The 144,179-nt window shown below is 37.3% G+C and overlaps 3 protein-coding genes across 4 annotated transcripts; 1 reads left to right on the top strand and 2 right to left on the bottom strand.

Annotated features, from left to right (window-relative positions):
• Positions 1-25,383: 25,383 nt before the first annotated feature.
• Positions 25,384-48,543, bottom strand: SKA3 (spindle and kinetochore associated complex subunit 3). Of its 2 annotated transcripts, none has more exons than XM_020968786.2 (9): positions 48,320-48,543; positions 47,130-47,191; positions 46,863-47,028; positions 45,397-45,811; positions 36,178-36,284; positions 33,498-33,682; positions 32,873-33,076; positions 30,908-31,028; positions 25,384-30,823 (listed from the first exon to the last, which is right to left on the bottom strand). In XM_020968786.2, the coding sequence occupies exons 1-8, from the start codon at positions 48,420-48,422 to the stop codon at positions 30,942-30,944; spliced, it is 1,329 nt and encodes a 442-aa protein (XP_020824445.1). In that variant the 5' UTR covers positions 48,423-48,543; the 3' UTR covers positions 25,384-30,823; positions 30,908-30,941. The 2 variants fall into 2 exon arrangements, with proteins under 2 accessions (XP_020824445.1, XP_020824446.1); XM_020968787.2 differs by lacking the exon at positions 48,320-48,543 and adding an exon at positions 48,091-48,258.
• A 78-nt stretch (positions 48,544-48,621) lies between these two features.
• Positions 48,622-49,406, top strand: MRPL57 (mitochondrial ribosomal protein L57). Its single transcript, XM_020968788.2, has 2 exons — positions 48,622-48,730; positions 48,856-49,406. Exon 2 carries the CDS (start codon positions 48,861-48,863, stop codon positions 49,167-49,169), a length of 309 nt encoding a protein of 102 aa, XP_020824447.1. The 5' UTR covers positions 48,622-48,730; positions 48,856-48,860; the 3' UTR covers positions 49,170-49,406.
• A 5,002-nt stretch (positions 49,407-54,408) lies between these two features.
• On the bottom strand, positions 54,409-143,247 carry ZDHHC20 (zDHHC palmitoyltransferase 20). The gene is made up of 13 exons (XM_020968778.2): positions 142,769-143,247; positions 112,724-112,750; positions 101,127-101,230; positions 87,775-87,895; positions 78,959-79,028; positions 76,586-76,618; positions 76,121-76,241; positions 72,925-73,057; positions 71,489-71,615; positions 67,037-67,123; positions 60,425-60,516; positions 58,676-58,742; positions 54,409-57,831 (listed from the first exon to the last, which is right to left on the bottom strand). The coding sequence occupies exons 1-12, from the start codon at positions 143,115-143,117 to the stop codon at positions 58,705-58,707; spliced, it is 1,302 nt and encodes a 433-aa protein (XP_020824437.1). The 5' UTR covers positions 143,118-143,247; the 3' UTR covers positions 54,409-57,831; positions 58,676-58,704.
• Positions 143,248-144,179: the final 932 nt, after the last annotated feature.

Raw genomic sequence — 144,179 nt, 5'->3', positions numbered from 1 at the left:
GACTATAGTAATCTACTGTTCGATAAATCCAAAGACTCCAGCTTCTGGGATAAGAACTCACTATTTGACAAAAACTGCTGGGAAAACTGGAAAACAGTATGGCAGAAACTAGGCATAGATCAACATCTTACATTGTATACCAAGATAAGGTCAAAATGGATACATGGTTTAGACATAATGGGTGAAACTATCAGCAAATTAGGAGAGCAAGGAATAGTTTGCATGTCAGATTTATGGAGAAGGGAAGAATTCATGACCAAACAAAGAGATAGAGAACATTATGAAATGCAAAATGGACAATTCTGATTACATTAAATTAAAAAAATTTTGCAGAGACAAAGCCAATGCAACCATGATTACAAGGGAAGCAGAAAGCTGGGAAACGATTTTTACAGCCAGTGTCTCTCATAAAGGCTTCATTTCTAAAATATACAGATAACTGAGTCAAATCTATAAGAATATTAGTCATTCCCCAATTGATAAATGGTCAAATTGAACAGGCAGTTTTCAGATAAATAAATTAAAGCCATATATAGTCATATGAAAAAATCATTATTGATTAGAGAAATGCAAATCAAAATGACTCTGAGGTACCACATGACACCTATCAGATTGGCTAACATGACAAAACAGGAAAACGATAAATGTTGGAGCAGATGTGGGAAAATTGGAACATTAATGCATTGTTGGTGGAGTTATGAACTGATCCAACCATTCTGGAAAACACTTTGGAACCATGCCCATAGGGCTATAAAACTGTGCATGCCCTTTGATCCAGCAACACCACTACCAGGTCTGTATCCCACAGAGATCATAAAAAGGGAAAATGACCCACAGGTACAAAAATATTTATAGCAGCTCTTCTTATGGTGGCAAAGAATTGGAAATTGAGGGGATGCCCATCAACTGGGGAATGGCCAAACAAGTTGTGGTATATGAATGTAATGGAATGCTATTGTTCCATAAGAAATGGTGAACAAACAGATTTCAGGAAAAACTGGAAAGACTTGCAAGAACTAATGCTGAATGAAGTGAGCAGAACCAGGAGAACACTGTACACAATAACAACAACATTGTGTGATGATCAAATTTGTTAGATTTAGCTCTTCTGAGCAGTGCAATGAATGATCTAAGACAATTCCAAAAGACTCATTATGGAAAATGCTATCTACATCCAGAGAAAGAACTATGACATCTGAATGCAGATCAAAGCAAACTATTTTCTCTTTTTTTTTTCCTTTCTTATGGTTTTCCCCTTTTGTTCTGATTCTTCTTTCACAACATGACTAATGTGGAAACATATTTAATATGATCATACATGTAATTGCCTATATCAGATTGCATGTCGTCTTGGGGAGGGAGAAGTGTGTGGGGGGGTGGAATTTAGAACTCCAAATCTTATAAAAGAGAATGTTGAAAACTAAAAAGAGATAAATAAAAATTTAAAAAAATAAAGAAGGAAATTCAAGTTTCAATGAACTACACAAGACTTGGCAACTTCTAGTATAAATGAGAGATCTTGGAATTTTTGAAATTCCAAAAGGCCAAAAGATAGAGGCTTACAACTGACAATAATTTATCGTTCAAAGCTGAGTGTTAAATAACTGGGAATGGAAATTTAGTGGAATAATGGAGCTTTTAGCATTTCTGATGAAATGGGTAAAGCTGAATAGCAACTTTGAAATACAAACATGAATCCAAAGAAACACAGAATGGTAAATTTATTTGAGTAATTGGAAGGAGCTGACGATGTAGTGCTAGCATTCTAACAAGTTTCCCTTCAGAACCTTAGTTTCTTCAAACTGATAAATTTAAATAAGAAAAACAGAGGACCTAGGGGTAAATTGGTTCTTACCTGAGGGGAAAAAGGAAGGGAAGATAAAAGAAGGAGGAAGAAGGGAGTGAAAATTGTTATTCTCATAACTGGGATGTGTGAAAAGCTTATACAAACCTAGAAGAAGGGGGAAAGGGCCCTATTTATACAAAAATACTTACAGAGGCTTTTTTTGTGGTGGCAAAGAATTGGAAATTGAGAGCATTGTCCATGAATTGGGGAAATGGGGAATGACTGAACAAGTTGTGGTACACGATTGTGTTGGAATACTATTGTGCTATACAAAATGACATGGGCTATGGTTTCAGAAAAGACCTGGAAATTTGACCTCCATGAACTGATGTAAAATGAAATGAGCAGAACCAGGAGAACATTGTACACAGCAGCATTGCATAATGATCAGTTGTAAATGACTTGGCTATTCTTGGCAATACAACGATCCAAGACAATTCCAAAGGGCTTATGATGAAAAATTCTATCCACCTCCAGAGGAAGAACTGATAGAGTCCGAATGCAGATCAAAGCATACTTTTTTAACTTTATTTTTCTTGTGATCTTTTTTGGTCTGTTTTCTTTCACAGCATGACTAACGTGGAAATATCAAATTGCTTGCCTTCTCAAGAAGTGGGAAGGGTAGGGAATGGAGGAGAGAGAAAATTAGGAACTCAAAATTTTAAAAAATGTTTAAAATTGCTTTTACATGTAATTGAAAAATAATAAAATAAAAATAAATTTTAAAAAGGGCCATAAAATGCACAGAAGGGAACAGATGGAAGCACATTCAAGCAGGATAGTTTTAAAAGTAACGTGGAATTACCATATGCTCTTAGAAAAGCAAATGGTATGAAATGCAGATCCATAGTTTCATATACAATCTCCTTTTTTGCATTCTGTTGTGTATATGGAAATGTTCTTTTATGGTATTTAAGTTCAGAATAACAGTTAAATTTGTTTTTGAAAGTAATTAATAGGCAATTAGTTCATTTCAATTCAATAAACATTTATTAAGTATCTAATATATGCCAGGCACTGTGCTAGGTGCTGGAGAAACAAATAAGAAAAAGAAAGATAGTTCCTGCCTTCCAGGAGTTTATAATCTAATGGGGGAAAACAACACACACACAAAAAGCTGGGGCAGAGACACTAGGGTGCAGGAGTATCTTGTTCTATGGAGCTGAAACCTAGGAGAGCTTCAAAGGGAAAGCAGAGTGATCTGGAAAATCCAAATGCTGCCCTCTATAAAGGAAAACCTTGGGAGGAGTTTAGTACTTCACCTTTAAGCCCCCCCAGAGGGGGAGGAGGCTAAGGGAGGTGGGAAGAGGATTGGAAATGGTAGCATGGTGATGAGATTTGTCAGGTAGCAATCTCAGTTCACTCTTTCATCTAGTATTCACTTGTGACATTCTTATTGAACAGCACCATGCTTTTGCAAACTCATCCTTTAATACCTGCCCCTACTTCCATATTCTGTGCCTCTTTTATAAATCCAATTTAGCTATAAGTTCCCTCTGCATTCACATAGGTCTCTTTGTACAACTCTCCCCACCCTTTTTTTTAATCAGAATTATTTCTTTTTATATCTTCAGTATTTTATTGTTCACAGCAATGCAACTTATTATCACTTCTGGTTCCATGAGAAGATTCCATTTTAAAAGAAGAATTTAAAAACTCAACTAAATCTGTGTTGATATGTGTGAGGAATCTTTTGTTGTCTTTGCTTATTCCAAGGAGTAGTACATTTACTATCTCCCTACCTATTCTGCCAAAGAGTAAAATACACAGAGCTGTGTGACTCTGGGCAAGTCACCTCACCCTGTTTGCCTCAGTTTCCTCATCTGGAAAATGAGCTGGAGAAGGAAAAAACAAAATACTCTAGTGGCTTTGCCAAGAAAATCCCAAATGGGGTTAACAAAGCATTGAACACAGTTGAAATGACCGAATAACAAAAATACTCAGAAAGAGTGTTGTAATTGCATACCACTCAGCTCCCAATTTCTCTCTTCACTTTTGCAAATAGTTTTAATGAATGGGTTTGGTTCCCTGCTTCTATATTTGGCTCTGACCTAGAGCTCATCATCACATCTGTGTGCTTTTTGGCTGGTTCCTCTTTGACATTATGCCCTGGTTCCTTGTAATCAAACTCATGGCTTCTATATACCTCCATTTCCTCTTGCTCCCCTCCTCCCCTCACTCGAAGCTCCTGTGTGTACTTTCAAATCCAGGCCTCTCTCTTGGTGACCCACCTAGTGCATCAGAGCATCTGAGCTTGGGGCCCCACCTTACTCCTGTCCGTCCTTTTCCTCTATCCCCCACAAAATGGGAATAATGCCCCTGAATCCTAGGCCCTGATTGTTGACCAACCTCTGCTCCTTACTTACTACTAAATATCTCAAATTCTGGACTTCCGCTCATCTAGCAAGATACCTGTCTGTTGCCAGAACTTCTCAGCCCTAATTGCTTGCTTTCTTGGACTTTGGTAGCACATCTGCCAACAGTCTCCTGCAGACCACCCAAGGCTGAACTTCCCTGATGATGATACCTGTCTGGATCTTCACTAATTATCTGCTGATAAACTACCCAGATATTCTACCTATCTGTCTAGACTTCCTCCCGTTGCCCAAGGCTGAGACCTTCCTAGGTTTGTCTAGTTTCCAGTTCTGGCCAACCTCAGAATTCTTTGGCTGCCACATAAGCCACAATACTGTAGTAACTTCCATGCTAAGCATTCCAGATATCTGATAGAACCCATCTAAATTCCCAAGGCATCATCAAAGCAAAAGTATATGAAAAATAATCCAGGATTTGGGAATATGACAGCTCCTTCCTTATTTTATTTGTTCAAAGGCCTTTTTCTAGTTAATTCACTACAAAGAGGCTGGGTATCATCTCTTTCAAAAGATCAAACACATATTTACATTTGTACAGTACTTTATAATTTTTAAAGCACTTTATATATTTAAAATTTTTTCTTCAACATTATTATGGTGAGCATAAAGAAATTTTTAAAAAAAAATTTTTTTTCTCTGCATTTTGTTACATTTTAAGTTCTGAACTATCTCCCTTCTTCCCTCCCCTGCCGGCATAGAGAAGGCCACTATTGACACAGATTTACAAATATACGTAAAACCATACTATGTGTAGTTCTATTTATCAGTTCTTTCTCTGGAGGTATATAACATCTTCCTTCATAGGTCCTTTATAGTTGATTTCAGTATTTACAGTACTCAGAATAACATGGTTGTTCATAATTATTCTTCTAAGAATATTGCTTCACTATATACAATGTTCTCTTGGTTCTGCTCACTTCATTTATCATTATTTCATGCAAGTCTTTCCCTGTTTTACTAAAATGAACCAGCTCATCATTTCTTACAGTGTAGTAGTAGTCCATCACAATCATATACCACAACTTGTTCAGCCATTCCCCTCAATTTCCAGTTCTTTGCCACCACAAAGACAGCTGCTAAAATATTTTATAACATATAAATTCTTTTTCTTTTCCCCCACAATAACCTTAGGAAACAGACCTATTAGTGGTATTGCTGGGTCAAAGGGTGTATACAATTTTGTAACTCTTTAGGCATAATTTCAGATTGCTCTCCAAAATGGTTGGATCAGTTCACAGCTCTACTGACAGTGTATTCATGTCTTAATTTTTCCATATCTCCTCCAACATTTGTCATTTCCCCCTTCTATCATTTTAGCCAATCTGAAAGATATGAGATGTTTTTGTTTTTAATTTGCATTTCTCTAATCAATTATGATTTAAAGCATTTTTATGACTCCATATAGTTTTGATTTCATAAAAAAAACCCTACCTGTTCATATCCTTTGACCATTTATCAGTTGGGGGAATGACTCATACATATTCTTATAATTTTGACACAGTTCTCTATATATTTGAGATAGGAGACCTTTATCTGAGAAACTATCTATAAATTTCCCCTCCAATTTTCTACTTCTAATCTTGACTACATTGGTTTTATTTGTACAAAAACTTTTTAATGTAATCAAAATTATCCATTTTACATCTTTCAAAGTTCTCTGTCTCTTGTTTACTCATTAGTTCTTCTCTTATCCATCAGTCTGATAGAAGAACTATGCTCTTCTAGTTTTCTTATGATATGTCCCTTTATATTTAAATCATGTATACATTTTGACCTTATTTTGGTAAATGTTGTCTATGCCCAATTTCTGCCAGACTGCTTTCTAGTTTTCCAAACAATTTTTACCAAATAATGTATTCTTATCCCAAAAGCTTAAATCTTTACTTTTGTCTAACACAAAGTTACTATAATTATTTACTACTGTGTATTATATGTCCACTCTGTTCCACTGATCGACTTTTCTGTTTCTTAGCCAGTACCAGATAGTATTTTTTTCTTTTTTCTTTCAAATTTATTTATTTTTAGTTTTCAACATTCACTTCTACAAGATTTTGAGTTCCAAATTTTCACTCCAACTCACCCCTCCCCCCACCCCAAGATGACATGCATTCTGAATATCCCTGTCCCTAGTCTGCCCTCTCTTTTATCTCTCCCCCTTTTCTTTTATCCCCTTCCCCTTCTATTTTCCTGTAGGGCAATATAGATTTCTGTACCCCATTTCCTGTATTTCTTATTTCACAGTTGCATGTGAAAACATTTTTTTAAACATGTCTTTTTAAAACTTTGGGTTCCAAATTTTCTCCCTTCCTCCTCCACCCACCCTCATTGAAAAGGCAAGCAACTCAATATAGGTTATACATGTGCAGTTATGCAAAACACTTCCATAGTAGACATGTTGTGAAAAACTAACTCTATTTCCCTTAATCCTATCCTGCCCTCCCATTTATTCTATTCTTTCTTTTGACCCTGTCCCTCCTCAGAAGTATTTGCTTCTGATTACCCCTTTCCCAATCTGCCCTCCTCTCTATCATCCCCTGCTCTCTTGTCCCCTTCCCCCTATTTTCCTGTAGGGTAAGACAGATTTCCATACCCAATTGAATGTGTATGTTATTCCCTCCTTAAGCCAAATCCTATGAGAATAAGATTCACTCATTCCCTCTCACCTTCCCCTGTTTCCCCTCCACTGTAAGAGCCTTTTCTTTTCTGTTTTTTTTTGTGAGATAATTTACCCCATTCTACCTCTCCCTTTCTTCTTCTCCCAGTATAATCCTCTCTCACCCCTTAATTTTATTCTCCAGATATGACCCCTTAATCTTCAACTCATCCTGTGCCCTCTATCTATCTATCTATCTATCTATCTATCTATCTATCTATCTATCTATCTATCTACCTACGTATCTACATATATATACATACATATAATTTTTCCCTCCAACTACCCTAATACTGACAAAGGTCTCATGAGTTATAAATATCATCTTTCCATGCAGGAATGTAAACAGTTCAATCTTAATAAGTCTCTTATGATTTCTCTTTCCTGTTTACCTCTTCATGTTCCACTTGAGTCTTGTATTTGAAAGTCAAATTTTCTATTCAGCTCTGGTCTTTTCATCAAGAATGCTTGAAAGTCCTCTATTTCACTGAATGACCATTTTTTCCCCTGAAGGATTATACTCAGTTTTGCTGGGTAGGTGATTCTTTTGTAATCCTATCTCCTTTGCCCTCCGGAATATTATATTCCATGCCCTGTGTCCTTAATGTAGAAGCTGCTAAATCTTGTGTTTTCCTGATTGTGTTTCCACAATACTTGAATTGTTTTTTTTTGGCTGCTTGTAATATTTTCTCCTTGATCTGGGAACTCTGGAATTTGACTATAATATTCCTAGGAGTTTTCCTTTGGGGTCTCTTTCAGGAGGAGATCTGTGGATTCTTTCAATTTCTATTTTGCCCTCTGGTTCTAACATATCAGGGCAGTTTTCCTTGATAATTTCTTGAAAGATGATGTCTAGGCTCTTTTTTTATCATGGCTTTCAGATAGTCCAATAATTTTTAAATTTCTCTCCTGGATCTATTTTCCAGGTCAGTTGTTTTTCCAATGAGATATTTCACATTGTTTTCTAATTTTTCATTCTTTTGGATTTGTTTTACAGTGTCTTGATTTCTCATAAAGTCACTAGCTTCCAATTGCTCTATTCTAATTTTTAAGGAAGTATTTTCTTCAGTAAGCTTTTGGACTTCCTTTTCCATTTGGCCAATTTTGCTTTTTAGGGCATTCTTCTCATTGTCTTTTTGGACTTCTTTTGCCATTTGGGTTAGGCTATTTTTTAAGGTGTTATTTTCTTCAGTATTTTTTGGGTCTCCTGTAGCAAGCTGTTGACTTGTTTTTCATGATTTTCTTGCATCACTCTCATTTCTCTTCCCAGTTTTTCCTCTACTTCTCTTACTTGCTTCTCAAAATCCTTTTTGAGCTCTTCCAAGGCCTGGGACTGATTCATATTTTTCTTGGAGGCTTTGGATGTAGGGGCTTTGACTTTGTTGTCTTCTTCTGGTTGTATGTTTTGATCTTCTTTGTTACCAAAAAAAGATTCTGTGGTCTGACACTTCTTGCGAGGTTTGCTCATGATCCCGGCCAATTACCTGAGTTATAAACTCTTTGTTAAGGTAGAGGTCTGCTTCCAATGTGGAGAATGTACTGTCCCAAACTTCAGGGGTTTGTGCAGCTGTTTTCAGAGATACTTGTAGGGACCTGTAAATTTTCAGTTCTTCCAAGGTGGTATGATAAGGGGCGAGGTGTTTACTCCTTTCCTGGCCTGTACTCTGGTCTATAAGTGACCACAAGCTCTCTTTTCTGTCTTGGAACTGTGGGGATTTTCTCTTCACAGTCGCTACAAGGTCCACCATGCCAGCACTCCTTCTTGCCCCAGGACCTCCACCCAGAATTGTGACCCAAATCCAAGCACGGGCAAAGCAAGAGAATCCTGCACCAGCAGAGAGATCCCTACAGCCCCTCTCTGATCAGCCACTTGATTCCCCCTCAGTCTGTGGGCTGGAAGCTCAGGATGCAGCCACCACCCCGGGGCCCGTGCTCTGTGTGCTCTGCGCTCTAAGCTCAGGAACTGGCTCTGAGACCTAGCTCCTCTCCCACCACATAAACAAACTTTTCCCACTGACCTTCTAAGTTGTCTTTAGTGCTCCTGGGTTGAGAAGTCTGGAAGCCACCACAGCTGCCCGTGATTCAGTCCTCTTAGGCCTGCTCCAGGTTTGCTGTGGCTTGCATGTTCATCCCGAACTGCGCTCCTTTACCAGTCCGGCATGATATGCCTTTCCAAACAACCATCCAGGTTGTCTTGGGCTGGAAATTTGTTTTACTCTGTCTTTTGTGGGTTCTGCTGCTTTAGAATTAGTTTAGAGCCATTTTTAATAGGTATTTAGAGTGGTTTGGGGGAGAGCTCTAGCAAGTCACTGCTTTCACTCCACCATCTTGGTTCCACCCTCCAGTGCCAGATAGTTTTGATAATTAGTCCCTTATAATAGAGTTTAAGATCTGGTACTGCTATACCTCCTTCCTTTACTTTTTTTCATTAGTTCCTTTGATATTCTTGACCTTTTGTTCTTCCAGATGAATTTTGTTATTTTTTTTCTAGCTCAATTAAGTATTTTTTGGTAGTTTAATTGGGATGGTATTGAATAAGTAGATTATTTTAGGTAGAATTGCCATTTTTATTATATCAGCTCTGCCTACCCATGAGCAATTAATATTTCTCCAATTACTTAAATCTGACTTTATTTTTATAAAAAGTGTCTTATGGGGCAGCTACGTGACACAGCGGATAGAGCACCGGCCCTGAAGTCAGGAGGACCTGAGTTTAAATCCAGCCTTGGACCAAATACTTGACACTTACTAGCTGTGTGACCCTGGGCAAGTCACTTAATCCCAATTGCCTTTAAAAAAAAGTGTTTTATAATTATGTTCATGTAGTTCCTGGGTTTGTCTTGGCAGGTATACTCCCAGGTATTTTATATTATCTATAATTATTTTAAATAGGGTGTCTCTTACTTTCTCTTCTTACAGGGTCTTGTTGGTGATATATAGAAAAGTTGATGACTTATGTGGGTTTATTTTATATCCTACTACTTTGCTAAAACAACTGGTTGTTTCAACTAACTTTTTAGTTTAATCTCTAGGATTTTCTAAGTATATCATTATATCATCTGCAAAGAAAGATAGTTTTATCACTTCATTGACCATTCTGATTCCTTCAATTTCTTTTTTGTCTCATATTGCTATTGCTAGCATTTTTAATACAATAGTGAATAATATTGGTGATAATGGGCATCCTTGTTTTACTCCTGGTCTTATTGGGAAGACTTCTGACTTAGTCTCATTATATATAATTCTTGCTAATGGTTTTAGGTAGATGCTTCTTATCATTTTAAGGAAAAATCCATTTATACCTATGCTTTTGAATGTTTTTTCATAGGAATGAGTGTCGTATTTTGTTAAAAGCATTTTCTGCATCTATTGATATAAGGCATATAGAAATCTAGTACCACTATAAATTTATTAAAATAGGAATAGTTACATACATGCAAAGTTTTATAGTAAAAAGCTCTCATCAGGGCGGAGCCAAGATGGCGGAGTGAAAGCAGTGACTTGCTTGAGCTCTCCCCCAAACCCCTCCAAATACTCATAAAAAATGGCTCTAAACAAATTCTGAAGCAGCAGAACCCACAAAAAGACAGAGTGAAACAAATTTCCAGCCCAAGACAACCTGGATGATTGATCAGAAAGGTGTATCACGCTGGGCTGGGAGCACAGTGCAGCGCGGTGGGGGAGTGCAGGCTGCAGCGAATCTGGGGCAGGCCTCAAAGGACTGAATCGTGGGCAGCTGTGGAGGTTTCCAGACTCCTCAATCCATGAATGCCAAAGACAACTTAGAAGGTCAGTGGGAAAAGTCTGTTTCTGTCAGTGCTGAGAGGAAGGGGTTCAGCTCCATTCCCCAAGAGCGTGCCCTGGGGGGGGGCAGCTGCTTCCTGAGCTTCTGGCCCACAGACAGAGGGGGAATCCAGTGGCTGATCAGAGAGGACTGCAGGGATCTCTTTGCCAGTGCTGAGGCAGGAATCTCTTGCTTTGCCTGTGTTGGATCTGGGTCACAGTTCTGGGCAGCAGTGCTGGGGTGAGGAGGAGCACTGGTGTGGTAGAACTTGTAGTGGCTGTAGAGAGAAACCCCCTCCTCACAGTTACAGGACAGAAAGGACTACTTGTGGTCACAGGCCAGGAAAGGAGTAAACACCTCACCCCTTATCATACCACCTTGGAAGAACTGAAAATTTACAGGTCCCTACAAGTATCTCTGAAAACAGCTATACAAACCCCTGAAGCTTGGGACAGTACATTCTCCACATTGGAAGCAGACTCTTACCTTAACAAAGAGTTTAAAACTCAAGTAATTGGCTGGGATCATGAGCAAGCAGCGCAAAAAGAGTCAGACTATATTATCTTACTTTGGTGACAAAGAAGATCAAAACATACAACCAGAAGAAGACAACAAAATCAAAGCTCCTACATCCAAAGCCTCCAAGAAAAATATGAATCAGTCCCAGGCCTTGGAAGAGCTCAAAAGGGATTTTGAGAAGCAAGTAAGGGAAGTAGAGGAAAAACTGGGAAGAGAAATGAGAGTGATGCAAGAAAATCATGAAAAACAAGTCAACAGCTTGCTACAGGAGACCCCAAAAAATACTGAAGAAAATAACACCTTAAAAAATAGCCTAACCCAAATGGCAAAAAAGCCAATGAGGAGAAAAATGTCCTAAAAAGAAAAATTGGCCAAATGGAAAAGGAAGTCCAAAAGATTACTGAAGAAAATACTTCCTTAAAAATTAGAATAGAGCAATTGGAAGCTAGTGACTTTATGAGAAATCAAGACACTGTAAAACAAATCCAAAAGAATGAAAAATTAGAAAACAATGTGAAATATCATTGGAAAAACAACTTGGAAAATAGATCCAGGAGAGAGAATTTAAAAATTATTGGACTATCTGAAAGCCATGATCAAAAAAAGAGCCTAGACATCATCTTTCAAGAAATTATCAAGGAAAACTGCCCTGATATTTTAGAACCAGAGGGCAAAATAGAAATTGAAAGAATCCACAGATCTCCTCCTGAAAGAGATCCCCAAAGGAAAACTCCTAGGAATATTGTAGCCAAATTCCAGAGTTCCCAGGTCAAGGAGAAAATATTACAAGCTGCCAGAAGGAAACAATTCAAGTACTGTGGAAACACAATCAGGATAACACAAGATTTAGCAGCTTCTACATTAAAGGACCGCAGGGCATGGAATATAATATTCTGGAGGGCAAAGGAGATAGGATTACAACCAAGAATCACCTACCCAGCAAAACTGAGTATAATCCTTCAGGGGAAAAAATGGTCATTCAGTGAAATAGAGGACTTTCAAGCATTTGATGAAAAGACCAGAGCTGAATAGAAAATTTGACTTTCAAATACAGGACTCAAGTGGAACATGAAGAGGTAAACAGGAAAGAGAAATCATAAGAGACTTATTAAGATTGAACTGTTTACATTCCTGCATGGAAAGATATTTATAACTCATGAGACCTTTGTCAGTATTAGGGTAGGAAAAAAATTATATGTACGTATAGATAGATAGATAGATAGATAGATAGATAGATAGATAGATAGATAGATAGAGGGCACAGGGTGAGTTGAAGATTAAGGGGTCATATCTGGAGAATAAAATTAAGGGATGAGAGAGGATATACTCGGAGAAGAAGAAAGGGAGAGGTAGAATGGGGTAAATTATCTCAAAAAGAAAAGTCTCTACAGTGGAGGGGAAACAGGGGAAGGTGAGAGGGAATGAGGAATCTTATTCTCATAGGATTTGGCTTAAGGAGGAATAACATACACATTCAATTGGGTATGGAAATCTGTCTTACCCTACAGGAAATAGGGGGAGAAGGGGACAAGAGAGCAGGGGGATGATAAGGAGGGCAGATTGGGAAAGAGGGTAATCAGAAGTAAATAATTCTGAGGAGGGACAGGGTCAAAAGAAAGAATAGAATAAATGGGAGGGCAGGATAGGATTAAGGGAAACAGAGTTAGTTTTTCACAACATGTCTACTATGGAAGTGTTTTGCATAACTGCACATGTACAACCTATACTGAGTTGCTTGCCTTTTCAGTGGTGGGTGGGGAGGGAGGAAGGGAGAAAATTTGGAACCAAAGTTTTAAAAAACATTTTTAAAAAAAATGTTTTCACATGCACTGGGAAATAAGAAATACAGGAAATGGGTACAGAAGTCTATCCTGCCTACAGGAAAATAGAAGGGGAAGGGGATAAGAGAAGGGGGAGAGATAGAAGAGACAGACTAGGGGAAGGGGTATTCAGAATGCATGCCGTCTTGGGGTGGGGGGAGGGGTGAGATGGAGTGAAAATTTGGAACTCAAAATCTTGTGAAAGTGAATGTTGAAAACAAAAAATAAATAAATTTATATTAAAAAAATTTTTTTTAAAGCTCTCATCAGAATCACTCTATGATAGAGCTCGTGTAAGAGTAATTATCTAAATTTTACAGATGTAGAAACTGAGGCTTAAAGAATGAATAAACATTTATTAAGTGTTTATTATGTGCCAAACACTGTGCTAATTGCTGGGGATACAACAGAAAAAGACAGTCCCTGCTCTAATGGAGCTTCCAGTATAACTTGGGGAGGGATTAAATAATTTACCCAAAATCATAACTAGTAAAGAGGTAAAGCTGGGACTAGTTTCTCTGGTTGTTTTTTTCTATGGTTCCTTTTCAATCTCTCTCTCTCTCTCTCTCTCTCTCTCTCTCTCTCTCTCTCTCTCTCTCTCTCCAGAGGTACACCTCAAGATTTTGTAATGGACCCTTTTCTATTATTCCTTGGTGATCACATCAGCTCCTATGGGTTTAATGCTCATCCTTGTGCAGATGATTCCCCAAATCTAATTTCTAGCCATCACTTTTCTCCTGAACTTTAGTTCTACAAAACCAATTGTATTCTAGACTTTTCCATCTGTATATTTCATAAACATCTAAAAGTCAGCATATTCACTCTCCCTCGCCCCCTCCACTGCCTTATATTTTATTATCTACATTGAAGCCATCCTTCCAGTAGGTTCAAAACCTCAATCATCCTCAACTCTTTACTCTCATTTCCCATATATCATCAGTTCTCAAGTAAATTGTAACACTACATCAACTACATTTGTCCCTGTCCCTATACCCATACAGGCAGCAGTGTGGGTCAGTCTCTCATTGCTTTACCTGCACTATTTACAATATCCCAATTTGTCCCCTTTCTCCCAGTCTTTTCCCTCTCTAACCCATCTACTACACCGCTGACAAATTGTCATTCCTAAAGCACAAGTTTTCTCTTCTTCCTTTATACTATCTTGCTTCGTGACCTCATTAGTGCTCACGTATTCAGCTATGATATTTATGCAGATCATCTGAACTATTTACCCAATCCTAAACGTTTTTCACTTCCAGTCTCACATCTCCAGCAGTCTATTGGACATTTTAAACTGAATGCCCCATAGACATTTTAAATTCAACATGTCCAAAACCGAGCTCATTATCTTTCTCCACAAACTCTTCCCTCCTCATTACTTCCCTATTACTTTCAAGATCACCACCATCTTCCAAATCACCCAAGCTCAAAACCTGGGTATTATTAAATAGACACTTCACTCTTACCCTTCACATCCACTCTGTTACCAAGTCCTGTTGTTTCTACCTTTGCAACATCTCTTAAGTCTCCTTCTCTCCTCTGATACAGATGCCTTCCTGGTGGAGGCTCTCAACAACTCACACATGGACTATTACAGTAGTTTTCTGGTTGGTCTCCCTGTCTGAAGTCTCTTCACTCACCTGCCAAAGTAGTTTTCCAAAAGTGTAGGTCTGACCATGTCACTCCCCTACTCAAATTATCGTGACTCCCCATGACTCCCATGACCTCCAACATCAACTATAAAATCCTTGGAGACTTTTAAAGCCCTTTACAACCTGGCTCCTTCCTCCCTTTCAAATCTTCTAACTCTTGATTCCTCCCTGTAAAACTTCTTGCCAGTGTTCCTGAAACGTTACATTCCATCTCCCCGTTCAGTGCCTCTTTACTTGCTCTCTCCCATTCCTGGAAGGCTCTCTTTCTTCCTCTTTGCTTCCTGGCTAACCTTGTTTCAAGACTTAAGTTGGATCATATCTTCCGAAAGAAGCCTTTCCAGGTCCACTGAAATGCTATTGCCTACCCTTTGAGATTATCTTCAATTTGCCCTGAATATATATCATAAGTACATAATTGTTTGCATGTTGTCTCCCACGTTAGAATATGAGTCCCTTGAGGGCAGGGACTGTTTTTTGCTTTTCTTTGTACCCCCAGCACTTGGCACAGTGCCTGACATATGGTTAATGCTTAATAAATGTTTGTTAACTTGGCATGACCATATCATTCCTTAGCTTAAGAAGCCTCAGGGACTACCTTTTGCCCTTAGGATAAGGTATAAACTCAAAATATAAATATAAATGTATATTCAAAATATAAAACCTTTGACAGTCTGGCTCCACCCTATTATTTCAGGTAGATTTCATTTACTTTCTCTCAGGTACTCTACAATCCATCCAAACTGACTTAATTGAGGCTCCTCAAGCAAGACATTCTCCCTCAGATCAGTGGAATAGATTAGATATAAAATACACAGTAGTAAATGGCCATAATAATCTAGCATTTGATAAACCCAAAGATCCAAGCTTTTTGGACAAGAACTCACTATTTGACAAAAATTTCTGGGAAAACTGAAAAGCAGTTTGTCAGAAACTAGGTATAGAGTAGACCAACACCATATGCCAAGATGAAGTCAACATGGGCTCATGATTTAGACATAAAGGACAACATAATAAGCAAATTAGGGGGATATGGAAAATTCTGTTTGTCAGATCAGTGGATAAGGGAAGAGTTTATGACCAAACAAGAGATAGAGAACATTAAGGAATGTAAAATGGATAATTTTGATTACACTAAACTTAAAAGGTTTTGCACAAACCCAACACAACCAACATTAGAAGAAAAACATGAAACTGGAGAAATTTTTTTTTACAAGTTTCTCTGATATAGGCCTCATTTCTCAAATACATAAAGAACTGAGTCAAATTTATAAGAACACAGGTCATTCCCCAATTGATAATGGTCAAAGTATACAAACAGGCGATTTCTTCTTCTTCTTTTTAAACGTTAATTTGTGATTTTCTTTTTTCTGATAATTATGGATTTAATATATTTTATTTTTCTGCAATTACATGTTGAAACAATTTTTTGACATTAAAAAAAAATTCTATGCCTCCCTCCCCTCCTCACTTCCTGAGATGGCAAGCAATCTGATTTAGATTATACACATGAAATCATGTAAAACACTTCCATATTAGTCATTTTATACAAGAAGACTCGAATAAAAGAAAAAGAATGAAAGAAAAGGAAAAAATAGCATCCTTCAGTCTGTATTCAAGCAATATCAGTTCTTTGTTGGGAGGTGGATAGTATGCTTCATCATTTGTCCTTTGGGACTGGCTTGGATCATTGTATTGCTGAGAATAGCTAAGTTGTTCACAGTTGATCATTGTACAATATTGCTGTTACTGCGTACAATGTTCTTCTGGTTCTTTTCACTTAATTTTGCATCAGCTCATGTAAATCTTTCCAGTTTTTTCTGAAATCATTCTGGTTGTCATTTCCTACAGCACAATAATATTTCACCACAATCGTATGCCACAGCATGTTCATCCATTCCCCAATTGATAGGTATCCCCTCAATTTCTAATTCTTTGCCACCACAAAAAAAAAGCTACTATAAATATTTTTGTACATATAGGTCCCTTCCTTTTTATTCCTTTTTTTCTTTTTAAATCTCTTTGGAATACAGACCTAGAAGTGGTATTGCTGGGTCAAAAGGTATGCACAATTTCATAGCCCTTTGGGCCTAGTTCCAAATGGTTCTCCAGAATGGCTGGACCAATTCATAGCTCCACCAACAGTGTATTAGTGTTCTTCACATCTCCTCCAACATCCATCATTTTCCTTTTTCGTCACATTAGCCAAACTGGTAGGTGTGAGGTAGTACATCAGAGTTGTTTTAATGTACATTTTTCTAATCAATAGTGATTTAGGGCATTTTTTCATATGACTATAGATAGCTTTGATTTCTTGGTCTGAAAACTGACGTTTTCAAAAGAATCATTATTGATTAGAGAAATGCAAATTAAAACAATTCTGAGGTACCACCTTACACCTATCAGAAATGACAAATGCTAGAAGGGTTAAGGGAAAATGTTAAAAATTTTTTACATGTAATTGAGAAATATTTAACAAAAATATATTGGGACCAACAAAAAAAGACATTTCGCCTTTTACCTTCCTGCTTTTGCAGAGATTTGTCTCCCCTGCCCTCCACACCAGGAATGCATTACCTCCTTAACTCTCATCTTAAGTGCCATCACCTCCTAGAGGAAGCCTTTCCAGTGCTCTCCTAATTATTACTGACTCTCCCTTCCCCCTCCTCAAATACTTTGCATATGTTTTATATTCACTTACTCTGGTGCCCTTCCCCACCCCTCTGGTAAGGTCCAAGAGAGCTCAGGTTATTTTGTTTCAGTCATAGTATCCTCAGGACTGTGCCTGGTACTTAGTGCTTAATAAATGCTAGTGGAATCAACAAAATAATGAATGAGGAATTTAGAGAAACTTGAGATGACTTTTTTGAACTGAAAAAGAGCAAAACAACTAGAACTAAAAGAACAATATGCCGAATAACTTTTTTTTTTTGGTGTGAACCTGAGATGAAATCTCAGGAAAATGGTTGGTAAGTAAAGTCTTTCTGCCAATGCAGATCAGCTTTGCAACTTTTTTTTTTTGGTGAGGCAATTGGGGTTAAGTGACTTGCCCAGGGTCACACAGCAAATAAGTGTCAAGTGTCTGAGGCCAGATTTGAACTCAGGTCCTCCTGACTCCTAGGCTGGAGCTCTATCCACTTTGCAACTCATTTTTGAGAGCTTCCTGGGGTTAGAGATTAAGTGATGTGCCCAGAATTGCACAGATGGTATGTGTCAGAGCCAGGACTTGAACCCAGGTTTTCCTTCTCTCAGTCTTTTGTAACAATGGTAATGTTAAGGAAAATGACACTAAGGCATCAGAATTCAGATGAATGAAATACCTAATTTTAAATATAAAAGGCTGATGATGAAATAACCTCTTTCCCTTCAGAAAGGTGCAGATTGTGGCACGTTGCCAGGAATGGTCAATATAAATTTGTTTTGCTTACGTGCACCTTTTTGCTTAAAAGGAGGGTTGGCGTTGATAACTGGGAGATGAGAGCAATGTAAAAAAAAATCAATATTAAACTTTTTTTTTTAATCAGAGGAAAGGTAAATCTCAAATGACAGCAACAGGAGGGAAGGAAGCATAGAATAATGCAACAATTCTCAAAATGTGGTCTGTGGATGTTTGGACATCCCAGATACCCTTTCAGGGAGTCCCTAAGCTCAAATTCTCACTATTTTCATAATAAATATTAAGCTGTTATTTGCCTTTTAACATGTTCTCCTCCCTTCATCAACTACATATCTATGTGAGGCTGGATTTTCTCTATGTATTTCAACCAAAACAACATATCATAACAGATTGAATGTAGAAATAGATATAAGAATCAGGTTGTCTTAAGCTAGACATTAAAAAGATTTACAAAAAATAATGCCATTCTTCTCACTAAACTTTGTTTTGAAAAATTATTTTCATAAAATGTTATTAATATTGTGTGATGGGCTTATTGTTATTTTGAATGAATTTTAATGTTTTAAAATTTTATCAGCTTTACTTTATAATATAGTAAATATAATTTATTATAATATAATACAATACAGTAAATATCAATTTAACCCATATAAAAAAAAAGTTCTTTGTAACTCTCAATAATTTTTAAAGTGGAAAGGGGAATTCAGACCAAAAAGTTCCACAAAAAGGGAGTTCCCAAAAATGGAAGCACTGGTCTAATGGAAAGAAACTGACTGTGAACTTAATCAAATAACTTCATTTCTCTGGGCCTCAGTTTCCTCATCTATAAAGGGAAGGGATTAGATGACCATTAAAGGTCAGGTCAAAGGTCAGCGACCATGCATTTCACAAATGTGCTAGGTGCTGGAAATACAAAAACAAAAAGTCCTTGATCTCAAACAACTTACATTCTGCTGTGGGAGATAGTAGGTGCACAGTCAAGTAAACATAAGCTAATTCTAGGAGGAAGAAGATGGGTATGGGTATGGTCTGCGAAGGAAGCTAAGAATTCTGAGAAGCAGGTTTAAAATTGTAGTATGAGAAGGCAACCAGGTGGCACAGTGGATGGAGGGCAGGATCTTAAGTCAGGAAGACCTGAGTTCACATGTGACCTCAGATATTTGCTTCATGACTCTGGGCAAGTCACAACCTGTCAGCCTCAGTTTCCTCATCTGTAAAATAGTTATAGCACCTACCTTCTGGGGTTGTGAGAATAAACAGATAATATTTGTAGAGAACTTTGCTAACCTTAAACTACTATATAAATGCTAGCTATTTTTATAACATATTGCAGACCTATATATAAGCCACAGCTTATATGAAAGAATGCATAGAGGTGGGAGACAAACTGTTAAGTAAATGAAAAGGAGTAATGCCAAATAATTTCAAAGCTAGATTATGGGACAGCCTTAAAAAACTTTCTTTTCTTCCAGCTCTAGATCCTATGAGGATGGGAAATTTCTACATCCACCTGACTCAGCTGGTAATTCATTAGGTAGGAAAAAAACCCAGAGACAAATGGGGCTTCAACTAGTCTATAATGGCTAGCCTAAACTTTCTTTGGCTGAGAGAGCTAAAATTTGGTCCATAAGGCAACAGAAAGCCACCAGAAGATTTAAAAGAAGTATTCAGACAGATAGTTTAAGACTTCAGGTGAAGATGACAGACTAAAGAGAGAATAATGCTAGTTGCCTGGTCATTTTGCAATAAGATAAGCAAGAGATATCAAAATAAAGATAGATTGACACAAATCCACTTGAAATCAATGGAGCAACAGCTATTTATAAACATTAGGTAATTGCAGATTGGATTGAAGTAGGCCCTCACAAGCCTGCTAAAAGGTTAAAAACAATCCGAACTGTGATAAACCATTTCCATTTTTTTATTTACACAAAACTTCAACAGTTTAATTCAATATAACAGACATTTATTAAGTGCATTCTATGTACAAGTCATTGGGGATATAGAAATGAAAACAAGAGTCCTTCCATTAAGGAGTTTACACAAGTAACTACAAAGCATGCACAAAGAAATTTCAAGAAAGAATACTGAGGGGGAATTAGGTAAAGCCTCTTGAAGAAGTGGCATTTGAGCTGGACTTTGAAGGAACCTAAAGAGCTTAGATGGTAGTATATTCTAGACAAGGGGGACAACACTAAGCAAAATCATGGAGCTGGATGAAGGCATGTCATGTACAGGGAACAGTCATTAGGCCAATGTCAATGGAAAAGAATCCAGGAAGAGGAGTAATATGAAATGAGTAAAGCGCTTATTAAGTGCTTACTACATGCTAAAGGCTGGGGATACAAATAGAAAAATGAGGTAATCCCTGATCTCCAGAAGCTCACATTCTAATAGGGGAGACAATACATACGGAAAGTTTTAGCAGCAAGTCAAATGGAAATCTCATGGTCTTTAGAGTTTAGTAGCAAAGCAGACGGGAATGTCTCTTCCTTAATGTTATTTCCAGAGTTTTTTTTTAAAGGCAATTTCTGATATTGAACCATTTGATAATGCTAAGGACTGACGGTTTTCTTTTTTTGAGTTGTTGGTAGATGAAGTTGTAGCACTGGCAAAAGGAGGTGCCAGGATGAAGCTTCAGCTTGTTTTCTAGGGTGATGGCTGTGAAGCACTGACATCCCAAAAGCTTTTGGGTTCAGTTCCTTGGTTGTCTGCATCTGAGCATGGGGGAGATGGTGGCTAAAGTGGTGGTAGTGGCTTGAGTTGCCCATCTGGTCCTGATGAGGAAGGTGATCCTTTTATCCATAATGATCTCCCCCATCTATAATGGTTGCAGAGGATGGTCTGGAAGCAAACCCTTGTGTTCAGGGTCCTGGCCTGTCTCTATCAGGCTCCCAGTGGGATGGTCAAAGAGGTGGTGAAGGACGACAGGAAATAAGACAGGAAAGGTAAGTGGGCAACATTTGCAGAGGGTTTTAAAAGCCAAACTCAGGATTTTATATTTATATATTTACATGTGATACATACATACATATATTTCATATTTACTCTAGAGGTAAAAGAGACCCACTGAAGCTCTTCAAGCTGGTGAGTGACATGGTCCCATTTGTGTTTTAGGAATATCAATTTCGCAACTGTGAGGAGAATAGTTTGGAGAAGAGAGATTTAAGAAGGGAGTCCAAGTAGGTTATTGCTATAGCCCAGGCAAGAAATTATGAGGTCTATGCTAAAGGCCATGTGGACAGAGAGAAGAAAGATGTAAAAGATGCTGTGAAGACAGAATCAATGACTTGGAAAAGGACTGGATCTAGGAGAAGGGGAGAGGAGGTGATGAGAGGAGGAAAGAATTGAGGATGACTCCCTTTTGGATTTCTGAAGTTGAAAATCAGTCTAATGTTTTTAGCTCAGTTTTCCTAGTATCCATAATATATAGACCTATAATAATCTCTGCAGTTAAACCAAGGAAGGTAGCATTTAAAATCATTAGCTAAGTGGGATAATATTGTAGCTCTGAAATGTCAAAATTCTAAATATTTAGAATAGCAATGACATTAGGACTGTCATATCCAAATACTTTAGTATGAGTTAACTGAAAACAAGACATTTGCATAGCACTTTAAAATTTGTAAAATGCTTTGTGGACCCTTTCTCATCAAACCATGACAACACACTGAAGTAGGTACTAGTGTCAAAATCCCCATTTTAGATGAAGTAATTGAGGTAAAGAGAGGTTAAGTGACTTGCCCAAGGTCACATAGAAAAAATGTGGGAGGCAGAATTCAAATGTAGGTCTTTCTGACTCCAAATTCATTACACTACATTGACTCACTGACGTGATTTCGACTTTCAAAGGTGAAGAAAGCAACTAATTGTGAAACCAAGTATCTGGTTCTGTCTTATCTTGTATTTCTAGAGCTCAATATCATAGAAAATAGCCTCCGGCAGATTAGATCCATGATGATCCAAACACTTGGTCACTAACACAGGCAACGCTGTTATTTCCAAGTAGAAAAACTGAAAGCATCTGCTCAACTTGCTCTGAACTTTTGATGTTTTGTTGCCAGATTGTTTTAATCACAACTGTTGCTACCCCTTTTAACTCAACTATGTATTACATTTATCTTCCAATACTGTACCATGTCCCAGTATCATTTTCTTGTAAAAAAAAAAAAATTAAAAAAACCCCCTAACTTTTCTTCAGCTTGAGGAAAAGCTTCCTTTGCACGCCATCAAGACTGTCTTTGGCTGAATGTCTATTCCTTTTTTTTTTTGGTTAGGCAACTGGGGTTGACTTGCCCAGTCACACAGCTAGTGTCAAGTGTTTGGTGTGAGACTGGATTTGAACTCAGGTCCTCCTGACTTCAGGGCCAGTGCTCTATCCACTGCATCACCTAGCTGCCCCTGAATGTCTATTCCTTTACAACCATAAGAAATACCTTGATGAAACAAGAAAATGAAAGGTAGTAGATCAATTCTTTGATGATGATGATGGCCAAGAACCATTAGTCTCCAACTCACTCAGTGAGCCTGGTTTGGAGCTTTTCCCTTCTCCTATAACTGAAGCCCCAATCTAGGTAGGTAAGAAACTGGATTTTTTAATCTCTAAATAGGGATTTGGCGAGGGTTGGGCTCTTGGCTGAATAGCTGGATCAGCCAACATACAAATGACCAGAAAGCAAAAGTACAGCTTGGTCAACGTGAAAAGGTTCTCAGTAGTGTTTAACATTCCTACCTTGGTAAGCCATTGGATGAAATGGTTCAGCTTAACAACTTAGTTTAAAACCTAATCCTTTCATTACTTTGTGAGCTGGTTGGTTTGTTAGTTTCTGGTATCAGTAGTTTGTATGTCTTTCAGTCTGCAATTTGTACCATACTGTCTTGACCAATCTGGTCAAGACCATAGATTTGAGGGGTCTCCATGGAGGCTTTGGTACCCAGTTCTGACAAAACCTGCCAAGGAACTAGACAAAAGTAGATGTCTTAAAAGGATATTGTTTTGTCTTATTTCCCTGGGCAGGGGTGGGGTGAAGGGGGTGGGTAGGTAATGAAAGAATCTTTGGAAGTTTTTTGTTTAGCAGCTTGGTGTGAGCAAATTACCTGTCAAAGTGTGGCTCTAGTATTATATCTGAAAGGCTAATTTTTCTGCTTATTCTACAAGGCTCATATGTTTGTCAGAAGCTCCTGAAATTTCCTGGTCCTGTTTGCCAGGTCTACCTACTCCTGGTTTGCCATGGTTATAAGGTAAATATGGGACCTGGTTTTTAGTCTAAATTTCCTGGGCCTCCAGAGAGTGTTAGTAGCCTCTGCTTGGCTTCTACCTGTTATCTCCCTCCATGACCTTTCTCCCTTTAGGCACATAAGGTGTAGAAAAACTGGTTGGGAACTGAAAACTACAAATTTCGTCATCACCCCAGGCCCCTTGCAAACTTGACAGCATCTATTTTGTATTGTGTTCATATTGCTTGGTACCTTGGTGGGAAGTGAGACAACTCCAGAATAGTCCACGACTCCCTAAAGACATCTGCTTATTTTATGTATAACTGATACAGTTGTAGAAACTGCAAGGTTTTAAAATATCTAGGTAATTATACTTTACAATGAAAAAAAATACAATGCACAAAGCTGCTTGTGAATGAAGTCCAAGCAGAGTCAAAACTGAAAACAATCCCAGAAAGTTAACTATTTTGTTGTCTTTCTAGTTGTATGGATGATTGAATACCAGCAAGTTTTTTTTTCTTCCATATTTCATGTGTTGCTTTCTCTATCTGAATACTTAAATGAAAAGGGGTAGACACTAATGAAAGTAAGAGTGTGATCACTCAGGACATAAACAAGAACGTGGAAATTGCTGAGAAAGATTCTCATTCTTGAGATGTGTGTAAAGAGACTAAGTTTAAGACTCCATAGGACAAATATATGAATAGAATAAAACACAATCTCCTGAAGATGAATTTACCAATTATAATGGGAACAAAACTTAATTTGTACTGAATTTCATAGTGAAATTTATTTTGACACAAAAAATGGGCATTCCCATGTACAGGGTGTCCCAAAATCCTTAGATTTCACTGTACCACTTGCCTTTAAATATAAATTAAACTTCATAACTGTCTTAATGACATTATCTCCTACATGACAGAAATATTTTGTGCAGGCTTAGCCTCAGAGTGGAAGGGTATTTTCATTCAATGAATGGCATTCAAGATGATTACTAGAAGTAATTTAAATTAACCCTTCCCTAGAAGTGACAGTTCTTAATGTCCATTGAGGAATTTTTGTGGGGGAAAAAAAATCAGTACTGTATTTTTAGTAGAAGAGTTTCACTTGTACATTTGAGTCAGTCTGATTAACATCAGTCTGATATGATTGAATTCAATTGCTTGGCAAATTCAAACAAAGCCATTTGATTAATAAGAAAATAGAATGCTTAGTCCAATATAAAGAGAAGTGTTTTAATTCGCAAGACACAGAAACACTGAGAAAAAGAGAAAGTACAACTAATCATATTATTTAAACATGTAAAACATAATTTGGAAGTAGTTTAAGTTAAAGATAAAAAGAAAGCAGTAGTATATTAAAGGGAAAGTGAAATACAGGCATACAAAGAAAAACTGAATGACTTGCAAGACATTTGCAAGCTACTTAATAGTTAGAAAACTGAATGGATAGGACAACATTAGCAACTGAGACAAATAATTACAAGAAAGTTTGAATCAGCACAATGAACTTAAAATTCAATTAAAAGACAATAAGGACCGAAGAAAGATGTTCTTGACATTGAAAGAAAACCCTGAAAAGGACCCACATGTACAAAAACATTCATAGCAGCACTTTTTGTGGTGGCTAAGAATTGGAAATTGAGAGGATGCCCATCAATTGGGGAATGGCTGAGCAAGTTGTGGTATATGAATGTAATGGAATACTATTGTGCTGTAAGAAATGATGAACAGGCTGACTTCAGAAAAACCTGGAAAGACTTGTATGGTTTGATGCTGAGTGAAGTGAGCAGAACCAAGAGAACGCTGTACACAATCACAGTAAGACATCTCCAGAGGACTCGTGATGGAAAATGCTATCCACATCCAAAGAAAGAACTATTGAAGTTGAACTGCTTTTTTTTCCTCTTCCGTTGTTTCCTCTTTCTGATGGTTCCTCCTATTGGTTTTAATTTTTACTTACAACTTCACTAATGTGAAAATGTTTAATAGGAATGTAAATGTATATCCTATATCAGATTGTGCACCGTGTTGGGGAAGAAGGAGGAGAAAAATTTTAAACTCAAAAGCATATAGAAGTGATTGTTGATAAATCAAAATAAATTAAAAAAAGAAAACCCTAAGCACAGAAGACAAAAATTTTTTTTAATGTAATTAACTGTGTAGCAGGCATTAACTAATAACAAGCCCAAACTAGTCTTTAATTTCTGATTCACTAACAGCAGAGGAAGAACAAGAAAGATTTTTATAACTGACAGGTTGAGGGCAGGTCATGAATTTTAAGCCCAAAAATAAATACAAATCAGAAATATGCCTATATATTTTAATGGGCATTCAGTCATCCTTTGAACATTGAATTTAAAAAACTGAGTTTAAGACTAAATGAATTTTCTAAGCTTAAAACATCCAAATAAGTTTGTCAATACACAATGTCTAAAGCTATCTGCATGTTCTTCCCCCCACTACATGCTTTATAGCACTTCAGTTTATTTGATACTGAACTCATTCCAATATTTTAATAGTCACTTTGTTCTGGAATAATGAGTAAGCATATTGTGAATACCACGTAGTTCACAAACTGGGAATATTTGGAAATGTAATCAAAATGTGAAATAGACCACCATACTGTAAATGACGAATTTGGTGATTTGCTCCTTGTAAATCAGAACTCCACTGAGTAAACCCTTACGTTTTTCAAAAATTATGTTAGAGTTGTAAATAAATCCCAATATACACCAGCACTAATAGTAACAAATCTCATCTTGCTTTAAGGGAAAGGAATGGTACTGCTGTGTAAAGCACAATCTCTTGGGGCTATTTACTGGTCTATGATTACTTTTATCCTGGTAGAAGTGTTCATGTTGACAAAACAGCAACTTACCATGCTAGGAAAAAATGTCAAATGCCACCAAGGGTTCTGGAATGGCACATCCATATGAGTCACAGGTGACGACAGACTGCTAGGAAGGTCAGGATGACAGTCCAACAAAGGCAGGGCCAGGATCCTCCTGACCCATTCCTTTATTATTTTGCTTCTTCCCTTTGAATGGGTTTCCCATCTCTAAGACCTTAAGATTGACTTCAGATCCATGGTGTACAACTGCACTCAAAGATTTACTCCCATACCTTGCTCATTTTCACCATGACGTGGTGGGCATAAGCAAAAGTGAGACTGAATAGTAAAGACTGATTTGCTCCAAAATTTTCCCTGTTGGCTCAACGATATGAGCCACCCTATTTACCTGTAATAAAAAAGAAAGCACACCCCATCAAGAGGTCTACCACCAACAGCTGAACTGGATTTACTCCACATAAATTTTAACGGGGAATCAATTATATGTTGACAACTGATTGATGACACTATCTTGAATTATTTTATGGCCCTAATGAAAGTATATGGAATCAAGTTTCTATGTTTTTTCTTTTGTTGTGCTTCCAGGAGATTTTGACACTACTACAAAGGCCTACGGGTAGGAAAAATCTTTGTCATGGGGTTTGACAAAGTGTTCAAGGCTGGTCCTTTTGGGTTTAAGCTTCTGGTGTCAGTACCTGACATGTTAAATGTATGGTTTGAAAGGATCGTGCCTTCTTGTTATTACTACTGAAGATTTGGGCAGCCAACATCTGGTATCGCTTGAGGTCGATTCCTCTGTTTTTGTTGCAGAGTTCTTCTAGACAAGGCTGTGATGTCTGCTGTTCTGATGATCTAAATCATTTGCTCCCCAAAGTCCTGGTTGCTGGCTGTTTTGTCTCGTTTCTAATTCTTTACAGCAGTTGTGGGTTTTTTTTCCCCCCAGGTCCTAGTGATTGGCTGTCCCTATCTGTCAAGTCTCTAGCTGCTGGTCTTTTCTACTTTAGCCACTGACTTAAGTATTATATGAGTATGATCTGGCACAAAAGGGGGGGGGAAGAGAAGGGATAGTGGTGCTCTAACGTACCCCTGTGAGGTAGCCTTGCCTCTCCTGAAGGAATTTGGGCTTACTGTTTGTATGTCCTCTATTGTTCTAGGGTTTGTCAGCTTCAGAAAAGTGTATTTTTAAGCACTGGATGATTCCAGGGGAGGAAAAGGCAAAAAAAAAAGTCCCTTGAAAAATAAAACTGCAAAAATGAAATAAAAATTAACATAAAAGTTATATTTCTGTGGTGTGGCAAAGAGAAAAACTGAGAGCCTGCCCAAAGGAAAACTAGAATGAGTCCAGAAAGTTAACTATTTTCCTATCATTTTTTCAAATGAAAGAGTAAAATTTAGCTTCTTTCTCTGTAAAGTATATATAAACCCCTATGTGAGAAAGGATAAAAAACAGAGTCAATTTTAAAAGAAAATGGGAATTTCCCCAATTTGAATAGATTCCTTCTGTTCTCAGATATGGCCAATCTGGGATCAAAGAAAGGATACAAAAATGACAAGGCATACCAAACTAAATTTATACAGGATTTCAAAATGAAGTTTCTCTGGCATTACTAATGAATTTTTAAACTGCAAATTGAGAAATCTGAATATTTGCAATAAAAGCTATTCTTTTAAATTTTATCTAATATGAAGATTGTGGGATTAGTTCCCCCAAACCCTGGACTGACTTATCTCCTGTAGACTAAAGATAACTTTTATGTGGGTTTAGCCTTGGAACAGAAAGGGTGTTCTGCTGCTCTTAGAACAAATTGATTTAAAATGATTTATCACTCAATATGGTGCCCATTTTCCCAAGATCATAAAAACAATCTGTTTTACTCAGCCAGGAGGGAAAAGCACCACTGTGGATATGAATGTCTTTTCCCCTGCAGCTACAAGAAATAAAGAACACTGTGGCTAGGCAAAGAATGAGAAAAAATACTGATGTCAATTCTCGGCAGGAGTGACCTTCCATATGCTGACTCAAGCTATCCTTGCTGAAAGAACCAGAGGAATCTCTTCTATACCATCTAATCTTGTAGTTCTGTTCATGGCCGAAGTCTATCACTTTAAGAACTTACACTAAGTTCTCTTTACCACCTACAAAAGAAAATTGCCAAGGTTTTCTATGCATTACACTACAAGGAGGACACTGACTCCAACAGTTTTGATTCACCATGATCACACCTGCCAACTGATGCCAAGCCAAATGCTGACTGGGAGGGCTGTTTAAGACCAGTGCTGGATAGATTATCTACTGGTGAAGAGCACTTGTCACCCTGGAGCAAAACCAACTATACTATGTCTGTGGGAACAGACTGTTACATGGATATAGAGGATCCTACACAGATCAGATAGACCACTGATTAGTTAACAAAATGAAGTCCACACTATAACAGGACAACAATGTTCTACCTATATCCCTGACTTTCCTGGCAAAGTTACACAGTATTAACTGCATAGCAATGCCATTAATAGGTTTCATAATGATACTCTCCCTTCCCCCCCTCCCAAGTATCTGTTCACAACTGATTCATACTAGGTAGTCCTTAGTAAGCATGAAAGGTGGGTCACAAGAAGAATCTCATCTCTTATGTGTCATTATCCTAACTTGCTACCTCTCCCAAGCTTTCTGCCACCACTTAATTCTTCCCCAAGGAAACAGGCCTATCTAATTGTCCTTGATCTCTATAATGATCATCAGTACAGAAGTGATGATGGCTGCCTCATCAGACTCACTGACCAGGAAGCAAGTCCCAAATTCTAGGATGGTACTTGTGCTCTAGAAGCACAAAACATGAGTAATTTAGCTTCAAGACTTTAAGTCTATTAATTACAAGATCTTGATATTACACAGAGATATTGGTAGGTTAGATGTTGCTAACCTGAAGTATTATGGTAAACTGTCTATATCATGAGGAAGCTTGTTGTTTCTAGGCAAAACAAATGAAAATACCTGCTCGGCTTGCTGTAATCAATTATCCTGCTAACATTACTTGCTTCCAGAACCTGTTCAGGAACTGTGCCTTTGCCTCAATAAATCAACTTTTTACATCTATCATTTGTCTTTCAACTCTGTATTAACTCAATGATGTCTCAAATATGTCCATCTATCTTTTTCATCTATACAAAGATCATAAAAATACTGACCTTTGTTTAGGTTTAAGAAGCTTCTTCAAAACACTAAGAATATGTGAATCTCTCCCCTACAGCTTTAAGAAATGCTTTATTTAAGCAAGAAATCTCAAGTACTGAGTCAATTCTTCAACACTACCAATGTCTTCTCACACTGTGCAACTCCTATTTAGATCCTTCTGAAAATTCTCCACTTGGTGATCTACCCAATATGCTAGAGACTTCCTCTTGATCCTGGCCAAGTACTTGCCAATTATGAGAGAAGGACTCATGGCAGTGACACCATTTCACCAAGGGCCCCAATCATGCTCACTTTACCCTCAGCTTAATGTACTCTCCAGCCCATTCCATTTCCTTAGCAGTACAGCTATGCCCCGACCACGGATACCCTCTTAATCACATTCTCTCGAAGATTTCTTGAGAATAATCTAGTTCCTTGTTTTGTATGCCAAGTGCATACAAACATACAAACTAAACATTGTTTATGGCACATAGGAAGCACTTACTAAATTCTTTCTACCTAGCTATCTCTAGACATTGTGTGGATACCGATGAATTATTGATCTCTCATATCATGATCAGCCCAGCTCCTTTTCTGTTCAATGGCCCTGTCAGCCTTTATACTTTTTCTTCTTCAATTCTTCATTAGAGAGGCACTGTGACAAAGCAGATAGAGCACTGGGTCTACAATCAGGAAGACTTAGATTAAATCTCACCCTGAATGCTCACCACCTGAGCTTGTTACTCTACCTCTCATGAGCCTCAGGTTCCTCGTTTGTAAGAGGCCCAATAACAGAATCTAGACCTCACAGGACTACTTTAGGGATGCAATGGGGAGAGTACAAAAGTATGAAATGTCAGCTTGTGCCTCCACTGCCCTTTGGTTGGCTGACAACTTTAAGTCTTCTTCAACGGACTGTTATTCTGTTACTTACAACTGCATAGCATCAACAATAAAATGCTTACATTAAAAATGATGGACTTTTGTTTTGGCAAGAATCTTGAGGTCATTAAAAGCACCACAAAATTTTCCTAAAGCAATCTAGTCCATTCTCTGCCTCTTTAGATCTAGTCCCAGCTCATTATCTATCTACAGTTCTGTCCAAGTTCTACATAATAATGAACCAACTCTACATGCTGTCCACCCGTGGTCTGGAAAATAGATATTTTTCAATCATTTGTTTTTTTCCCATTTGGGAAAACTTTTATGAATTCTTTTATGATCAATGCAATGTCCTATGGAAACAGGAACATATGGAGGACTTCACCATCTATGGGGAATCCTTCTTCCATTTGACCTTCATCTAGAATGGTGGAAACATTGTTGGTAAGCATATATCCTTCCTCTTTTATATTTACAATCAGTGTCCGAGGTCTCTTTTGATTTTTCAAGGACTCTCACATAATTCTGACTTGTAAAGAGAAGTGAGTCTTTAGGATACAGCTGCTCTCCCCATCTTTGTGTTCTTTAGTGCCGTTTCATATCGTGAATTTGTTAATAGAATCTGGGTGAGCAGAGTAGTTGTGACAAATTATCAACTGTAAAAAAATAAACAAAAAAAGCTTTTAAAAAAAACCTTTCCAAACAAGACAGTAACTTTAACATACAAAAAAATTACTTACTCTTTTCAGTAGTTTACTTTGTTGTATCCCTCTTTCATTTAAATTTGGGATAAAGTGCTTTGCTGGATCCTGGTTTAAATGCTATTGGAGTGGCTAATTTTGAATCATACTTTGATAACAGCTAAAATTTGAAAAACAAAACAACACATTTTTGCTACATTATCTGAAAAAAGTACATTTGGAAGGCAACTAAAAACACTTAGAAAAGCATCAACATTCTGTCTTTACAATATTTTTGGAAAAATCCTAGTGTGTGTTATGTGTCTATGTACACAAAGATGCATGTATAAATTATGTTTGCAGCATATATGCACTTTAGAAAAATTTACAATAATGTGGAGAAAGTAAACATTTTATCTGAGAGCTGGAGGTGAGAATGAGGCAAGGCCTGCATCTGTGGGTAGAAAGAAGGATTAGGGATTAAGACTTGTTCTATGTAGCTCTGAAAGCCAGAATGTATAGCAGTTACAGAGAAGAAAATTTTATCTCAGTATAAGAAAAGCAGTTTTTAACCATCAGAGTTACCCTAAAGTAGAAGGTGAGCTATTGGGTTCACTATGACAGGAGTCTCCTATCTATGAAACATTCTATAATATCCCTATCTGGAAAGCATCCTTTTCCTCTTGCATACCAGAAGAACTTGCATACCAACTCTGTAAGTATTTTATGCACTTATCATGTTTAAATATATTAGATATTTGTGTATGCCGTATATCCCCTATTAGACTTTAAGTTCTTACAGGGCAAGAACTATCTCTTACTGTTATGTCTTCAGTGTCTAGCACATATCAGGTATGTAATAAAAGTCTACTGAACTGGTAACTGGTTGAATGTGTGGAATAGAGAGCAAGGGGAAAAAAAATATGCCAAGGTATTATGCCTGTGTAACTAGAATGGCTAGCACCAGTAACAGAAAAAAGAAAAATAGATTTTGGAAAGGCTATGAATCTGTTTTTGGACATTACGAACAAGGGGTAATAATCAGAGATGTCTAGCAGGCAATTGTGGAAATGAAGAGATGGAATTCAATAGAGGTCATGGCTGGAGGTTTTCAAGTCACAAGTGAATAAGCTTGCCAAGGGAGAGTACAGCAAACAGAAGAGGGCCAAAAACAGAGTTTTGGAGATTGCCAATATTTAAGGATCAGGAGAAGGAAAAGGAGACAGTTGTGTTAATCAATAAACACTGTTAGACATCGGGAATACGAAGAAAGGCAAACAAGTTCTTGTTCTCAAGGAGATTATAATCTGGTGGGAAATGAAGAGACAACTGACCTGGGCACCTTCTTAAATGGAAGTTCTGGGAGGAGGGGTCTCTACCTTTTAATTAAAAGGATGGAATGGGCTGCAGGGACAGAGCAGTAAGTTCCAGGGCTGAAGTGATCTTGGAGAAGTACAGGAATGTAGCTGGATGGGACATATTGGGCAGAAAAACAAAGAAAAGTACAATGCCACAAAAACCCAAGAAGGAAAGACTACTCAATAGCATGTCATATGCTAGAGAGGGGTCAGGGAGAAGATATTGGCAACCTCTGAAAGAGTAATTTTTGTCTTACTTTTCTTTTCTGAGAAAGTAATTCAATAAAATAGTGGATGCAGAAATTGTAAGGAATTTTAAGGAAAGTTAAAAATTTATATTGTAAGGAAGACTGTAGACAATGAAGAAGAAACAGTGAATGCAGACTACTTGTTGAAGAAATGTGGCTTGAGATAGTAGCAGGTTAAAGGAAAAGTGATCAGTGAGATAAGGAACCAGTGAAAAGAAAAATCTGAAGATATATGAGAGGGAAAGGGAATAACTGATTAAGCAAGGATATGGAGGAATTAGAAAGTAGTATTATTAAAAAAATCTTTCTGGATTAGTTTTAGATGAAGGTGGACGGCAGTTCTTAATCTAGGGTCTTTGAAATTGTTTGAACAAAACAGAAATATCAAACATAATGCATGTACTTAAGAAAAAAATAACCTGGAAGATATCATCCGGAATTGTAGTTACTTCTGGAGGCGTAGGCGTTCTTAGCAGGTTTTCACTGTCAGAAATCTTGGGAGGAGGGAGTTCTCCATGATGTTCAAAGTACTTGGCAGATTGTGAAACCAATGAAGTACAATCTTCTGAATCCAAATGGCTTGGCAAAATATTTGAGTCTGATGTTGGTGAAATTATTATTCCCTGTTGTATAAAAGTGACCAATACTTTTACATAACAATAAAATTTATTTAGCAAACAAAATTAAATCAATCAACAAGCATTTATAAGCATCTACTATGTGATAGATAGTGTGCTAGGCACCAGAGATATAAATACATACATAATTATATGTATGCGCATACATAAATGCTTGTGTATATGAGTATATACTTACAAACATGCATACAGTAATATATGAATATAAAAAAGACAAATACATAGATAATAAATCCAAATATATCCCAAATGGTTACATACAAGGTACTTTAAGAGAGAAAGCACAAACAATTCATATTAATCATTATTAGTTAATATGGTATATGCTTCCTCGCTTCCTCACCAGATTACATAGCAGCACAGAGGACCACCCATCACCTTATTTTTTTCTAATTTATAAACTTACTTTTGTTTCTTTTTTTAATCCACCCATTTTAAAGTTTGGATGAAGTAGTATTTCTTTGTCATTAGTGGAGAGACCAAGCTCTTCAGGTTTAGAGACATTTAAAACTGGACTGCTGTTTCTACATGGGACTTTCAAGCCAGGAGTGAAGAATACAGGTCCCAAAGGGTAATTGGCATGGTTAGCACCTAGAATAGACACATATATAACATGGGAAGAAAGTTATAAAGATTTTAACTTTTAGGTTGCAAGCCCTGACATACTAGCATGGCCAAATAGGAAATGCATTTTATTTTATTTTATTTCTTTTTAGGCAACTGGGGTTAACTAACTTGCTCAGTCACACAGCTAGTAAGCGTCAAGGGCTTGGTCTGACGCCGGATTTGAACTCAGATACTACTGACTTCAGGGCCGGTGCTCTATCCAGTGCACAACCTAGCTGCCCCCTAGGAAATGCATTTTAAACACCGATTTTTAATTCCTCCCTCCCCCATCCCATTATTTTTGGAAACACTTATAAATGATGAGTTAAATCAGGTAATGAAGCTCTGTGGACAGCCACAGTAAGGACTAAGTAGGTATTTAGCTAGAATGAACAACTGCTTTATAAATCAGCCAACTACTTAAATACTTATTGTAATATATGCCCCAAAATGGTGAATATATATGAGAAATAAATCTTTTTCTTAATGCTGTTCATAAACTAGAGAAAAAAGACCAGAGACAAATCAAAGTCTTCTTATACTTCTTTATATCCCCTACAGCATTTTATATGGAGTAGGTATTCTGGGTAACTCCATGTGCTGTAGTGTAGGGCTGGCCTTAAGATTCAGAAGGACATAGGTTCAAGTCCTGTCTCTAACACTTACCATGTTCTATAATCAGACAAATCATTTTAATAGCTCAGTGATTCTGGCAACTACCCATCTAACACTTTTTTATCTTTATTAGCGAACCATTTCTATGATGGGATTTCCCTATAATAATGAAACCACAAGCCCAGTCTTGCCCCCATTTACAAAATAAAACAGGCTCAAGAAATATTTTTCTTGAGAATACAGGTCCCAAAGGGTAATTGGCATGGTTAGCACCTAGAATAGACACATATATAACATGGGAAGAAAGTTATAAAGAGCACTAAAAATACATAATCAAGTGTTAAGTGGTATGTTAACATTATGAGAAAATCTTCCTACTTACAGTACTTGAAAAAGTGCCGTAAGTCAAAATGACACATACTGAATCCAAGAACTGTTATAATATGGTGGTGTATCCCTAACTAAGGATTTGATGATGGTCAACTTTCTATATAATTGACCACAAATATATTTCATTTTGTCAAATGACAAGACAGTCAGGTTTTTTAATTAGTAGTAGAATCCCTAGAGACTGACGCTAAGATTTGATTTTTTATTGGAAAGAAAAAAAGGATTAGGGCTAGTGGAAAATGAAGTCTCCTAATACGTAGACAACACTAATCTCCTCAGGACAATAAAATGCTGTGCCTGCAGAAATGAACTATGAGAAAATCTGGTGAGGCTCTTTCTGTAGATGGGGAGAAAAGCAGGTAAAGGGTCAATACATTTAGCCAAAAATAATCCCAGCTTTTTATGTGCAATTACAGAATGATGCCCTCCAGTTTATCAGTTAATCTACAAGTGGGTGCACACAGTTCCCTGCTCCCATCAGAAAAGCCCACAAAATGATAGCCATTAACTAATTATGAAGAAAGGGGACTGGAAACTTTTTTCCATTCTTGGCCCTGCCGCATAGATGGGAAAAATGTTCCATTAGTGTGTCCTGTCTTTATAAGAAATGGTCCAAGGCCAGAGCACAGAGACCTCCAAAAGGAAGGTGAATGAGGAAAGGTGGAGCTAAGTGACAGAAGGCCAAAAGGAAAAAAAAAAGCCTTTTCTTTTTTCTGAGAAAGAAGGGGGGGAGATTTCTCTGTGTCTATGGCAGCTCCATGGTGAGGGAGGCACATATCAGAAGCTCACAAACTGGAGTTAAAAAAGAAGAAACTATAGGAGAAAGGTGATTACTCTAAGGCCTTAGGCCTTTCCCCCTAGAGCTGAGGGTTGGGGGAAAACAGATATAGGAAGGCTGATACACTAGTCACCTTGTCAACTAACAAGAAAGAACAGCAACAGGAAAAAAAAAAGTAAAACAAGGTCATGCAAAACACAGATTCATTAAGACTACTGTAACCCTGTAAATTTAACCCTCATCTTGCTTTTTTTTCATCCCCTCTGTTATTTCCCCACACTGTATACTTATTTTTAAGAATTTATGATACTTAGACTTTTCCTAAAAAAGGTATATACTATCTCTAAGAGCTGGAGAGGCAGTTATCAAAGTCCACAAAGAACCTTTTTCCTAAGCTGTCTTGAAGGGGACACAGGTTAAGTAACTTAGAAGATGGTAGAACTATGAAAAAATACAAAAACAAAACAAACCAGTATAGATTAGGAAACAGTGGCAAATAAAGAGGTTAAATCACTTGACCAAGGTCACGTGACTACTTACTTGCTAGTAAGTAACTTACTAGTAAATATCTGAAGGATTAAAATCTAGGACTTCCTGACTCCAAGTCCAGCATTTTATACACTATGACAGATTGCCTTTCAAAAAATACTTTGCAAAGGTGGCAGATGAAAAGAATTTGATCCAAGTCTGTACTTACAATTTTCTTTCAACTGCTCAATTACGGAGCCAGGAGGGATCAGGATGTTGTTGCTGCCTCCTAATTTTGCTTCTATATTTACTTCATGAGTATTATTCTTAGATAAACTAAGAGAAGGGAAAAAAGTTCATGTGACTTTTTAGTAATCAAATTTAACCATACTGCCTATCACAGAAATCCTATACATTAATTGCAAATTATTTCCCACTGTCTTTTTACATTATTAATACATTCTTATCTCTCCCTCCCCTGCTAGCCTTCTGTAACAATGATTAAAAAAGGGAAAAAACCAATTAATACATTCACTGTTTGACAATTAGTGCAATATTCCACAAACTGTAGTTCTTGACCCCATCAATGAAAGGAGAGAGGTGCATTTTCACAACTTTTCTCCAGGGCCTTGCTTGTTCATTATTACTACACAGCTTTAGTTCAATTTTATTATTCTCTTTATATTGTTGTAGTCATTGTATTATTTCTCCTGGGTTCACTGTTTACTCTGTATCAGTTCATGAACATCTTCCAGTGTTTCTCTGAATCTTTCACATTTGTATTGTCTTACAGCTTTGTGATATTACATTATCATGTAACAATTAAAAAAAAAGTAATTCCCTTAATTCTGCTTCCAGGTCTTCCCTACCATAGTGTGGCAGTATCTACTTGGGCATAAAGGGGACGTTTCTGTCTTCGACTTTCTTAAGTTATAAGCTCTGAATACATACAATGAGAACACTGAGTCAAAGGGTATAGATTTTTTCAAGCATTGTTCTAAATTATTTTCCATACTTTTATTGATTCACAGATCACGCAAGCAGTGTATTAATGAGACTGTCTTATTGCAGCTCTTTTAACATCTAAACTATTTCTATTGTTTATTATTTTTGACATTTTGTTGGGCTACATATAAGGTGAAATCCAAGAGTTAGAGTTTCTCTGGTTGTTTAAAGCAATTTTATATGGTAAATGGTTTGCAATTCTTTCTTTTTTAAATAATATTTCCCCCCCCAATTACATATAAAAACAATTTTTAACATTGGAGTTTTTAAGTTTTGAGTCCCAAATTTCATCCTTCCTCTCTCCTTGAGAAGGTAAGCAATCTGATATAGGTTATATATGTGCAATCATGTAAAACCTAATTCCATATTAATCACCCTGTGGAAGAAAACTTAAACCAAAAAAAGAAATGAAATAAAGAAAGTGAAAATTAACATTCTTTGGTCTGTATTCAGACACCATCAATTCTTTATCTGGAAGTGGATAGCATTTTTTGTCACAAGTCTTCTGGGATTATCTTGGATCACTGTATTGCTGAGAATAGCAAAGTCATTCAGTTGTTCTCTGTACATTATTGCTATTACTGTGTATGACTTTCTCTTGGCTTTGCTCACTTCACTCTGTCAGTTCACATATAAGTCTTTCCAGGTTTCTCTGAAATCATTCTGCCCATCACTTCTTACAGCACGGTAACATTCCATCACCATCATATACCACAATTTGTTCAGCCATTTCCCAGTTGATGGATATCCTCTCACTTTCCAATTCTGGGCCACCACAAAAAGAGCCACTACAAATATTTTTGTACAAATAGGTCCCTTTCTCCCTTTCTTGATCTCCTTGGGATACAGACCTGGTAGAGGTATTGCTGGATCAAAGGGTATACAGAGTTTTATAGCCCTTTTGGGCACAGTTCAAAATTGCTCTCCAGAATGGTTGGATCAGTTCACAATTCTAGCAACAGCAGTTTCTAATTCTTTTGGAATTGTTTTTTCATATAACCGTTGACCATGTATCTCTTGCAGAATGAATATCATCTGGCCGCATACATAAAATTATGTTCATTCTTTATGTATCTTAGATATCAGAACCTTTGAAGAGATATTTAATGAAAAGGTTTTTTCTTCAATTGAGATATTATCTTCATATCCTAATTGAACTGATTGTGCAAAATCTTTCCAACATCATTTAATCAAAACTATCTATTTGATCTTCTGTTAATATTTTCCCTCTCCACTTCCACATAAAAAAAATTTAAACCCTTCAATTTTTTGGTTACCTTTCATACTAAACCAAGTGTCGAGTTAGAACACTGTGATACAGGCTTTAAGTTGCTGGTACGAACTATTTAAACTACTTTCAACTTTTCCCAGAAGTTCTTCCTCAAGTAGCTAATGTTCTCAGGGTTCATGAAAGACTGGATTATTAAGAATCAGAAACAAACCCATGGAAATCTATTATGCTAATCAACATTTCTATTATTATTTTGCTTATTATTTCTTTTTAATCCCTCCAATTACTGTAATTCATTCTTTATTCCTTTCAAGTACTCTTGAGTGTGTCATGGTTGACTGACTCCCAGGTATTCTGAATGGAATTAAGACTTTTTATTATTTCTTCTAAAAATTGTTATTACTACATAGAAATGTTGATTCATACATTCTTTTTCTAACCTCACAGTTTTACTGACACTGTCCCAACTACTTTACTGATTCTTTGGGTATTTCAAAATAAATGATCATGTCATCTGCAAAAATGGATACTGGTCTCTCCTCTTTGTCAATTTTACCCTTTAATTTTTGTCTTATTGCTATCACTAAAATTATTAAAATTATGTCAATTAGTAGTAGGAAAAGAGAGCACCCTTGTTTAATCTCTGTTATTTCCTGTGAAAATTTCTAGTATGTTACTATTGCAAATAATGCTACCCTTTGGCTTCAGACATAAACTTATAATTAAAAAATGGTCCTTTTATACACTCATTTTTGGGGGGATTGTAGGATAAATGTTATGATTTGCCAATGAAGTTTCCTTCCTACATCCATTGATGTACCCATGTAGTACTTTTAAAAAATGTAATTATGTTGTTTTCCCGATACAGAACACTGTGTCCCTGGTACAAATAGAACTTCATCACAATGAATAATTTTTTTGGATATACTGCTCAAATCGTTTATCATCTGCATTTTATATTGTTAATATGAGTATATCACCCATTTCCTTATTTCCTTTACCATATCTGTTCTTTATTCTGTTTGGAAGGTTCTTTAGTTTCTCCCTATTTTCCTAGCTTTAATTATCAATCCTGTTCTGATCTTCTCCTACTCAAGTCTTAACTCTATGGTCAGCCATTTTAATGTTTCTTCTACTGCCCCTGAATTCTTTGCCTTGATAACTCTTAACTGATTCATCTGCAACTACTTCTGAGACACTGAATACTGTACCATGAGAATATAGTGTTAAGGACAGTAAGCAGGATGGGGTTGGGGGAGACAGCATGTAAGGAGGGGGTGATGACTGGTCCACAAATTTATGCTACCTAACTGAAATGGACTTATACAACTGCATAATAATCATCTTATTCAACTCTTGGTGATTTCCTATCACATTTTCTACAACAGTCTTTTCAATTTCTCTTCTGCAACCCCCCAAATACACTATTCTCTTAATACATAACCCTACAATACTGAGAAAGCTGGGGCCACGAAGAGGATTCTGGGAAGATGGGGGAGTAGGTCAGAAAATTCCAAGCTCTCAGGATTTTCCTCCACGACAGATAAAACGGTGTCTCAGGACAAATGTAGTGTGCTAAAAATAAATAACAAGAAGGGGCAGAACAGTGGTCCTCCTGTGATAATCAGAGAAGATCTGAAGAAAAATCCCTGGATGAGATTTGGTCCCTATGTAGAGTAAACACCTCGAAGCTTGGGAATGCTTAACCAGCAAGAAGCAAGCCCTGGTTAGTGGGGCTGGGAAGCTGCCTCAGCCCAGCCCCAGGAACTTTTATTCCTAGGACAATGAGGAGAGTTGGGTGTCTGAGGCCGGGAAAATCAAGGAAACTTTTGCTGATAAGGAATGCTAGACCCAGCTGTGCTGCAGAGATGCTGCAGGACCAGAAGGAAGCAGCACACACCCACTGGTGAGTGCAGAGACACCTCTGCTGTGGGCACTTACAGGAGGCTGGAGGTCTTGGTTTGGGATCAAGGTCAGAGAGAAGAACTGAAAGAGGATCTGAGGCCAGAGGTACCATCCCCTATATTCCAGAACTAGAGCGGATTACAAAAACTTAACCTATTTAAAAAAAAAAAAGGACAGGCAAAGGAGAAAGAATCCAACCATAGAGATACTATGGGAATAGACTTCATCTTCAGAGGAAGATAGTGAAGCAAAGAAACCCTCTTCTAACCCAAAGAGTAATGTCAAATGGTCAGCTGCCCAAAAAGAATTCATAGAAGAACTTAAAAAAAGACCTTAAAAATCAAATGAGAGAGACTGAGGAAAAACTAAAAAGAAAAAAAAAGAACAATCCAAGAAAAACAAGATTATGAAAAGAAAGTCAATTAATTAGAAGAGGAAATCCAGAATCTTAGGGAAAAAAATGACTCCTTGATAATCAGAATTGGGCAAGGGGAAGCCAGCCAAGTCATAAGAGACTAAGGAATAAGAAAACAAAATATAAAGGATGAAAAAACAGAAGAGAATGTGAAACATCTCATAAGAAAAACTGATCTGGAGAACAGATCAAGAAGAGAAAACATAAGAATAATTGGACAACCTGAAAGCCATGATCAAAAAAAGAAACTTGATGCAATAATACAAGAAATAAAGAAAATTGTCCTGAAGCATTAGAACAAAAAGGGAAAGTAGAAATAGAAAAGATCCACCAATCACCACCTGAAAGAGATTTTACAAGGAAAACCCATAGGAATGTTAGAGTTAAATTCTGAAACTCCCAGCTCAAGGATAAAATATTACAAGCAACAAGAAAAATGTTTACATATGATGGTGCCACAATTAGATTCACAATTAGAATCACACAAGACCTAGCAATAGCAGCACTAAAAGTCCGTCATCTTGGAACACTACATATTGAAGAGCAAAATAACTGGGCTTCCTGCTGAAAATCTCATATGCAGCAAAGTTAAGCATAATCCTGAATGGAAAAAAAATGGATATTTAATGAATTGTCAGACTTTCAGGACTTTGTTTAAAACAAAGAAACAACCAGAACTTAATAGCAGATTTGACATACAAAAGCCAAGAGAAATATAAGATACATACCAAAGACCAATTACAAGGGACTCAATAAGGACAGACTGTTTACCTTTCATGTATATAAAATGTAAAACGTATGTCTAAGATTGTTATTAACAGTTGGGTAGTTCATAAGATTAGGGTAGATCAGAGCATGATATGACTTCAAAAAGTAAAACTGTTCAGGAACAGCTAAAAAGAGTAATTATCTTATATAAATGAGGTGGGAGAGTAGGAACCAACACAGAGGAATTAGACCGGGGGGGGGGGGGGGGCACGAGCCTCGGGGGCGGGGGCTGGTCGTTCTGGAAACGTACTTTCATCTGGAATAGGTTCAAGAAGGAAGAGTGTGTGTGTGTGTGTGTGTATAAAAGTATAAAAGTCTGACGTTAGAAAGAAATAAATTTAAAAGAAATTTAGAAAAATTTAAATTTAGAAGTAAATTTAAAAGAAATTTAGAAAGAAATAAAACTCTAAGGAGATGAGGGGAAAGAGGATAAGGGAGGGTTCTTTAGAAGGGAGGATGAGGGAATAGGTTGAAGGGTGTCTAGATTAATGGGAATGGGAGGATAAGAGAGGGATCCTTGGGAGGATAAGAGGGGGATCTCTAGAGGGGAGGGTAAGGGAATAAATAGGTTAAAGGAGGGGTACAGAAGGATGTTTAGATTTATGGGAATGGGAGGACAAGGAAGGGATCCTTGGAGAGGGGGTAGGTTAAGTAACAGGAGAGCAAGGTAGCGGGTAGACATAAAGTAGAGGAGTCAGGTGGGATAGGAAATAAGAGATATGAACAAACATAAAAACAAAGATTAGGAGTAGAATTTGTTAGGGAAAGTATATGTTTCTAAATCTACATATAAATATATCCACACTTATATGTCGCCTGGTGGGGGAGGGAGGGGAAGGGGGGAAAAACAACAAAGTAAAAAGTGTACAGCAGAGAATAAAAGAAAACCTACAAGGAAGCAAACTAAAAACAGACAGCCCTTAACACAACGTGCCGTATTTAACAGATAGGCTTGCACAAGATCACACAACTGGTATCTGTGGCCAGATCTGAATTCTAGTCTTCCCACTTTCTGGCCCAGCTCTATATCTATTGTACCACCTTTCCGTCTTAACTGCCTGGATACTGGGAATACAACTACAAAGGTGAGAAAGAATTGGAGTTGTATGTTAATGCTAAAGATGCCAAGGTCATCAAAGGAAAAAATTTAATATAACTAACACTTATTAAACATGTATTACGTGTACATGACATACATTGATCTACATATGGACTAATTTCTTTTACATACTTTGAACTCCTTTGTTTATTTATTTTTTTTGATGAGGGCAATTGGGGTTAAGTGACTTGCCCAGGCTCAGTGAATGTTATGTGTCTGAGGCTGGATTTGAACTCAGGTCCTCCTGACTCCAAGGTCAGTGCTCTATCCACTGTGCCACCTAGCTGCCCCTCTTTTACACACTTCGACCAAATACCAGAGAAATCTTAATTCTCACAGATTATGTTGTTTGCTCACTAACTGAACCAGATACTAAAGAACAGACAGATCAGCACAAATTCATCACTAAACAACCTAAGAGTGTTCTACTGACAACAGGTATTAAGAACCACTTTTGCATATGAAAAGCATCTCTAGTAAAATTTTAGTTGCAGAGACCTTGAAATTCATTTGTGAAAAAGTATTTTTGGAATTATCTGTTTTTTAAAACCTAAATATAGTGATTTCAGTCTAACCTTCTAGTCCTTTTTCCATATATCAAGGATAACTAAGATCTGACTATATCTACAATGACAGTAATACACACATACAATGCAACTGGGGGAACACTGTGCATTAATAATAATTGACCTTCAAACAGTAATAAGAGGGTTCATATATCATCTCATTTGATCTGCACAATCATCCTGTAAGGTAAATACTATCGGTATCCTCATTGTACAGATTAGGAAATGAGGCCAAGAGAAAAAGAGTGTCAACTTGGAGTCAGAAAGCGTGGGTTCTTGGCCTGTCACCCAATAGCTTTATGGCCACAGCAAACTTCATCTCTTAAGCTTTAATCACCTTACTTCTAGAATAGGAACAGTAATTCAATTGAAACATTTATTAAGCACTGGTGTTAGGAAATGGGTGAGATACAAAGTTTAGTTAAGTCTTTACCCTCATGAAACATTACTAAAACGACAAGTATAAAATAGTATGCAAGTGTCCGAAGGAGGTACAAATAAAATTCTGTGAGGTCTGAGGGGACAGGGGAATTTCTGACAAAAGACTCAGAAAAGACTTCCTGGAACTGGTGGCATTTGGGTTGGGTTTTATTTAAGGAATAAGGAGGAATTCAATAGGTGGGGACAGAGGAGATAGGTGTGGAGGTAAACACTAATGAGACTTGGCAAATTAACAGATAGGGGAAATGTGGGAAAGGGAAAAGTTGAGGATTACTACCAGTTAGCAAATCTGGATGACTGGAAGGACAGCTGTGCCCTCAACAAATACAGGGAAGTTTGGAGTGGAGAGGGGTTTTGGGAAAACACAACTAGTTCTGTTTTTAGACATGTTGAGATGTTGTCTACATGAGACTGGAGTTTAGGAAAGAGACTGGGACAGATATTTGGGAATCATCTGCATAGAGATAACTAAACCCATGGGCTCTGATTAGCTCACCAAGAGGGTAGGAGAGAGGCTTAGAAGATGCTGACAGTGGGTGGGAAGACAATGTCAAGTAATCAAATTCTGAGTATGGGAAATTACATGAGGCGGCAGGAGAATGATAACATATGTGACAGAAAACAAAGAAGAAGGTAGTTATCTTGAGCTTAAAGTGTCAACTTAACATCCTGCTATAGATGTGGAATAACAGCTTGGGAGAGACGTTGGAGAGGTCTTAACTCTTCCTTTACTGCAAAGAGAAAACAGTCAACTTTCCTCATCCTCACCTCCCTCTACCCTTTTCTTTTAACTTCATTCTATTTTTTTCTCCACTATAGCTTCAAGACCATGGCATTTAGAGCTAGATGGGACCTTAATGCTGATCTACTCCAACCCCTTCATTTTACAGGTCCAGACGGGTTAAGTGATTTAGCTAAGAATCCCTTAGGAAGTACAGTTCAGATTCAAGGTCAGGTCTTTACTCAAAATCCACTGCTTTTTTCTACTAGACCATGCAGCTTTTTTCAGTAAGTCTTACCACAGAATACCCTTCCTGAAGCTATCTTTCCATTCTTTCAATCTGATAATCAGCAACTTCTTAAAAGAATGGTCTTTTATTGCCTAAAATGTTACACATTATAATTTATAGTTCAGAAGTTTTTAGTTGAATCATTTAGCAGTATCAATTTGATTCCTAGAAATGGCCTAATTCTATTTATTTTATGTAACAAGTCTTATACAAGGGCAGCCATGTTACAAGGATAAAACCTCAGACTTGTCATTAAGTAAATTGTTTACTATTAGACTGGGCTTCATTGAGACTTGTTTCTGCTTTGCCTGCCTGCCCACTTTGATTTAGCTCTGAGCTGTTCTCCCTTCCAGAGAAGATTGAAGGGCCAGCTCTTGATTTTTGAGGGACTTAGTGAAATGCATAGACCTGTTAAAGATTACACCTTTAGCAAAGTGTAGGCACACAGTGTGAAGAACTATGTGCTTGCTTTCTGAGAAAAAACCAAGACCTTAAGAGTGAAACAACACTGGCAAACTAAAGCTAGTGAAACAACCTGAGATTAGATTTAAGTAAGAACTATTAATAGGGTACTTATGGATATTTATTATCATTACAATTCCCCTCCCTCCTTTATAAAAGCAGGGTGTCTATGAAAACAGAAAGCTCTACAAGCATCGGTGGTTGCTGGTTATGGTTACAGATGATGATTCCCCAAATCTTGTGTGGGTAGTCTAGAAGGACTTCCTAGATTAAGTGAAATCTAAAAGACTAATGCATCTTATGAAACCCTTTTTCATATGCCAGGTGAAGTTCTTAGAAGATGAGTAAATCCTTTTGGAGGGACATTAAAACTGTAAAAATAAAATTAAAATCTCAATTTCTGAAAGAAAAAAAAACAACCAAAAATCCTCCCATTTCCCTCCCTAAACAATTACATTAAATAAAAATATAAAGACACTAGATACGAGAAAGCAAGTAGTGCAAAAGTAACTAGCAACTTAGAAAGACTTACATAACAGATCTTACCTTTTATTTTTCTGGGCATTTTTAAGCACCATTGTGTAATCATTATTTAAACACATGGTATGTTCTGAAATACCAAAGTGTTCCAGCTTAGGAGTTACCACTGCATACTCATCCATCTTTAAGTTGCATTTTGGAGTTCTCAACACTTTAGGGGAGGTCTGTTTCAAAGGCGTATGCACAGTTATTTGCTCTCTCTTAGGAATATTCATTGCTGGTGGATGAACATTCCAATTTCTGGAAAACATATACTTTTCCAGTCCAAAATCTGACAGCTGCGGACTACGTGGAGGGCTGTGAGAAACACGGTTGTTTTGAACACAACCACGAGATGTATCTTCTTTCTCTGTCTCAGACTTCGGAGAGTTTTTGCAGTTAGCTTCCTCTTGTTTAACATCACCAACATTCTCCTTTATCACTGAAAAACACATTCAAAATCAAAGAGATACAACAATTGTTAAACATTAATACATAAAATCGTATATGACCAAAATAAAAAGGTTCTAGTTAGAATTGCTTAGATGAGTCTAACTCCTGCTGGTTTCAACCACAGTGTTCCCACATTTTAAAAATGTGTTCCTGTAGAAAAGACAGATGAAAAGAAACAGTTACAGAGTTTGAGTCACTCTTCCTTATTTTCTGCGACTAAGCACATTAATATTTGCCATGTTCTCTAACATGCTATTTTAACACTTTGATCTACTTATTGGTTTATGATGTAAATAACAAGAGGCAATACGATATAACACAGGGATATATGGACTTGGAGTCAGGGAGACGTGGGTACAGGTCTTTTTTGGACACATACTAGTTGTGTGACTCACTCATCTTTAAGACTTTAAATAATGGAAGTTCCTCATCTTGCATTGGCAGATGGAATTTTCTACGTAGATGAAACCACTGCTCCAGACCCAAATATATATAATATGAAAATATTTGCATTTATACTTTAAAATATCTTGCATTACATGTTTTTTTTTATCCTTATGTTCAAATAGAAGGGAAATTATTATACACAAATGAGAAAACAAGTAATGTTTAATTACAAACCCAAGGCAGGCTAATGTCAAAATCCAAAATGCACTGACTTTAGGTCAAATTACTTTTTTCTATTTGACTTCTCACATACCTCTTTTTTCCAAAGGACTCAATATATTTTCACACCTGTCATTTTGTTTTGCCCCTATAATATCCTGTGATAGGACAAGCTCAATGATTCCCATTTTAATGGATCTAGTTAACTGAGATCAGAAGTTAAATGCCTAGTCATAAAGTGGGATCAGAAAGCTTTTATCTTTAGTATTTTCCATTTTACCATACTGTCTTCTATGCTACTTAGACTCTGAAGTTTCTTCATCTGCAACATGAGGTGGCAAAATGAGATAATCTGTTCAGTTCCTTCCAACTCTTAACACTCTATAACTCCATGATACTAAAATAATTCATTATGAAGTAAAAATTATTCAAACCTGGATCTTCCATAGCACTTGGCTTATATCCATATTTCTGAAATAAGTCTCTTATTTTTGTGATGTCCATTTTATTCCTTTCCATCAGCAATTTGGTGTTCTTTATAAAACTGTTGCTTTCTTGCCTCTCTGAATGACTTTTATCCAGAAGAATATTAACATCATCCTAGGGAAAATATATATGACCAACTTTTGGTGAGATGCTATTAGAATAACTGGAGTTACAAAATATTGAAACATGACAAATTAACATTCTCCAAATGATACCTTTAGAGTCTTCACTTCCAAATGCAAGTCATGTAAAATTCTCATTGGAGAATCTTCAAAGTCTGTGATATAAATGACAAGGAAGGAAAAATACCCAATAGAGTCAAAAAGAAGATTGGAATCCATAAGACATAACAGTATGTTATCCTAGCCTTCTATGCTTATTAATATTTTTAAACATTTTCTTCACTTTTTAAAACACAACTTGCCCTTTCCTCACCCTCTACCTACTCCCAATTAATCACAAAAATTATACATTTAGAGATGAAAGAGATCCTATAAGTTCATTTAATCCAATTTTCTCATTTTATAAAGGAGGAAACTGAAACCACGAGGGGTGAAGTGACTTGCCCAAAGTCACATAAGTAAATAATTCACAAAATCAAGATTTGAATCCAGTTCTGGTTCCAAATCCAGGACTCTTTCCACTGCACCAGGGTGTGAAAAGACCTCTACTCTCCAAGTCAGAAGGTCTGTGTCCTCCACCTCTATGATCTTCTCCAAGTCACTAACTTCTCCGGGTCTGTTTTCTCATCAGTAAAATGAGAGTTGTATTTAATGACTTAAAAGCTCCTTATGAAGGGTCCCCTCCTGACTCTCTCCCCCACCTTTCCAGCCTGCTCATACTTTACCCCCCTTCACATAAGAGACTGTTTTTTCTTCCGGATACTCTCACAGCACACGTCATCTCCGGACTCCACGCCTTTGCCTTGGCCGTTTCCTATTCGCGGTATGCTTTCCCCTCCTCCTTTGTGCTTCCTGGCTTTTAGACTCAGCTCAAAGCATTGTGCTAAACACTGGGGTACAAAGAAATGGACATGCCCCCCCCACCCCGTCCTCGAGAAGCTCACAATCCAATGGGGAAGAGGCCATAAAGATCACTTTCTACAAACAAGCTGTGTACAAATTAAACTAGATCTTATCGGCAGAAGGAAGGCCACCCGAACCGCCTCCCGTTTACCTTGCATCTTGCACGGGCAGTGATTTGCCTATAGCCTCCCCCATTAGACTGAGCTTCTTGAGGAGAGGGATCTTGTTTTTGCCTTTTATTGTACACTCAGCACTTAGCACAGGGCTGTTGACCGACTAGAGGACCTCCCTCGGGCTCTCCTTTCGTACACAGAAGGCGCGGGAGCGCTCGCCGCCTTGGGCAGAGACGCGCCCTCGCCCCTCGCCCCTCCGCCCCTCACCCTCATCTTCTCCGTTCAGCGCCCGCTGCAGCTGAGCCGTCTCCCTCTCCAAGGTCACGGCCAGGTCACGCAGCTTCCCACAGAACTTTCCGACGGGATCCATGGGCAAAGTCGGGGAGGCTCGGGCACAGCACCCAGCTCCAAACCGGCAGCAGCTCCAAACGGGTAGCAGCTCCGGCAAACCACGCGCGCCGCCGTTCGTTTGAATCCCTCCGCGTCCCAAACTGTATTGGTTCGGAGGGACGGCCTCTTCCCGTTCCTCCCCTCGCGGGACCGGAGCTCTCGCGCGAGTAGGAGGAGGAAGGCGATTGGCCACGGCGGAGCCTAAGCGGCTCGGCAGGTTTTCCACACCGTGTCAGTACGCCGCGGGAGCCGAGGCCTGTGTGTTAGCTCAGGTCTCCTTCTCGCCAGGTAACGTCGGACCCACTTGGGAGCTTCGGCCCCGCGGTCGGAGAGGGGGGAGGGCGGCGTGCGCGGCGCGGTAGCCTCTTCGAGGGGGCACCGCGCGCTTAGGCCGTTCTGTCCCCTCCTCTCAGGCACCATGTTCCTGACCGCTCTCCTGCGCCGCAGCCGCATCCCTGGGAAGCAGTGGATCGGGAAGCACCGCAGGCCGCGGAAGGTGACGTGGGGGATGAAGCAGGGCATGATCAGGAGGCTGGAGATCGAGGCGGAGAACGAGTACTGGCTGAGCATGCCCTACATGACCAGGGAGCAGGAGTTCAACCATTCGGCCGCCCGCCGGCGAGAGAACTTCGAGGCCATCAAGCTGGCGCAGGCGGCCAAGTTCCCGCCGCACAGGTTCTTCGAGGACCAGCTCAGCCATCTCAGCGTTTCCAAGAAGTGGTCCTGAACCGCCGCCGCCGCCGCTGCCCCTGCCCCGGGCTGCGCAGACCGGGAGCCGCGCCACGGAAGCCGCCTGTGGGAGGGGGGTCCGCAGGTCCCCGCCTTGGGACCCCAGACCCGCGCTGCTCGAGACTGGAGGAGGAGGAGGAGGCGGCGGAGGCAGCTCCTAGGAGGTTTCCCGAACCGCGGGGAGGCTGAAGCCGAAATGATCTGGAGGGAAGAATCAATAAAGCTACCAATTATTCTTTGTTGTTCTGTGTCGAAGGATAAAATTTTGGGGAAGGGGTGGGGAGGGGAAAGAGTTATAAGTTGTAACATTCGCTTTCCATCAGAGTTCAGGGATGCTGGTTTTAATTTTTTTTTGGAATAAGCCAGGGTTTCTTAACTTTTTTGTTTGTATGTCATGGAGCCCTTTGGCAGTCTGGTGAAAATTGTAATCTCCTCAGAATGTTTTTAAAGGCACAAAATACCTACTTTTACAAAGGAAGTTAGTCATCTTGAAATAGTTATCAAAATATTAAAAAAAAAAACAAACAACACATAGGTTTAAGGACCCCTAAGGTTAAGAGTCCCCGGTCTAAGCATAAAACAAAAAAAGGCACTGAATTTTTGAGGTGGCTAAACTTGTTCTTACAGAAGAACTATATGAAAATGGGTGAATTTAGGTGAAATTTGAAATATAATAAAAGTAACATTGTAAGAGGATTAGTCTGTCAATTGTCCTAATTTGTTTAGATGAAAGGAGGAGTCTGGCTATGTTACCTCAATAAATTCTCATGACTCCCTCTTAGGAGGTTATGTAGAATTTCTCTAGAATCATATATAACCTCTAGCATTTAAAACCTCTTACAAATTGGCCCTGGCCTATTTTTACGGTCTTATTACACTGCTATATTTGGAGTTGGGTTCTTGGGTTCAGTGCTGCCACTATTTTAACACTGTGTGACCTTAGTGAAGTCACTTTTCACAGCCTCAGTTTCCTCATTTGTAAAAAGAAGGGAGTTGGAGAAGGAAACACCCAAAGCCAATGGCCATGGTTGAACATGGCCTGGAAAAAATAGCTTTGTACCTACTTTGTCTTGACAGTGCCTTTTTAAAGTATTGTACCCCCTCTAATTTCTGCATAAATGAATTAATTGATGGTAAGTTTTAAAGAACATGGTAAAAGGAAATTTTATTATGAATCTATATTAAGTACTGTATTGTTTCAATTTAACATTTCTCTGGTGGCATTTGTGAGCTGGTTAATCTGTATGAAGTGGTTGTAAATAGCAAAGGTTCATATTTTAGTGGATTCTTTGTACCTTGTACAAGTACCTTTTTGGGGGAAAAAAAAGCAAGCTGATGAATTAAATGTTTATAGCTTTTCATATTAAATCATTAATTTGTGTCTCACCTCCCATCCCTCTAAAAAAAGAAGGGAGTTGGACTAAATCTCTGTATTCCCTTCCAGCTCAGTCTATGATCTTATCAAGTAGGAGAATAGGGCATAGAAGCAAAGGAAGGAATTTGAGGAGGGAAGGAGTTGTCATTAACATCAAATGGTAACCAGAAGGCCAAGGAGGTTGAAAATTTGGTAATTGAGGTGATTGGTGTCCTTTGAGTAAATTGTCCATCAGGTGATAAGGATAAAAGGTTAAAGAGTGGGTCATGAGTAAGTAAAAGCAGGTAAAAAGCAGAGTCTTGTCTTTTCACATCTGGTGGAAATTAGGACTAGGATTGTTTGTTAAAGATTTAAACAAATGAGCATATTCTTTTACTTTCCAATTCATGCTTTTTTTTTTTAACATGAATTCATCTTTCATCACCATTAAAAAATGAAAACACTTCGATTTGTAGTAAGGTCTAGAGGGAAAAACTTGGGATTTAGAATCAGGAGACCTAGCAATATCATTTAGTAGCTGTGACAGTTGGTGAAGTATGCTTTTTGACAAGTAACATCAGACCCAGTCAGGGCGATTTGCCCCAGTGGTAGATAGCCCATTTCCTAATCTGTTAATTAAGGATTGTTTGTTTTTTGTCTTGGTTACAGAGTTGTGAAGAAAGCACTTTGTAAACCTGACAACAGTATATAAATGTGAGCCATTATCAGAGTTCTTAACATTGTGAGATCTTAAGCAAATACTATCTTAACTAGGTAACAATTGTTTGGGTTTTCAGTTGGGGTTTTCTTGGCAAAAATCCTGCAGTGGTTTGCCATTTTCTTTCTCCAGCTTATTTTACAGATGAGGAAACTGAGGCAAACAGGTTAAGCGACTTGCCCAGGGTCATACAGCTAGTAAATGTGTGAAGCTAGATTTGAACTCAGGAAGATGGAAGTTTTCCTGACTCCAGGCCTGGCACTCTATTTCTGCACCACCTAGCCGTCCACAATAGCTAGTATTTATATAGTAGTTGAAGGTTTGCAAAGTGCTTTCCATGTTATCTCATTTGATCTTCACAATCCTATGAGATAGGTGCTATTGCTATCATCCCCATTTTAAAGAGGAGGAAACTGAAGCATTCCTCATTTGAGTACAATTTCTTAAAATGTGTTAACTTTGCTCTTCCCCATGATTCCAATCCAGATCCAGTCAATCTGTCTCCATTCTACCCTTGACTTATTTCACATTAATCCAAGTCATTCTTAGTCAAGCCAAACTGGCCGATTTGGTGTTCCACTTGAATTTGGCATTCCTTTCCCATTGGCTTACCTTTCTCTGTGCCTGGTATGTACAGTTTCACCTTTGCTTCAGAATTCTCACTTTCCTCCAACACTCATCTCAGGTGCCATCTCTCATAGGAAGCCTTTCCTGATCAACCTAGTCATCAGTGCTCTTTCCCTCCTCAAATTGTATTTACTTATCTACTGCTTTCCTCCAATAGAGTGTTTCTTGTGGGCAGGGATTGTTTTACATTTTTGTTTTTGAAGCATCTAGAGCACCTTCCTCTCTGTGTGCATGCTTGTGTATGTTTGTTTGCTTCTTAAACCAGATCTGTGATTTCATCAGTGCAAGAAAATCTGGGCAAGGAAATTCTCTTTACTAATAAAATTAGATCAGCAACTGCCTGGGGCACAGTGGACAGAGTGCTGAGCCTGGAGCTGGGAAGACTTCCATCTTCCTGAGTTCAAATGTGGCCTCAGACACTTATTAGCTGTGTGACCCTGGGCAAATCACCTGTTTGCCTTAGTTTCCTCATGTGTAAAATGAGCTGGAGAAGGAAAATAGCAAACCACTCTAGGATCTTTGCCAAAAAAACCCCAAATGGGATCATGAGAGTTGGCCACAACTGAACAACAACTGCCCTATACTTTGTATTTAGAGAGTTGTCTGGGGTCCTGAAAAGTTGTGACTTCTTAAGGTCTCACAGCCAGTATGTCATAGATTATAGATGTATGTTTGAATAGACCTCAAAGGCCATCTGGTCTACTCCCCCATGAGATTCATGGAAGTTAAATGACTTTTTCAATCACGCAAGGTAGTGTCAGAAGTGGGATCTGAACACAGGTCTTTCTGATTCTGAGTCCAGCTCTGTGCTTCACAATGCTTCCCTGCCTCATACAGAGAAGCAGCTTGCTGAATTAAGGTTAGGAGAAAGGAGGAAAATGACAAAGGCCTCAGAGGGCCTTAGAGCCCTCAACAGTGACTTCTTACTATCCTGGTTCATTCCAACACCTTGCCACGAACATTCATTTGTGGCTTCCTAAGAGTTGAAGACAATGAAACTTCAATCATAAAGTTTCATAGATGGTAAAGGATCTTAGGTCTAGATTATCTAGTTTAACCTAATTTTACAGAGGAAGAAACTGAAGCCTACAGAGGTCATATATTTGGAGAGATCTAAGCCATCAACAAAAGCTCACTTTGTATATGTAGATTATAAGTGCATTCCTCATATAAAGATAGTACAAGCATTGTCCTATTCGCAGGTAGGAAAATTGAGGCTCTGAGGGATGATGCTGTTCACTGTCACATATCCAGTTGTAGTGCCAGGAGGGGAGAAAACAACTATCATTGAAACTTTTCATTCTCTTCTCTCTAAAGTTAATGAGAGTCTACATATTACAGTTATCCCTTCCACATTGCGCCTTTCCCCATTGTGGTTTTGATATGTCATGGGTTGGCATAAGAAATTAAACAGGATTATTTCGGGAGTTTTGCAGAAGCTGCAGATGACATGTGAAGGTCAGCAAATGACAGAAAAAGTTTAGAAATTCAGAAATGCATAAAATATATGTATAGTATTATATAATATCAACATATTTTATCTTTTAATACCATAACAATTCAGGCTGCTTTTCTGGTACAAAGGGAGGACCAAAAAATTTGATGCACATTTTCCAGATTAAGGGGCGCTAGGCCCCTAACCCCTATTGTAGATATACATAGTAGTGATGAGCAGAACTGTTTAAAAGTTCCTTGTCTGTAGTCAAATGCATATTATTATTGAAAAATGTCTGTGGCCAAGATCTGAGCATAGTTCCTTTAGCATAGGTATAGCCAAATTCCCTATGAGTTTGGTTCACAAAACCTTGGGCCCAATCTTCTAGATTTTTGAACATTTTACCAATAGAGGAAGCTGAAAAGAGGGAAGGAGGGAAGTTTCTTCATTCGAAGTCAAGCAATCGATATATAGGATAAATGAATAAGGGAACACTTTTCTAAGATGAGTGGAAAACAAACTTGTTGAGGGTAGGGATAATGTGTGATGAACTGGGGTGTCTAAACTGCAGATAACCAAATTACTTTCTCATAATAATTAGAAGTTTGCAGTCATCACTCTCCTCCCTTTTATATTCAGTTATTATAAGTGTCTCCCAGTAAACTGCAAGTATTAAGCCTACAGAGTTGTAGCTATCTTTGTACCTCCAAATCTATGTCATAGTACTCTGCACTTAATAAACTTAATGTCTGCTAAAATGAATTAACCCTATTTTCAAGTTGATCAAAGCTAGTGAGTATGCATAATTTAAAATAAATTAATGTTTAATTTACATTATTTGGTGAAAGCCCTAAACAAGCAGAATACAAGCTCTGGCAAATAAATGCTGGTAAACTTTTGAGATGCCTGTCATTAAGAGAGGCTCATCACAGGTTGGTCTCTTGCTGATAAATTTTTTCGGCCATAGAAATCTTCATACAACAGAAACATAATTACATGGTTGTGATATGCACTGATGGAGGGAATCTTCCATACTAATAAAACCATGGATCACTGAAGTATTTGGTAAATGTGACTTTTGGACAAAGACAATGTTACAGTACTTAATTTTCTGGATTTCATCTTTATTTAATTAATAAAGTCATCAAACATAATTTTTTGAAGGAAAAAAAGGAACTTAAAAATGTTTTATGTTCATGTTAATGTCTAAACAGCTCAAGAAGTTTAATGCAAATATTCAACATTAAGTAATGGTCCAATGATACATTTGTGAAAAACTATACATATGACTTATGATACAAGTAAAAATATGAAGAAACCCAAAACAAAATGTATTAAAATCTGTTTATATAAAAGCATTTCTTTAAAAAATCATTTCAAAATATTACAAGTGGCCATGTTTTCCTTTAAGTAGGAACAGTCTCATCTGCAATCATATACAAATATAATAAACTTGACATATTTCATGGCTCTGTATGACCCATACAGACTTAAATACAGTTCTTTGCTTCTTTATGTAACACAATATAATAATGTAAGATGAAGTCATTAGAAAAATATGGACTTCTAAAAACTTACTTAGAATTCAGGTTGAAAAATACATAATCTAGATGCTATGGAACACAGATTTCATTTTTACATATTTTTAAAAATCATAACGAAGTATTGGATATGGTCCTTATTCTGGCCAAAATGCAAAAATGTCATGAATTTAATACCACCTTAGAGTGAAATAATGTTATATGCTCTGCATGTATTTTGATGTATAGAATGTGATTTCCGTGACCTAGGCAAAAATGTAAACAGCAGAAATCTGCAGGACACTATCAATTCTTAGGTCCTAGCAATTTAGAAATCCTAACGCTAAGCCCTTAATACATCTGCTTTAGAGGTTAGTGTGTAGAAATCCCAAATGTTTGATGGTCTAATAAGTGATACTGTAAACATGGTCAAAATCAGTTACCTTGTGGAAACAAAATTCAAGTAACCATTGCATACTGGATTTAAAATGACAATGATCATTTATGTTGACTATGATCACTACATATGTAAAAATACATTAAAAGCAGACCCCCTACATAAAGATGATCCTGGACTTTTGTAAACATGTTCAGCTGCTCTTTGGTTTCATGTAGTGATACTGATAGGATGCTGTCGATGCTGAATGTCTAGCTAAATTTAAGATATAATGGTGAAACGAGAATCTTTTCTAATTTGTTAACTGAAAAGAGTAACTACTTGGAATTCAATTTTATTTTCTTCGGTTATCCTAATTTTTTAAAGTATTCAAAGAAAAAAAGTAGTACTTTTGATCTATAAACAGTCATTTAAAAAAAATCTGTCTTCTTGAAATTGATTAATAGTATTAGTTAATGCCAGAATAAATACAGATGTAGCAGCCTTCCCCAAACCAGTCTATTCACTGCCCCTGATTTTTTCAGTTCTGAGTCATTAGGAAACAGGCACATATTTAGTCAAATATTACTCCAGAATGGTGCTAATGTTACTGATATACACTAAGATCAGATCATACATGCTAGCAGGTCAAATTCAAACTACACAGGCTTACAATAAGGGATGGGGTTGGAGCTTAATGTGCTAGTTTTTCAAAGAATTAAGTAACTGAAGTAAAAGGATTTGAAAGAGATACCAAGCACCATAAAAGTACCTGCACAAGTATGATGGTGAAAAAACACGCAGATCAAAGATATGTCTTCCTAAATATGAAAGGCCAAACAATGGACAGAAGCACCAGTAGAATATTTCGGATTACAATCCAATCATTTGAACATTTACTCTATCTATAGATATCTAAAGTGAATGCTGTCAGGTTAAACTAGTTGGTATATCTGACTGGTAATGAAGTTCTTTCCCTTCTTACTTAAGACTGATCCAAATTTGAATAAAGCCTAAGAATAAAACAGGACATAAATACTCTAGAATTTACAAACTGGATTTTTAAAGCTTATTTATTCATTTTGTTCTCAAGGAAGTAGATAATTTTGAAAGCTGATATTGGTTGAATAATTCAAAAATTAGGTAAATCATCTGAAAAGTATGACCAGAAGTTCAATATTAATCAGTGCTAAAATATGGAATTAAATAATAATGCTTGAACTGGTTAAGTCATTTTGGAAGCATTTACCAAGCAACATATGTAGGCTCTTTTTTGGAGAGGGAGGTGGTGTGTGAGATAACTTTCCAATACCAATGTTTAGATAAGTTAAAAGGCTTAATCTTTTAAAAACTCATTGCCAGAAACAATTAGTAGTTTTGACTCAGGGGTGGGAGAGTTATTTCAGATTCTAAACCTTGAAGAATAGCAGAAATTATTCCTATGCTATTTCCAATTAACAAATACATGTTACATATTAATGAAGATGAACCCACAACCTGTGTGTTCTTAGATTTTAAAAGAAACCTCCCCCAAAAAAGTTTTTATCCAACCAACATTCAAAACCCGATTTCATTTCTTAGGAAGTAGGGAATATTGTGTTGAAGTAGTAATGGACTAAACAATTTAGAGTCTATATTTCCTGAGGTTAGCCAGTTTCCACTTCATTAGTGGAACAGAATAATTTCCCTTGATTTTCTAATTTAAATGAAATTTAAATGACACTAAAACACACTTTCAATGTATTACATTCTAAAAAAATGTAGGGAAAATGTCACTGCCTTGCTCTGACCAAGTTTACTTATGCCTTGGTCCTCTATCTACTAAGTATTCCCCATATTACTAAAAGGACATAAGAATCTTCATGCAGCAAATGTACTTCAGAGTTTCCCTGCTTGTACAAAATCCCCTGAATATCTCCAGAAAGCAGAATGAGGCTAAAATATCCCTTTAGCTCCACACTGCCAGGTTTCCATTAAACCCTAGTCATATGCCACTTTGCATGGCATATGACCAGGACCTATGAATGTTGGCTTATTTAATGATTGTAGTCAGGTTTTTGAATTCCTTCTGAGTGGTACTTCACAACCACCAATAAAAAAAGGCCTTTATTAAAAATAACAGTATAAAACTATTTAAAAACTTGCAAACTCTCAGTATAAAAAGCAAGAATTCTCTGTAATCGTATTCTTTTATACAGTACAAATGAGTTTCAGCCATGTATAAAGCTGCCTGTACCTACTTCCTACATCAGAATTCTATTTGCTTGTTTTTCTGGAGTATCAATTTTTACATATGCTGAGATAACTGTGATGTTATTCATGCTTTAAAAAAAATTATACACTAACCAAACATCTGGTGTGATAAAACATACTATTGCATTTTATGAAGTAATTATTTTTTAAAAAGTCATTTTCGGAGCAGGATAAGTCAGTGTTGCATAAACACACATTTAGGGTTCTTAAGGCATCTGTCTTATTTCCTGCTCAGCAGTAATGTTTATGAGCATGAACTTATCTGTACAGAGACTTCATTTTCATACATCTCATGTAATATTTGATTCGTTTCATTCCACTGATCACTTCTTCCAAATAAAATAAAAAAGAATTCAAGCAGAATACGTTGCAGAAACCTATTAAAAAACACAAATGATTGGTATGTGATTAAAAACTCGATTTTATATTTTATTAAAATATATAAGTAATCAGGTTCTGAAGATGGGCCTAAAGAGAGCGAGGAAGAAAGAAGAGAAAAGGGGGGCGGAGGGCAAGAGAGAGACAGAGATAGAGAGACAAAGAGAGTGACACAGAGAGAGAAAGAAACAGAGAAAAAAAAGAGATTCTACCACCTCTCTCAGGACTCAATTTAGTGCTTAAACAAATTTCACTATCAAGAAATAACTACTTATGTCTGACAAATGTTTTTGGCTATAGTTTAAACTAATTTCCTCAAATTCTTTCTTCTGGGAACATGAGGGACAGTTGGTCAGCACCCTTTATATATACCTGAATAACAGTAAGCAGCTCGAGAACCTTATCTCTTTTCTACATTAAATATCACCACCCCTTATCGATCTCATGGCTCATAATTACTTTAGTAATTCTTTGGCTCATATTTCTTCTCTAATTATGACTAAGATGAAAAAGGGCAAAAATTACTTGTTAAATAGTTAATGAATTGGTTTTTTTAAACAAGTGAAGAGCTTAGTTCTTTCTATACAAAACTAAATTATTCTTCTCAGTTGTATTAACTAATCAGTTAACAAATCTTGAGGACTGAGCTATTAGGAACAATGAAGAGGTGAAACTTGTCAAATGCTCAGGCTAGTCTACTGGTCACAAAGAGAACTATACTGGTATTGCTAATATAAACAAACTTTTTTCACGATTATTTAAAAATCAACTATTTTTTCTATTACAAAATGTGCATATAAATTCATTTCTGTAATAAAGAAATTGCCTTTATGTTAATCTTACCTTACTCTCATTCAAAGGTTAATAGACCATCAACTTTCTATTGAAACTGTGACATGGTTCTTTATCCCTAAAAGTAGATTGCCATACAAAAAAAAAAGTTACTCCATTTTGAAACTAGAAGGCAGACTAAGTGTCAATACAGTGATACCATTTATATGCCACTCAGAGGTCTAGCATCCTCAGCTGTTCAAAAGCCAATAAACTCAGAAATAAGCAATAGCTAAAGAAATGAAATCACATTTTTGCTAATAGTTGTGAAAATGCAAGCTATATTTCAGGATATTGTGATCTTAGACGATTTAAGTCCATAAGATGGTGATGTTTCCCCATAAATTTAAAACAAATGATGTAGTGGGCAAGACGAAGCTGACAAAGAAGGCAAGCTCATATGAGGGTTTAAGTAAGTAAATTTTAAGATAGAACCTGAGGCTAGTATATACTCAACCAGAACCATTACATGTTATTCCCCTCCCAGCCTTGTTCCAGAGTTATACTGGACCTCCACTGGGCCCTCCTAAAACTCTGCTCAGCATCCGGGACCTCCTTGACCTGGAACACCCTAGTATGCATACAATCCATTCACCCTGCTTATCCCTCAGGTTGCACTTGCTTTTCCCATTGGTGAACTCCTTTTAGAGCTTCCATTTTGTGGAGGATCCTAGGCTAGTGTGCCTTCATTTCCCTCCTGGCCCTATTCCTGACTTTTCTCTAGATTTCAAAATCATGCCCCCTCTATTGCTGGCTTACCCTGCAACTTTCCTCAGAGTCTAGGGCCTTTTTGACCTGGAATAGTCTACCACTCCAGGAGCCTGAACACCTCAGTATATCCCTCTGCAAGTGCCATTCCCTTATCCCTATGGTGAGTTCCTCCTGGTGCCTTCATTGTGGAGAGGCTGAGGCTGGACTACCTTCATTCTCTAATCCCCATCCTCCACTTTACCCAGAAATTTAAATAAACAAATAAAAGAATAATTTGAAAAACAGGTTTGATTTCTTTAGCTTTTCCTTTCCTTTCTCCTCCTTCTCTCCCTATCTGCCCAGGCTAGAAATGTAGCTGCCAGAGCCCTTTTGATTAGCACAGAAGCTTTAACCTACTCATTTTTTCTCAGCAGGGGCTGTTCACCTCACCCTGGTGGCCCTTAGCTCCTAGGAGCTCATCATGTACATGACAGACTGTGTGCAGAAAGCTTTGGTCCTATATATCTCAGAACTCCCAAACTCAAGGAATCTACTGGTCTCAGCCTCTCCAACAGCAGGGACTATAGATTGTGCTACCACACCTAATTCAGTCTTTTCAATAATAACTTCATTTTATGATAAGAGCTCATCATACAATAAATATTTGTGCCCATTTAGAAATTACTTTATTTTACCTATATCACACCTGATTATCAAGTTACACCTAATCTGAGGGAAAACACACACACAACCCCCTCTATATATACATATATAATAGTAAAATCAAAAGAGTTAGAGTTCTAAGCTTAAACCTGCACTAACACTTTGGGACACTTAGGTTTTTAGAACAGAATACCCTCCTGGATCCCTCCCTGTAATATATCACCATTAAGGTGATTTGATTCTTATAATCTAGCCACTGCTGGGATCCTTATAATCTAGCCACTGCTTAGCCAATAGCTTACTAATGTTCAGACTTCTTAAGAGTCTGCCCAATATGATGGCTGTTCTAATAAACCTTGTCTTTCGCTGAAAAAAAAAAAAGAACAGAATATAATAAATATGTATTACCTGATCTGACATCTTGATCTGATCCAGTGGCCAACAAGAAATTTTTTGATTCACTAAGTGGCCCAACAGGAAAGTTTTGAGTTGATCCAGAACTGAAAAGAACAACAAATAATGTATTTAATTATTTAAGATTAATCAACGGTACTTCATAAATTTGGTAGCAATTGAGAATATTGGTCTAGAACTGGGAACTGTGAAGACCTGATTCTACCATCATCGTGTCCTTTCCCCTCTTGTATTACTTCCCTTATCCAACTCTGGGATAACAAAGTAGCCAATAAACATTTATTAAGCATCAACTATGTACCAGACACTGGGCTAAGTGCTAGAGTTACAAAAAGAAGCAAGAGACAGTCCCTGCCCTCAAAGAGCTTACAATCTAACGGGTAGACACTTGATGAAAGTAGGGGGTGGGGGTGAGTCACTAAAATAGACTGCAAATGTAAACTTTCCGACTAGCCTACCTTCTGGTTTTGATTCATGAACTCATTATGTAACATAGCAGGGAGGGGCAGCCTCATCATGTGAGACAGGGCTGAAAGAGATGGCGGCAGAACGCACCTGAGTGATATGAGATGAGGAGAGGGCAAAAGAGGGAGCTCTTGGTGAACAGTTTCAGTTTTTTCTCTAAAATATGAGGCAAGGTTCAGAGTTGAGAAGATGGGAGGTCTGAAGAAGGATGAAAAGGCTTGGAAGAGCTGCTATGGTGAGTGGAATAGTGATTCAGTTAGAGAAGTGTAAAAGATTGCCTTGCAGCAGTGAAGACCCAGCTGAAGTCATGTAGCATAAATTTGTAGTGGATCTGGTCAGCACCGTGATTTTTCTATGGCTTCTTTTGATCTCTTGGACAACAGCCATAACCACTCAAAAGAATTTAGTCTAACCACGTAAACATGAAAACCAAATGGCTGAAGGATGCCTTCTCCTTGGATTGTCCAGATTATGATATGCAGTTAGATGGACTTGTAGAGCTTGTTTGTATGAATGCAGATGCTTTGGATATGTGGTGTAAATAGATAATGAACTGGGCCTAGAATTAAACGGGGAGAAGAGAGCTTCTTGTGTTACCACAGGGAAATTGCAAAGCTTGTTTAAAGACCCCACACTCACTCTCCCAAGAGGCTCATCTTTTTAATACCAATATTCTGCCAGCACTGTTATTTGGATGTAAATCATGGAATTCTACACTCTCCAAAGAATTAAAAATGATTGTCACTAAAAGGTTAATAGGTGTCAACAGACTGAACATATAACAAGTAAGAAACTACAAAATAAAAATCAAGGAAGAGATGATAAATGTATAATTAAAAAAGAAAATGAGCTGTAATGTCGGCGTAGAGGACAACAACTGATGGACAGCTGATATGCCCCCATGTCACCTTCAAAATGTAACGAGAAAGTGAGCAAGGTCTCCTGCATGCTGGGTGCAACCACTGGGTCTGTCTTCTAAAAGAACATGGACTTGTGTTACATAATGACCTCTTTATTTCTGATAACACTGTAATCTGGACTTCTCCATCATGTCCCAGAAGCTCTTCATTTTCGAAGATCACTTAAGCCCTAGAACTCATACCTCCTCTCTCTGATTGGACAGCTCCTCCTAGAATCTCCAGTTAAAGAGGACAATTTCTTTATTTCTTACCAGCTCTATACCCTGGATTCTTCTATCATGCCCCCAGGCCAGGTATCCTACCCATCCTTTCTTCAGCTCCTTTAATGTATGGTCTTCCCCGTTAGAATGCAAGCTCCTTGAGGGCAGGTATTTTCTTTTTGCTTGTATTTTGTATCCTCAGTGTTTAGCTCAGTGCTAGGCACATAGTAAGCACTAAATAAATGATTGTTGACTGACTGACTGACTGACAGGTCAGGCAGGTAGGGATAGGTCCTGTTTGTATTATTAGAGGGAACAACTATATAGATGAGATCCCAGATTAATGAGTATTTGAGTAGTAGAACACCTGAAATGGCCAGAAGTAGATGGAGATACTTTTGCACAGTTTTGAAAAAAGATATTTAGCAGAGGAGAGTACTCTGGTTATTGTCTCTTCTAATACCTAGCTAGGTTGGGCTAGGCATTATAAGCTTATGGTACTCTGGCTTAAAGAGAACTGCCATGAACAACCAAGAGCTAACACCTTCTAAACTCTTTCAAGTGTGATGATTAATTGAAAAAGCTTGTGAAGGCTATGACTGAGCAGAGAATAGAGGAGTTGCCTGCTAATGAGTGGTAAGAGTCAAAGCAGTCAAGCAGTGAGCAGAGAAGCAATTTCCTGTGGTGCAGATGCTCCCGAATGGACCAGTTAACACTGACGCCTGAATTCCAGAGTGATGACTTACCTTAAGGACAAGAGTTTTCTTCCCTCATATGCTTCCAGGACAGATTCTTATAAGGGATGCCAACTCTCCATCATACTTATCAAGTACATTGGTGGAAGAGTATGATGTGAGTTTATTAAGAACACTGTGATATATATTATTTATACATTTGCTTTAACATATTAGTCGTTCACTCTCCAGCATGCAGTAGTCATGATTCAGCTAACTCCTCCCTCCACTTCTGTGTCCTCCTTCTTTCTGCTCCTATGGCCCCATTCTACTATTGGTGCATTCCTCCTGGAACCTTCATTTTGAGGAGGGGCCCAGACCAATTATCCTTTAGTCTCAAGACTCTGCCACCATGTCCCTACACAGGTACTTTCCTCCACCCTCTCCTCTCCATGGTCTCCTTTTTCAGTTCCTTTTTATGTATAGTCTTCCCTCATTAGAAATTGAGCTTCTAGAGGGCAGAGATAGTCTTTCCTTTGCTAAATTTGTATTCCCAGTGCTTAGCACAATATTTGGTACATATTAAGTACTTAAAATGCCTGCTGACTTGACATATTAGTATCTACAATATTAGTATTTCTTTTACATTATTAAGTAAATGGTTTTATTTATTGTTTTCATTATTGTGAATGGATGACTGTGTAAATATCAGACACTATGTGGATACATTTCTGTGGTTGTGTAGTTAAAAAAACACATTGAAAAGGGGCCTCAAAGTAGAAGAAATGAATTTCCCCTCAACAGGAGAGTTTGAATGTAACTGTGTGGTGGTGACCTAACTCTGAGAATTCAGAACTGCAACTGTGAGAGGAAGTTAAAGAGAATAAGCCAAACCCAGAGAGAAGTAGGTAGAGTGTCTCCTGTGCTTAGGTGAAATATGAGAGAACCCTATACACTGTGGTTAGGGTTAGCAACTACACCCTACTTGTAGCACAAATAAGATGTTATGTTGTGGGGACTATTGATGTTGTGTGCCTTTTGAGTCACTAGTGGTACAGATGGAAGACCCTATCATACAAGGTCATCCATTATCTGAACTACATTTAAATAAAATTTTGCCCATGGTTTAAAGGAACAGAGGCTCCAACATAGAATACTGAACCTGGGAGTTAGAAAACTTGGATCTGAGTTCTAGCTCTAGCACTTACTGGCTGGATGACCTTGGGCAAGTTACTTAATGAGGTGGTGTAGGAGAAACAGATGCTGGATACCGAGTCAGACTATCCAGGTTCGAGTCTTGGCACTGCCATTAATTTCAAAGGCTAGATCATTTCAATGTAAATTGAGGTAGGTTCTACCATGCACAAAAATCTTTGACCATGGCCTTGGTAACAGACCAAGTCTGTGTTCCTAGACTCAGTCTAGTTGAGTACAATGAAGGCTCCCCACCAGAAAGTCGGCAACTCAGTGATGAGCTTTTTGGCCACGTCAAAACACAGGATGACAGGCTCATACATTTAGAGCTAGTAGGGCCTTAAGAGTCATGCCATCCTGCCCTCTCACTGCACAGATGAGGAACTGAGGACCAGAGAAGTTAGGTGACTTGTCTAAGGCCACATGGGCAGTAAATGGTAAAGCCAGAATTTGAACTCAGGTCTTCTGACTACAAATCCAGCAGTCTCTCCCACTGTACCACACTGAAGTGCAACAACATGAACCAAGAAAAAACTAGTCCTCAGTCCTTCACGGCCCCCTTTGCTTGCAGTGATGTAGCTGAGTGGTGGAAAAAGGTGCTAAAATCATACTGGTTAGATTGTATTCTACAAACTTGAATGTAATGGTTGGTCCTCAGAACATGAGATCCGTGAGCAGGGACTCATGAGTAGATATTGCTGGAGAAGCTAAATCAAATCAACCTTGACATTCTTGCTCTCAAAGAATCCAGAGGAAGCTGTAGCTAAATGGAAGGATGGGCCACAGATTCTCCTAGGAGAGGCAGAGAGAGCAGTTGATTATACCATATATCCAGAGGATGTACGAGAAATGATATCATAAGGGACAGCTGGCCATCTCATATTATAGTACTGATGTTAAGTATAACTTGCAAAAAAAAAAAAGACTGTTCAGAAAGTAATTACATTTTATGCACCAATATCTTTTGCTTAAGATGAAGAGGCAGAAAAATTCTATGAATGACTTGGTAAAACCCTCTAAATTCTAACAGCAAATACTCACCCTTGGTGACTTCAAAGCCAAGGTGAGAAAAGCTGAGGACCATAAGTGTGGCTCATGAAAAGTGAATGAGCGAGGCCAAATACTTAACAGATTACACAGATGCCTAATGTGTTCATATAATGGGCAGTCTTTGAGAAAAGAACTGACAGGTGCCAGGCACAAATAAAACAGCAAAAAAAAAAAAAAAGAAACAGATATTTTAACAGACATGAAACAATGAGTTATTGATATGGGAGTTATTCTTTGATTAGCTGTCTGTGAAAATTCCAACTACCAACTTACAAGGCAAAGATCAAAATTGGTAAAAAGCAAGAAGAATGATTAATAATAAAAAGGAGATAAGGCACACAATCAAAGCAACTCAATCCTCAACTACTTAAGCAAGTAATCAGTTCTGAGAAATGGGAAATGGACATCAGAAACATTGCTGACAGAGATTATAATAATTTTACACAGAATCTTAATGGCTGCAAATGGTCTACCACAAGGACCCACAGAGTTCTTTAGTCAGCAAACATTTGCCCTATTTGTGAAGCAAAGAGAGATGGTGGACCAAGTCAACACTAGTTTAGAATAGAAACTCGTTTTGAAAAATCTTCAGGAAAAAAAAGAAAAAAAGGATGATGGGCAATTATGAGCTATATTGCCTTATGAAGAAGGAGAAGGTAAAGACTATTTTAAAGAAAGCTTGCACAGAGACCCAACTAAGTAAAGTCATCCCAGGGTATTTAAGCATGAAAATGGGAGGACAAAAAGAGAAGAAAAATGCAAAATAGACGTATAGATGATTATCAGTCAAACATTTATTAAACCCTTAATATGTGTGAGGAATTGTGCTAAGTACTGGGGAAGCAAATAAAAGAAACAGTTGTCATGTTCAAGCCACTTATATTCTAAAAGTATCCAGTCTAATAAACTATGTTTACCATCAAGACAAGTGGGACCACCACACTTGGACCCTAAGGTCACAGTGCCAAATGTGTTTACATGGAGGTAGAAATGGCTCCAAATAGAACAAAGGTGGGAAAAACAGTTGTAGGGGACCAAGTGTATGTGGAGTATATCCCTGCTGAAGAGACACAATTGTGAGGGCACCGGGTGACTGATAAACAAAGTACCTGAAAGAGAAGATACTACAGGCTTGGAAAAAACTTGGACCTTATTAATATTATAAAAAGATGACCATGAAAATATCCACAACTACTCACCTACATGCAAGCTCCCATATATAACTAATGAGGAACTTCCAGGATAGCAAGAAAAGACATCATCAAAGAAAGGTCTGATAGAAAGAGAAGACGGGTTGGTTGTGGACCCAGAGGGATGGGGTGACAGGTGGACAGCCAGAGTACTCCACTTGTACCTTCACAATGTCAGCAGGAAGTAGATCTGTGCCAACTTACAGGAAGAAATGGAAAAGAGTTGCAGAGGATAGCAGACTTGGGCAAATCTTCCATCATTTGAGGGAATTCCAAATGAATAAGGTTCACTGGAGTATTATTATTTGGACTGGACTTGTGATTTCATTGGTATAAGGAACACCCTGTGAGGAAATGCCTTCTACAAGAACAGGCTGGCACTTGCTCTATAGCTTATAATCTTAGGGAGCTGATCAGGATACTAAGAGGTGACATGACCTACCTCAGGATGTGTCAAGAATCAGAGGTATGATTCAATCAGGCCTTCCGGATTCCTTTATCCACTATACCATGCTGTCTCCTTTGATTTATTAGGTTTGGTTAAACTTTGTATTTTTATGGAGAATGCTGAAACTATTGTGGGTGGTTTGTTTAAAAGACATAGGATCTGAGCTTACTAAAATGCTATATATTTCTACATAAACAAAAGATTAACTAGTACAATCATGAATACCTGAAAGAGTTCTTGAGCCATTCTTGACCATCTGTGCAAGGCTGTACATTCTGTACATAAATGGTGAAACACAGTTAACAGGAAAATTTAAGTCAACTAGAACTCTTTCCTCAACTATGCCAGTCAGCTGACTTTTCACATATGTATGTTGCTACCATCTTAATTTACAGAACTGAATGTACTACAGGTGAAAGACAACCCATTATTTACATGTACAAAAAAGATAGAAGGCTCACTCACCTCCTGGTGTGTTCATGGTGGTTTGTGCCAGTAACTTGTTCTGTTTCCATCATGAGGCGAGTTGGGAAATTAACACCATCACCCAAACTGCATGATTAAAAATATTAGTAATTAAATTTTACTAGACAGGTTAAATTAAAGCAATCAGGTTTGTTGCTTGCTTTTGAGATAAATAATAAAAGGAGAGTAACACATACAACCAAAAGTCATTCCTCAACAGATAGGTGATCAAAGGACATGAGCAAACAGTTTTCAAAAGAATTGCAAACTATTTACAATCGTTTGAAAGAATGCTCCAAATCACTAGCAAGGAGAGAAATGAAAATTGAAACAACTCTGAGGTCTTATCTCACATATTACAAACTGGTAAAGATGAGAAAAGATGGGAATAGTCAATGTTGGGTTGATAGGAAGATATGTACATATTGTTAGTGAAGCGCAATTGCTGGTGATTCATAAATCAGTACAATAATTTTAGAAAGCAATTTGGAATTATGTAAATAACTATATTGTCCATACTTTTTGACTCAAGAGATTCCATAACTAGGCCTATATCCCAAGGAGGTGAGTCCCTATTACACCAAAATAATTAAAGCAGAGTTTTTTATTCCAAGAAAGAATTGAAAACAAAGCAAATGCCCATCAGTTGGGGAATGGTTAAACAAACTGTGGTATATGAATGTAATAGAATATTACTGTGCCATAAGAATTGACAAATATGATGAATACAGAGAAGCAAGAAAAGACCTACATGAAGTGATGCAGTATAAAGTAAGCAGGGCCAAGAAAACAATGAACCACAAAAAAATAAAAAATAAAAAATCCATGTTAAAAAATTAAAAAGAAGCATGGCACCAAAGAACAGACATGTAAAGACCCATCATCCTATCCATTTACTCAGGTAAGACGTCTATGAGCATGGTACACTGCACATATTTTTGGACTTTCTTAATTTAGTGGTCAGTTACGTTGATTTCTTTCCTTTCTTTTCTCTTTCAAAAATATTATTTGCTATATGGGAAGTCTCTCTGAGAGGGGGAGTGGAAGGAATACAGGGAAAAATCATAGTAAAATTAAAAAAAAGATGTTAATAAAATCTTTTTTTTAAAAGGTGCAGTGGCTTCTTTCAAGGCAGGAAGACCTAAGTTTAAATCTTGCCTAAGACACTGTATGACACATGGCAAGTTTAAAACGAGAATAATAAAAGCAATTATCTCACAAGATTATTGTGCAGATCAAATCAGAATAATATGTGATTTTAATTTCTCTTATTACGAATGATTTTGGCCATTTTTTTATATAGTTCATTTTTTTAAATGGTTGTTGATCATTTGAATTTCTTTGAAAAACTGTTCATACTCTTTGATCACCATGTAATGTTGAATAATAGCATTTGGTTTTATACACTAGTAGCAATTTCTTGTTTCTTATATCAGACTTTTATTAGAGAAATATTATGTTTGAAAATCAAGATAAACTAAAAGACAATGGTCGAGCATGATCAATTTATTAGTTAATCTAGCAGTAACCAATAAATTGTGTTCATGACCTCTCTCAATGACCAAAGACTATGAGGTAGGGCTTACTAGTCTTCATATAGTTTTGAGAAGTACAAGAGAACAAAGAACAGAGTTAAGTGTATGTGTGTGTGGGGGGAGGAGCAATGCAATTGGTTATATAGACTGGCCGCATCATGGGTAAGGACAACATGATTGGCTACATCAAGAAAAGTGGGCTAACATCCACATTATAGTAGTAACCATCCTTCTCTGTCATTAAGGAATGCTTGATAGATTTGAAGGATACTGAAGGATACTGTTAGTGGACCAGGGATAGCAGACTCCCAGGCTCCTAGGACAATCTGTTAGAGAGATAAAACCATCCTTAATTTACAAAGGCAAGGATGGACAATATACCTTGTAGAAATACACCAGACCAGTCTGTAGGCCTTTAAAGATAAGGTATGGTAGATAATGGGTTTTTGTTTTTTTTTTAAATCATGCCTTTAAATTAGTTCAGAGGAAAAGCTAAATTCCTGAGCTCAACTCAAGGACATGGCAAGGTGGCTTTAGGCAGATGTAGACTCAATTATAAAAAATAATATAGCATAAAATCAATTGCACTGTAGAATCAATACAGTAGAAACTCAGGGTAATATTAACTTTGATCTTTTCAGATATTTTATAAGTATTTTCCCTCAATTTACAGCTTTTTTTATCCTAGCCGCCCTGATTTTGTTGTATAAAACATTTTTAATTTCACATGATCAAAAGTATAATTGTTGTATCTTTTGTGTTCTCCTCTCTTCCCTGCTTAGTTAAAAATTCCTCTTCCTAACTACAGATATGAAGGATATACCTCCTTCCCATTCTGCCTACAATGTAACCTTTTATATTTAGCACCATTTGTCAAGTTGGTGGTTATTGTGTTACAGTGTAAGATGCTACTCTAGACTTAATTCCTACCAAACTGTCTTACAATTTTCCCAACACTCCTTGTCTAACAGAGTCATTCCTACAGTAATCTTTGGGTTTGCTGGATTTTTGAACACTGAATGATATATATGATTGTATGTTTTATCTAACCTGTTCCAATCTTACCCTTTCCTAATTTTTAATAAGTACCAAACAGTTTGGAGGATTATTGATTTCATATATGTTAATATGTTCTATATTTTAGGGAATATTATTTGTATATAATACTACAAATATACATATGTATATATGTTTATTATTCACTTATTTGAAGGACACTGAGCTGTGTCCTTTTTTGTTTCAAGTTTAGCGAGGATCACAATGGTGACTGGAATGGAAATTGAGAACATATCAAGTCAGTTCACTACCTGAGAGATTAAGTATTCAAGTGATTAGGCCTTTACATGACTTTGGGGCCATTTTGGAAGAAATCATATATTTGAAGTTATAGATAAAATCTACATCATTGCCTGCTGCTTTTGTCTCTCTTCAATAATGTCTGACTCTTTGTGACTCTATTTGAGGTTTTCTTGGCAAAGATAATGGAGTGGTTTGTACTTCCTTCTCCAGCTTATTTTACAGATGAGGAAATCAGGCAAACAGAGTTCAGTGATTTGCCCAGGGTTACACAGCTAGTGAGTGTCTGAGGCCAGATGTGAACTGAGATCTTCCCGACTCCAGGCCTGGCACTCTATCCACTGTGCCACCTGGCCTTCCACAACATTGCCTACCTAATTCTTAATTCTATTTCATTGACCGAGAGACTTTTATTAAGTTTCAGGGAAGCACTGATTACAGGACAGCAGTATTAGTAGCTAGTATTTATATAGCACTTAAAGGTCTGCAAAGTGCTTTACAAATACCATCGCATTTTATCCTCACAAAAACCCTGGGAGGTAGGCGCTACTATTGTTCCCATTTTACAGATGAGGAAACTGAGGCAGACAGTGACTTGCCCAGGGTCACACAGGCAATAGTTTGAGGCCAGATTTGAACTCCTCTTCTTGATTCCAGGTCTAGCTCTCTACCCACTACAAAAAATTGTCATACAGATTTAGCTTAATCCGAATTCTATATGATCACGATAATACAGAAACTACTTAACTGATATTTTTTTTTTGGTTGGGCAATGGGGGGTTAAGTGACTTGCCCAGGGTCACACAGCTACTAAAATGTTGTGTGTCTGAGGCCAGATTTGAACTCAGGTCCTCCTGAATCCAGGGCCAGTGCTCTATCCACTGTGCCACCTACCTGCCCCCTTAACTGATTATTTATAATGATGATCACGAGGAACTACAAGATTCTGGAGTGTTCTTAATTAAAAAAACATGTTCTGCATAATTTTCATAACAAATGTACTTCATTGTATTTTAATTATCTATAAAAATTTAATTCATGTGTGATATATAGCAATTTTCTATTAACTAGATTATTTGATTAAGCAGACTACCTCACTCCTTGAACATGTTGGATAATAAGGAATTTAATAAACATTTTTCAACTTTATGAGAACTTTAAGATGAAATATGTAGTAATTCATCTTTATATAGACAGCATTGTGAGGTTTATAAAAGTACAAATATTATTGTCCCCACTTAACAGATGAGGAAAAGTAAAGCTCATAAAAATTAAGTGACCTGTCTAAAGTCACAGAGCCAGTAAGCATTAGAGCTAGGATTTAAATTCAGGGTTTCTAGTGCTATTGCCATTACACTATACTGCCTAAGTACAACTTCCAATACTATCTGATATTTCAGTTACCTTCAAGATTAGAATTCTTGGTATTCTATTTTAGCAATGGCTTATTGAATACAAAGCAACAGATAATAGAAAAGTGATGCGTATTAAGTTTTTAAATGCAGGAAACATATTTACTTCCCTTCTCCCATTCTATGACAAAAGGCCCATTTGTCATAATGCTTCAGCAAAAAAGACAGTCCACCATTTCCATGACCAGAGGTCAAGCTGAGTAACTTACGTTGTAAAGATGGGAAATAACCAATATTTTTTTTCATCTCCAAACACCTGTCTCCAATTTTTACTCCAGCCAAGAGAGAAACCATTTTTGTCAGGTCCATTTAGAAATACAGGTGCACGGAATGCCTCTGTAAAAAAATAAAACCAAGAAACTGAGCAACATATTGTTTGTCTGTGAAGAGGTGGACAAGAAAACATTTTCCTCTGTTACATCCCATACCATGGCCTAAGAGAAACATTTTAGACCAAGTATCTTGTTGGAAAAAGATCTCTATTTAGAAAAGAATAGATTAAAAAATATAAATAGATATGGGGAATTTTTTTAAAATAAAAAATGTGTTTTAGGCTTGTCTATCACAACAGATAACAGTTATCTGTGCAAGCAGACACAGTAGAGTAGCTCATATTTCTATAATACTGTAGAGATACAGGCATGGGTTATATAGCCTATACATTTACACAGATAATATCTGTGGAGGATTTATAGAGAAACATAGAGGAGAGTCAAAAAGGGATGAAGAGGCATGAATGAGTTGTCATCTACACCACTGGAGGGAGTGACCATGATGACGAGATCCTAGACTGACCAAAGTAAGCTTACAAAGTACTTTTCATGCATACCTCTGCTATGATTTGTATTTTCAGATCTTATTAAAATTCTCAATTATGTAAAACTTTTTTCTGAGGTCCTAGGCTCATGGGCCATGAAAATTTGCACAGATAGTTAACTGGACTAAGAGTGATACTAATATTAATGGTAGCAATTAATATTTAAAGACTTTTTAAAAGTTTACAAAGCACTCCTCCTAGTTACCTGGTGAGGCAGGAAGTATAAGGATCATTCTAAAAATTCACAATAAAGACCAACCAATTGCTAACATCAGATACCAACCTGTTAACACCATACAAAAACATTTTCCAAAGAGCTTCACCTGGTCAACATTTCTTTTTCCTGTCCTTCTCCTCATCCCCCACTTCTTTAATGGAAATACCTTCTGAGAGTAGAGATCTTGAAATAGTCTACCTTTCTTCAATTTTCTCAAATTAGAGAATATACCATTCAAGACAAGTGATTAGAAAATGCCCAATTAAAAAATGTTGTTAAGTGTTATTTCTAGGTTGAGTTTCCAAATTTTAATGAAAAAAAAAATCATTTTTAACCTTTTACAAAAAAATCTTGAAGTGAGTTTTGTTTTCTTAACCTGTTTCAGAGAAAATTAACTCTAACATTAATTACACATATTTGCCTTTGACTTAGTATGCATTATTCTAATTCCATCATCTAGTAGTTCATATTTTCGCTGGTTCATAGTTCTGCATAAAGCAAATATTTGAAAATTATACTGATTGTTTTATTCTATTATGACATCTCTTCATCACACAATTCATAACAGACATTTACCTAGGCAATGAGTGGTTTTATTTTAATCAACTGACCTATTGTTGTTCTATTTTTTCCAACTAGCCAGAGGTGGTAGCAGAAAAGTGACAGGATGCTAATGAAGAACATAGTAGACACAAAGAAAAGAAAAAGGACGTGGAATTGTGCACGTGTGTTTTTTAGGTTGGTCTGACAAGAGAGAGAGAGAAAAAAATAATTAGTTCAGAGCATGGCTGATTTTTTCATACCTTTTCCATTTATACCTTTTATACCATTCTCTGGTAAAATCTTCCTAGAAATTTAAATATTTCAATACATTTTTCCAGATACAAATAATAATAGAATATATACATAAGAAACATTCTGAATGCAGGAAAAGCACAAAAGGAGATGAGTTGGTCCAAATCCAATCATTAGCCTATGGAAGAGAGTTCACAATCTATACTATTATGGATTAGTTATTTGAAACTACTGTCATGGGTTTTTAGCTTTTATCAATAAACAGCAATAATGAAAACAAAAAGCACATTCTTGTCCAAAGGGAAGAACTCAGTAATTTATTTGGTACCTACAGTGCTATGCTTGAAAATTAAGGTAAACTGAGAGACTATGCTGCGCATGATCAATTTATTAGGCGAGCAATAACCAAAATTGGGTCAATGGCCTCTTTCAATGATCAAAGACCCACGAGATAGGGCTCAAAGCCTTAATATAGTTCTGGGAAGCACAGAGTTGGGTATGTGGGGAAGACAATGCAATTGGTTCCAGGATAGACAGCCTCATGAGGGTGAGGCCAACATGACTGGTTACATTAAGAAGAGCAGGCTAGCACCCATGTGGGGCTGGTAACCACCTATCTCTTCACAGAGGACTGCTTGACCGATTTATAGGACCCTTCTCCATATTGCAGACGTTGTTAGTAGACCTGAGTTAGCAGACTCCCTGGTGCCTAGAAAAGTTTGTTAGGGAGATAAGGCTTTCCATTATTAATGGCACAAGGACAGTTCTGGGATAATGTATCTCTTAGAGCTAGCTTCAGGATTTAAAGATTATACCAGATATCTTGTTATTTTCCCAGAAGCTGAAGGTATAAGGGATAACAAGTTAAGGCAGGGGGAAAACTGAACTCCTGTGACTAAGAAATGTTCATTGTTTGAGTCCACCCACAAGGGTAGAGATAGTGGACCAGACTCCCTAGTATCCCCCTGCATCAAGATAACAAATTTCCTTGAGGCAAAAATACAACAGTGACTACCAGGAAAAGTGAACTTCTAAACTTAGCTCATAGGCAGAGACAAGGAAATGTTGCTTACAAAATGGGGCAGTAATACAGAATAGGATCAACTAAAGAATGGAATCAATTACGAAATGATACAGAATCAATCTAATTCCTTCAACAAAAATTCACACTTGAATGGACATCAGGTATAAATAAGTTTTTAAATAAATCATGTCAAAAATTGTATACATGCTGCTAACTAATACCTGCCCTAAACAAAACCATGACGTTTAGCTTTGGGTTCCCTGTTCCCTTCTGGCAATCCCTCTCCTTAAACCAGGAATCCATTGGCCTCATGCTGCCCCCTGGCTAGCAAGCATTTCCAACTTTTTGTTTTCATGGAGCAACTCTAGGCCTTTCAAACCCCACACTCAACTTCCTCAGTACTTTGAAATGACTGCAGAATCTAAGCTACCAGTGAATGAAAATGGATGAATGTGTTTACATTTTAAGAAAAGTTAAAGTATTAATGAAATGGAAGAATCAGAGTGAAAACTAGGTGAGGGAGTTATTTTTGAACCCATGGGTTGGTTGTACCCCTCAAATTTTACAAATGAGGAAACTACTTATTCCATCTATACATAAAGCTTACATTGTTTAAAACAAATAGTAATACACAGCACAATAAATGCTATAAAAGAAATCATGAAAATTAACAAGGTCTACTTATAAATTACATCAACAATGCATTTTACCTTTGGACAATTCTCTGCAGATTTCCTGCGGCAAAGCTTGTACAAATAAAGATAATATATTAAGATACCAATATCAATAAAAAATACCTAAAAACATTATTATTAAGACTGGTTTGTATTCAAGGATTACTAGATTACCTTCATCCTCCAGATAAAAGAAAAACAGGCAAGAGTGCACGTGACTATACTGTAATCTCCAAATATAGGAATGTTTAAGGCTCTTTAAAGACTATTTACTTGAGTTTTTAAAATGGAGACATGTATAAGAAATAGTCTTAAATTTGTAGGTACGGTGTATTAAATCTGGGTAGTTTTCTGAATTAGAGCTATCACTTTATTCTAATGATCAACTGTTTTCAAAAAAAATCTGAGATCGGAAGAAAGGGGTAGCATTCTCTAGCAGTACCTTCTTGACCATTCTAATTCAGAAAAAATAAAAGTCTTCCAATCTGACTGATGCATTACTGGACGACATTTACAGAGATGCTTTAGCTGGTATCATTTGGAACTGAAATGTCTCATCTAAATTAATTTCTTAGATATGAGAAATACTCCTTTAAAGGCCAAAACTTATAACATTTTTAGGTATTTTTGATGACACTGTAGGACAGTGGACAAAGCACTGGACTTGGAGTCAGGAAGAAAGATCTGGATCCAAATCCCAACGATGACACTTAAAAGCTCTGTGATCATGGGCAAACCAACTTTACTGCTCTGACCCTCTGCTAACTCCATAAATGGATGTTAACTACACTGGGAAGGAGAGTTCCCAAGCCAATGAAATCACAGATCATTTACATACTGATATACTTTTGATGGCAAACTTTCTAAGATGCATACACAATCTTCTACCTTCTTAACTTGAGGCTATTAAACAGTTTGGCTTTTTAGCTTGGTAGGAACAGGGGCTTTTGCCAAGATATCCTACAGAGACACTGTCTACCTCCACACCAAGAGGCAACAGAGTTGGACTTCAGGGAGGCACTGAAGTGCACAAGGGCTTTGACTCGGTGGTAGATGTGGACTACATGAACCTCAAAGGAGGAGATGTTACTCAATGTTGGAGATAGGGGAAGAACCTAGAAATGGCAATGAAGAACGACGAGCATTCAAACTCCCCCTCTTTCCATCTGGCTCATTGCAAATTCTGAATATTAGAAACTGGTTAATAAGCTCTTACATTAGTACTGAGTCAAATGTTCAATCATTAAAATATTATAGCACTATAATAGCTTAATGAAAACAACTCTATGGCACGTAAGATTTTAATAAACTTACCGTCCAGAATTTTATAAAATATTCTAAAACTGTTGTGGTCACCAGAATACAATACACAAGGGAATAAAATAAAAACAGCAGGAAGTATTTGTAGTTAGAAAATCCCACGCAGTTATTCACCCTGGAAAAGTAAAGGAGATAAATGGTTATAATATAAAGAAAAAGAAAAGGAAGGAAGATTACACAGTAAAATCACATTAAACCAATTTAAAAAACTGAGGGTAGAAGAAAAAATGTAAGAAAATTAGATTATTCGGCTAATAAATAAACCTATCCACACAAAATAATAGTACCACATCTCAATTCTTAAATAATCTAGTTATCAGAACCATTTCAGAATATATTATTGATCATATAGAGAAATTATATGAATAATTTATATTTTAATGAAAGAAAAGCATTGTTTCAAAATTTAGGACTTCTTCCTTCCCCACCAAAAAAGGTTTTTATATTTTTCATACATACCAAGGACAATGATGATCCATCTTAAGAACACATCTAAGGAAAAAAAAAGTACAATAAAATTCCATATTCAAATTTCCATTATAAATTCCCATACACTTAAAACTTTTCCTTCACAATTTTATCTAAGAGCATGATAATCAGTATTTTTATTGCAATAGGATATATAAAACTTTCTCAGGTGTTTAATATTCAGCAAACACTTACTATATGGTAGGCTCTGGGCATATAAAATGATCTATACCTTTGGAGAACTCAAAATGGTACAGAGGAAGAAGCTCTGGCTCTGGCAGTCAGAGGACATGGGTTAAAATCATACTTCTGGTGATTATATGTATATGATCGTGGGCTAACCACTAGGTTTCCTCATTTATAAAATGAAGAGGTTGGACTATTACTTATTATCTTTGAAGTTCCTTCTCATTCTGGATCTATGACCCTATGATATCATGTTTCGGTTGTCAAGACACTTATAACCTGGTAGGGTGTAATAAGCCAAGGACAAATGTAAACATGATATGAATCAAACCAATAATTCAATCGATGGGCATTTACTAAGGGTTGATGAAAAGAAAGAGGAAATCAGTTGCAGCCCTCAAGGAGCTTACATTCTAATGGGAGAAACAACACGTGAATAACTAAGTACAGACAAGATATCCAGGATAGATGAATCTAAGATGGGAAAGCTCTAGCAACTTGCCAGAAGAGGGGGATGGGGGAAAGCAGAGTGGGGTGGATGGACCAAGAAAAGCTTCTTGCAGAAAGTGGGATTTGAACTGAGTCTGGAAAAAAGTCAGAGAAACTAAGGCTGAGGTGAGGGGCAGAGTGTACCATGTATGGCATGAAGAGGGAGAAGAGTCAGGGCAAAGGCATGGTGATAGGAAATATAGTGTTCTGTTCAAGAAACAGCTGGATCATCAAGCACATGGGAGTAAGGAGACTGGAAATGTAGGAAGGTACCTTATGAAAAGCTTTAAACACCAAATGGAGGAGTTTCTATTTGATCCTGGAGGTAACAGGAAGCTACTGGAGCTCAATGAGCATGGGGGTGGGAGTGACAAGGTCAGACCCATGCTTTAGACAAATCACCTTGGCAGGTGAGTAGAAGATGGAATACAGTGGAGAGAGACCTGTGACAGGGAGACCAGTAGAAGACTGGAGATTTTATATCGCTTCAGCACTGAAGTTTTAAAAGACACATGAGTGAAACTACTACAGAGCATAAAATTTATTTAAAAGCATTTCCTATGGAATTATGAAAATTTAAAACTGTACAAACTGTAAGTTTTTAATCATTTATTTGAGACCCAAATGATCTTAAAATTTACAAATTTATTTCTATGGGTATAAGCTTCACTGAAAAGGCAAAACTTGTAAATTCACTTTATTGTTTGGGAAACTAAACTACCTGGCTTAGTGGAGCTGGTTCATTTGCCTTAGTCATATTTTGTTGTATCTAAATGCGGGACAGAATTAAAAAAAAAAGACCATAAATTTAGTGAGACTTAATTCCTTTGAACAAGTCAACTTGTTCTAAACTTCCTTTACTTAACATTTTAAACAACAGCCATGGTCAGGAGCAAGGTATACTCTAAGAAAGCTGAGAGACAGAGTCCAATGAGCATTGATCTTTAGGCTAAGATCTTAACTGCAGGCCAGGTTAATAGTAATTAACACAAACAGGGAAAACTACAGTAAAAACTACTGTGAGTACAGGGCAGAACTGCTCTTCTGGAATTAAAAAAAAAAAAGAACTGGATGAATCCATTGGTATTCCAGAGGTATTTGAATAGCCCTCCTTTTTATATAGAATACTACAAGGTCTGAAGAATTAAAGTTATGGTTCACCAAAAGGGATATGCTTGGGTGAATGGTGGCATGAGTTAAATCCATTACCAACAAAAACTGTCATTAATATTAAGAAAATAAGTTGAGGGAAATGGTTAAATGAATTGGCACATTATTTGTTATACCTTAACCTCAATGTTAAGTATGATGTGACAACTCGTCTACTATGAACTCTTCTTACTCTGAGAAGACCAAGAAGCCTTTTCAAAAGTCAGATTATTACACCATGCTCACTACTGCTTGTTAGGCACCACCTTGGAAGGTTAAGCTACAGTTATTAAGCACGGATCAAGGTGACACATCTGAGCTCTCTTATGTGATGGGAATGATGTAACTCATGGAAGAACTTTTGTCTACTTTTCAGAACAAACAATTGTAATATTTACTTCTTGAGAAGCGATTGTAAACTTTTAGAACTAGGGTATAGATATAAAACTCAGTCCATTTGTAACATTAACTTTTCCCCTTGGACAAAAATTCCAATGCCATGCTCAGTGACAATGAAAACTGTTGATTAAAGTTACTTACTTATTACATACAGAGCAGTGGTGACATCGATCAGGCTTAATCAGCTGACATTTTTCACAATATCTGATTACTAATTTCAAGAATAAAAAAGAGGACTGTTAAAATAAGACAAAATACTGCTTAACTAATGTCAACAAATAAACCTGTTTAACTTTCCAAACTCATTTATGGAACAAATTACATTGTACACATTAATGGTGACACTTGTCTGATGATCAACTATGACAGACTTAGCTCTTCTCAGCAATATAATGATCCAAGACAATTCCAAAAGATTTGTGATGGAAAATGCTATTCACATCCAGAGAAAGAACTATGGAGTTTGAATCGGAGTGAAGCATATTATTTTGATTTTTTTTTGTTTTTTCTTTCTTGTGTTTTTTCCCTTGTGTTCTGATTCTTCTTTCATAACATGACTAATGTGGAACTATGTTTAACATGATTGTACATGTATACCCTATATCGGATTGCTTTCTGTCTTGGAGGGAGGGAAAAAAGAGAGGTAGAAAAATTTGGAACTCAATTACCTTTACAGGTAATTGGGAAAAAAATACTATTAAGGAAAAAAGAAAAAAAAAAGAATACTGAAGCTAAGGAAGATTCAATGACCTGTCAATGGTCACATAGCTAGTTTGTGGTAAAGGTGAACCTAGAATTCAGCTCTTTTGAAATGCCAATGTTCTTTCTGTTAGAACACAAATATCTGCATGACAGATTTGGCAAAAGAAGTGTATCTGAACTGCATAACACAGTCCATCTGCTTCCTGTAGGAGTTTCATTTACTGAAATCCTGCTAATAGTTGAGGGTTACAGAAGTTTATTTTTTCAGAGAATTAATTACCGAATTTAGTATGGAATTTAAGGAAAAGCATTATTGCTATCCTGGGCTTTCATACTCTTCAGAGCTCTATCACATGCTGCTGCCCCTGCCCCCCATTAGAATGTTAGCACTGCATCCTCCTATAGCTCTTTTTGACAGCTCAAATAAACTTAACCTTTCTAGATTTCTTTTGACTTCTGCTTGCATTTCGAAGTTTTAATACAGTTCTGATACTTCCATCACAAATGCTTGCAAGTCTTCTATTTCATTAAAGATCCATTTTTCTCCCTAAAGGTTTATATTTTTGGCTGTAAGCCTATGCCTTTTAGAACATTGTATTCCAAGATTTCTTCTTGTTTAAATTAGAAGCTGCTAGGTCTTGTGTAACTCTAAGCATGGTTCCTTAATACCTGAATTCTTTTCTGGATGCTTGCATTTTTTTTCTTTTGATTTTGGAAGCTTTTAATAATTGGTTATGACATTCTAGGGACTTTTCCTCTTTGGACTCTTTTCAGGAGGTGATCAGTGGATTCTTTTCTATCTTTTGCTTTGCCATCTGGTCCTATACATCTGAAAGTTTTCATTTATGGTTTTGAAATGTTCAGACTTTTTTTTTTAAGAAAACAGTTTCAGGGAGTCCAGTGAATCTTAAATTATCTTTCCTTGACCTGTTTTTCCAAGTAAATTGTTTTTGATACATTCTATTTTCTTCAATTTTTTTTCAATTCTTTTATTTTGTTCTGGTATTTCTTGATGTCTCATGGAGTAACTGATTTGTTTCATCTATTCTAGTTTTCAGGGTAATGTTTACCACTTTCTGTTCTAAGCTAATTATTTACTTCTAGTTTTTTCTGCCAGAGCTTTTAATCCATTAAATTTTTTTTCTTATTTCTTCTAGATATTCATTTTGTCATTATAGAAAATCCATTTTTTTCCTTTGAATCTCTGCTTGTAGTTATTAGGGAATTATTCTTTTCTCCTATGTTGGATTTCTAAGTATCTATGGATCTACAATAATTCTTTATAGCGGTTGTTGTATTTTCCAATTTACTGAACTAGAGCTTTGTGACAGGGCTAGGTGCCAACCCTTTCTAGTCCTTTTAGGTGGGGTGGTGGGCCCTGTTTCGTTTTATGCTGTTTCACCTGGGTTCTTTTGTGGATTTCTGTTCAGCCCTCCTGGGATCCCTGAGGTTTAGATCTCTGGATCCTCAGGGACCTCAACGGTATCTCAGGACAGGGTGGTAGGGCTCCCAGGGATGTTCCATGCTTCACTGGTTGCACCCACTCCCAGTCATTTCCAAGGTCTCCATTGTGGTTTTATCACTCTGTGGCCATCCTAGGGGAACATTCTGCTCATGTTACTGCTGTATACAAAGGTTTACAAGCCATACACATCTCTAGCCAATCTCTGATCTTGCTGAGAGGCTATAGCTTTGTTTGCCTGCACTGGCTCTGATTTTGATGGTAGCCTCCTTTCCTATTCCCTATGGGCTTCCTTTTGACTTGTGTAATTCTGGAGTGGATGAAATCACTTATTGTAGTTTTTCAAGTTTTGCTGGAGCAGGTTTGTGGGAACTGGGGGCTGCTTGCTCCACTGTAGCCATCTTGGCAAGAAGTCTTTCCTTTACTTTTTTTACAGCCCTTAACACTGATAACCATTCCCTTACGGATACTTCTTCCTTCTCTGGCTTCTGTGACACTACTCTCTTCTTTCTGGTTCTCCTCTTACCTATCTATCATTTCTTCCCTGTCTTTTTCACTGGTTTATCATCTCCTTTGTACTCCCTAAGTGACAGGGTCCTACTGGACCCTCTTCTCTTTTCTCTCTATACTCTCCTTTGGCAATCTAATCCATTCCCACAAGTTTTATGATCACATTTTTGAGTATGACTTCCACATCTATATCTACAGACCTAATCTGTAACCTACACTCCAGTCCCACATCTCCAAATGCCTGCTAGACATCTCTACTTGGATATCCTATCAGTATCTCTAACTCAAGCTGTCAATAACCAAACGTATCTTTCCTCTTAAATCTGACCTTCTTTAGTTCCTTATTCCTTTTGACAGCAACATCATCCTCCAGTCATCAAGATTCAAAACTTAAGTAATTTTTGTCTCTTCTCTCAATCCACCCCACTACAATTGACTGTCTCATGACCTCTTTTCCACTCAAGTGAGCACCACCTTATTAGAGGACCCCAACACTTCTCACTTGGCCTATAACAGTATCCTCTTAACTAGTCTCCCTCTCTTCAGCCTTCTCCCTCTCCAATCCATCCTTTCACTGATGAAATCACTCCCTCATGCAAAAAAAAAAAAGGCCTTCAGTAGTCCCCTGCTATTTCTATTATATATCAATTGGCATATACACAATTAGTAAATACCAATTCCTTATCTTGACATTTAAGGCCTTCTACAAGTTGACAAGTTGACTCCAAGCAACCTTTCCAGGTATTAATATAAAATAAAGCTTTAAATAGATGGTTTTCAGTCAAACTGGACTATTAAGTTTTCCTTTACTCTGTACTCTCTGGTCATCTCCTCAAAAGTCTTGCCATCTTAGAGGAATTTCTTCCCAGGAGCCTTGTTACCGTGGCTGGTGATAGCCTTTCCCAGACCACTATTTCAGGAAAGCCTTGGCTCACCATGTCACTCTACCCCCTCTCTCCAGCTATCTTCCTCTGCAAAGCCTTGACAACCGCCTGGAGAAATTTATCTTTCTGACTTTGTCTCCCCAGCACTTAGCACAGTGCTTGGCATATAATAAGTGCCTGACAAATGATTTTTCATTCATTTATTCTCTGACCCTGGAATGCTACTGCCAGTCTCCAACCTTTGGCCTAAGCTATCCCCTAAGTCTTGAGTATATTCTGATCTCATCCACACCTTTACAAACCCATCTCTTCGACAAGGCTCAGATTAGATCAAGTGTCATCCATTCTATGAAACACTCAACAATCACCTTCACTATCACTTCTAATTCCCCCGTCTCAGCTTCAAAGTATTCTCCCCTGCCTCAAATTTTCCTAGACTACATTGGCTACTCATTCTTATCTGTGTATACTGTCTTACAGCCTGCTCCTCTGTTCCCATCAGAATGCAAGCTCCTAGTCAGCAAAGATGATATCTTCTTAAAGTCCTTATGTCCCTAGCAGCTAGCAAAGGCCTTTCCACAGTAGACACTGAATGTGTGTTGTTCAATTTGTTCAGACAGTCTAAACAAGACTTGACAAGCAAGTAGATGTGGATGATGAGAGAGAGGAAGGAGTCCAAGATAACTGAGATTAACACGAGGTAGAGATTTAATTAACAACTTCTTGTATTCAAAGGATTAAGGTAACCCGATGAATTATTACCCTTCACATCTGGATTTTACTCTAAGGGAACTTTCTGGTACACATGTAAAGTCAACTTCATTTAGTACATGCATCCTCAGAGATTTAATGCTAGAAGGGACCTTTGAGATTAGGGGAGGCTGGTTAAATGTTTTCCCCACTATTTCCTGGGTTGTCAATGGCACAAGTGAAATTCAAACCCCAGGTCCTCTGACAGATCCAGTACATTCTTTCCAAAATAGAATGTTTTGCTCCATTTTGTATTACTTCAAAACAGTGCCAAATAGAGTAACACACTGTATTTTGTACTTTTACATTCTGTTAGTTAAACATAACCAACAACTTGTTCATGGGATATGCTACATATTTCAGTGAGGTCTAACTGTGTTATTTGCTTATAGAAATAAAACTAGTACTAAACTAAAACTGCTAACATTTTTTGGCTCCTTCACCACCGTCCATGCCAGCCCTAGCCCTCTCACATCCTAACCTACTCTGCCATCCTATTTTTCATAGGAGCCTCTGTTCTATTGCTAACAAAACACCACTGCTAACAGTTATCTTCCTCTCACCCTCCTTGCATCTTCTTGCAATCAGTAAAAACTGGTTCCTTCAGGATGGCACCATATCCATGGCCAACCTTGTGGATGCTCTCCCAGACACAATGATCCTGGAAGAGGAAAGGTATACTTCTTACTCAGTGCCACTTCAAGACCCTACCACCATCACTTAGCAGACTTTCTTCCTCTGAGGTCCACTGTATCCAGACTTGTTACTCTATCCTGAATCTGGTGGCAGTTACCTAGCTCCTAAGTCTTTCTCCTTTTCTCAAAAAATGTACTGCTTGACTCACAGTCTTCTTCTCTGCCCCAATTCCTTCTCTTATACTGGAGTACTTTAATACACATGTTGGCATTCCCTCAGATGCCCTATTTACCAGTTCATTGACCTCACGTCTCAATATCTGCATCTTTATTCTACCTCAGTCACACACAGGGATGATCAAGTCCTTGTTTTTTATCATTTACAAACGTTCCGTTACCACGATGGAGAATTATAAGGGTCCAATCTCTTTCAGCTTTTATTACGCTTCAATTCTCCTCAGTTTAACCTCTAGTCACTCCACTGTATACTGCTTTCTCAGGTCATCACCCTTATTCTGGCCTCACTCTACTCTCTTCAAAATTATGCTATCTTCTACCCCTTGATCCTGGCCTCCAAGCATCCCTTTTCTCTTTTTAAATAAATTTCGTGTCTTTTTTTACATCATCTACATTTCCCCAAAGTGTCCTGCTCCTAGAGAGTCATTCCGTCATCTCTTTTCAAATCCCAACCCAACACTGTTCTTGCTATGAACCTTCTCTTGCTTCTCCAAAGTTGCTGAACACCTTAGAAGAAGACATGTTACCTATTCTTGACTGGTTCTTCGCTTCTGCACACTCTTGGAATCCCCAGTTCTTCATGCTTCCCCCTTGCTCCAAAATTACTCTGTCTTTCTTTTGTATTTCCTTCCTGTGTACATGTTGTTTCAGACCAGCAGAATATAAGGTTGGGATTGGGTTTGTTTTTGTCTTTGTACCCTAGTGCCAGGCACAGTGCTTGGCACTAATGGGCGCTCAAAAGCTGATTTTAAAAAATGATTAACTCCTCATGTGATTTTAAGTCCATAGCTTAGACAATTCATCTTTCTATTAGACAGGAAGTGAAGGAAGTATAGGCAGCACAGTATGGTGATAAAAACAATAGATTAGAAGTTAACAGACTTAGGTTCTAATCTTGGCTCTACCACCTACTAGCTCTTGTTACACTGGGCAAATCTCAAACCCTCAGTTTCTTCTGAGTTTTTTCTTCTCAGTTTCTTCTATGTCAATAATAATGCTTGCATAGTCTCATGGAGCTGTTGTAAGTAATACGAAAACTTTTTAGAAAATATGTATTTGAAACCAGAAGATTTAAGCTTTTGGGACAGGAACTCATTATTTGACAAACACTACCAGAAAAACTGGAAAACAGCTGAGAAAAAACTAGGTAGAGACCAACATTTTACACCATTTACCACAATAAAGTCAAAATGGTCATATAGTAGACATAAAGGGTGATATCAAGGGAAAACTGGGGGAGAATGGAATAGTTTACCTGTTAGATCTATGGAAAAGGGAAGAATTTATAAAAAACAAGAGATAGAGAGCATTGTGGGATGTAAAATGGATAATTTTGATTATATTAAATATTTTGCACAAATAAAACTAATGCAATCAAGATTAGAAGGAAAGCAGAAAGCTGAGAAAAAAAAATTTTTTTACAGTAAGTGCCTCTGATAAAGTTCTCATTTCTCAACTATATAGGGAAATGAGTCGAACTGATAAGATTACAAGTCATTCCCCAATTGATAAGCGATCAAAGGAAATGAACAGGCAGTTCTCAGATAAAGAAATAAAACTATCTATAGTCATATGAAAAAATACTCTAAATCACTGTTGATCAGAGGAATGAAAATTTAAAAAACTCTGAAGTACCACCTCGTACCTATCAGATTGGCTAATATAACAAAAAAGGAACATGATAAATGTTGGAGGGGATGTGTGAAAATTGGATCACTAATGCACTACTGGTACAGTTGTGAACTGATCTAATATTCTGGAGAGTAATTTGGAACTATGCCAAAAGGGCTATAAATTATGTACACCCTTTGATCTAGTACTACCACTACTAGGTCTCTATCCCAAAGAGATTTTTAAAAAAGGAAAAGAAAAAAAAGATTTATGTGTACAAAAATATTTATAGCAGCTCTCTCTGTGGTGGCAAAGAATTGGAAATTGAGGGGATGCCCATCAATGGGGGAATGGCTGAACAAGTTGTGGTATATGACATAATGGAATATTACTATGCTATCAGAAATGAGAAGCAGGCTGATTTCAGAAAAACCTGTAAAAACTTACATGAACTGATAACAAAGTGAAGTGAGCAGAACCAACAGAAAACTATACACAGTAACAGCAATGCTATATGATGATCAGCTGTGAATGACTTAGATGTTATCAGCAATACAATGATCCAAGACAATTCCAAAGGACTCATGAATGCTATCTTACCACCAAAGAAAGAACTGATGGAATCTAAATGCAGATTGAAGCACACTATTTTTCTTTTTCTTTACTTTTTTCATTTTTTTTTTGGGCCTGTGTTTTCTTTCACAAGATGATTAATATGGAAATATAGTTTTCATGAGTACACATGTATAACCTATATAAAATTATTTACTATTTCAGGTAGGAGGGAACAGAAAGAGAGAAGAGAGAATTTGGAACTCAAAATTTTTAAAAAAATGTTAAAAATTGTTTTTACATGTAATTGGGAAAAAAAATGTTAACAAAAAAGGAAAAATATATATTTGAAAGGAAATGCCAGAGTGAAAGCTTTTCAGAGTCCTATTATATCAAATTAGGTTGGGACTCATGGGAGGGTTTACCTAAGAAATCTGACAGTAAATGACTAATTCTTCAGGAAGTCATACATTAATTTAAAATCAATAGTCTCAGAAGTACAGAATGAGATAAACATTTTCAGACATGGCCAATGTGTATTTGTTTTGCTTGACTGTACTTACATGTTATAAGAGAGAAATATCAAAAATATTAGAAAATAAAGAATAGAGTGTTAATGAAACATTAAAAAAAATACACAAAAGAAAGTTCATAAGAGGGACGTGGACAAGCAGGGATGTGTTGCTAGAATTTTTGATCTTATAATTAAACTAGCTATATACATTTTTTCTAATATAAGTACACAAATACCGGGATAAAAGCACTACAAAAGTGCATTAAGAGACTGAACACATCAATTTCAAGTGTGATCTAATAAAAATGATTCCCCTCTTTTATTCCCCACCCTTCAATCTCTCCCTCAGCCTAGGCCATCCCAGAAGCCACTCTAGATAGCCTGGCAGTGGGAAAAGTTGCAACACTTTATTCTACCAGTGGCAGGTGCTTGAGATAAAAATAAAAAAAGAAAAACAAAAAGGGAGTCCCTGCCCTCAAGGAGCTAACACCGATTCTGCAGGGAAGAAAGACTACCTTACATTTAAAGAATAAGCATTCCTCTCAAATAGTGAAATAAGCAGGTGGTGGTGCAGTAGACAGAATACTGGACCTGGATACATAAGACCCGAGTAAAAATTTGGCCCCAGACACTTCTTAGCCATGCAACTTTAGTATATCATTTAACAACCTCTGTCTGCCTCAATTTCTTTATCTGTACAACAGGGATCATAATAGCACCTGCCCCCAGGGATGTTGTGAGGAAAAACTGAGGTAATATTTATAAAGTGCTATATAAATGATAACTATTATCATCAATAATAATAGTAAATTACAGATCACTGAGTATTTTCCTTTCTAATGTATATTGATAAATGGACATTTTCAATATTTTTATTTAAGAAACATATCAAAATAGTACGGGCATTGAGGGAAAAGGAAAGAAAGAGAATGGGACTGTAAGAAAAGTTGTCAGTGACTCATTATAAACAGATGATCGATAGAATACTATTTTGTAAACACCTCAATACTTTTTTAGCCACAAATATGTCAATATATCTCACTATGGAAGTGAATACAGCTGAAGAGATACTTTGAAAGCTCAAGATCCGTTTTGCTTACATCTTGTTGAAGTCAACGTATAGACAGGTAACTCTTTTGCTACTCTTTTCAAAATTTCTTGTTGTACTTCAGGTCTTTCTTCCTTTTCATAACGTTCTTCATCAGCCTGAGATAAACTGAACTAAAAGAGGAGAAGAACTGTTAATTTTTGGTCCCAAGATTAAAACAGCTATAAATGTAATATAAAAAATAGATACTTGCATAAAAAACTACAAAAACATAGAAAGACTGAACAAAGTTATTTCAAGTATGCTTGGGTAACAGTTGTGAAATTTTCTTTCACAAAAATGTATACTTGCAACACTAATATCAATACAACAACTCAAGATTCACACGATGTTTCAAAAAATTTTGCATAGTTAAATTTATCCTTTTATAGCAACATAATATTGCACTTCTAAAAATGCGTATCAGAGTCAGCTTGGTCATTCCCCAAATGATGGATTTTTTCCCAGTTTTTTTCTTATAACATTTAGAAGAAATATAAATATCTTTGTAAAAACAGATGCTTCCTTTTAAAATATTTTCTTGTGAAATACACCAAATACTGGGATTAAGAAATCAAACAATACGAATGAGCATTAAAACTCTCACGAGATTACTCTTGAGCAAAGATTATTCTAATAATCTGCACTGATGTCAACAGTGAGTATACTCATTTCCCCACAGTTGTCCCTAACCACTGGACTTTATCATTTATTTTCATCTTAATTAGTCCCCATAGTTGTTTTAATTAGCATCTCCTCAATTATTAGTGTGATTGAACATTTCCCCAAATATTTAGCATGCTCTTCTTTCATAGGATTACAGATTTATAAGCGAAAAGGATCAGAGAGGCCATCCAGTCCAGTTTCCTCATTTTAAAAAGAATATGAGGCACCATAGAAGCTAAGTGATTTGCTGTGGTTACAAAGATAGAAAGTGCCAAAGGCAGTATTTGAACCTATGCCCTCCAGACTTCAGAGCCTGTGCTCTTTCCATCCACTATAGCATACTTAACCATTTGCTCATATACTTTGACCATTTGTCCACTGGAGATAGGGTACTGTTCTTTTAGACTTACCTCTGTTTAATGTAAATTGTCTTTTATCCATCATATTCAGCATGAATCCTTCTCCTACTCTGTTGCTTTTCTTTTTTGCTTTGATATTTGCTGTATAAGTCTTATTTTTTAGATAATTAAACACATCAACCTTGTTAGGATAATTTTTTTAAATGCTTCATTTACAAAAATTCATTTCTCTACATTTTGGATAAGTATGTAATTCAATTTTTCCCCAGCTGTTTCATTTACTGTTTTAATATTTAAGTTATTAATTAACAGAACTTCTGATTATATGAATTTAATTTCTGTCTATATTATTACACAACTTCCCCAACTACACTTATTGAACAATGACTATTTTCCTCACTATTCAGTTTCACCAGTTCTGTTATACATGTTTTTCATATAGGATTAAAGATCACAGATTTGGAACTGGAAGAGACCTCAAAGGTCATTAAGTTGTGTTAGGGCCTATCTTAGTCTTAGGTTATTACCTATTGGTCTATCTCATTGGTGTAAGATACCTCAATGTATCAAGTATTTAACAAAACGCATGAGTAATTGTTAACCTATGATGAATTATTCCTGTAGCATGTTTTAGAGTCTGGAGGCTAGTTTAAGAGATGTTAAGACCAAAACCAAAATGAAAAAGCTATATTCCTTCTATGAGCTCCTAATCACATAGTCAGGGGAATAGGAGTCTAAGAACAGGCCCAAAGTCACCTATGGATTGAGTCCAGGTCTCTTCCCACTTTCCTTTCTAACAATCCTTTGACTCATCAATCAATTATGATGTTAAAAAATCCCAAGTGAAGATCTGGAAGCAGAAATGAACAGATAACACACTTTGCTTTCTTATCATTTACCACTGTGGAGCCCACAAAGGCAAAGGAGTACCACAAATCACAGATGGGACTCTTCCTGCACAAAAGAGGAAATCTGGGGAGCCTTCTGGGGAGCTGCCACATCACAACCCAAAATCTGTGCAGACATGGATAGCCACAGCATTCCTCATGTCTGGGGCCTCCACTAGTTGTAGAGAATCCCCTTTAATAATTCTTACATGGGTATATAAGGCTTGCGTGTAGATTGTTGCCTTTTCCCTTTCCAAGGGTACATAATGAATTACCACATTGACACATTTGGAGAGGCCTTTACCACCAAATGTAGAATTTGAAATGGAAAGGAGAAACTGATCAAATACTCTCATTTTAAAAATTCTAGAAATTCAAAGAAAAGGAAGTAAATGGCAAAACCAAGACTAGGGCATTTGGATCTATTTCTGAATTCTCTATTCTGTTAGAGTGCTACACAATCTCTCTCGCTCCTTTCTTTCCTTCTTCCCTCTCTCTCTTTCTCTAGACAGAACTAGCCTCAGAATTAGGAAGACATGGGTTTTCGAGACACTCTCAGTGCCTCAAGTAAAACTCTGAGACTCTAAATTTATAGATGAGCTAAAATGCCTTAATGGAGGGGGTTTCCATAAGGATAAGTTAAAATACACAGAAAAACACATATGTAGATATTTTATCACAGGAATAAGAAGCTTTTAGAAATGTTGCTTTTGAATATCTATGTTAAAGCCTAGAAGAGGAAGTTCTGTTCCCTTTTTACCCCTAATCACCTTTCCTCTGCTTCCTCCATACGCTATTTTTTTTAGAATCTTGACTGCTCTTTCCCCATATATTTTTCACTGTTCCTTTATCTGGTTCTATATATTATCCTATTAGTATTTCCATCAATATTGTATTATATCTAATAAATTAACTTGGAAGGGGGTATTGTCATCTTTATCGTATGTAATCTAATCAAGAATAAGATAGCTCTCATTTGTTCATACTTTTGCCATTGTTTTCTAACTTCATTTATGTAGGTCTCATAGAGGTCTACGTTCCTTCAATTAAGTCTAACTCTGATGCCTGTGGAGGGTGATCTTGGATTCTCAAAGACTATGCTAGTAGAGTACAAACTCAGGAAGTGCCTAACTTAGAGGTTCTCTGAACCTGGTATCAATACTATCTTCTTAGGACTGGTCCAGATAAGTTCAGAGAGACTCCTCATCAGGAGGCTGGGCCACAAGGATGATAAAATTTTTTGGCCATTGCAACTCATGAAGAACTTTCTACTAAGACAAGGAAGGGCCACAATATTAGGTGGGGAAAGTACCCACACATGAATGAAATCAACTTCAAAACTACTGTGAAGTGTTCTACATTATATTATTACCAAAATATTCAATTTTTGGTCACTTAAAATATAATTTTTTCACTTTATCTTTCAGTTGTTTATATCTAGTATGCAGAAAAACAGTTTTTATATATTTATCTTTAACCTGAAAGTTTAATGAATTCAATACTTGTATTAGTATTTCCCTACCTCAAAAGTATTCCTCTGATAACTCAAGGTATAAAGGCGACCTTGAATCATAAAGCCTATATCAGTAGAGCACAAGCTGTCAGGTTCTACTCAACTGAAAAGAATTTCAGTTTAAGCCTGGTGAGCACAGAGTGCTGTCTCTGGCATCCAGACTTTTTTATGCTGTAAGTCAGAGTGAAGCTTGGCAAACCTCTCTGGTATGTCAACCCTAAGTAGGGTGAAGAATGCCACCTGCATCCATATGGTCAACTACTGTGGCATCCATCTTGCCATCTGTCCTGGAATGAACTTTTGAGCCTAAAGTTTCTTAGCTCTTGCAGACAGATTTTCTCAATTGTCTCAGGCTTTCAGTACTTTGATGACATCTTGATGTTAACCTGACCCAGATTTTGGTTTACACTTGTGTTCACCTTACCTTGCCCTCCAGATTTGGACTCCAATCAGGGATAGGCAGGACAACTTGCCATGCTAGGAAGCCCCCAGCAGGGAACTCCAAAGTCCATGGTGCTGAGGGGAATATTTTTCCTCAGATCTCTGCTAACCTGGCAATGCTGTAAAACATTTTTGCATTTCTGAAGGCAGGACAATCAAACTCTGGCCTCAGACAGACAGCATCTGGAAAACGCTAAGCACTTTCAGACACTTAGTCCATAGTGGAGAACTCACACACAATTCCTAGCTCATTGTAAATCCTTAAAGACCTCTGACCTTGAGATGCCCTATGGAGAGGGCCAACTTCGCTTTGTGGTATCCCAATTAGGAGAGCAAGCACCCCTGCCTCACTAAAAAGAGCCCCCGATTTTAATTTTCAGTGGTAATACCTTTTAAAATATTATTTTATTGACAATTTTTCTCTCACCCTAGTAACAAATATTTAAGAGAAAAAAATCAGTTCAGCAAAAATAACCAACACATCAACCATTTCTGATAATATATGCAATATTTCACAACCACAGTCCCCAGCCTTTGCACTGAAGGGGAGAGATACCTTAATTCATTCATAATAGCTTTATAAGATTGAGCCTTCACAGATTTTTGCTATTCCCTCTCCAGCAGATTTGTCTACTCCAGCGGGCACACAAGATGGGAGATAAAGAACATCAGCTCCTCCTGAAACCTATTGTTGTTGTGCATCTTTCGTACTTGAAGAGGACCAATAATAGCACAACATCGGGGTCAAGGTACAGTGTGTTTGACTGTGGTTGATCAGTCCAATCTGAGCCTTCTGAGCTACCACAGGCTGGGCACAAATAGTCTCTTTGGACATTTGGGATGGAGATGTCTCTAGATTTGCACATTTCATAAAACCTTTGTGCTACTGTGATTCTGCTTTGTTCATAAAGCACAACACTGTTGGGTGGTCCTATGCCAGCATCTCTCGTGTCTTACAACTAATACTAAGGTTCTTCAGTGAAACCTTTAAAGTGACCTTTTGCCACTTCTTCTGACCTCTGTGTGAGCACTTGCCTTGTGTGAGTTCTCCAAAAAATAGTCTTTTAGGTAAATGTATGTTTGCCATTCAGGATATGTGTCCAGCCCATAAGAGTTGTGCTCTCTGCAGGAGAGTTTGGCATGAGATACAACCCAAACCAGAAAATACTAAGAGCATTTGTAGGCAAAAACCAGGATTAGAACAGCTACAAAATGGAAAAGACCATCCAACATTTCTGTAACGATTTGTTCTCATTAACAAAAACAGACACCACATTTGCAGACTCTATCATCTCAGTACTCAATGTATTCATTATGCAAAGAACTGGGAGAAACACCTAGAAGTGATGAAACACAAACAAGAGAAGTACTGAAGGCTACACAATTTTGACTGATTTTTAAAATATCTAAAAAAAAATGAGGGAACTATAAAAGAATGGAAAAGACTGGAGATGATACTTTTACACCCAAAAGGTGACCAAAACAACATCAGTAACAACCAATCTACATGTTTAGTTTCACATCTTTAAAAAAATCTTTATGACAATGGTTTATATACACAGAGAAGTCCCCTTTGGTGAACACTTCTACATCACACCATCTTAGTATTACATCTTTGATAGAAGGAGCAGAAAAATAAGTCTCTTACATTTATCATCTGTTGATTTTAAAATATTATTTGGCTTGGCAGGAAAAAATTCAGTCCCTAAGGCTCTTCTCAAGTACAGTAAGATGCGACTACAAGAAGAACACTGTTGAATGATCCATTGAGAACCATGGGAGACATTCTCATCTAGAGCGTTTAAAAGGGTCACGGAAGATGTTCTATACAGAGTCTAGGGTTTAGATAGTTTGTCAAATGCTCCTATTTGTACCAAGTAAGTCCAGAATACTAGAAAGGAGAAGAGTTCATGACCAAACAAGAGATAGAAAAGATCACTGAAGATAAAATGAATAACTTTTATTACATAATATTTAAAAGATTTTCTGCAAACAAAACCAATGCAACTAAGATTAAAGCAGAAACTTAACTTTGACCCAGGAAAACCACTCCTAGGCCTACCATACCCCAAGAAAGATCAAAGACAGAGGAAAAGGACCCATATGTACAAAGATATTTAGAGCATCTCTTTTTTGTAAGGGTACAGAACTAAAAACTAAGAAGATGCCTATCTATTGCAAAAAGGCTAAACAAATTATGGAATAGGTACATCATGGAATACTATGGTATTCCAAAACACATGACAAATGCAATAGTTTCAGAGAAGCCTACAAATTCTTTTATGAACTGACTCAGAGTAAAGTGAACAGAACCAAAAGATTGAACACCACTGTAAAGACAACTTTAAAAGACTTAAGAAATCTGACCAACTCAATGACCAAACATGATAAAACATGATGCCCACCTCCCTAACAGAGGGGAGAGGGTAAACATTTAGAATAAGATGTATACGTTTGTACGTGGACAACGTAAGAATTTATTTTGCTTTTCTGGTTTTCTTTTTCAATTTGGGGAAGTAGGTGAAAGGAAAAAAGCAGTTAAGAATATGAGTGACCAAAAAAGCACAACTGAAGCCTTAAAAAAAAATACACAGAGATGAAAAGGAAGTCTATAAGGAATCAAGGACAAGATGGACAGCTTTGAAAGTTATAGACTAAATTCATGACATACTTAAAAAGCCAAATGTACATTACAAAAATTTGCAGTTTCATGTACAAGTCTTTCCTACTGTTCTACTATAATTCCCACTTTATTTGATGTTTGTAAAGGTCAGGATATGCCTACTCTCCCGACCCCTGCAAAAATAAAAAAAAAAGATCATTCAATCTTTCTTTTAAGACCTGTAGTATTAAGTAACACAATAATAGTAAGAGGTCTACTTCAAAGCAGACCATTTTGCTTCTGGATAACTATTAACTGCTAAGAAAATTTCCTTTATATCTAAAATGCCTTTCTCCAATTTCTATCCACATAAAAAATTTTAACTTAATTTAAAAATTATAAATGCCTTATTGATTTTTTAACTGTTATTACTTCCCAATAATCTCTCTCCTACTACCCTTCCCCAAAACAAAAAATGTATAACCAAAAAAGTAAAGCAAAACAAACCAACATAATAACTATATCTGGCGGCATATGTCTCACACAGCACCTGGAGTCTATCACCTCTCTTTGAAATGTGGGAAATATTTTTCATTATCAGTTTTATGTTTTGGTTACTGCACTGACTTTAGTTTTGATATCTCTTAGTGTCTTTGCTTTACATTACTGAGGTCCTGAAATTTATTTTCTTGGTTCTGCTTACATTAATCTGTGTTAATTCAAGTTAGTTCAAGTTAGCCTTCCCAAGGTTCCCTAAATTCTTCATATTTATGTCTTCTTACAGAGAAATATTCCACTCCATTTATTCATATGCCATTATTTATTTAACTATTCACCAACTGACGAGTATTCACTCTGTAATTTTTTGGAACTATAAAAAGGAGATGCTATAAACATTTTTTTTTACATGGGACCATTCCTTCAGTTTCTGATTTCCTAATGGTATATATCCAGCAGTAGTATCACTGTGTATCTTCCATCCTTTTTCCTAATTCTGTCCTCTGGGGTGAAATGCAAAAAGCTGAAACCTTCTTCTATACAGCAAACCTTAAAAAGCTTGAACACACTTATATACTGTCCTCTCTAAGTATTCTTTTCTCCAGGATAAACATTTCTAGGACCTTCAACCAATGCTTATATGAAATGGTCTCTAGTCCCTTCACCATCCTAGATACCCTCCTGAAAAGACTTATCAACAGCCTCCTTAAAATGTAAAACTTAGAATTCAACACAATAGTCCAGGTATAATTTGGCCAGGACAGGATACCATAGGACTACCATCTCCTATGTTTTTAAATTATATTTAAATGTATTTAAATTATACAGCAGACTGACATTCCACTGGTTTTTTGGGCTGCCATATGACCCTGCTGACTCATACTGAGCTACCAGTCTACTATAAACTTCAAATCTATTTCACAAAGTCTAGTCATACTCCTTTCTTCCTTGCTAGTTGTAGCTATGAAATTCAGTAGTTGGGTCCAAGTGCAGGACATATCTTTATCAAACTTAATTTTAATAGAATCAGCCCATCATTCTAGCTAGCCTGTTACAACTTCATACATTTAATCATTTCTCCCAGTTTTGTTATCATATAAGCATACCATCTGTACCCTCAACTAAGTCATTATTACAACAGTATAGGTCGAAGGGAAGATCCTTGGAGTATTCTACTAGAGATATCCTGCCGAAGTGGTAATGACTACTCTTGGAGGTCATCAATTCATACAGTTCCAAATCCATCTACCTGGCACCCACATTTCTCCAACTTGTCTACAAGGATGATATGACAAAGTCTAGGTAAAGTGTATCCAGCATTTCTCTCATCTACGAATCTAGTAGCCCTATTAAAAAAGGAAATGAAGTTAGTCTGGCATGAATGTTTTTGATGAAGCCAAGCTGGCTCTTGACAATTGGTACTTTCTTTTCTAGAAGCTTATAAACCATCTCTTTAATATTTTCTAGAATTTTGCTGGGAAGTGAAGCCAAGCTAACGGGCCTATAGTTTATACAATCTACTCTTCTCTTTTTCTTAAGCTAGTACATTTACTCTCATGCCTCCCTAAAGCATAACCTCCATCATCTTTCAAAGATTACTGACAATGGCTGGGCAATTACATCTGCTACTATGTTCAATAACCTGGAATATAGCTCTTCCAAGACAAGTGACTTTAATCTACCTGGGACAGTAAGCTGTTCTCTTACTTATCCTGGGTTTCAACTCCCTATTACCAATTTTTATTCTTTTCTTTTTAGTTTAAAAATAATTCTCCTTAGCAGGAGAAGAAAAAAAAAGGGAGAGACAAGCAGGTCTGTCTTTTCTCCATCATCCATTATCACTGTCCCTTCTAATCCAGGCAAAGCCAGAGGGTCTAAGTTTGCCCTTATTGGGCACGTACCATAAACTTTTGGCAAATCACTTAATTTTTCTGGGCTTCAGTTTCCTCACTTGTAAAATAAGGGGGTAGGACTAAGATCCTTTCATGCTCTGAATTTATGACTCTATTATCTTCCTATTTCTTCTCCCAATACAGCTTTAAAAAGACCTTATTATTTTTGTTCTTAGCATTCATCACCACCCTTGGCTTGTTCTGAGCTTTAAAATTCTCAATGCTGTTTTTTACACAACCATGCCACACATTTTTATTAATTCTCTTACTTGCCTTTGTTTCCACCTTCTATAAGTGCTTTATAAAAAAAATTTAAACTGGTCAATAAGAGCCTAGGCATGCATGATTCCATCTAGGCAACTCTTCTTTTTCTTCTCACTAACATAATTTTTTGTGTGTGTGTCTTTCAGACCTTCATTCCTAGGAGATTCCCATCTACCTCTGGCTGACTTACCCTGTAAAATTCTGAACCACGAGAACCCTATCCTTTCTTTGGCACTTTTAAATCTCTTCTTTCAAAATATAAGAAGTAGCATAAAGTTCTTTCCCTTGGACCAAGACAAACATATAGTGGGTGTAAAGTAGGTTGTAATAGATTATTAATATTGACTGTGTATGAGAAATAGCAATAAAATACAATATTCAAGGAAAAGGAGTACATTCACTCATATAGCAACAAGTGAAAGACAAATATAACTGGAATACTCCATATGAATACACTGGAAATCTAAAAACAGCTCCAGGAAAGGTCTCCAGCAAGTAGTACAGGCTCTTTGCTAAATTTATGGAAAGACCCACTGATGATAAAGTAGGGAGGGGCTGCAATCTACATGGGTGGAGACCTATTCTGATAAACTCAGAGATTAATTTAAGTATCAAAGGAAGTATCTATGTTACCTGGAGGATAAATTAAATACTATATTTCATTATTTATTATAGCTTTTATTATTATGTCATGTCTTTTTTTATCTTTCTCAGTGCTTTTCCTTTTAAATTGTTGCCTAATATTATGATTGATTAATCTACCGATCTCCTCCTGAAAGAGATCCCCAAAGGAAAACTCCTAGGAATATTGTAGCCAAATTCCAGAGTTCCCAGGTCAAGGAGAAAATATTGCAAGCAGCCAGAAAGAAACAATTCAAGTATGGTGGAAACACAATCAGGATAACACAAGATTTAGCAGCTTCTACATTAAGGAACTGTAGGGCACGGAATATAATATTCCCCGAAGGGCAAAGGAGAGAGGATTACAACCAAGAATCGCCTACCCAGCAAAACTGAGTATAATCCTTCAGGGGAAAAAATGGTCATTCAGTGAAATAGAGGGCTTTCAAGCATTCTTGATGAAAAGACCAGAGCTGGATAGAAAATTTGACTTTCAAATACAAGACTCAAGTGGAACATGAAGAGGTAAATAGGAAAAGAGAAATCATAAGAGACTTATTAAGGCTGAACTGTTTACATTCCTGCATGGAAAGATGATATTTATAACTCATGAGACTTTTGTCAGTATTAGGGTAGTGGGAGGGGAAAAAATTATATGTACGTATGTATGTATGTATAGATAGATAGACAGATAGAGGGCACAGGGTGAGTTGAAGATGAGAAGGTGATATCTGGAGAATAGAAGTAAGGGGTGAGAGAGGATTATACTAGGAGAAGGAGAAAGGGAGAGGTAGAATGGGGTACATTATCTCGCACAAAACAGACAAGAAAAGTTTCTTACAGTGGAGGGGAAACAGGAAGGTGAGAGGATATGAGGGAATCTTATTCTCATAGGATTTGGCTTAAGGAGGGAATAACATACACACCTAAATGGGTACGGAAACCTGTCTTACCCTACAGGAAAATACGAGAGGAAGGAAACAAGAGAGCAGGGGGTTGACAGAGAGAAGGGCAGACTGGGAAAGGGGTAATCAGAAGGAAGTACTTCTGAGGAGGGACAGGGTCAAAAGAAAGAATAGAATAAATGGGGGGGGCAGGATAGGATTAAGGGAAATAGAGTTAGTTTTTCACAATGTGTCTACTATGGAAGTGTTTTGTATAATTGCACATGTATGGCCTGTATTGAGTTGCCTGCCTTTTTAATGAGGGTGGGTGGAGTGGGAGGAAGGGAGAAAATGTGGAACCCAAAGTTTTAAAAACACATGTTTAAAAAAAATGTTTCCACATGCAGCTAGGAAACAAGAAATACAGGAAATGAGGTACAGAAATCTATCCTGCCCTACAGGAAAATAGAAGGGGAAGGGGTATTCAAAATGCATGCCATCTTGGGGTGGGGGGAGGGGCAAGATGGGGTGAAAATCTGGAATTGAAAATCATGTGGAAGTAAATGTTGAAAACTAATACACACACACACACATACACACATAACATTAAAAAAAGAAATGATGAGTAGGATGTTTTAGAAAAATCTGGGAAGACGTATGTGAACTGATGCAAAGTAGTGAGCAGAAGCAAGAGAACGTTGTACACAGTAACAGCAATATTGTACAATGAACAACTGAGTGACTTAGTTATTTTCAGCAATACAATAATCCAAGACAATTTCGAAGTATTTATGATGGAAAATGCTGTTCCTTTCCAGAGAAAGAACTAATGGAGTCTGAATGCAGATCAAAGTGTACTTTTTTTTACTCTATTTTTGTCATTTTTGCTTGTTTTCTTTTGTGACATGGCTAATACAGAAATATGTTTTGCATGACCGCACATGTATAATCTATAGTAGGGGAAAGGGGACAGAGTGTGGTAGAGAATTTAAAACTCAAAATTTTTAAAATCAAATGTTGAAAATTGTTTTTACACATAAGTGAGAAAAAATGAAATAAAAATGCAAAACAAAAAAAATCATGATTGATTATCCAGTCCTTCTTGTATTACTCACAAGATAGTTCAAACTTTTAGCCCATGTTGTCTTTCTTATTTCAAGCACATTCTTCATACATAGCATATTACTAGATTTTGTTTTTTCATCTAACTCTTTATATTACAGCCTGTAATTTATTCAAAATTTAATTTTATAAAATAGAAAATTAGCCTATCTTCTATCACTCATTTTCTCCACTTATTTGTGTATCTGTGGGTTCAATTTTCAAAAAAATCTTGGGTCACTGAAGAATAACATTTATTAACCTAGTTTACATTCTACTATTCCTAAAACTAATATACTTAAACTGACTTAGTCATTTCTTCTACCCCGAATATTCTTTAGTTTAACTTAAATTCTCTGCTAATAAAGATAAAGAGATTTGCTTCAGGGGTATCTTTTTAAGTTCACCTTCAAATTCATTCATTATAATAACCAACACATTAAATTTTATTTCTTGTATGTAATTTTCAGATTATGTAAGTAATCACAATTAAATTATTTGATTTTAATTGGATCAATATTGTGTCGTATATTTTGGTACAATCCATCTTAATACCTATATGGCCTTGGTCAAATTATTTAACCTCTCCAAACCTCACTCAGTTTTCTCATCTGTCAAATGAGGGGGGTTGGGCTACTAGATACAGCTTTCAGGGTCCTTTCCAACTGTAATCTATGATTTCATGGTTCCTGAAATGAATATCTTTTCTGTTTTTCATAGTTCAAGCCTAATTCATAATGATCCTGTTGGTTAATATAATTACAGATTAAAGGTTGGAAGGGACATTAGAAGTCACTCAGGTTACCGTCCTAAGTAGGTACAGCGGGTCTAGAGTGAAGAAATGGCAATTTAAATCTAACCTCAGACACTTACAAGCTGTGTGACCCTGGGCTGACTTACGTCACTTCACCTTTGTTTACCTCAGTTTCCTTCTCTGTAAAATAGGGATAACAATAGCACTTACCTTTCAGGGTTGTTGTGAGGATCAAAAGAGATCATATTTGTAAAGTGCTGAGCATACTGCCTAGTACACAGTAGAAGTTACATAAATGCTTAGTCCTTTCCCCTCCCCTTTCTCATAAAAGAGATAAGGAAAATGAGGTTCAGAGAGATTAGTCAGAGACCTGGGTTCATATCCTACCTCTGACACTTATTAGTTTGCATAATCATGGACAAATAACTTCCCTGTGTCCTTACCTATGAAATAGGGATATAATAATACCCACAACTCACTTCACTAGACTTCTAAACGAAACTTAACTTTATTGCTTAGAGAGCAAAGAACTAACCCTTATGTTCATCCCTGCCTCTTAAAAACTTACCCTAAAGCTTATTTGAAATTTGGGAAAATATTAGAACTATACTGTCCATACCTAAATCAACTTTTAAACAATATTATGCACCAAAAAAGAGGCTAAAAGACACATACTATAGACATTAAAGTTTCTTTAACCAAAATCACATGACTGTTTCAGAGTAGGCCCATAACTTAAATTTACAGTATTAGTTAATCAAGTAACTTAAGAATCGAAACAGAGACCAGGTGCATAGTACTATGCTTTATATAAATGCCACAGAAAGGAAAATAATTCCTCAGTCTGTGAAAAATTTATAGTTTTTACCAACATTAAATTTACCTCTTTGGAGGGGCAAACAGGAGGTGTAAAAATTGTCTTCCAATAGGACCACATAAACAAGACAAACGACAGATGGAAAACCACAAGGTAGATAGCTGCCTTTCCTGGTAAATAAAAATAAATACAAATAAGGTCTCAGTGAGTTTAGGTAAAAATTGCAAAACATATAACATACTTGGAGGCTTGGATAGTTTCCTCTAAATGGATTGAAATGTTTAATCCAGGTCACTGTAAATATCAATAAAACTCTTTTATATGAATTACTCTTGACACTTGTTAGGAATTCTAGCAGAGGAGAATAAACATATATATATATATATTTTTTTTCTCTTGGATTTATCCACATAACAACCAGTTTTAAAGAGGTAACTGATAAATAAGGTAGATTTTGATTTCATAAAACTGGCAAGGCTTTTTGGAATTAAACTTCCAAAGATGACTAATGACCCATGATTACCTTTACTCAATTTCTTTTTAGCCTTATATCACAATCAGAAAATTTTAAAAACAAGAGCAAAAATAGTTTAATTTACAATTCAGCAACGTGAAACATTCAACTTGTACAATTATAAAATAAAAGCAAATGAAAAGCAATTGCAATCTTGTTGCAGAATCATAAAATAATCTAGTCCTTACATAACACAAGGGCTAACCTGGAAAAAAAAAGCTTCCTATTTTTCATCTCCCTTTTCAAATTTGGCCAAACAAGTAAACCTACTACTCCTATTACCACTGTTGTTGTTGTTGTTGTTATCATTATTATTATTATTATTATTATTATTATTATTACAACCTTTTGAACCATTTGAACATCATGCAGTGACTTTTCTGATTGGATTACTGCAATATCCTCTCCATTTATGTGATTGCTTGTGGCCTCCTATTATATTTCTGGAGAAGAAAAATAAAAGAATTCATAAGGCATGCTGATATTTCTCTCTTTCCCATATCTTGTGTTCTATAGGCAGATGCTCTATGGAGGAAGAGGATGCTTGTTGTCCTTTTTCCTTGAAGAGGACCAAAATGACATCATTAAGTTAGAGTCAAGTTACAGTGCACTGGACTGTGGCTGATCAGACCAACACGAGCTCAGAATGCTCGACCACAGGTCAGGCACAAATAGTCCATGTGAACATTTAAAGTGGGTTCTCTAAATTTGTGCATCTCGTGTTTCTTTGGAGCTATTTCAATTCTGCTTTACTCATAAAACACAGTCCTTTCTCTAATGAGGGCACACCATGCTGGATGGTCCTGTGCCAGCATCCCCCATGTCACACAGTCAATTCCAAAGTTCTTAAGAGAGACTTTGAGAATGTCCTTGTACAGCTTCTCCTGACCACCACGTGAACGTCTGTCCTGTGTGAGTTCTCCATAAAATAGTCTCTGAGTCCAGCATACGTTTGGCATTTGAACAACATGGCCAGCCCATCATAGCTGTGCTCTCTGCAGTACAGGCAAAGGATAAAGAGCATATCTAAGTAGGGACCTGAGTCTAGATGGTAGGCCATGAAAAGCTGGCCAGGGAGCCACTTAATTAGGTACTCCAAAACAGAGTTCAATGCCCCATCAGCAGTAAATATTACCCAGCAGTGGGCTTCTTTATGACTTTACACAAGAAATACTCTTGAGGGCATTTAAATCTACTCTTGTATTATTATGGTATCTGAGCAGCAGCGTGATATGTACCCAATATCTCAGTTACTGATGGTGCATGACGGAGAGGATAAGAGTGCTTTTTTAAAAATTTATTTATCTAATTAATTTTTTAAAAAACTAATTTAGCATTTATCTGCCCAAGGCTAAGGTAGAGAAAAAGTACAGACTTGTTATACTGGGAAAAAAAAGCACTACAAGTTAGATCTATTTTTTAGCCAATCAATTTTTCGATGCCAGAGTCTCAATGATAAAGTGGAATCTTCTAATTCTCCAAAGTGAAGATTCCCATCTAACAATTCAATATTTGAAACTAATTTAAACTTTTATTTAAAACTATTTACATTTTTGTTCAAATTATTTTTTTAAAGTCCTATTTTCTTATAGACCCTTTAAGAAATTTCTCTGGATGCTCTCTCAAGCTACTTATAGCAACAAAATGTTTAAAAAATAAACAAATACGTTACTACAAGTCAAATTCTACTTAGCTCAAAACTAAAGCAATTAAACAAGTAACAAAAAGGAAGATGGGCAGCTAGGTGGCACAGCAGATAGAGTGCCGGCCCTGAAGTCAGGAGGAACAGAGTTCAAATTCGACCTCAGACCAAATGCTTGACCCTTAGTAGCTGTGCGACCCTGGGCAAGTCACTTAACCCCAAGTGCCTAAAAAATAAATAAATAAAATAAATAAGGAAAAAATAAAAGACTGAAGTGGGGAAGTATTCCATGGTGATTAGAGGGGGGAAAAGCTAAGGATAGGGTAGGTGGAAGAATTTTTATTTTTAGTAGCAAGATATCAAGCTCTCTCTCCTCCCCCCCCCTTTCCTGAGTATCATGAATAGAGAAAGAAGGAAAGCTCTAACAAATAGTTTAAAAGGCAAACTAAGGCCTTCCACATGATTAGTTTGAATAGCCTAGACAAGGGAACAAGAAGGCTAAAACCTTAAACCTGCAAGGAAAAAAGAAAATGGAGTACAAGTAGTTGTACCAGGAGTAAGAAATACCTGGAGTTTAAAAATGGGAGGAAGACCCTGACTGAACTCCCAGAATATGGTGGCAAGCAATGTGGTTTAGGCCTTGTCATGTGGACTTATTAGCAGATTAGCTTAGAACCTGAAATATACAATCCCAAACCCTGGTATATGGAGCCCAGCATGGGAAAATTAGTTACTCTGAATGATACAATGATTGCATTACCTTGAGGGTGAGAAGTCAATTCACAGACATAATCATGATACAACTGAGATGAATATGAAAGCCTGAGCTAGCTGAGCTAGGAGATACTGGGCTAGGAAGTCTCTGAACTTTCAACAACTCCATAGCAAGCCTTCTGTGAAAATTGTTCCTCTAGCTAGAAGAGCACCAAAAAACTAAGGGACAGTTGGAAATTGATGCCAGTATGGAATCCAGAGAGAAGTATCAACTCAATTCAATTCACCATTTATTACATGCCTACTAAATGCTCAATGAATTGCTAAGTTGAATTGAATTAACTGGATCCTTTCCTTTGGACTCCAGTTTAGGAACAATTTTCAAGTCTGGTTTGCTATGGGGTTACTTAAGTTCCCTTAAGCCCAATATGTGGCTAGTTCCACCTTTAACATGCTTTTTAACTTTGCCATAGTTATTTCAGTGGACTATCTTCTTACCTCCACTCTTCTGAAATCAATATACTACCTACAGTTTCTATTTTAAGTGACAGGAAAGAAACAAAAATTAAACGAGAAATAGACTCTGCCTTCTTGTAGTTTATATTCTTGTGGGAAACATACCTACAAAAAACAATACATACTAGAACATGTTAAAAGCTTAAGAAAGATGCAAAATGCCAACTAAAATCTGAGGAATGAAAACTAATTTCCTGCTTGGGGGATTGAGCAATTCAGATAATGGATAATCTGAACCAGAATTTAGGACCAGCATTGGTGGTAGGCACCCTCCAATGAATGGGAGAATGACTTCTACCTAAAATTTTTAATAACTGGTACTTGGTTAATGAGATTCAATTTCCCCTTGCTAAAAGTAAAAAGCTTATTGTGAGAATTCCTGAAAATACACAGGAAGCCATAAGGGGAGTATGTCAGCTTAGGCAAACAAGACGACAAAGGAAAACAAAATTAAAAGAAGCACATTAAAATAACTTTAAAAGATTTCCCTTCTTATGTGAGAAGGGTTCCACTTTTCTACTTCTACTTAGGAAAGCTTGTCATGGGTCTCTTTGAAGATTCAAGAAGAATTAGTTGAAGTTAGAGATTGTCTTTTAGTAGGAAGAAAGTACATACAGGCTTCCAGGAAAATGTTTTAATGTAATTTAAACTTAAATAAATTAATATAATTTAAATTTTTTGTCACAACAAAAAAAAGCCATCATTTTAGGTTTGTAGAATGACAGACTTTTACTGCTTTGGGCATTAAATTCAAGAAACATTAAACTATGAGCAAGACACTGAAACAAGATGGGGATGTTCAGAGATAAGTAAAAAAAAGATCTCTGCCCTCAAGGAGCTTACAATTTAGTACAGGAGGTAAGATTTATACACTATAATACAATACCTAAAAACAATGGAAGTAAATAGTTTAGAGAAGCCCAAGTAGATATGGTAGATAAGCTAAAAGTACATTTAAGTACAGTGGGACGTAACCAAGTAATTTAGAGAAGCCCACCTAGGTACATAAAAAAGATAATTAATCTTTTCACAAGATCACAGAATTTGAGAGTTGGATGGGACCTCAGTGGCCATCTAGAACACCACATACATTGGCTTTTACAGAGGAGATAAGTATTAGCCTAACTACACTGTAAAAGCATGGTTAGTCAGGGATCATGATCAACAGACTGGATCTTAAGCAAGGGACATAGCTCATATTCTTGAATAACAGGATTTGGCCTGGATCCCTTACCATAATAACTCCTTCATTTTAAGGACCTTCAAATTGAGGTCCAAAAAGGTTAAGAGACTTGTATAAACAAGTAACAGAGCTAAGATTTAACCACCTTTTCCAACTTCAGATCCAGGAAAAGAAGCAGATCTAAGCTTCTAGCCAAAAAAGGGGGATCATAAATGTTATAAAAGTAATACCCAGAGGAAATGTGCAAGGATAATAAAAACAATGATAGCTAGCATTAATGTAATACCTGCTATAGACCAGGCACTGTGCTAAGTGCTTTACAAACATTATCTCATTTATTTGATCATCACAGCAATCCTGGAAGGTAGGTACCATTATTATCCCCATTTTACAGATGAGGAAATTGAAGCAAACAGAGGTTCAGAGCCTCGCCCAGGGCCACACAGCTAGTAAGTGTCTAAGGTTGGATTTGAAGTCATGTCTTTATGACTCCAGGCCCAGCACCTGATCCACCATACCACCTAGCTGCCTAGTAGGGAGCAGATAAAAGCAGTATAATATGATAAATTTCAATCTGAATGCTCCAAAGAAATTGCATTTGATAGATGTTCTGGGGCAGGCTTGATTCTGGGCCAGTCAGGTGGTTCAGACTTGGTATTAGAATGAAATGAGGTACTTGTAGACCATAAAACATTTTGCAAATGGAAGTTTACTCAACAACAGCAAAGTTACAACATTGGTTCATTTGGATACAGCTCTCCTTGTTCTCCCTATCAAGACACGACTTTAGATTTACTGTCCCTCATGGCAGTAGGAAACCCACCAGATCTGACCTGTGCTGGGCTTTTTATGGCTTAGATAACCAGATAGCTGTGTCAACAGTTCAAGCTTTAGTCTAAGATAGACAATTAAGCTTCAAAAATGGTTTCCTGGGGAAAACTAGCCTACACGGAGTAGAGAGGTGTTTATGACAATAAATCCACCCTAATTGGGTACAATGAACCACATCATAGGTATTGTTAAAAGCAGAGAAGGAAGAAGAACGAGGCTCCTCATGGATGATAAAAATGTTCACTTAGGACCCAGACATATGATATGATATAAAGGAATTTATAACTCTCTTATTAAGATGCTCAACATTAGAGCAAAGAACATTGAGACTAAAACAAACAAAAAAACAAAACCCAAAACCCAGCACAGTACAAAGAAACTATTTCCATGAAGCAAGGTATATTTGGGGATTAACAGGCCTAACCCAAGAACTTTCTGTAGTCTAATGAAGGGGGGGGTGGGGTGTGAGAGAGAAAGACTTTGAAAACAGCTGTGAATGAGACATTTATGATCTCAGTCATTTCTAGAAGATTTGCTGGGAGCAAACTTTCAGATCAGAGAATGAGAGAAATTTCCAGCAAGGGCTGCTGAACGCTCAGTTGTTGAATGCCCAGTCTTTAAATTTAAATGGACTAAGAGTGAAGATTTAGTAGACTTCTAGCAGAAGTCTGAGAGATGAGAGAAGGAACAAAGAAGGGGAGGGACAGAAGGGCTGAACACTAAGTACTAAAAAACCCTGGAAAGTAATGGCCAATTTCTTCCAACTTGTGAGATATTTCAAGTAAGGCATTCTGCCCAGGACAGATGTCTGGTAGTGCAATGAAGCCAACATTTCATGCATTTCTGAACCTCTTTAACTTAGCCTATTATATGCCTATTACACTTAGGAAAGAAAAAATTAACATAGCAACCATCAATAAAAACAATCAAAAACACAGACAATACAGCAAGTTAAAATCTTACTTACCACAAACCCTTGGTTTTTAACATGGCAGAATCGAAATAAATTAAATAAACAAAGACGTTATTTTGTTTTGAATCTCCTTGCAGGCTTGCTGAAGTTCAACCACTTTTGGCCCTGTTTTCCTTCCTTCCTTTATACAGTTATAATAGTCAATATGTGTATAGCTGAGGTACTGCTGATTTTCCTCCATCTCACTTTGTATAGGTTATTCCATATTTCTTTCAATGATTTGTATGGAGACTAACACTTGACACTTTTGAAAGTCAGCAATTTTTCCTGGTAGATACGTATAACAAAGGAAGTAATATAGAGTGAAGGCAATTCCCTAAATAATTCAACAAGCCCTTTTTTCTTGCTCCGAAGTTTATCTACATGCTGATCTGGAAGCAAGTTGTTGACCTAACTCCCATACAGTTCCCGTAGGGTACTGTTGGGTGGAGTCTCCAAAAATGGGTTTGGAGACAGACTGACAATCAAAGATTTGACAGGAGTGAAAAGGAATTTTCTAAATCCAAATTGGATAACTGGATAAGTAAAAAAGCAGCCAAAAGAATAAACAATCTTACCTTAGGGCTTTTGCTGAATTATATTTGTCAATCCAAAATTCATATATATGAATATAAATTTATATACAAAACTATATATATATATATATATATCATATCCTGGGACTTGGGGTGGGGGAGGGGGGTTACCTGGCTGAACACAGTAGCTCATTGTCCTAAGCTATACACTGAAAGAGCTTTAGAACTCTCCCATAAAGGTGCTAAACCCTGATAGTATCCCTTACTACCTGCAGTACCAGGGGTGGGAAATCTGTGGCCTTCTAGGTTCTTGGGTGTGGCCTTTTGACTGAGTCCAAGTTTTACAGAACAAATCCTTTTATGAAGGATTCAGTGAAGTAAGGATTCAGTCAAGGGACCACACTTAAGGACCTAGAGGGCCACTTGTGGCCTGGAGGCTGCAGGTTCCCCACCCCTGTCAGCTATACCCTAACAATGGTAGAAGAGAATAGTAGGTAGCCTAGAAGAGATGGAAGAGTTGAAGCCCAGCAGATGACTGAGAGTGGCTCAGCAGCCATGAGACCAGTAGCAAATACAATGAGACTGACAGAAGACATCAGTGGTTGCAAGACTAGAGCTGTGAGTTTCCTTAGCCGCAATTATTCCTATATGTACGCCCTCCATGGATGTTCCCTGATACAGAAGTAAAGTCAAGCAGGCTTTATCAGCTAAAGCATACAGCAGAGATGGCAAGAGTATACAAGAATCAGAAGCAGCTGGTTATAAAAGCTGCATAATTAAAACTGTAAAGCTAGGTAATCTTGAGATAATGGGTTCTATTTTGTTCTGTGACTATTGCAAAGGCTCTTGACACAATGTACTGTCTTTTGTTCTGTAGTATTTCCAGTGTTTAAACCAAAGTAACCACCTTGAATAAGTTTGATTGTATATAAGCTATTTGATTCTGTTTACCTTTCAGGGTTCTTTTGGATCTGATTCTCTCCCAACAGGAAGGAACTAACTGCTGGGTTGAAAATGATGTAAACCATAGTGAACAGAACCCACTAATTATTAAAGTCTGCGACATAGGAGAGGAAAGCCAGGTAAAAATACAACATTTGCCCTAGATTTTGGGGAAGTAAATTCAAAGATTCTACAACAATGCTAGGTAGGATCACATGGACTAAAATACTACAGAAGTCAGAACCAAGACTGGGCTGAAAGTCTAAATATTCAAAGGGAGCCATTCCAATAAGGAAAAAAAAAAGAGAGCAGACTAAAGATGCAGAGAAGATTCAAGGATAGAACAGAAAAAAATGGGTGAAAGTTACAAAGAACCTGAAGTAAGAAAAAACTTTCTAACAGTGAGAGCTGTCCAAAAGTGGCACGGGCCATCTTGTAAAACAGTGGGCTCATCCTCAGCAGAGGTCTTCAAACAGAGACTAGATGACCACTTGTCAGGTATGTTATAGAAGGTAATCTTGTTCACATAGGCTGGACAAGATGGCTGCTGGGGTCTCTTTCAACTCTGAAATTCTGTGGTTCTGTGAAACTAGTTTCAACTAGAAGGAAATGACATTCTAATTTATATCTGTTTTTATATTCTGCCAGCTAAGAGATACAAATAAAATACTTTTATTCTGACAAGCAGGATAACATTAATATTAATAAGCAATTATTATTAATATCTCAAACACTTAGGAAAAAAAATCACAGACCTAATGCCCAAAAAAAAGGCTATGGAGAATATGTAACTATGAACTCATTCTTACTTTAAAATATCTACAAAATCGGGGCATCTAGGTGGCGCAGTGGACAGAGTACTGACCCTGAAGTCAGGAGTACGTGAGTTCAAATCTGACCTCTGAAGTCAGGAGTACGTGAGTTCAAATCTGACCTCAAACCAGACATTTGACACTTACTAGCTGTGTGGCCCTGGGCAAGTCACTTAACCCCAACTGCCTTAAAAAATTTTTTTTAAAAAATAAAATATCTACAAAATCTTTATGAAAATAATCTGTATGTGAATTGAAGGCAATACTTAGTAAAGGCATTAGAGAAGATTCAGAATGAAACATACATTTTTGGATATGACAAATACAGGAATTTGTTTTTCTTGACTATGCATATTTGTTTACAAGAGTTTCACAGGTTTTTTTTTTCACTAGAGACAGAAGTTGGGAGGAAACGGTGGGATGGTGAGCCCCCTCCCTAAAATGAGAACAGAAGGCCAGAAGAAATCAAATAAGAGGGGCAGCTAGGTGGCGTGGTGGATAGAGCACTGGCCCTGGAATCAGGAGGACCTGAATTCAAATCCAGCCTCAGACACTTGACACTTACCAGCTATGACTGGGCAAGTCACTTAACCCCACTGCCTAGCCAAAAACAAACAAATGAAATCAAATATGAGAATAGCTTTAAAAGTTATATTCTGAATTTATGATATACTTAAAAAGAAAATTTCTACATAATAGATTTAGTTTCAAATATAATCCTTTCATGTTGTACAATGCATATTGAAATGATCATTTTATTAGATGTTTCTTAAAAAAATAAAATGGGAAAAATGAATGTAAGAGAAGGGAACAAACAGATTTTAGCAAATGATCCCTTAGCAGATCATATTTTTACAACTACAATTGACTGAAATTTACAAATAAAAGAGCCCACTAGGTTGTTTGTGGATTATAATAAAAGCACTTGACTCAGTAAAACAAAATGCTTTCAATGTCTCTCCTTTAACAAAATATTTCTTATGCATATGTCAAAAGAATTATACACAATTCCTTGAAAGATTTAACAGAACATAAAAACAGGGATAAAAACAGGACCTGCAAGCTTCCTAATGTGTTTGCCATTGTCATGCAAAGAGAAGAGAAATTTCCTACAGACCCTGAAATCCTCCAGATGCTTTTTTGTGGATAAAATTATGCTGACTGACTCAAGCTCTAGAATACTTCAGATCCTTCTAAATGAAATCCACAATCACTCAAAGGAATTTGGCTTATCATACAGGAAAAATCAAGTAGATGAAGGCTGCCTTGTTGTCTAGATTATGATATGCAGTTAAAAGGACAACCCACAGAACTGGTCTATCAATACACATACTTTGGACAGACACTAACATGGACAACGAACTGGGTCCAGAATTGAACAGGGAGGAGAGATGGATCACAAGATCACAGATTTAGAGTGGGAAGGGACCTCCAAGACCCTTAAGTTAATTTTATAAATGAAGAAAGTGCAGCTCAGGAAGTGACTTGTTCAAAGTCATACAGGTAGGAAGGGTCAGGAGCAGCATTTGAACCCAGGCCTTCTGCCTCCAGAAATAATGTAGCCTGCCTCTGGGAAAAGCACTGTGCTTTTAAAGATTCCAAGTTTCTTCCTGAAACAAAGGCCTACCTTTTAAACAAAAACATGCCTCATGAGATGCTTTATGGATATGAGTTACAAAATATGACAGTCTCTGAAGAAGCTGTGGGTAACATAAAGGGCAATGGAAAGGTATGGAGTCGGAGTGAGTATGTGCTATAAAGAATATGAGAGATATTATTATAATTAGAAAAAGAAGTGGTTTGGTGTGTGCCGTAATAAATAGAGCCCTGGACTTAGGAACACTCAAGTTGAAATCTGGCCTCAGCATACTAGCTGTGTAACACTAGACAAGTTATTTAATCTGTCTGCTTTTTCCTGTAAAATGAGGATAACAAGATTTCTATCTCATAGGGTTATCGTGAGGATAATACTGGTAAAATGTAAACCTTAAAGTACTACATAAATGCTAGTTATAATGATAATAATAATAACTATTATTATTATTATTACACTGTTTCAAAAGAACTAAATGAAAGCCTCCAAAATGTTGGGTGGACCTTGTAGACCTTCTATGAAGGATTTATGAAAGGGTATGGGCAAGAGCCATAATAAATGGGTTGTGATCTCACCATTGGAGAGAGTACTGATGATAGGTTGTGATGATGGGTTGGAATCTACTGTACTAGAGAGCACAGATTCAAACATTAACAATGTCCCACTGCTTTTCCCCAAACTCCTCTATTTCTGTAATCACCATTTTATTTTTGGAATCTCTCATTTCTTACTGTTTTTCAAATCTGCTTTCAGCTTCTATGACATTTTGGGAAAGATTCTTCTTTCAATCTGTTCCTCCTACTTGACTTTATTTAACTTTTTATTTTTATAAGGTCCCTTTCCAAAATGTGACAACACTGTGACTAATAATTAGTCTAATTACTAAAGGAAAGACCTAAGTTGGATAACATAGAGCATTCCCCCAAAATGAGAGATCAACTTATATAATTATGCAAACCTAAAAGAGTTCCTAAGGTGAATATCTTTTATATCCCATGCAATGGTTGTGTTTTTCACTGCCAGAAATACACTGGCCCCCATACATAGCAATTCAGTTAACTTTTTTCTCAACCATGTGCCAATTAATTATTCTTTCATAATAGCTAGATTCACAATGACCTTGTTATTATCAGTCTTTGAAAAACTAAAGGATGACGACTACTACTACTATATATAGTAAGAGGCTTAAGGAGAGAGAAATTAGGGTATTTATATAAGTAAACATAGAGTAAGAGTGCTATAGTAACCCTTAAAAAGCCTAGTATTCAACAGTATCATTTTTTTAAAATGTTTAACTTTGAAACATGTATTGTTCCCCCTTTAGAATCTATACATTAGTGTACTTAGGATAGCATAAATTAAAGGGGAATATGCCCTTAACATTTCAAAATTATTTAAACATAACTAATTATAAAAAAATTGCTTACCTTCTTCTTGTTGTGCAGCGATAGTAACTAGAAAAAAGAAAAATACAGTAAACAAATGTACATTTAAACATTCAAGAAAATCATCAGTTTCATTTTTGCTTCTATCATCTTTATGAGAAATTAAATTGTCAATATTTGATTACTTGTACATAAAATTTGAAGACATTCAGAAAATTGTCACACTATTTTCTCAATGACAGACAGGCTTACTAATTTGAAGTATACTAATACCCATAGCTGTGACTTTTTTTAGGTCTTTCTTTTACGCAATCATATGGATGAAAGCTGTCTACACTGTTTTCACTTCTCAATCCTTTGCAATCTGACTTCTGATCTTATCATTAAAAACAGTCAACTCTTTCCAAGTTTACCAAGGATCTTTTTTTTTGTTCATTTTTAAATGAATTTAAATTTTATTAATCACAGCAGTATTGATATACATTTGAAAATTAGTACTACATAAATTGTGATACATACTATTTATTCAGTTCACAAAAGGTAACTGCTTTTTGGTAATTCCATATACGGACTTTATACAACAATTGTTTCACCACTCTTCCTCTTCCCATCAACCCGTCTCCCCTCAAGATCATGCCCAACACTTGTTGCCCACACTGGGAATAAATGGATTAAATAATCTCTGAGGTATGTGAGTAGTGATCTCTTTTTAAAATGTTTTAATAATGCTTCTCTGAATTCTTCACAGAAATATGCCAATTCATTCATTTGCCACAATTTGTCCAGCAATTCCCCAGCGATTACTTTGTTTCCAGTTCTTCTCTACCACAACAAGTGCTACCATGAACATACAGGTGTATGTAGGACCTTTCTTTTGACTTTGTTGGGGTATATGTTGAGGGGTGGGATCTCTCAGTCAAACAATCTGCTCATAAATGCTTGCTACAATGGCTGGACAAATTCACAGCTCCATCAATAGTGTTAGTGTGCCTGTCTTCCCACAGCCCTTCCAGAATTGACTATTTCCATCTGTCTTCTTTGCCAATTTCCTGCCCATGAGGTAAAACCTCAGAGTTATTTTGATTTGCATTCCTCTTATTAAAAGGGTTTGGGGCAATCTTCTGTATGGTTGTCAGTCCCGGCAACAAGCTTTATTAGGCATCTACTACGTGCCACATACTTCACTAATCACTGGAGATACGAGGAAAGACAAAAAGATAGTCCCTGGTCTCGAGCTCAGAATCTAATGGGAGAGGCAACACAAACAGCTATGTACAAACAAGAAATAAACAAAACAAACTGGAGTTAATCAACAGAGGGAAATCACTAGCATTAAGAGTGATCGGGAAAGGCTTTTTGTGGAAGGCAGGATTTTAGCTGGGATTTGAAGGGAGCCAGGGAAGCCAGGAAGCAGAGATGAGGAGGGAGAAAATTTCAAGCATAGGGAACAGCCAGTGAAAATGCACAGAAAAGCAAAGACAGTGTTACTGGATAGCAGAGTACATGGAGGTGGGTCTAGTAGTATAAAAAGAGTCAAAAGGTAGGTAGCACAAGGGCCAGGTTATGAAGGGTCTGAATGCAGTTTACAATTCTTCTTTTAAGAAGTGCTTATTCATGGGGCAGCTAGGTGGGGCAGTGGATAGAACACTGGCCCTGGTGTCAGGAGGCCTGAGTTCAAATCTGGCTTCAGACACATGATATTTACTAGCTATGTGACCCTGGGCAAGTCACTTAACCCCACTGTCTAGCTAAAAAAACCCAAAAAATTTAAAAAAAAAAAGAATTGCTTATTCATGCATGTCCTTTGACCACTTATCCAACCAATAATCTAAATAGCTAAATTTGATGGCTTTTTCTTAGTTTTCATCATTCTTGACCTTTCCCCAACATGGTATCCTCTCTTCCTGTATAATCTTTCCCCTCTGGGTTTCTCTGACACTGCTCTCCTCGGATTCTCCTCTTACCAGTCTGGCCACTCCTTATCAGTTTCCTTAAGGGGTAAAAATATTACATCATATTCATATTATTTACATTTTCAACTGAGAAAAAATTCCACTGCCTGAAATTGAAGCTGTATGAGAACTACACTCCCCCTTCTTGGAGTAAAAAGTAAATGTATATGTTATTCTCCTTTTACCAAAGTAAGGTTGAGCGGCATAGGACTTGGAGTCAGAAAGACCCAAATTCAAATCATGTTACTCAATCCCTAGCTGTGAGACCCAGGGAAACTCATTTAATTTCTCTGTGCCTCAGTTTCTTCTCCTGTAAAACAGGGATGATAATAGTACCTACCCATACAAAGTTGTCATGAGGATAAAATTAGGTAATATTTGTAAAGTACTTTGAAAATCTAGACAAATGATAGTTATTATAATTAACATTATTATTAATAATGCAATTAAGGTACATCAGTAAGGGTTCTACCTCTCCCCTGGAAATAGATGAGCAATGAGTCAAGGACAATCTGGAAGGGAATAAGTGGTAACCTACTAGGGAAGAACTCAATCATTCATTGAGCTTATGTCAGTCATCCCTTCCTTGCCAAAGAAGTAAGAGGCAGAGGCTTCCTTGAGGCAGAAAACAGAAATTTAGCAAGTAGTGTAAAAGGGGTAGGGTAACTCAAGCTGCCCCAGCTCTACTAGCACCCTGTCTCACAACACCTACCCCCAATTCTTGTTGGTAGGATGGAAAGTGGTGCTTGAACTGGGTCTTGATGCAAGTAACAGATTTTATAAGAGGGAGGTAAGAAAGAAGTCCATTCCAGGCATAGGGGGTGGCTAGTGCTAGACAAGAAGTCAGGAGATAGAATGCCATGTATGAGGAATAGAGTGTCAGATTTTATATTTTGGGGCTCAAAGATCAGATGGTTCCTGCAGTCATAAAATTAAAAGACAAGAGCCTTGGAAGGAAAACTATAGCAAATCTAGATAGCATACTAAAAAACAGAGACATCAACTTGCTGATAAAGGTCCACATAATCAAAGCTATGGTTTTTCTAGCAGCAATGTACGACTGTGAGAGTTGGATTATAAGGACCACAGAATGAATGCTTTCAAACTGCGGTGCTAGAGAAGACTTTTAGACAACAAGGACATCAAATTGGTCAATACTTAAAGAAATTAATTCAGGCTATTCATTGGAAGGTCAAATACAGAAGCTTAATGCTTAAATACTCTGGCCACACAATGAAAATATGGGACTCACTGGAAAAGACCCTGATGTTAGGGAAGATTGAAGACAAAAGGAAAAGGTGACAGTACAGGATGAAATGGATAGACAGTGTCATGGAAACAATGAACATGAACTTGGACAGACTGAGAGAAAGTGAGCCTGGTGTGCTATGGTCCATAGGTTCATGAAGAGTTGGACACAGCTGAATGACTGAATAACAACAAATAGATACATTTGGGACAAGCATTTTAGAGGGACAAGAAATGGGTTGAAAATGGAATAGGGCAAAGAGACTAGGTTATAGTGCACTCAGGAAACTGCATTAATCTCAGTGCCCAAATCCTTATCTTCCATACAGATACTCTTCCAAGTGTTGCTATTTGGTTCAATCTTGGAATGCTACAATTACGGAAGAATCAAAATTGTGAATGACCCAGAAGGCAATGGAGAGAGGCAAGTTTGGCACAAATAAGCTTGCTGTGAGCAAGAAATGGTATATGGTGTATCATCATGCTAAGAAAGGGAGGTGGGTTGGTCATGTTGTGAGAGTAAGGGATAATAAGGTGGATAATCCAAATGTCATACTAACTTGTATTGCTAAAATGTAATAGGGGAAAATTGACTGGATCCTCTGTGAAAGACCCAGAGGAAAAGATGGATAAGAATCATGCAAGGAGAATGAGAACAGAAAAGAAAAATTTTAAAGCACAAGAGAAATATTGTATAAATCTAAATTATAACTAAAAATAATCTCTTTATATCAGATAAATTATAAATATTTTTTAGAAATTAATAAAAGTCAAGGTAATGTTTTTAAAAGTATGTTGTATGTGGTAGTGTGACAAAGCAATCAGTGGTTTATTCTCGACTGTCATTTTGATTAGCAGCCTAAGTTCAAAGGCATTTATCTCCAAAAACATAACCAACCAGCTCATCCAACCTCTGGCTTAAAGACCCCAAATGAGTATGAATCAACTACCTTATGAAGAAGTATATTCTGCTTAGAGATAATCCAGTCTTTCTTGTCTGTCATTTTGCTGCTCATCTTCATTTACTAAACAGAACCAATTTCAAAGAAGAAACTTTTAGCCAGATTGGTATAACTTTGAAAAGTTTTCAAAACCCACCTATTAACAAAACAGCGTCACTAAGTTTAATATAATCAAGAACAAACAAGCAAACCTCTGACTTCGATTTGCTCAAGTTTATTATATATATATTAAGGAAATTTTTTTCTCAGAAAGTTTGCTATATAATCTCTGAACTAAAAAATACTCATCATCCAAAACTATTAATTTTGTTTGGAAAGGAAACATTTCAAATATCAAATACTTGAAATTCCCTAATACATAAAGTTTCTAATTTTAACATTCCTTTGTATTAATTCCACATGAAAGCATCTAACGATAAAAATGCCAATCCGATTTTTAATCAGACTTTTCTCAAGCATAAGATTTCTAACCTGGGTTTTTTGTTTTGTTTTTTTTTTAATTTTTAAGAACACTCATGAAATCTCTTTGGAATTCAACTTTCTCCAGCCTACGCTTTCTGAGGAAATATCTGCAATGTTGTGATTATTTGTTGTTCTTATTCAGTTGTTTCAGTCATGCCTGATTCTTCAGGACCCCATTTGGAGTTTTCTTGGCAAAGACAATGGAATGGTTTGTCATCTCCTTCTCCAGATCATCCAGCTCATTTGATAGATGAGGAAACTGAAGCAAACAGGGTTAAGTGACTTGGCCAGGATCATGAAGCTAATAAGTGTCTGAGGCCACATTTGAACTGAGGTCTTCCTGATTCCAGCCCCAGCGCCACCTAGCTGCCCCACTGTGATTATACACCCCTGTAATTACTAATTTCTGAAATGGAAGATAATTAACACCTTCTTAAAACACAATTTCACTTTCCTTTCCTTCCTTCTTTAGGGAATAAACACTAGAAAACAAGTCTCACTCTACAGCTGACTTTTATTTACTTATGTTAGTGCCTTTTGATTTATCTACACCATAATAACTTTCTAATACTCCCTTCTCCATAGAATCTTCCCTTGGAACAAAGCAAAACCAACTGACATATCTAACTGAGCAACTGACTTCCAGAGAGCAAAATTCACGGGGAAGGTACAGAAAGGAAGTGAAAATACCTAAATCTGCTCAGTATCATTAGAGATTAATACAACCACGGAAAAACATAATTAAATTTGAGGAACAGACAAAGCTTGTGAGAATTAGGATTTGTCAGCATTCTTTCAGACCCTGACTGCCAAAAGAACTCTTGGTTTTGGAGTCAAAGCAAAACTGCTATCATAATAATGATGACAGCTGAACATGTGGCACACTCCAAGGTTTATTACAAAGAGCTTTCCACACATGATCTCATTTGATAAAACAGCCTGGTTAAGGTAAGTAGTACAGGTGTTATTATTCCTATTTTACAGATGTGAAAACTGAAACTCAAAGAACTTGTGACTTCCCTATGGTAGACAGCTAAGTCTACCTAAGTCTCTATGGTAGTCATAACCAGGATTCAAACCCAAGTGTCCCATTCTTTCTAAAGTCACACACTGCTTCGGTGGGAGTCACTAATACAGCTCCTGAGTATTCTGGAGCTGTATGCATTCCCTGGTTTCAACTAAGGATCTTTCCTCAATTCAATAAACAGAGTACTTTGCTGTGGGTTGTTTGCCACTCAACTCTCTTTTCCCTCTTCCCCCAAGAGGGGATCTACTAATAGGAATGAAAGATATACTGACAGATGGTATCACTACCAAACCACTATTATTAACCAATCTCCTACTTAGGCGAAGTTGGGAGCAAACAAGACTCTAAATAGACTCCCTATGAGTGACAGTCCATTCTTCCCATGCAAGAATTTATTAAAGTCATGTTTGTTCCTCCAGTTACAGACCACTGGAAATGGTTTCCATTTCTTTCACATGTTCCACTTGCAATTTCTCAAGTTTGGCTACCTTACCTTCTTTTACAGCCCTTTCCTAATAATTTAAAACAAGTAAGACCTCATAAAATTAAGCCCTCCTACCCCCTTACCAAACCTATTCTCATTTTTTACTTAAAAAATGCTGAAGTAAAGATGTGCATTCTGGTGAGCAACTTTTTTTTCTTCATATTCATCCTTATTAAAAATTATCAAGAAAGATTTCATCCCCTTCCACACTTTAACCTTTCTCTCCCCCTCAATGCTTTAACATTTTTATTTAAAGTTTTGAGTTCCAAATTCTACCCCCCATCCTCCCCCTCCCTGAGATGGTAAGCAATCAGATATAGGTTACACATGTGCAATTATGTAAAACATTTACATATTAGTCATTTTGTACAAGAAGACTTGAATAAAAGAAAAAAAGTGAAAAATAGAATGCTTCACTCTGAATTCAATCAATATCAATTCTTTTTCTGGAGGCAGATAGTATACATCATCATTAGTCCTTTGGGATATTCTTGGATCATTGTATTTCTAAGAAGAGCTAAGTCATTTACAATTCTTCATCAAACAATACTGTTGTTACTGTGTACAATGTTCTGGTTCTGTTCACTTCACTATGCCTCAGTTTATGGAAGTCTTTTCAGGCTTTTCTGAAATCATCCTGTCTGTCATTTCTTATAGCACAATAATATTTTACTAGAATCACATACCACAGCTTGTTTAGCCATTCCCCATTGATGGGCATCCCTTTGATTTCCAATTCTTAGCCACCACAAAAAGAGCTGCTATATTTTTGTACAAATAGGTCCTTTTCCCTTTTTTTTTTTTTGCATATCTTTGGGATATAGACCTAGCAGTGGTATTGCTGGATCAAAGATTATGCACAGTTTTATAGCCCTTTGGGCTTAATTCCAAATTGCTCTTCAGAAACACTGGATCAGTTCACAACTCTGCCAACAGTGCATTAGTGTCCCAGTTTTCCCACATGCCCTCCAATATCCAGCATTTTCCTTTTTTGTCATATTAACCACTTTGATAGGTGTGAGGTGTACCTTAGAGTTGTGTTAATTTGCATTTCTCTGATCAACAGTGATATAGAACATTTTTTCACGACTACAGATAGCTTTGATTTCTTTGTCCAAAAACTGCCTGTTATACCTTTTGACCATTTATCAATTGGGGAATGACTCGTGTTTTTATAAATATGACTCAGTTCTCTATATATTTGAGAAATCAGGCCTTTATCAGAGATATTTGTTGTAAAAATTTCCTTCCAGTTTTCTGCTTTCTTTATAATTTTGGTTGCACTGATTTTGTTTGTGCAGAAACTGTAATTTTATATAATCAAAATTACCTGTTTTACATTTTATAATGCTCTATCTTCTTTGGTCCTAAATTCTTCCTTTATCCATAAATCTGACAGGTAAATTATTCCATGCTCTCTTAACTTTCTTATAGTATCATCCTTTATGTGTAAATCACATATCCATTTTGATTTTATCTTGGTGTACAGTGTGAGATACTGGCCTATAACTAGTTTCTGCCATACCGTTTTCCAGTTTTCCCAGCAGTTTTTGTCAAATAATGAGTTTTTGTTCCAAAAGCGTGGCTCTTCGGATATATCATATACTAGATTACTATGGTCATTTACTATAATGTAACTTGACCATAACCTATTCCACTGAGCCACCACTCTATTTCTTAGCCAGTACCAGATTGTTTTGGTAATTACTGCTTTGTAAGACAGTTTGAGATCTAGTATGACTAGACCACCTTCTTTTGCATTTTTTTCATTGATTCCCTTGATATCCTTGAGCTTTTGTTCTTCCACATGAATTTTGTTGTTCTTTTCTAGCTCTATAAAATAAATTTTTGATAGTTTGACTGGCATGGCACTGAATAGAATAATTTAGGTAGAAATGTCATTTTTATGAGCAATTAATATTTTCCAATTATTCATATCTGACTTCATTTGTGTAAAAAGTGTTTTATACTTGTGTTCATATAGTTCCTGGGTTGTTTTGGCAGGTAGACTCCCAAATATTTTATATTATCTTTAGTTATTTTAAATGGAATTTCTCTAACTCTAACTGTGACACTTTTTGGTGATATTCAGAAATGCTCATGATTTGTGTGAGTTTATTTTGTATTCTGCAACTTTGCTAAAGTTGTTAATAATTTCAAGTAGTTTTTTAGTTGACTTTCTAGGATTTTCTAAGTATAACAACACATATCATCTGCAAAGAGTGATGGTCTTGTTTGCTCACTGCCTATTCCAATTCCTTTAATTTCTTTGCCTTCTCTTACTGCAGTAGCTAACATTTCTAGCACAATATTAAATAAGAGAAGTGATAATGGGCATCCTTGTTTCACCCCTGATCTTACTGAGAAGGCTTCTAGCTTATCCTCTTTACCGATGTGTGTTTATGGTTTTAGATAAATATTACTTATTATTTTAAGGTAAGCTTCATTTATTCCTATTCTCTCTGGTGTTTTTAATAGGAATGGGTGTTGTATTATGTCAAAGGCTTTTTCTGCATCTATTGAGATAATCATAAGATTTCTGTTGGTTTTGTTATTGCCATATCCCATAAATTTTGGTATGTTGTCTCAATGTCATTTTCTTTAATGAAATTACTGATTGCTTCTATGATTTGTTCTTTGACCCACTTGTTTTTTAGGCTTAGATTATTTAATTTCCAATTAATTTTTAATCTATCTTTCCATTGTCCATTATTGAATTTAATTTTCATTGCATTATGAAGCAATAAAAAGAAAGAAAAGGATGTGTTTATTATTTCTGCTTTTCTGCATTTGGTTGTAAGGTTTTTGTGGTCTAATACATGGTCAATTTTTGTGTAGGTGGCATGTACTGCACAGAAAAAAAGGTATATTCCTTTCTATTCCCATTCAATTTTCTCCAGAGATCTATCTGGAGATAGATATCTATCATATCTAACTTTTCCAGAATTTTATTCACCTCATTAACTTCTTTCTTGATTATTTTTTGTTAGATTTATCTAGCTCTGAGAGGGGAAAGTTGAAGTGCCCCACTAATAGAGTTTTATTATCTATTTCCTCCTGTAACTCATTCAACTTCTTCAAAAATTTAGATGCTATACCATTTGGTGCATTTACGTGTAGTATTGATATAACTTCACTGTCTATGGTATCTTTCAGTGAGATATATCTTCCTTCTTTATCTCATTCAATTAGGTCTATTTTTGCTTTTGCTTTGTCTCAAATCATGGTTACTACCTTTGCTTTGTTTCAGCTGAAGCCCAATACATTCTGCTCCAGCCTTTTACCTTTACCCTGTGTGTATCTCTCTGCTTTAAACATGTTTCTTGTAAACAACATATCATAGGATTCTGGTTTTTAATCCCTTCTGCTATCCGCTTCCATTTTATGAAGGAGTTCATCCCATTCACATTTATAGTTACGATATCTGCATGTTTTCCTCCACGCTATTTCCCCTTTCTTTATGCCTCCCTTCTCTTACACCCCATACTTTCCCTTCTCACAGTGTTTTTCTTCTGACCACTGCCTTCTTTAATATACCCTCGCTTTTATCAGTCCTCTCTTCCCATTCTATTATTCCCATTCCTTTTTACTTCATTATAGGATAAGATAGATTTCCATATCCAACTGAGTGTTTTTTTCCCTCTTTGAGCCAGTTTTGATGACAATAAGGTTTAAGCTTTGCCCGCCATTCTCCATATCTTCCCCTGCTAGTTCTTCCATGCCTCTTTTATGTGGGATAACTTACTTCATTCTATCTCCCCCTCCTTCTTCCTCCAGTGTAGTTTTCTTTCTCACCCCTTTACTTTGTTTTTTGGGGTATCATCCCATCAAAGTCACCTTCTATCCACAACCTCTGTCTACATATGCTCCTTCTAATTGCTCTTATAGTAATAAAATTATTAAGAGTTACAAATATCTTGCCATATAGAAATATACACAGTTTAACCTTACTGAATTTCTTATGTTTTCTCTTTCTTTTTTCTCTTTTATCTTTTCATGTTTCTCTTGAGTCTTATACTTGGAGGTCAACTTTTCTATTCAGCTCTGATCTTTTAATTAGAAATGCCTGAAAGTCTTCTATTTCCTTAAATATCCATTTTCCCCCCTGAAAGATTATAATCAGTTTTGCTGGGTAGGTGATTCTTGGTTGTACTCCTAACTTCTTTGCCTTCTGGTGTATCATATTCGAAGCCCTCTCTGGTTCTTTAATGTAGAAGCCGCCAAATCCTGTGTAATCCTGACTGTAGCTCCACAATATTTGAATAGCTTCTTTTTGGCTGCTTGCAATACTTTCTCCTTGACCTATGAGCTCTGGAATTTGGCTATGATGTTCCTGGAAGTTTTCATTTTGGGATCTCTTTCAGGCTGTGATTGGTGGATTCCTTTCAATTTCTATTTTGCCCTCTAGTTCTAATATATCAGGGCAGTTTTCTTTGATAATTTCTCAAAAGATGTTGTCCAGACTTTTTTTTTTAAATCATTCTTATATTATCCCCCCTAGATGTATTTTCTAGGTCAGTTGTATTTCCAATGAGAAATTTCACTTTTCTTCTGTTTTTTTTTTTTTTACTTTTTTGGTTTTGCTTTATTGTATCTTGATGTCTTATAGAGTTATCAGTTTCCACTTGTTCAGTTATAATTTTTAAGGAATTATTTTCTTCAGTGAGCTTTTGTACTTCCTTTTCCATTTGGCCAATTCTATTTTTAGGGAGCTAATTTCCTTGGTAAATTTTTGCATATCTTTTCCTACACTATTGACTCTTTTGTCATGATTCTCTTGCATTACTCTCATTTCTTTCTCCAGTTTTTCCTTCTCTAATTTACTTTTTAAAATCCTTTTTAAGCTCTTCCAGGAAGTCTTTTTGGGCTTGAGACCAAATTCCATTTTTCTCTGAGGCTTCACATGTAGCCATTTTGACACTACTGTCCTCTTCTAAGTTCATGCCTTGAGCCTCCCTATCATCACAGTAACTTTCTATAGTCATGCTCTTTTTTTCCCCTCATTTTTTTCTGCCTTTTTTTCTTTTTCTTTTTTTTGGCGTATGTGTGACTTGGTGTTTTTATGTGAGAGTTGGGCTCTGGGTCTCAAATTTTTTGTGCTGGGGCTCTGGGTCTTAGCTGTTTGCTTTCATTGGGCTTCAGGGCTTATCTGCTGCTTTCTCTGGAGGACAGGCTTCTCTTCTAACTTGTACTAAGGGGTGGTGCCTCCCCATTGGCTTCCCCTGGGTATGAGGTTTAGCTGCTGGCCTGCCCTAGGGGTCAATCCTTGCTGCTGGGTTGCTATGGTAACAGTGTCTTTCTGGTGGTTGGTCCTAGAGGAGAATTACATAAGAACCCTTCCTCTCATCCTAAGGTACAGCAAAAGGAGGCCACAAGTCCTATAATTTGGAAAAGGTTAAATAGGCATCAAGTGCCAGAGCCAGAATTCAAACCCAGGTCCTTAGACTCCAGACTGTAGCACTATGCTGGAAAATATGCTTTCTTAATGAAAACTGTACTTAACCATTATTGAAGTCTGTATAACTAATTTGAAATCTTTTCCTATAATGCTTCCACAACCACCAGATTGTATTATATGGAGTGCTCCATTTTGTACTGGCATTTTCTATTGATTAAACATGGTTGCCAATCTGTCCACGGGCATATGCTGCATATTTCTGTAATTTTAACATGGTGTTATTTATTTGCTTACAGGAATAAGTGCCTGGCACTAGTCTTTTTAAACACTAAATTCTAACATGACTTGGAGCCTACATCCTTTTAATCAAGCCATCTTTCTTCAGGCTGAATAGTAGAATGTTTTTATCATCCATCATTCATCATGAAGTAGCAGTGGGAGTCAGCAAACCTGGATTTTCATCCCAGATCCACCACTTAGTAGCCATGTGATCTTCAGCAAGTCATTTAACCTGTGAACCTCAGTTTCCTTATGGGGATAATAACAGCATGATATCACAGAACTGTCACAAACAGGCGAGGATAAGTTCTTGGCATTCATTGCTTTTAATTTTTTACATCTTTCTTTGCGCTTCAGTGCAGCAGACTTTCCCTCCTCCCCAACTTCTACTTTCATACTAGGGGACTTAGACATATACAGCAATACTCAAACTTGATAATCTCCCAATCACTCAATCAATCAATAAACATTTATTAAGTGCCTACTATGTGTCAGGCACTTTGCTAAGTGCTAGGTTTATAAAAAGAGGCAAAAGACAGTCCCTGCCCTCAAGAAACTTAAAATCTAATGGGAGAGACAACAAGCAAACAAAAATACAAAAAGCAAGCTATACACTAGGTAAATAGGAAATAATTTACAAAGGGAAGAAGGCACTAGCATTAGTGGGCAGTTGGGGTAAAAGATGAGATTTTAGTCGGGACTTGAAGGAAACCAGGGAAGTCCGTAGGTGGAACTGAGAAGGGAGAGCATTCCAGACATAAGAGATAGCCAGAGAAAATGCCCTGAGCAAAGACATGGAGTGTTTTGTTCCTGGAACAGCCAGGAGGCCAGTGTCACTGGACTGAAGACACACATGGAGAAGTAAGGTGTAATTACGAAGGGCTTCGAACACCAAACAAAGCATTTTTGTATTTGACCCTAGAGACAATAGGGAGCCATTGGCACTTCCTGAGTAGGGGTTACATGACTGAACATGTGCTTTAGGAAAATCACTTTAAAGTGGCTGAATGGAATGACCTTTTCCTCCTTGCCATTTACAGCTACATGCAGCTTGATCTTCCCATCACCCAAATATGCAGCACCACTTCCCTGTTCGTGCACTCTAAAATTCCTTTATCTAATCAACAATGTTGTCATTCCACTTCTCCACTTCTCCCTCCACCTTACAACCTCAAAACCTGTTCTTTTTCTTCAACAGGACCTCCATTCCCTTAACCTCTTAGTTCTTTCCCAGGCCATCATCCCTGCACTGGGTATGTTCTCTTCCCTTCCCCATCTTGACCCCTTATTGAACCAGTTTAACTCTACCCTGTATTCCTAAGCCCATTACCCCACCAAGACGCAGCACTGGATCTACAAGCCTGTCTACTCCTACTACCTTCTGCTTTTGTTCCTACTCACATGCTACCAAAGCTAAAGAAAATCATGAAACCATGTTGACTGGATCCAACACAAATTTATGTTATATAATCACAACTGGTCCCTGTGGCAAGGCACTCTTTTATGCCTTCTAAACGATTTACTATCCAACTCACCATAGAGGCACTTATAAATTTTAATTCCTCCTCAAACCTCCAATAGCTTCCCCTTCTCCCATTCATTCAGCTGAGAATTTGGCTTCATACTTCACTAAAAGAATGAAGGTCATTTGCCAAGAATTCCCTCCTCTATCCTGTCCTTTGCTAACATTACCCAGATGCTTATCCTCTTTCATCCCTGTCTTATATGGAGATGTGACCCTTCTTGACAAGATAAACCCCTCTACATACACAAGTGATTGATCCCATTTCATTATATCTTCTCTAGCAGATCATCCTTTCTATCACCCTCACTCTTTCACTTAAACTCAATCTCTCCCTGTCTTCTAGATACTTCCCTACTACCTACAAACATACCCCCATGTTTCCCCCATTCTCCAAAAACCTTCCCTTGATTCATCCATCCCCACTAGCTATCAACCCATATTTCTTCTCTCTTTTTGGCCAAATCTCCGGAGAAGGCTATCTTCAATCAATGCTTCTACTTCATCTCCTCCCAATCTCTTATCTCTCTACAGTTTGGCTTCCAACCTCATTATTCCACTAAAACTGCTTTCTCCAAAGTTATCAATGATCTCTTAAATGCCAAATTTAATGGTCTTTTCTCAGCCATCATTCATCTTGACTTTTCTCTACTCTTTCATACAATGGACTGCCCTCTTCTCCTTGATATTCCCTTTTCTCTGATGAAAGCTTTTGAACTAAGGTAGTAACTGTATGAGTACAGAAAAGCAGAAAAGGGTGAGAGATATGGAGGTAGAATGACAAGACGTGGTAACTAACTGGTTATGTGGATGTGGGATGTGGGAAAGTAAGGAATCAAAGATGAAAGCAAAGTTGTGAAAACCTGGGTGACTCAAAACTGCAGTACTCTTAATAGTGATGGCAATTTGGAAGAAAGGTAGATTTCAGGAGAAAGATAAAAAATTATATGCCATCTAGATCACAATCTACCATGCTTGCTCATTCTATGTGATTCACAAAATGAAAGGAAAAAAGACAGGGCTTTTACTTTAGGGGGTTATCTGCTGCAGTTACAAGTAATCTAGGGGGCAAGAGATGAGGAAATTTTCCTGTCACCCTTAGGACTGCTTCATTTAGTTTAGATTACATCTGCCTTAAAGGACCAATTCTGGGCTGAGAAGGGAAAAAGGAGGAAGAATGTGGGAGAATAGGGTACAACTGGGGGATACAAATAGGTATAGTTGTGGTTGACACAAGCTCCATGACTGGCCATCCCATCCAGCTTGGAATTTAATGTCTTCCCATTGATAGGGATGGTCCCCACTTTGCTCCCAGCTTGGTGTCATTTGCCAATTTGATGAGTACTTTTAACCAAATCATGGATAAACATGTTAAATACAAGGCCAAGCCCAGATTCCTGGGACATTCCACCAGAGACCTTCCTTTTCAAAAATTTAACTTAATTTATTTTATTCTAAAGTTAAGAAATAAAACAAGCACTTCTATAACGTAGCAGAATAGGAAAAAAAGATTGTGTGTGAAACTGCAAATATATTATGTACAACTTGCTATTCCTTTCAAAATATAAAAGTTATCATATGACTTTCTTTTTTCCCCTTTTTTTCCTCCCCCACCCCACCCAAGATGGTTACCATTAGCATATATATATTAGACATAATTTTTATATATTATATATATATTACATATATGTAAAACTATTCTATACATACTTCTATTTATCAGTTATTTCTCTGGTTGCAGATAGCACCTTCCTTCATACGGCCTTTGCAGTTAATTTGGGTATTTATAATAGTCAAAATGACTTAGTCACTCAAAGTTGTTCTTTTTTTTTTAATTTTTAGGCAACTGGGGCTAAGTGACTTGCCCAGGGTCACACAACTAGTAAGTGTCAAGTATTTAGTCTGAAACCAGATTTGAACTCAGGTCCTCCTGACTTCAGGGCCAGTGTTCTATCCACTGCGTCACCTAGCTGCCCCCAAAGTTGTTCTTAAAAACGATGTTGTTACTGTCTACAACATTCTCTTGGTTCTGCTTATTTAGCTCTTCATTATTTCATGCAAGTGTATCCATGTTTTTCTAGGATCATTGAGCTCATCATTCCTTCTGGCACAGTAGTATTTCATCACAATTATAAACCACAACTTATTCAGCCATTCCCCAACTGACAGGCATCCATGTAATTTCCAGCTCTTTGCCACCACGAGGAGAGCTGCTGTAAATATTTTGGAACAGATAGGTTCTTTTCCTTTTTCCCAAGTCATCTTGGGAAACAAAGACCTCCTCCTTAGCAGTTAAGTTGCCTAACTGTACTATTTTGTTTGCTTCTGTTTATTGACTAGCCCACCTTTTTCACAAGGAACATCGTAAAAATGTCTGTCAAATATTTTGCTAAGAACTAGGTAAACTGCATTTACAGTATGCCCCTTATCTAACAATTTAGGAAGCCTGCCAAAAGATGGAATAAAATTAGTCTGGCATGACCTGTTCTTGACAAAGCTTAACCATCTGTTTAACAGTATGTCCTAGAGTTTGACCTCAGAAGTCAAACTCAATGGTCTAGAGTTTGCATATCCTATTCTCTTGCCTTTTTTGAAAATCTGGACATCTGCCTTTCTCCAATCCTACAGCACCTCTCCATGACTTTTCACAGATTACTGAAAGTAAATAGTAGGTCACCAATCTCTTCTGTCATGTTTTGGCACTGAGCCAGGTGACCTGAATTCAAGTGCTAAGTCCTTATTTACCTTTGGCATCAACTACCTATTATTTTTGATCTGTTCTTCCCAATGCTAAGATCATTCTGCTTGGTAGAATAAATAGAAGCAAAGCAAAAAAAAAAAAAACCAAAACCAAACCAAAACAAACCTAAGCAGCTCTACCTTCTCTCTATAATCAGTCATATTATCTTACCCATCCCAACCAGTGGTCCTATCCTTTCACTGATCCTTCCTCCCACTCAACAGTGATTAAAAAAACCAAAGTTCTTTTTCATCCCTAGGTTTCCTCACCAGCATCAGCTCATGTTGATCTTTATCACTTCTGAAACTATTTTAAAAGTTTTATTTTATACTCATCCCTCCATTACCTGATTTCTATCTGTACTTGTCTTTCCCCCCTTACTTAACTGTTCTTTACTTGCTTCATATAGATTAATAATAGCTAACATTTGTGGCCTTGTTTTGACATTTTTTTTGTTATTAACTTTTTTCATATCACTCGTGTTTATGTCTTCTTTTCACCTCCCAGAACATCGTCCTTTTTAAGAAACAAAAAAAATACAACAAAAAATAGTTCAGCAAAACTAGTCAACATGTCAAAAAAAGCATGACATATCAGGTTTGTTCCATAACCATGTTATCCCACCTCTGAGGTATCTTCCCTATCTCTTCTTTGGGGCCAAGCTTGGTTATTACAATTTCACATCACTCAGATGTGGCAGTTTTGTTGCTCTCCTTTTCATCTACATTGCTTTATTGACCGCCTAACAGTAGAATCTCTAGGTCAAAACTCTATGGATGGACATTTTAGTCACTTTCTTCCCATAATCTCAAGCTGCTTTCCAGTGGTGTTGGACTAATTAAAAACTCCATCAAAGCTTCAATTTAACAGTTCATTAGCATGTTTTTCCACAGCCTCTTCTGCAATATTTCCACCTTTTTTCATCTTTGTCAATTTGCTGGGTATGCGGAAAAACATCTGGGTCTGTTTATTAGTGATCATGAAACATTCTTTCACATTGTTGACAGTTTGCAATTCTTTTGAGAATTGTTTGTTCAAATCCACTGACCATTTGACACTGAGAATATGCACATGTGCTATAACAATCTAAATCTGTGAGTTCCCTGTGCAGCCATGTTAATTTCTCTAGGAAATAACCCCTTCTCTTCCTCACTGCAACTGTTTCTCTTTGTGCGGTCAGAATATTTTTCTTGAAAGTTTCTTATCCATCCCACTGACTTCTCTTGTAAAATTTTTGTCCATGGATTTCCATCTAGCCTTCTTCTAAACCAGGGGTTCTCATGTCATGGACCCCTTTGGTAGCCTGCTGACACCTATAGTCTCATTCTCAGAATGTTTTTAAATGCATAAAATAGAATTCACAGGATTACAAAGGAAACCACTTCTACTGAAATACTCATAAAAACATTTTTAAAAACAACTTCACGAACCCAGTTTAAGAAACTCCACTCTAAACTCACTGAAATTTGGTCTCCCAAGATCTAGAAGGTATGTACAACTTACTCCTTGTTCAGCTCAGCTCTAGCATAAAACCTAAAGAGGGAATAATCACTTTTTCTCTCTTCAAGTCCAACTATATTTCCATATTTTAGGAGTATGTACAGTATAATTTGAGAGAAAAAGTGGCAAGAGAAGCATCTGTTTCTTTTTTTTTTTTCATGGAAAACACATTTCCATATTAGCCATATTTCAAGAAAAATAAAGTGAGAAAATTATACTTCAATTCGCACTCAAGAGTTCATTAGTTCTATCTCTGAAGGTAGCTAACATTTTTTCATCATGAGTCCCTTAGAACTGTCTTGGAGGCTTAGATTCTTAAAAATCTAGCCACTGCTCAGATTCTTATAATCTAGCCACTAGCTCACTAATGTTCAGACTCCTTAAGAGTCTGCCCAATATGACTATGTTCTAATAAACCTTGTCTTTTGCTAAAAAAGGCTTGGGTGGAATTCTTTTGGCCAGGATCCACGTGTTGTGATATTGGGGTCTCAGCACCCCTAAACCCTTAAACCTCATCATTTTGGTGGCCTGTACAGGGAAATTGCCTACCCCCCAAGTTCTTCTCCAGCCAAGTCTGGAAGGTATGTAAGGTCCCCCCCACCCCCACCCCGCCTCTCCTTTCTTGTTCTGCAGTTAGAGTTGCTTTCCAAGCACCAACGCTTGGTGGTGTTTTTAGGGCAGACAGTTATGAGGCTGTCTCACACTCGGCCTGATGCTCTCAGGCTCTCGCTCCACTGGGTCAATTCGAGACCATGGACCTGGGTACAACTTCCACAGTACAGAGGACAAGGACCTATCTGCAAGTGTATGCCCAATTCTGTCAGTTCTCTCAGCACTAGAGAATTAGGGAAAACTGCAGCTGCTTTTTGGTTCCCTGAGGCTTACTTACTCCCTTCTCTCTACACCCCTGAATTCTCCTTCATGGAGGTTACATGGAAAAGTTAGAACAGCTAAAAATATTTTGGCAGATTCTGGAGGTTTCGTGATTGATCATTAAGGAGTTTTGAAACTCCTCCTTACAACTGTAGTCACTCTTTTCTTCCACTATCTTCCCTTAAATCAAGAGGGTATCTTCTAATCCCTCTCACAGGAGAAGATAATTTCATCCTTTACCCCTCATCTTTGATTTTACTCTCCACCTGGGAAAGGAAGGAAGGGGGAGGGGCAGCAGCTACAGCGTGGGCCCCCCTGGCAACGGCCTTGGGCCCTAGGATAACCTTTGCCTGGAAGCATCACCCAGGTTCAACACATCCTGCTCAAGGTAATGAAGCTAGCCTCTGAACTTGGGTAAGCACGCTCTTTTAAATTTTTAGTTTTAACTGTTAATGATGAGATGTTGATTCTCTGTGTAAAAGTAATTTGGAAATGCATTTGACAAAACTGAAGTCACCTAACAGGTAATGGGTTTGTTTCAAGTTTCAAACTGGTGGACTTTTTGTATTAGTTATGTCAAGCAACTTTTCATAATTTGGTTACCACTAAAATAATTTAGCCATTGTTGGTTATTGTTTTAATGTGTAAATTTGCCACAAAGCTTGTTTGGGTTTTGTCTGGCTGAGAACTTGCAATTATATAGAAATCTCTAATGACTGGCTTTTTACACCAGGACAAATTTAAGTCTGAGATGTAAATCCTGGAAAAGTTTTTCCTAAGCTATGATAAGTGAAACTTGCTGTTTGAGGTAAAACCTCACAGGATTTTATTTTGAGTTTGATGGATCATAATCCATTTATAATCAGAAATCCACCATCTGAGAGAAATGCCACAAGCTACTCAGAGAAGGTGATACTGGTGGGAAGTCAGCATTGGGAAAAGCTGAGAGGGCAATTTTAGCCTCAGTCTAAGATGGGATCCTCCTGGCTCAGTTTCCCCATTATGTTCCTTTGAAAAGGAATGTTACCCAGCTTGCTATTTCTGAGTCTGGCTATAATGTGGATTTGATACTGCATGGTTTCAAAACTGAATTATGTGAATCCAGTTGGTAGCAAACAGCGAGTACTAGCCAATGTCCTCTCCATCATTCCCTGGTTGCAGCCTGTGCTCGGTTCCAGTCAGCCTCCTCTTTGGGACCCCCTCGAGGCAGAGACAACTCTACGCCCCTTGCCAGCAGGAAGCCATTTCAGAGAGACCTTTGCCCCTTACACCAAAAGAATTTGGGTCCCATTTGTTTGAGGGGCGAATGATGAGAATGGGAGCTAGACCCCAAAAAGGAAAAAACCTGGACTTTCCCACATGGCCAAATCTCTGGCATTTGCCTGAGGTTATAATCCCATCAACTGGCCTTTCACTGTGGCTACATGCACTCTCCCCTCCACTGTCTTACCTCACTATGGCACCTGGCTATTTCCCACCCTTAATCCTAGCTAGGCTCCATTCTCCCTTGGCCACCAGGTCCAGGTTCCAGGAGTTCTGTTCACCCCAGGTTACTGGCCACTCCTAGGTCCCAGCCACAGTCTTTCTGTATATAAGGTTTTGTCTTCATTAAGATGCTTAGATTCTTTAAAATCTAGCCACTGCTCAGATTCTTATAATCTAGCCACTAGCTCACTAATGTTCAGACTCCTTAAGAGTTGCCCAATATGACTATGTTCTAATAAACCTTGTCTCTGGCTGAAAAAAAAAATTACTGTGTTGGACCATTGTATTTGATCAGAGTAGCCAAGTCTTTCACAGTTGATCATCATTACAACATTGCTGTTACTATGCACAGTGATCTCCTGGTTCTTCTTATTTTACTTTTTATCAGTTCATATAGGTCTTGCCATGCTTTGTTTTTTCTTCTGAAACCACCCTCCTCGTTATTTCTTATAGTATAACAGTACTCCATCATAATCACATGCCACAATTTGTTCAGCCATTCCCCAATTCATGAGCATCCCCTTGATTTCCAATTCTTTACCACCATAAAAAGAGCTGCTATAAATATTTCTGCACATATCAGTACTTTTCCTTTTTCTTTGAGTTCTTTGGGATACAGAACTAGTAGTGGTATTGCTTGGACAAAGGGTATACACAGTTTTATAGCCCTTTGGGCTTAGTTCCAAACTGTTCTCTAGAATGGCTGGACCAGTTCACAACTCCACCAACAGTTCATTAGCATCTCAATTTTTTCACATCCCCTCCAATATTTATTATTTTCCTTTTCTGTCCTGTTAGCCAATAGGTGTGAGGTGGTACCTCAGAGTTGTTTTAATTTGTCTTTCTCTAGGGGAGGGGGTAATCAGAAGCAAACACTTTTGAGGAGGGACAAGGTTAAAGGAGACAACAGAATAAAGGACAGGATAGAGGGAAATAGAGTTACTCTTTCACAACATGACTATTGTGGAAGTGTTTTGCATGACTATACACGTATAACCTATACTGAATTGCTTGCCTTTTCAATGAGGATGAGAGGGGAGGGACAGAGGGAGAGAATTTGAAACTCAAAGTTTTAAAAATGAATGTTTAAAAATTGTTTTTACATGCAACTGGGAAATAAGATATACAGGCAATGAGGTATAGAAATCTATCCCGCCCTATAGGAAAATAGAAGAGGAAGGAGATAGGGGAGAGTGTGTGATAGAAGGGATTGGGGGAAGGGATATGCAGAGTGCATGAGGAGGGGAGAGATGGAGAGAAAAACTGGAATTCAAAATCTTGTGGAAATGAATATTGAAAACTAAAAATAAATCAATTAAAAAAATAAAATTAAAAAAGAATGAAAAACCTTTCTTTTTCTAATCAAAAGTGACTTAGAGCATTTTTTCATATGACCATAGATAGCTTTGATTTCTTCTGAAAACTGCTTCTTTATATCCTATGACCATTTATCAATTAGTGAATGGCTCTTATTTTTATAAATTTGACTCAGTTTATATTGAATATGTAGTTGAGAAATAAGGCCTTTATCAGAGAAACTTGCTATAAAAATGTTTGATATTACTTCATTGTCTATAGTACATTTTAGCAAAATGAAGTTCCCTTATTTCTCACTTTTAATTAGGTCTATTTTTGCTTTTGCTTTCTCTGAGATCATAATTGCTACTCCTGCCTTTTTTTTTTTTTGGTTCAGCTGAAGCATATTAAATTCTGCTCCAGCCTTTTATTGGAACTGTGTGTGTCTTTCTATTTCAAACATGTCTCTTGTAAACAACATATTGTTGGATTCTGGTTTCTAATCCATTCTGCTATCTGCTTCCTTTTTATGGGTGAGCTTATCCCATTCACATTCACAATATGATTAATGTGTATTTCTCTCCATCCCATTTTCTTCTGTTTCTTTCTCTCTCTCTTTTTATCCTGTCCCTCCTCAAAAGTCTATTTTGCTTCTAATCACTGTATCTCTTAATCAGTCCTCCCTCGTATCATCCCCACCCCCCCCTTTCTTTCATCCCCTGAGTCTCCCTCCTATTTCCCTATTGGGTAAGTTACATTTCTATACACAACCTACTGTGTTATACACACACAGAGATACATACACACAAACACATATATCCCCTTCTTTGAAACAATCTGGATGAGAGTGAGGTTCAAGCATTGCCTGCTACTCCCCCATTTTCCCCTCTACCATAAAAGCTCTTCCTTGTGCACCTTTTATATAAGAAAAATTTCCTCATTCTCCCAGTGAATCGCTCTTTTTTTGGGGAGATCAACATAACTGACTCATATCCATGCCCTCTGTCTATGTAAATGCCTTTTAACTGCCCTAATAATTCTTAGAAGTTACATGTATCATCTTCTAGTAATCACTTTCCACTATGGTTTTTAATCTACCAACCAGTTTTCCCTTCTTACTGAGAGTCAAATCCGAAGTTGAAATTCCCCTTGTTGGTTCTTCTGCCTTTCAAATGATGAAATTATTATTAAATCGGGTCAAGAAATTATTAGCTCTCTGATTCTGGAAGAGAGGGACACCCCTGTAAGATACTTATGGTCATGCTATGTCAGACTCATGACTTGTTTCTTAAACTCCTCACTTATTCTGCTCCGTCAGGGTGGTCTATAGCATTCTCTAGTGACACTACTGCTTCTGTTACAGCATCCTTTGATCTTCACCCAAATGTTCTCTCAACCTTGATTATTCCCTCCTAGATTTCCTCATAAGAATATAGCTTCTTAATATACAGTGACATTGTTTCTTTTGAATAAAGTATACCCTTTCAGAGTAATATTCCTATTATGAGTCTCCATTTCACCAGGATGAGATGAGACCTATGAGGTCAAATTTGCCTTCTTACGGTAGGATCTCCCAATTTATCCTGCTTGTTATCCAGACTCTGTGAATTTGTATATAGGTATCTGGCCCTTTTATACTGTTCTTGGATTTTATCTCCTGTGAATTTTCACATATCTTAATTATTATTATTTTTATATTGTAGCTATTTTTTAAGACATCTAGCTTGGTGGACACACATTTTCATGCCATTAATAATAACTCACCATTTATACAGCCAATTAAAGTTTACAGTGAACTTGTCTCACAACAACCCTGTAAGTAATATAATTACCAAGTACGTTTTATTAAATCATTATAGACATTATTGTGCACATATTTATTTGTGGAACAGGAAGCTCAGAGAAATTGTTACTGGCCCAACCCCACAAAGTTAGTAAGTGGCAAAGTTCTCACATGAGCCCATCTCACTGATAAATCTAATATGCTTTCCTTTATGTATATGCTACTTTTTCTACAATGAGTGCTAGTCTATAGGTTAAGGATGAATTTAGAAACAAGTATTTATGAAGGCCCTTTGATAACACAAAATCTGTCACTCAATGGGGAAGATTCAGTAGAGGGGAAAAAGCAGGACCCCAAACAAATTCCAAGTGTTTCTGTTATTACGATCTTCTATGAAGGCTACTGATCAAAAACTGGGTCTTTAATGAGTCAAGAACAATTGCTGAAGCACTGTGGAGAATTAAAAAGTATAAAGTAGCAAAACTTGTCCTTTAGGACTTTTTCAATGTGTGTTCACATAAATATGGTGTGAAGATCTCCAAGAATTTCCAAAAGGATAGTTTCTTCCGGATTCTACCTGAACGAGGACTTAGTCTCTATCTCTTGCGGCTGTCATATGGAGCATAGATACAGTTCCAATCCAACTAAAGTTGATGACCAGGAACTATGGCTACTAACTCACAGATGCAGAATCTCAGCGTTAAAAGAGACCTCAGAGGTCATCTGGTCCAGCTGGTAAATGAACATTTATAAATCCCTTCTAAAAGATCTACAGCAAGTGATCATTCAGCCTTTGCTTAAAAGATTTCAATTATGAAGAACCTATTACCTCCTTAGATAGCTTGTTCCATTTTTAGGCAACAAATTTATTAAGGAGTTTCTCCTTATATAAAGCTAAAATCTACCTCTTTGCAACTTCCACCTAATGTTTCTAGTTCTACCTTCTGGGACTACACAAAATAAATCTAACTCTCTTTTCACATAATAGTCCTTGCAGCACTTGAAGACAATAGTAATGACTACACCAAAGTATTTTTTCCAGGCTAAATATTCCCATGTCACTGTGCTCTAGGTTATCAACCTATCCCACTTCTCTTCTAAGTTCCAGTGCAGGCTCAGGGCCACTATCCTGTCCACAAAGACTCTCTGGCCCCATCATCAACTTTCATCAGTAGGCATGAAGACATGCATCCTTTTCCAATCAGATCATTGTTTTCACTACCCTCCTCACATACCATATTTGTTCCTACCTCCTCACCTAAGTTTCAGCAACAATTTCTTTCATTGTTTTTTAAATGGGCTTACTCTTTTTTCTTTAGAAGCCTTCACTTACCAACATGCTTTAACATGGCAAAACAAAATCTATACCCATTTATTTAAAAATGTAAGTTCTATAGCAAAATTCTCTTTTTACTTTTTATATTTTACTGAACTTTCATTTACTGCATCTCCCCATCATTTGCTGCACATTCCTACATTAAACAAAAATAATGAAATTAATTTTAAAAGTCTATAAAAAAGTATCTTATCAAAAAATAAAATTGTTGTGAAAAGTTACTCCAAAATGTTAATTGCTCATGGATGGGCCAAGCCAATATAATAAAAATGACAATTCTACCTAAATTAATTTACTTACTCAGTGCCATATCAATCAAACTACCAAAAAATCAGCCTAGAGAGCTAGAAAAAATAGTAACAGAATTCATTTGGGAGAACAAAAAGTCGAGAATATTAAAGGAATCAATAACTGCACATGTATGATCTATATCAAATTGCTTGCCTTCTCAAGCAGTGGGGTGGGGAGGGAGGGAAAGAATTTGGAACTCAAATTTTAAAAAAAAGAACATTAAAAGTTGTTATTACATGTAATTGGAAAAAAAATTGAAAAGTTAACTCCTATCTCAAGCCATCCAAAAACAATGTACATCATGTTTAAAATTAGCTTGACATACTGCAACCAAAAGGGGTTAGGAAGCTCTTTTGCCCTGAATGTCACCAATTTAAACCCAAGGCATAGGAAGAACACGACAAATTCTATTTTCAGAAAAATAGCACAGAGTAGGAAAAATAATCTGAACTATGGAGACTTCAGATACACTAAGAATTCACTGCATCTCTTTATATATATCTCATTGTAGATCTGCAATTGGGAAACTAGTTGAAGTATCATAGTTAAGACTGAACAAAAGTAGGTCATATATTGCTTTTGCCATTATCAGTACACTAAATGGAAGCTGGGGGGTAGGGAGTAGGGGTGGGAAGGAGTCTAACAGGAGTGACAATACTAAACAACTTTGTTCTGGAGGGACTCAAACCATCCTACTAACTTTTAAAAGACATGACTAAAAGGAATGTGGTAACTTGCTAATTCATACTATATACTTTTTTTTTTCACTAAAAACTGCTCTGTCTTCAAACAATAAGCAAAATATTAACCAAGTCTAAAGTAAAGGACAAATTCTCTATTCTTGGTACAGGCTAATTCAAAGAATGATATATGGAAAGAATTTTTACATCCATATGACAATTTAAAAATTGTTAAAATATTTTATTTCTGAAAAAAGTGTTCTACCAAAGGAATCACAGGATCATAGACCTAAGTGCTGGAAGATGACTTTAAAGGAAATGGAATCCAACCCCCTTATCTTGACAGATGAGGAAACTGAGGCCCCCAATGTGACTAAGTACCTTGTCAAAGACCAAAAAGAGTAATTTGCAGAGCCAAGATTCAAACACAGGCCCTCCAACTCCAAAAACTGTTCTCTCCCCTGTATCATGATGTTTTGGAGATACTTAAATAAGTCCATTTCCAGTTCTGTTCCAGAGTTTTCTTGCCTTGGCAACATTTAAGAATCAGTATCAAATTCTTAATATTCTTAATATTCTTCATCTAAAGTACTGCACTATGGTATGAGAACAAAAATTTCTTGAAACTCCAAGCTTAGTCTCATTAAGAGAAGGGGAAGAGAATAAGCATCTATTTGTATATCGTGCCTACTACATGGCAGGCATTGCGCTAAATACTTTGTGATATCATCTTACTAGATCCTCACAACTCTTTAAGGCAAGTGCTATCATTATTCCTATTTTACAACTGAGGAAAATGAGACTGACAGCATGATATAAGCAGCCTCAGATACTTTCTAGCTGCGTGATGTGGGCAAGTCACTTAACCCTGTTTGCATCAGTTTTCTCATCTGAGGCTGGATTTGAACTCAGGAAGATGAGTCTTCCTGACTCCAGGCCCAGCACTCTACCCACTGTACCACCTAGCTGCTTATATCATGCTACCTATACCTAAGTCTATCTGGACTTTATTCTCATCTATAAAATGAAGGAGATTTACTAAATTATTTCTAAGTTCCTTTCCAGCTAGCTTTAAAAAGTCTATGATTTTACAACTGTCAAATGACAGTACAATCAAATATGATATGACTTCAGCAGAGGTTAAGATCATGGGATCACAACTTTAGAGTTGGAAAAGACCTTAAAGCTCATGTTCACCATCCTCCTTGACAGCAGGGACTCTCTTACTTTTCTATTTGAGCATAGTAAGCACTTAACATTTCATTCATTTGTTCCTTCATTAGTGGCTTCAAAGAAAAGGTGAAACTTTAGCTGAGCCATGAAGGATGGGTAGGATTAGGATAGGTAAAGTGGGAAAAAGAACACAAGGAAATGAGGGAAGGTAAGGAGACAACAAGAATAAATCCTTCAGTCATAATAATGTGCAAATTGTGTTTTGGGGAGAATGAGCAGAACCAGTTTAAGTGGTGAGAAATAAGGTGGATTATAAAAATAACATTCTAGATATAAACTAAGCTGCTTCAAAAAGAATTGTAGATATTAAATTCAAGCCATTATACAACAATGAGACCAATTCTTAGTGATATGATAAATGGACAATCAAGTACAGGAAAAAAGAAATAAAACAATTTTTAAATAGCACCGTGAATCCTGGCCTACTATATGATACACATGTAGGCTCTAAGATTTCCCTACTGCCAAAGTAGAAAGATTACCATTAAACCATTCTAATTTCTAAGCCATGTTTATATAATTAACATCAGCACATTGCAGAGATGGATTTAACATCCTGGTCACATAAGTTTACTTCAGGCCCTCAAACAAAAATGTAAAATTTTCCTCCCATGCGTTACATCTTAAGAGAAGGCAAGGAGAGCTCTGCAGTTCTAAAAAGGTGGTTTACCTCTAACAAGCTGAGTAACTTCAATAACTTTTGGTGGTAATACTTGCCATAGGCCCCAGTGTTAATGAATAAAGTTTCTTTGAAAAGTAAGCAAGCAGAAGAGAGAGAGGGACAAAGAAAAGAAATCCAGGAGCCCAAAAGCAAATTACAGATAGTTCTCTGCTTATAAATGTACTTTGAAGTTAAACACTCAGACCTTCTCTTGTCTTAATTAACTCCTTATTGCATGAAGTGGGCCTGATCAATCCCTAGTCTAGAGATAACATATTTCCTTGACTAAATCTATTTTATTCAGAGCTCCTTTGTAACTGCCCCAAGTGTTTTTTTCCTGTGGCTGCTGGTATACCAGGAATCCTCCCTCCCTTTCACCCTCCTCCTGCAGCCTTGGAAATGGGATGCTGCTATGGTCCTGTACAAGAGGGGGAAGGGAAGGACTGTCATCTCCACTGCATCCAGAGTCTGCAGAAAAAAAGGCAAAAGAGGCAAAGGAGATATGTGCCTGATGTTCAGACCTGAGCTCTCCAAATGTGTTTTCACATAGATAGTTAGGTTCTATTAGTTGAGTCCTAGTTTTATTTATTTTTATACATACACATACAAATATACATACACACACACACACACACACATATATAAAAAATTATTATTATAGGTACTCCCAAGAAAGCCCAACAGAAGCAATGGATAATGAAAAAAGAGCACTCTGGAAGCTGGAAGTCCTCATTTTCAAGCTAGTAGCTGTGTGACACATCTCTAAACCTCTCCAGACCTCAGCTGCCTCATCTATGAAATTAGGGGCTCAGGCAAAAGAGTCTCTATGGTGCCTTACAGGATCATGGTGCAGGGGAGAAAACACTGGATCTGGTATTAGAGGGCCTGGGCTCAAATCAGCTCTGCCACTTATTAGATATGTGACCTTGGGAAAACAACTTACCTTCATCTGTAAAATTAAATGGTTGAACTATATCTAGTCCAGTACTAAATCTATGATCCTATTATCCTATGATCCTATTATCCTATGACCTCTAACAGCCTACAAATCTAAGTCTGTTTAACCCATTATGTGGCTACAAATAATACTGTTGATTAGTACCGAGGTTACAGGCAACCCCCGATTTAGGAAATATTGTGTTTCTAAAGTTTTTTGCAAGTTTGTTGTTTGGAACTTGGCATTTTCTCCTCAAATCTCTGAATCTTCAGTCAGAGGGTCCTTAGCATAGTGCCTTGCACTAATAATAAATATTAGTTGATTAATGACTAATTCCCTCCAACCATATGAAGGGCCAAATTAAACAACTGCCTTAAGAGTCCTAAAAATGAACCAGTCACACAAAAACTCTCTGAAAAAGGAAATATAAATTGTGGCCAGAAGATGCCATTCCCACCTATCAGAATGTACATATAAATATTACCTTAGATATAATATATATTGTATTATATTATTTCACAATAAAAACATCCAACAAACATAAGGGAGGTGTATCTGGCTCATTTCTCAAACTTCTCCAAAAGGATTCCACAGAATAGTTCAAGTAATTCAAGCTTCAAGTAAATGTAGTTTACAAGAAAAATCACACCTAGAGGCCTTTTTATTCTTAGCACCTTAAGCTGCCTTCAACAGAAGGAAATGTAGAAGTGCCACCTCCAAGTTAGTTATTTATTCAATATCGGATTTTCCACCAAATCCTAGGGGTTTTTTTCTGCCTTTTTTTTTGCAAGTCATAACTACTTCCTACACGCTGTAAAACAAACAAACAAAAAAAGTCGTCCAGACGAGGGTTTTTCTCAAAAACTACAAACAGCTTCTTCTATCCTCTCAGAAGTAACACAAATCTTCACATTTCGGGGGGGAGGGGTCAGTCTTAGAAGCATTGACTAAGCGCCTATTCTATAGCAGGCAAAGTGCTAAGCGCTGGGGATACAAAGACAGAGAAAGGGGGAGAAAGAAAGAGGGAGAGAATTATTAAGCACTTACGTGCTTGGCATTATGTGCCAGGGACTGTACTAAGCGGTGGGGATGTAAAGGAGAGAGGGAGGGAGAGAGGGAAGGAGAATGGGAGAGGGATTGGATGAGGGAGAAGGAAGAGAGTTTTTATTAAACATTCACATGTGCCAGACACTGTGCTAAGTATTGGTTAAACGGGGTGAGGGAGAAGGAGAAGAGACGAGAAGAGAAAGCATTTATTAACTACAAGTAGGTCTAGGTTACAAAGCTACAGAAAGTAAGAGGGAAAGAGGAAGAGGAAAGGGACAGAGAGAAAAACGCAGAGAGAGAGAACATTTTTTAACCACTTGCAATGTGCCAGGCACTGGGCTCAGAGATGGGAATGCAAATACAACAGCCTGTATCCTCAAGGAGCATACAGAGGACGATAGAACATAAAGGGGAACTGGAAGGGGGGAATAGGGGGAGATGCGCCGAAAGAACCTCGGACCGTAGCTCGAGGAGGACCCCTCCGGTGTCGTTCATTCATTTATTCCTTCAGCCCACCCTTCTCCGCCCAAACCGACTCTATTTCGATGTACCGCAGGAAGGCTCCAGGAGGTTCCCGGGACGCTCTCCGGGCTGGAGCTTCAGTAAGAGTAACATAGTAACAAGGAGGGTGAAGATGAGGATGGTGAAGATAGCAACCACTCCCCATTCCTAGCCCCAGGGAGAATCACTCCCCACACCCCAGCCCTCCTCCCCCGGACATGGACTCAGAAACAGCCCCCAGATTTCAGCCAGGGTGAGAAGACAAATCTCCAATTCCTGACAAGCTCAGCCGGGTAGGAGTGGGGGTGGGGGCCGAGTTTATTTCCTCCTCCGGCGTTGGGGGTCGCCTTCCTCCTCGTCCCCGGCCCAGCCCTCGGTCCCGGTACTCACAGAGGCAGAGCTCCACTACAAAGGTGTAGTAGGACCAGCAGATGACCACGGCGATGAAGAGCACCGGCACCCAGGCCGCGGTCCACTGGCAGCAGCGGAGCAGCCTCCAGGGCGTCATACTGGGCTGGCAAGCCCGGGGGTGCGTCGTGCCGCGGACCTGCAGCTGGGGAACCCCGGCAGCCTGCAGCAGCTCCCCCTTGGCCTCGTCCTCGTCCTCCTCGATGGCGACAGCCCCTTCTCCTTCCTCTTCTTTTTCTTCCTCCTCCTCCTCTTCCTCCTCGGCTGTTGTCGTAGACGGCGTGGCCCTTCCTCGCACTGACCTCTTACCCCGCCCTCCTCCACCCCCCATTCCAGTCCCGGCCGCCGCGAGCTCCAGCTGGTCTGCGCGCCAGCCGCTGCAGGCTGGGGGGGTGGGGCCAGGGCCGAGGCCGGGGCCCGGGGTGGCCTCTGGTGGGAGGAGGAGGGAGGGGGAGAAAGAGAAAGAGAGACTGGGGGGGAGGATGGGAGACGGGGAGGGGAGGGGCCCCGCGCGGAGGGAAGGGGCGGGGCCTGTGGGAGGCGGGGCCTGCGGGGAGAGGAGGGCGGTGAGCGTGGCGGGGGAGCAGCGCTAGTCTAGGGGGTGGGCTGGGGAGGAAGACTGCGGAGCCTGTGTTTTGGCAGTGCTCAAGAGACCCGCTCCTTTGGGTCTTAGGGTCGCATTCCCACCCCTCTCTCCACGCCCCAAACCCCATTGCCCAGCTCAGTGTTGCCCTGCACATAAGCGCGCTCCAAGAAGATTTGTTGAACTGGTGTACGTGCTTATCTTTGGGGGGGCACCGCCCTCTGCAAGGAGTAACCCGTGACCTTTGAGAACCTTCACTGTATATCACAAATACATCCCGAGGGAGTTAATCTCTTTTTACTTAACTGTTTTCAAAGATCCTTCTTTCTTTGGAGAGTGGAAATGGAGATCGGAAGGACAGAAGAAAGTAGTTGTGGATTTGGGGTGGGATAGGGGAAACATAAGGAGAGTTTTAAAACTCTTGTCAGCTTGAGTCCCCGAATTCAAATTGTAACTCAGGAGGCAAGAAGATCAGCAAATTGAAATATGACTGAAATCTTGCAGATTGGCCTTGATGGAGGGAGGGCTAGAACCTCCCAAATCTGATTGTTTTTAGTGCTGGAAAGTCCTGAAGAGTAGGCTGTGCCTGTTACCAAAACAGAAAATTCTAGAGAACACAGGGATGACATCATAATAGAATGACAGAAGTAGGTAAGGAGATATTCCAAACAGTATTTATGTAACACTGCTGTAGTGCAGTTTGTAAACTATTTGTATTTTATTTAACCTTTGCCTACTTCACCACTTCCCTCTCTTGTATCCAGTTGGTGGCTAAGTCTTCAGGTCATTTTTATCATATATCCACTACTT

Source organism: Phascolarctos cinereus, unplaced genomic scaffold, assembly GCF_003287225.1.
Source record: "Phascolarctos cinereus isolate Bilbo 61053 unplaced genomic scaffold, phaCin_HiC Scaffold_726;HRSCAF=1367, whole genome shotgun sequence".
NCBI classification, from domain to species: domain Eukaryota; kingdom Metazoa; phylum Chordata; class Mammalia; order Diprotodontia; family Phascolarctidae; genus Phascolarctos; species Phascolarctos cinereus.
The sequence above is the reverse complement of the archived record's forward strand: the minus strand, read 5'-3'. Positions and strand labels throughout refer to the sequence as shown.

What these genes read in the sequence shown, in the direction of transcription:
- ZDHHC20 (XM_020968778.2), bottom strand. Translation starts at nt 143,117, where the DNA reads ATGGGGGGTGGAGGAGGGCGGGGTAAGAGGTCAGTGCGAGGAAGGGCC. An exon ending in CTGTTTGCCCCTCCAAAGAG is followed by an intron (nt 87,896 to 101,126) that starts GTAAATTTAATG and finishes CTCCTCTTTTAG; the next exon opens with TTCAGTTTATCTCAGGCTGA. An exon ending in CACTGCTCTGTATGTAATAA is followed by an intron (nt 76,619 to 78,958) that starts GTAAGTAACTTT and finishes TTTTTTCCTTAG; the next exon opens with ATGTGTTCTTAAGATGGATC.
- SKA3 (XM_020968786.2), bottom strand. Translation starts at nt 48,422, where the DNA reads ATGGATCCCGTCGGAAAGTTCTGTGGGAAGCTGCGTGACCTGGCCGTG. An exon ending in TGGAAGTGAAGACTCTAAAG is followed by an intron (nt 47,029 to 47,129) that starts GTATCATTTGGA and finishes TATTTTCCCTAG; the next exon opens with GATGATGTTAATATTCTTCT. An exon ending in AATGCCCAGAAAAATAAAAG is followed by an intron (nt 36,285 to 45,396) that starts GTAAGATCTGTT and finishes CCCTTCTCTTAG; the next exon opens with TTTATCTAAGAATAATACTC.
- MRPL57 (XM_020968788.2), top strand. Translation starts at nt 48,861, where the DNA reads ATGTTCCTGACCGCTCTCCTGCGCCGCAGCCGCATCCCTGGGAAGCAG.